The sequence below is a fragment of the Panthera uncia genome (assembly GCF_023721935.1).
Source record: "Panthera uncia isolate 11264 chromosome C1 unlocalized genomic scaffold, Puncia_PCG_1.0 HiC_scaffold_3, whole genome shotgun sequence".
Lineage (NCBI taxonomy): Eukaryota > Metazoa > Chordata > Mammalia > Carnivora > Felidae > Panthera > Panthera uncia.
The window spans coordinates 73,235,902-73,346,375 of NW_026057584.1; the positions used below are offsets into that span (position 1 = coordinate 73,235,902).

The 110,474-nt window shown below is 39.1% G+C and overlaps 2 protein-coding genes and 1 long non-coding RNA gene across 3 annotated transcripts in view; 1 reads left to right on the forward strand and 2 right to left on the reverse strand.

The window, feature by feature from the left end:
- Nucleotides 1-25,855: 25,855 nt before the first annotated feature.
- ERMN (ermin) lies at nt 25,856-32,981 on the forward strand. The gene is made up of 3 exons (XM_049615619.1): nt 25,856-26,170; nt 26,842-26,934; nt 29,909-32,981. Exons 1-3 carry the CDS (start codon nt 25,930-25,932, stop codon nt 30,424-30,426), a joined length of 852 nt encoding a protein of 283 aa, XP_049471576.1. The 5' UTR covers nt 25,856-25,929; the 3' UTR covers nt 30,427-32,981.
- Nucleotides 32,982-38,348: 5,367 nt separating this feature from the next.
- GALNT5 (polypeptide N-acetylgalactosaminyltransferase 5) lies at nt 38,349-79,982 on the reverse strand. Its single transcript, XM_049615620.1, has 10 exons — nt 78,198-79,982; nt 64,878-65,044; nt 63,248-63,367; nt 55,139-55,274; nt 54,434-54,553; nt 52,242-52,359; nt 50,908-51,231; nt 45,925-46,005; nt 42,689-42,850; nt 38,349-39,490 (listed from the first exon to the last, which is right to left on the reverse strand). Exons 1-10 carry the CDS (start codon nt 79,646-79,648, stop codon nt 39,350-39,352), a joined length of 2,820 nt encoding a protein of 939 aa, XP_049471577.1. The 5' UTR covers nt 79,649-79,982; the 3' UTR covers nt 38,349-39,349.
- A 23,868-nt stretch (nt 79,983-103,850) lies between these two features.
- Nucleotides 103,851-110,474, reverse strand: part of LOC125911614 (uncharacterized) — a 68,261-nt gene continuing 61,637 nt past the window's right edge. Inside the window, exons 6-7 of the long non-coding RNA XR_007454383.1 lie at nt 106,131-106,253; nt 103,851-104,833 (exon numbers count right to left, since the gene is read on the reverse strand). This is a non-coding gene — a long non-coding RNA (uncharacterized LOC125911614). The remainder of the gene's footprint in view (nt 104,834-106,130; nt 106,254-110,474) is intronic.

A 110,474-nucleotide genomic window follows, 5' to 3' on the forward strand; every position in this document is an offset into this window, starting at 1 on the left:
AATTATGGAGAAAGTACACTTCCTTGAGCTAGTCTTAGACATCACACACACTGCTTACAGGCTACTGGCTCACAATATGAAATCAACAAATAGGTAAGAAATGGTTTCTTTCTTCTCTACTTTATCTGAGCTATAACTTCAAATTTGAGAGAGTGGAAGTTAGGTGTGGGAATTGTTCTGGTAGTTAACATCTGAGAAGAGCAGGAGGTATTCCTATCTTAAACAAATTTTCTTGATACGTCTAAATGTCAACTCAAACATTTGACTATTTAGTTAGCAACAATTGTGCATTCAACACTCAGATGGTTACTGCAGGTCATGCAAAGGAGGCAGGATATTACCCTCAACTTAAAGGAGATAAAATCAGGTATCACATGCAAATTGTATTTTCATTATTTATTGATGAATCCTTTTAAAATTCTGCGGAGGAAGCTTTGAGAGTCGGTCTTAGGAATTTGTGCCAAGCACCAAAGAACTAGTTTCTTTTATTAATAAGAAACAACTTGATAATAAGAATATAACTTCATTGGCTGGGGGCGCCTGGGTGGCTCAGTTGGTTGAGCGTCTGGCTTTGGCTCAGGTCATGATCTCGCAGTCTGTGGGTTCGAGCCCCGCGTCAGGCTCTGTGCTGACTGCTCAGAGCCTGGAGCCTGCTTCGGATTCTGTGTCTCCCTCCCTCTCTGCCCCTCCCCCGCTCATGCTCTGTCTCTCTCTCTCTGTCAAAAATAAATAAACATTAAAAAAAAGAATATAACTTCATTGGCAATGCTAGTATAATACATTTAAAAATGTGTACATTGAATTATAGACTATTTCCACAGTCTTTTATAACTAAGTTCATGATTTTTGCCAAAGCTCAACTCACCTGTACCAGTTTTCACTTGTTATTTAAAATAAATCAATTAAAAAATTTTTAAATTACTTTATTTGAAAAAGAAATGGGAAATTGAAAACAAATATTGTTGGCATAAATAGAAGGCAATGGTAAAAAGAAATACAATTAAAACAAAATAATGTAATCAAATCGTAGATAAATGCCGTTGCCTGCTGAAGAAAGGCCTTTGACCTAGTTTCTCTCTGTTTAAAACGGAGATTAACAAGTGCTAGAAAGGTGTGAAACCGTACTAACACTGAACGCAGACTTTCTTCTTTACATAATTAGAAGGACTAAAGAGAACTGAAATAATTTTCTTACTATGTGACTTAATGCTATTTAGTACACGTCCAACAGCTGTGTGAAGCATCATGTTCCAAACTTTGGAATTCACTGTCTTGAGGCACTAAGGTCAAGTTCATGTAGTTTGTTTTATTTACCCTTAACCTTCTGAGGTTGGTACTAACAGCATATTCACTTATTTATTTATTTTAAGTTTTGTTAATTCTTTTGAGAGAAAGAGAGAGAACATGCATGCAAGCGGCAGAGGGGCAGAGAGAGAAGGAGAGAGAGAACCCCAAGTAGGCTCTGTGCTGTCAGTTTGAGGAGGAGCTCAAACTTAAGGAACTGAACCATTAGATCATGACCTAAGCCAAAACCAAGAGTCAGACATTTAACCGACTGAGCTACCCAGGCTTCCCAGCATATTCATTCATTAACCCAATTTTAGAGATGTAGAAGCAAAGGCACAAGGAGTTACAAGGTCCCTTCTATGTTTAGTCAGTGGTGGACAGCAGACAAACCCAGATTTTTGAAAAACAAAGCCATTTCCATTATAAGATCATGTATTGTATTATGGTATGCACTATGCAACAAATATTTCCAGCTCTTTTTTATTCTACACCCCCCCTGCTTTATTGAGATATAATTGACTTACAACACAGTGCAAGTTTATAGTGTACAATCTGTTGATTTGATACACATATATATTGCGAAATGATTACCATAATAGCATTAGCTAACACCTGCATCGTGTCACATAATTACCTTTTTTTGTGACGGGAAAATTTAAGATTTACTCTCTTAGCAACTTTCAAGTATATAATACAGTATTATTTGCTATAATCACCATGCGGTACAATAGATCCCCAGAACTTATTCATCTTGTAACTAGAAGTTTGAACTTTTTTTTTTTTTATGTTTATTCATTTTTGAAAGACAGACAGACAGAGTGCAAACAGGGGAGGGACAGAGAGACAGAGACAGAATCCAAAGCAGGCCCCAGGCTCTGAGCTGTCAGCACAGAACCTGATGCGGGGTTTGAACCCACAAACCACAAGATCATGACCTGAGCCGAAACCAGAAGCCTCAACCAACTGAGACACCCAGGCGCCCCGGAAGTTTGAACTTTTTAACCGACATCTCCCCATTTTTCCCACCCCACAGCCCTGGGGAACCACCATTTTCCTCTGTTTCCATGAGTTCAGCTCTTTAAAGATTCCACATATAAGTGATAGAATACAGTATTTGCCTTTCTCTGACATTTCATTGAGCTCTTTTATTAATAAATATCTCATATAAGTAACATAGAAATTAGCAAAATTTTTTTAATTAAGAAACAGGAAACTGAGCTTCCTTATATTGATACCTTAATGATAGGCATTTTATTAACTAGAGAAGAGATTCAACCTCTGCTAGTGATTTGTTTCAAGAGGGATATAGACTGGAAGTGAGCTTTATTCATCTGCATTTGTATATAGTGTAATAAATGTATGGAGAAAGAAGAGAATTGACATGGGTGGCAATAGAGAAATCATATTAGACTTCTCCAATTGATCTTAGATTTACAGCAATGGAAACAAGGGCTCTTAATATTAAAAATATATATATAAGGTGACAACAGAGGGGAAAGCAAAGTTCTGAAGATCAGATTTAGAAAGGCTCAGGTCCAAAATGGGTTGCAACTTATGATAAAACCAAAAACGATCAAAAGATCTTAGCTGCAGGGCGCCTGGGTGGCTCAGTCAGTTGAGCTCCCGACTTTGGCTCAGGTCATGATCTCGCGGTCTGTGTGTTCGAGCCCCGCGTCTGGCTCTGTGCTGACAGCTCAGAGCCTAGCACGTACTTCGGATTCTGTGTCTCCCTCTCTCTCTGCCCCTCCCCCGCTCAAGCTCTGTCTCTTTCTCTCTGTCAAAAATGAATAAACATTAAAAAAAAATTAAAAAAAAAATCTTAGTTTCACTTAGGACAGGAATAAGATCATCATAAAAACAGACTCAGGAATAGGGCAGTATTTCACCATTAGGGTATGAAGCCAATGGCTGACATAATGGAGTAGAACCTTTAATTCCTATTTTGCTTTGTCTTTTTCTGTGAAAGAGACTGACTTCTACACTGGACTATGCAGAGTAAGCATTGGTATGGAAGAATAAAGATAAAGATGAGATAAATGGTATAAGATGATCCTGCTGCTAAAAATGAGCTCAAGTTTTCTGCTGTGGGAAAACCAAACCCCAGAGTACAATATCCTAGGGTGCAAATGAGGACAGTAATATATGAAGAAATTTTAAGGATAAAGCGGGAAATGGAAGATAAGAAAATGCAAATGTAGATTCAAATTTTAAAAAGAGGAACAAAAAAATGTATTCTGCCATTCCAAATTAGTGAACTTTAAATTAATGTTGGGCAAGGTTCCAGAATGAATTATTAAAGAGATGATTCATAAAATCCTAGAAGAGGATCCAACAAAAGTTCACTATGATCAACTTATGACAGAATTCATCATTTTGTTTTTTAGCAAAAAACATTGCCTGTTTTATATCTGATATTCCACAGGCATATTGGAATTTTTTCATAAAGTTTCTGGGGAAAGGATGAAAAAGTATGTATTTAAAGCAACCTATTGCAAGATGGTTCACATATGTCCAAACAAGGGATGCTTAACAGAATGATGTCATTCAAGGAGGATTTTTAATGTTGCCTCCCAGGATCTGTGCCTGTTTAACATTTTGTGCAGGACAGGTCTGCTGGTGATGAATTCACTCAGTTTTTGTTTGTCTGAGAGAGTCTTTATTTCTCCTTCGCTTTAAAAAAAAAATTAATGTTTATTTATTTTTGAGAGAGAGAGAGAGCAAGAGAGTGAATGGTCAAGGGGCAGAGAGAGAGGAAGACACAGAATCTGAAGCAGGCTTCAAGCTCTGAGCTGTCAGAGCAGAGCCCAACTAGGAGCTCAAATTCTTGGACCGCGAGATCATGACCTGAGCCAAAGTCAGATGCTTAGCTGTCTGAGCCACCCAGGAGCCCCATATTTCTCCTTCACTTTTAAAGGATAATTTCACAGGAGATCTAGGTTGGTGGATTTATTTTTTTTTCTTTCAGCAATCTATTTCATTCTACTCTCTTCTTGCTTGCATCGGTTGTGATGAGAAGTCTGCTGTCATTCTTATTCTTGTTCCTCTACAGATGCACTCCCCCTCCCCCAGCTTTTTTTCATGATTTTCCTTTTTTGTTTGGTTTTCTGCAGTTTGAACATGATATGACCAGGTGTTTCTTTTGTTTATGTCATTTATCCTGCTTGGTATTCTCTGATCTCCCTGGATCTGTGGTTTAGCATCTATCATTAATTTGGAAAATTTGTGGCCATTTTTACTTCAGATATTTCTTCTGCTCCATTCCCGTTCTCCTAATAGTTGAACTATACATATATTATGACTTTTGAAATTGTTCCATAGTTCTTAGATGTTGTGCTATTTTTTTTCCTCATCATTTTTCTCTTTACATTTCAGTTTAGGAAGTCACTGTTGACCTATCTTTAAGTTTGTTGATTTTTTCCCCAGCTTTAGTGGGTCTACTAATGAACCAATCAAAGGCATTCTTCATTTCTGTTACAGGGTTCTTTTCTTTAAGTATTTCCTTTTGATTTTTGTTTGATTCATTTTTCTTCTTGCATTGTTCATCTGTTCTTGCATGTTGCATACTTTTTCCATTAAGGCCCCTAACATATTAACCATAGAAATTATATTATAAAATCCCTTTCTGATTTTCAATATCATTTCAATATCAATGACATATTAAGTCTGGTTCTAATGATTGCTTTGTCTCTCCTGACTATGTTTTTTGTTTTCTTTTTGTAATTTTTTTTGGGGGGAGGCAGTCAGACAGGTAAATAGGTAACAGGCTTTTTCTGTAAAGATTTATGTGAATCTGGCTACAAACTGGGCTATGCTTTAATGTTCACTAAAGCTTCAGGTGCCAGAGGCTTCAAATTCTTTCTTAAAGGTCTCCTCTTTTGATTTGGGCTTCCCCATGCACTTTTCTTCAGAGATACTCTGTGTCTTGCAACTCCTTCATCTGTAATCCTCTGTTATCATACCAGAGCCCCATTGCTGTGGTGGGAAGGTATAGGGGAGGGAAAACATTCGATAATTTTATGATTAAATCTCAGTCTTTTCTTTGAGGGGGTACTGTTTCTCTGGGCTGTCACAACTGTTTCTTCAGTGGCATCACTTTTTAATTTATCCCTTAAAATTAACTGGTACAGTGAGGTGAGAGGGGAATGGGCAGGGGGAATGGCCTCATTCAGCTGGAATAAGGCTCAGGGAAAGACTCCCCCCCTTTCCGTGGGTAGGCCTTTGTTATGGAGAAGACTACAAGATATTTCACAATGACGATTTTTCCCCTTTTTCCTCCAGAGCCAATGGAGAATCTCTCTCAGATCTTCACCATGAGAACCTGGCTGGGTTTCTGGAGGTAGCACTCAAAAATATGTGGGGGCGTTTCTAAGACTACGGCCCCAGGAATTTTTCCTCTCACACTAATCCTGACTTAGCCTCTAGCAATTTATCAGACCTACTCTATAAATGTTCCTAATGGCTTATGGTCCCAGTGCCTTCTGTTCTAAGTAAACACTTATAGACTTTGTCTCTCCAGATTACAGAGTAATGTTTTGTTTTGAAACCTGAGTTCTCTGATGGGTACAAGAAAAGTCACTGAGTTTTAGTTTAACCAGATATTTTAATCAGAAGGATGGAAATGATGGCTTTCAACTTCATTACGTTGAGGCTGAAAGTGAAGGTCCCAATTCTTCTGTTTAACATCTGTTATTCTTTGTCTGAAGATTTAGAGACTATGGTCAGCTAGTCTGAGGATGAATTATACCAGGAGGAACAGTGACTCTACAGCATGACAGAGTTGTGATACTGACAATCTGAACCCATACATAAATTTAACTAAATATAATACAGGAGGGATAAAATTAAGTTTTTGGCCTTGGGTTCAGAACACATTTTCCAATGGTGGGAAAGGAGAATGGGTCCTTAACAATGACATGAAAATAATATGGGGCTCTGAGTCACCATTTAGATTACCATGACTCAAAAGTGAGGATCAGTTTAAAAAATAATTAAAGCATTGGTTCACTAATGTGTTTTGGGGTATTAAACATCACAAGGGGAAAAATTCAAATACATTAGATAAACCACTTCCTTTATTGAAGACCGTCTTAGAATCTTTAATGTGCTCAAGTTCAACATGATTTTGCAAGAAGATAAAGAACTGGCCGTACTCCCCAAATTTATTTGACCATTGATCTGTTTTTTAACTTTAACTCTGGCATTTAATAGTTGTGAAACAATGGATACAATATGTATCCTCTGAGGATCTTAGTTTTCTCATTTATAGAATAAATATAATGATGACTGCTTTACAGTCATGCTATAACAACAAAATGAGAATAATATTTGAAAACACTTGCCATTGTGCTAGGCACAGAAGTGCTGAGTAAATGCAGGGTTTTTTATAAAGTTTTTTTTTCCCAGGCATTACTTTTAAAAAAGATACTTAGGAATGGGTCATGTTTAAAATAGTTAGCAATTGATATGACTTGGTCATTTACCAATCAAAAAGACAGTGGTCTAAGAACAATTCTTAGCTATTGGTCATAAAGATGTCAGGAGGGTCCCAGTTGATAGGGGAGGGCGGTGGTGAGCACTGAGGGAGAATCTTAGAATCATGGCTTTTTATTCATTATAGTGAAACTATTTCAATATTTTGATGCAGTGTGTCTATAGCAGTGTCTCTCTGTCCACGGGCAAACAAGAATATGTTCAAAGAACAATGTTGAACAGTGCAAATATACTCAATATAATGTAATATGAGGGATAGCTAAAGGAACCAGAGATGATTATTTCAGAAAAGGGAAGATTTGGGGGACAGGGATGGGCATAAAAGCTGTCTTCAAATATCCGAAAGATTGTTAGGTGGAAGACAGATCAGATTTGTTCTGTGAGGCTCACAGGGTTTAATCAAGAACAATAACCGTATGAAAGTTTCAGGGCATGAAAGTTCAGCTCCACACAAGAAGAGGTTTTCAGAACTGAGAGCAGTTCAAATCATGGCTGCCCCCATGAAGTGCTGAATTTTCCATGATTTAGAGATGTTTAAAAAGAAAATAGTCAAATGTTGAACAGATGTTGTAGAGGGCATTAAACTTTTGGACGGTACGTTTCATAGATTCAACTCAAGTTGCCTTCATCCCTGAGCATCTGGGCAGGGGACACAAGAGGCAGGAGTTCTCAGTGGTAATTCTTCCATTTCCATGAGTTTACACATTCTTCCATTTTCATGAATTGCACATTTATATATAAAATATAAATATGTAAAATATAAATAAATATGAAAACATAAATTACTATATATAATATAAAATAATTTATATAAAATGAAAATATGTATAAAATAACAAGTGCATTCTCTTCTTTAGCCACTAAAATAAAATGAGAGCCAGAGAACTACATAAATTAACCAGCAAGGTAAGGTGCTGGTAAGTTAGACTACAAATTGAGAACCTCTTCACCCCTGAGGTGTATTAACCCAAAGACAGACAAATAAAAGCAATTTGCTATTGTAAAGATGTACAGAAAAAACTCAAAACTAACTGAAGTAAGCTTATTTTTTAAAGATGTGTTTTTAAATGCTTTAATTTTCCTTAATTCACTACGTAAACAACATATTTTAGTTACTGATTAATGCCAGTTAGCTTAATGAACAAAGACACAAGGGAGAATAAGAAGGACTCACAGACATACAGACAAAGGGTGAGAGAGAACTGGAAAAAAGGAAGGTAATTGCCAGAAGCATGTTCTCCTTTATATGCCTGGCTCCTTTTCCTCTCTCCTGCGTTAATTTCTGCTTCATGAAACTTTCTACTTCTATGAAGGTCGAGTTTTTCATTTGTAAGGGAAGGAATTTGGGTAAGATGCATCATTTATTCATTCAACAAACACTTATCAAGTGCATATTTAGTGCCAGGCACCTTGTTAGTTCTCTGTGTATGATGCAAAAGTGCAGGTCCTTACTCACCCTCTGTTTCTCCAAGCCCACATCAGTTCATTGACAAGATGTCTGTGATCCTGGTTTGCCAGGAATTGCTTTTGGAAAGTTCTTTTTTTTTCTTTTACATTTATTTATTTTTGAGAAACAGAGTGAGACAAAGCGTGAGTGGGGGAGGTGCAGAGAGAGAAGGAGACATAGAATCTGAGGCAGGTTCCAGGCTCTGAGCAAGCAGTGAGCACAGAGCCTGATGCAGGGTTCGAACCCACAAACTGTGAGATCATGACCTGAGCTGAAGTTGGACGCTCAACCGACTGGAGCCACCCAGGCGCCCGAGCTTTTGGAAAGTTCTTAACTGGACTCAGTATGAAATGATTTGCTTCAGTCGTATCAAATGAATGCCTGGTTATGAACCCTGGAATGCTCTATCTATACACACATAATTATTATCCCAAAGCCTGTGCACAGACCATGCGGGGTTAGAAAGGAGAAATGAAAGAAATCACTGTTGAATTGCCACCAATTCCCCTTAAGGATGACTATGAGTTCTGACTACTGTCATTTCCTTACTTATTTTCCTCTTCTCCCTTGGGATTTTGGATGGAAGAAGTGGCAAGTTGTTCCTTAATATTGGTTGCAAAATCCAGCCCTATGAATGAATTTTATTCTTAGCTATTGATCTCCTAAAATACAGCCCAGGAGATGCTACCCATTAAACTATGTCTCTTGCTATAGTTGGTAAAAATGAGGTATAAACTTTAAGCTTTTAAGTACACATTAGCTCTTTCCCCAAAAACCAGCCTTCTATGGAGGTTGTTAGGACTCCATCCCTCCAGCTTCTGTGAACCCTGACTTTCAGTAAGGATGGGTTGGTTTTGTCAGACAGCTCATTTTTAAAATTAGAGGGCAGTGCCTGAGTGGCTAAGTCAGTTGAGTGTCTCACTGTAGCTCAGGTCATGATCTCACAGTTCGTGGGTTCGAGCCCCGTGTTGGGCTTTGTGCTGACAGCTCGGAGCTTTGGAGCCTGCTTTGGATTCTGTGCCTCCCGCTCTCTCTGCCCCTCCCCCACTCATGCTTTGTCTCTGTCTCTCTCTCTCTCTCTCTCTCTCAAAAATGAATAAACGTTAAGAAAAAAAAATTTAATTAGCGGTGCACACACGTGTACAGACTGTTGCACGTCTATCCATGAACATCAGACTAAAACATGGTAACAACAGTAATTCAGCATGGGGATATTGTAAGGTAAAAAAAGTGGAGAGCAACAAATGAAAAGAAATAATAAAAAAAAAAAAAGTTGAACGCAGTAAAAGGCTGTCATTGACTACAGTATTAGTGACCTGTTCTCCTGGGGACTGTTTCATTAAATAGAAAAACTCTACAGAAAACTTAGTCCCTCTTTTTGAAGAGTAGCTGTTTAGTCCATGTGATTTGGTTTGGTAGAGAACATTGCCATATTTGTGATGAAGGGTGGATCTGTGTTTAAGAGCATCAGCTCTGGAGCCTGACTTTTTTGGTTTAGAACCTGGCTCTCTTTGCTCTGTTCCTTATAGAGAGACCTTGGCAAGTGACTTAAACTTTCTGTGCCTCAGTTTCTTCATCTGTAAAATGGGGGCGACAAGAGTACTTATCTCAAAGGGTTATTTTGAAGAATAAAGGGCTACTGTATTCAAAGTGTTTTGACCAATCTTGGTGCATAATAAGTTCTAGAGTGTGTTGGGTATGCTTATTATTATTGTTGTTTTTTGTTATTACTGTTCCCAGAAGTTTGTCTTAAGGCTTTAAGTTCTTAAGTAATACAAATAATGAAAGAAGTTTTACCCTTCAAAAGAGTTGCTGTTTTTTATTTTTCTTTGTTTAGGAGTGTGTTGGAGGTCAGTTATCATAGGTGTTTATTAGAATGTATACCCAAATCACCCAGATATTTGTTATCATATATATGCTCAGGGACTTAACCCAATCAAAATATCTAAAAGCATTGTAGAAATTGTGTTTTAAATGAGGAACCCAGGAGATTTGAGACAAACCGAAATTTGATGGCAACAAGAATATCCTGCATTAGCTTAATCACAGAAGCAGGCTCTTTCTAGAGAATATGTTAGATGCCAACCACTGAGCTCTCTGACATGATTTTAATCTTCACAAGAGGCTTTTTAAAATTTTTTTTAAATGTTTTTATTTATTTTTGAGACAGAGAGAGACAGAGCCTGAGCAGGGAAGGGGCAGAGAGAGAGGGAGACATAGAATCTGAAGCAGGCTCTAGGCTCTGAGCTATCAGCACAGAGCCCGATGTGGGGCTCGAACTCACAGACTGTGAGATCATGACCTGAGCTGAAGTCAGACGCTTAACCAACTGAGCCACCCAGGCACCCCTTATCTTCACAGGAGGCTTCTAAGAACAGGTCCTATCATAATCTCAATTTTTCAGATTAGGAATTGTGGCTTTCAAGAGTTAAATGATTTGCCCAAGGTATACTAGATAATAGGAGTTTGAAAGATGGGATTGGGTCTATCTGGCCACAATCTGGTCTTAAACACGTCAAATAAGTCACATCCTGTCTCAGCACAGGCTCTTCCTCTGCTGGGGCTTTCTACTCTGAGAAATTTGACCCAGAATATCCATCTTCAAATTAGTCAGGGCTGACTTAGAAATCCCTCTAATACATGATACACAATACACTCTTTTAACATGAAGAATGTATTAGCCAATGTGTATTTTACCACGAGGGTCTGTCCGGTGAGCAGCCAGGAGGTGAGAGAGAACAGCATTCTGTGTGGCCTTAGGGCTGTATTTTTATTTCATTTTCTAACTTAAATTCTGCCTGTCTGCCCGTAGGTGGTGTCTTCTAAATCCTACATTGTAGAGAACCCAAGGAACACTTAGATCCTGAATCACTAATATTTGATAAAAGCATATTTATAAAAGGATAGGGTGGCTAGATCAGCACCAAACCATTTTGCACACCTAGAAAACTGATCTGAGGACTAACACGACAATATGCATAATTTGAATCAGAGAACTCAGTAAGTACATGGCACAGCGAGCTGAACTGGGGGAGAGATAAGTCCTGGAAGGTAGGGAGCTGTTTTTGTTTGTAGAGAGAGGGCAGAGACAGGGAGGAGTATAGGAAAAGCACTTCCTCCGAAAGCAGCTGGAGAGAAAGAGAAAGAGTGGAAACACCCAAAAGGAACTGAACAAGAAAGGGAGAAAGGGAGAAAGGGAGAAAGGAGAAAGGAGAAAGGAGAAAGGAGATGGTTTCAATACCATTAGGACTCTATAAACAAGGGAGCACAGAGTCGGAAACCCCGCAGCTTGATACCTGGTGGTGCTCTGGTGGAAAGGGCGAGTCCCCAGGAGCAGACAGCAAGGTCTGAGGGGTCCTTGGGCCACACAGGGAGAGACGGTTCCCCTGCCGGGAGAACATTTGCTAGAGGCCGTGCAGCCTCCCCACAGACAAAGGTCCCAGCAGACCCCAAATTACAGCCACGTTCGCTGGTGTAGGAACAAGAACCCTAGGGTGCAGTGAAGCCTGGCACAAGATGTCTTTAGTGATTTACCATAGTCCCTTAACCGCTGCTGCTACACAATCATGCAAATTTTGGGGGGGCAGGGTGGGCACCTAGTCGCAGTCTCTGGGCTTCTGCAGTGACATGGTAGCGTGAGCATTCCCAGGAGTGGGCCGGCACCCAGCAATTGTTCAGCAAGACCCTCTCCCAGAGGATCAGAGTAGGTTCAAGCCACAGGGCCCTTAGAAATGAGGGATTTGGAAACATAGCCCCACCTGAGATGAAATTAGGGAGGGAGGTGCAGCTTGGCAGACTGATGACTTGGTTGTGGACAGTGTAAAGGCAGGGAATGGATAGAAGCCAGAGACAAAGGAGGGGGTGCTTGATTGCTGGTTGGCGAGAACACAGAGTTCTGATGCTAGAAACTAGGAAACTGGGTGATGCCATTTTCACCTGTCCTGTGCATATGCATACACACATATGCGCCACACCAGTCCAACCCAGTAAGCTAAGCATTGCCACCTAGTGGAAAACAGAGCTGTTACAAGCCTTGTCCAAATGTGCCAACTAAGCTCTAGAGGACCACCATAAGTTTCTCTGTCTGCTTAGTTTATGGACTATAAAGGGCTTCACAATTTGACTTCTAGGGGAAACTCGATGTAATTTCATTTGGATTTCATTCTGTTCGCTGGTCCATCTATTCAATTTTTTTTTTCCTTTCATATTCTTGGACACAGAAAGAGGAAACACATATTTTTATTTTCCATTTTTATAAAAAAGATTTTTCTTTATTTTTTTCTGCTATATTTTTTATTTTTTTGTAAATTATTTCAATCTTACTTTATTTTATTTTATTCTACTTTATTATATACTTTTTTATTTTAAATTTTTTCTTCCTTTTTTTCCCTTTTTTTCTCTTCTTTCCCTTTTTTCTCTATTCTATCAAGCTTCTTTTGACAACCAGACCAAAACACCCCTAGGATCTAGCTTACTTTCTTTGATTTTTTGTGTTGTTTTTAATTTTAAAAAAAAATTTATATTTTCTTAATTATCTTTCTTCCTCCAAAATGACAAAACAAAGGAATTTACTCCAAAAGAGAGAACAGGAAGAAATGACAGCTGGGGACTTAATCAAAACAGATATAAGCAAGATGTCTGAACCAGAATTTAGAATCACTATAAGAATACGATCTGGGGTTGAAAAAAGCATAGAATCCCGTTCTTGGAGAGAAAAGAAGTAAAATCTAGTCAGGATGAAACTGAAAATGCTAGAACTAAAATGCAATGTCTACAGGATGCCATGGCAGCAAAAATGGATGAAGCGGAGCAGCAAATCAGTGATATAGAAGACAAACTTAGGGAGAATAATGAAGCAAAAATAAAAGAGGGAAACTGAGGCAAAAGAACATGATATAACAATTAGAGAACTCAGTGATGCATTAAAAAGGAATAATATCTGAATCATAGGGGTCCCAGAAGATGAAAAGAGAAAAAAAGGGGTAGAAGGTTTATGTGAGCAAATCATAGCTGAAAACTTTCCTAACCTGGGGAAAGACACAGACATCAAAATCCAGGAAGCACAGAGAACTCCCATGAGATTCAACAAAAAACGACCATCGACAAGGCATATAATAGTCAAATTCACAAAATACACGGACAAGGAAAGAATTATGAGAGCAGCAAGGGAAAAAAATCCTTAACCTAAAAGGGAAGACGGATCAGGTTTGCAGCAGACCTAGCCACAGAAACTTGGCAGGCCAGAAAGGAGTGGCAGGATATATTCAACATGCTGAATTGGAAAAATATGCAGCCAAGGATTCTTTATTCAGCAAGGCTGCAATTCCACATAGAAGGAGAGATAGTTTCCCAGACAAAAAAATAAATAAATAAATAAAGGAGTTTGTCACCACTAAACTAACCCTGCAAAATTTTTAAGAAACCAAGCTCTCTCTGAGGGGAGAAAAGACAAAACAGAACCAAAAAGACCAAAAGCAACAAAGACTAGAAAGGACCAGAGAACACCACTACAAACTCCAACTCTACAAGTAACACAATGGCAATAAGTTCATATCATTCAATACTCACTCCAAATGTCAATGGACTAAACACTCCAATCAAAAGACATAGGGTAACAGAATGGATAAGAAAACAAGATCCATCTATATGTTATTTACAAGACTCATTTTGGACCTACAGACATCTTAAGATTGAAAATAAGGGGATAGAGAACCATCTAGCAAGCTAATGGTTGCCAAAAGGAAGCCAGAGTAGCCATACTTATATCAGACAATCTAAACTTTAAAATAAAGACTGTATCAAGAGATGAAGAAGGTAATTATATCATAATTAAGGAGTCTGTCCACCAAGAAGATCTAACAATTGTAAACATTTATTTCCCCAACTTAGAACACCCAAATATATAAATCAATTAATCAAAAATGTAAAGAAACTCATTGACAATGATAAAATAGTAGGGGACTTCAACACCCCACTTACAACAATGAACAGATAATCTAAGCAGAAAATCAACAAAGAAACAATGGCTTTGAAAGACACACTGGACCAGATGGACTTAACAGATATATTCAGAACATTTCATCCTAAAGCAGTGGAATACACATTCTTCTCGAGTGCAGCACATGAAACATTCTCCAGAATAGATCACATACTGGGAGACAAATCAGCCCTTGACAAGCACAAAAAGATCGAGATCATATCGTGCATATTTTCAGACCACAACACTATGAAACTCGGAATCAACCACAAGAAAAAATTTAGAAAGACAAAGAATACTTGGAGATTAAAGAACATCCACTGTGTTACCTATAAAGTTGCTGTTCCTAGAGATTGCCTTTGTTCCTTTCTAGTCTTTGTTGCTTTTGGTCTTTTTCCCGCTCAAAGTGTCCCCTTTTAATATTTCCTTCAGAGATGGTTTAATGTTCATGAAGTCCTTTAGTTTTTGCTTGTCTTAGAAACCGTTTGTCTCTCCTTAGATTCTCAAGGGAACAATCAACAAACTAAAAGGCTATTTATGGAATGGGAGAGGATATTTGCAAATGACATATTGGATAAAGAAGTAGTATTCAAAATCTATAAAGAACTTACCAAACTCAACACCGAAAAAACAAATAATCCAGTGAAGAAATGGACAAAAGACATGAATAGACACTTCTAAGAAGACATCCAGCTGGCCAACTGACACATGAAAAAATGCTCAACATCAGGGAAATACAAATCAAAATACAAATCAAAACCACAATGAGGTACCACCTTACACCTGTCAGAATGGCTAACATTAACAACTCTGTCAACAACAGATGTTGGCGAGGATGTGGAGAAAGGGAAATTATTTTGCACTGTTGGTGGGAATGCAAACTGGTACAGCCACTCTGGAAAACAGTATGGAGGCTACTCAAAAAATTAAAAATGGAACTACCCTATGACCCAATAATTGCATTACTAGGTATTTATCCAAAGATACAGGTGTGCTTTTTCGAAAGGAGACATGAGCCCCCAATGTTTATAGCAGCACTATCAACAATATTCAAATTACGGAAAGAGCCCAAATGTCCATGGACAGATGAATGGATAAAGAATACGTGGTACGTAAATACCATGGAGTATTACTCAGCAATCAAAAAGAATGAAATCTTGCCATTTGCAACAACATGGATGGAACTAGAGGGTATTATGCTAAGTGAAATTAGTCAGAGAAAGACAAATATCATATGACTTCACTCACATGTGAAATATAAGGTATATAACAGATGAACATAGGGGAAGGTAAGCAAAAATAATATAAAAACAAGGAGGGGGACAAAACATAAGAGACTCTGAAATATAGAGAACAAATAGGGTTGCTGGAAAAGTTGTGGGTTGGGGATGGCTAAATGGGCAAGGGGCATGAAGGAGGCACTTGTTGGGATGAGCATTGAGTGTTATACGTAGGGAATGAATTGCTGGATTATATTCCTGAAATCATTATTGCACTATATGCTAACTAACTTGGATGCAAATTAAAAAAAATAATTAAAATAATTAATTAATTAAGGATGGAAAACTGGGTCAGGGATATGTTCAAATGAATTTTCCTGTCACATTCCAATGCCAGAATCTTCTATGGCCAATTCAAAGCATACGTATATAATGTAGACCATGAACTGGATGCAATGCTTGCCCCTGCAGAAATACAAAAGTGAATCACACAAAACTTGCAAGGACCTGATAATATATTAATAAATAGCATAGCTATTATAATTCAGCTCTCATCATGTGTCAGGCACTGTAACAGGTTATCTACATTTATTTTGTCACAAAATTTAATCTTTCCAAAAATTCCATAAGGCATTCTTTGGATGCTTTGAGGTCCTGAAAATTACATAATTTTCCTAAGTTCACATACCATTTCAGTAGGAGAACTGAGATTTAAATTGAGGTCTTTCAATTAGAACAAGGTTTTTTGGTAGTGAGATAAAACAATTGCACAAATAATAATGTGAGGCAAAATAATGAGGTATCCATAAAACAATATAAAGATAAATTGTGAAGGAGGCTCAAAGAAAAGTCCAAGTAGAAACTGTGGCTAAAAATGTCATAAAACATTTGGTACAAGATGTAATGTTGGAGCTCCTGGGTAGCTTAGTTGGTTAAGCTTCCAACTCTTGATTTTGGCTCAGGTTACGATCTCACAGTTCGTGAGATCAAACCCCACATTGGGTTCTGTGCTGACAGCATGGAGCCTGCTTGGGATTCTTTCTTTCTGCCCCTCCCAGCTTGTGCTCTTTTTCTCTCTCTCAAAATAAAGAAATAAACATTAAAAAAAAAAGAAGATATAATGTGTGTGATGTACCTTGAAACATGACTCTGACTTTGGTATTGAGTGAAGACGATGCTAGGGGATGTGAGGAGGAAGGTGTTCCATGTGTGGGAAAGAATAAACCAAGACATGGAAATGGGGCATCATGTTTAGTAGTGTAGAATAGTTGTCTATTACTAGTCTAGAAAAAGAGTGCTGGGAAATTTTTAGTGATAAGCCTGAAAAGTAGCTGTATCATGTTATGAGTTTGTACTCAAAATGATAATCAGTGGGGCAATGGGCAAAAGCTAAGTGTGTGTGTGTGTGTGTGTGCACCCACATGTAGGAGATTATGGCAAATAGAGAATCTTTTAAAATTTTCCTTTTCTATTGGACATTTATTATAATGTACTAAGGGGTTATTCAAAATATTTCAATTGGGAGGTGGGGGACAAAGGACTGGAGACTGGAGGTGCGGAACAAGGCAGAAGACTCTTACAATGGTCCATGTGGACAAATCTGAGAGCCCAAATTTACTTTACTGTGTCGACCCCACTGATTGAGTGTGTTGTTCTTCTCCCCACATTTCTCTTGAGTTGTTCAGCTCCTACAGTGCATCTTCTGTCTTCAAATGCTTGGGGATGAGTAAGCGAATCAATAGAGCTTTAAAATCATTGCCCCCCTCATCTAAAGGTCAGGAGAATCTACACAGCTGTCCAATGTTCTTTTCTTGGACTCAACACAAAGGCTTTACAAGAGATGCTAATACACCTACAGATTTATTTCACTCATTGGGAGTATGCAAATTTTTCCTGCTCACCTTGAGACAAAGTTTATGAAACTAAAATGTCACAGGCATCTTAGGAGAGAAATTTTATTTGTTCATGGTCATGTCACTATCACCTTCTTTCAAATGTATAGATGACTTACTTCTTTTTTTTTTTTCTTTAAGGAAAAATGTGTTTAATTATTTTGTTGCCTTTCTCCTCTGAAAAACATGTTGCCCTAAACTCATAGTAACATTCAACATAGTTCAGGAGAGATTCTGCCAATGGTGATACTACTTTCATACAGCTCTGCTTCCCCAGGAGGATTATAAAATGCTTTTAAACTGCCAAACAGTGTATATGCATATACAGTTAAAATTCCCTTTTTGTGGTTTTATAAACATCTGTACACATTCCATTTCTATCCACTGAACACTTAGGGACTCTTCATGAATGGTGAAGCCATGTTTTCCATTAAAATGCATCAAGGGAAATCCCACTGTAGGACAAGAGTGTAATTTTCTGGCCCAAAGCTCTGGAGAACATTTCCTTATGTATGTAAGATAGTATACTCTGAAGCTTATTTCATGGGGCTTCCCTTTTCCTTCCTTGTGTGATTGCTCTCCAATAATCTCAAACACGATTCATTCTCTACTGCATGGATTTGTACGAGAGATAGATCTATGGGTCAGGGTTTAGAGAGTCACCCTATTATTTCATACACTTTTAGGATCAGTTTCTAGCAAGGCAGTGCACTGGGGGGTGTTTGTAGCGGCCATAGGCTGGGACTCACACACTCATTCCAATCCAAGATGAGAAGGATGAAGTCACGGTACTCATTCCAGTGGGTGTTATTAGATGGAACAGTTGCCACCATTGTCTGCAACGATCTTCTACAACAAGCCATTTTAAACAGTTCCAGTGACTGAAATTTTCCTGGAGACGGCAGGAAGGGACAGGACTGAAGCCATATTAGATTCAAACTTCATGTATGTGCAGAAGTCTCAGGAGCCAGCATATCACAGTCTCCAGTTTGCCATCTACTGAGTAAAAAACAGCCTTTTGGTGATCTTACTCCACCCAAACTACAAGTTTCAATCAAGCCTGTACTGTCAAAAAGATGAAAAGAGAAGAAAATACAACCTTATTATGGGAAGTCTTTTTGACCTGTAGCAAGCAGTCCATGATAGTTGAGATTCAAAAATACATATCCTGCAAATGGTTTGGAAAGCTAAATTTTCTTCCCCTAGCCAGTCAATGAAAACCAAGGCAGAGAAGCAAGAAATTCAGTGTATTAGTTTCCTATTATTGCTGTAACAAATTATCACAAATTTAGTGGCTTAAAACGGTACAGATTTACTCTCTTTCAGTCCTGGAGGTTAGACGTCTAAAATCAAGATGTTGACAGGCCTGTGTTTCATTTAGAGGCTTCAGGGGAGAATCTGTTACCTTGCCTTTCCAGCTTTTATGGGCTATCTTGTCACATCTAGTACTCCCTTTCACCTTGTAGCTTCTCCTCTATCAGGGCCCTTATGATTATTACATTGGGTTTGATCTGATATTCCAAGACAATCTCCCCATTTCAAAATCCTTAATTTAATACATCTGCAAAGTCCCTTTTATCATGTAAGGTAACAATTCAGAAGTTATAGGAATTAGAACTTGGACACCTTTGGATATCCACTACACTCAGCTAGAGATATTATGAGACATGGAAAAAGATTGAACCCTCAGGTTCACCTAAATACCTCCTAATCTCCTAATACTCACCAGCTTGTGGCCGAGAGAGAAAGGTTACCTGTGACATTGCTTAAATGCTTGGATCCAAATAAGTAGGAAACCAACTCTGGACTTTCTAGTTAAATGATCTGTTATGTTCACAGAGTTTAAGATCCTTTAAATTGTGTTTTTTTAATCTGCAACCCAAAGAGGCCTGATTTGTACACTTGCCAAGGATTACAAAGCAGCAAAGCTAGGATTTCATGTCAGGTCATCTGATGCCTGAGTCCCTCCTCTTGACCACTATAGGAATCAGTGATGATAATGTTCATTTGTCCTCTGAGGGGACAAATTCTAATCCCACACACCTCCCTGCCTTGGCCACAGGAGTTTATGCTGTGGCTTCTTCTTTTTTCGTCCTCAAGAAATACCTAGCTTGTTTCTACCAGTACTTTTCTTTAAAAGCTGTACTGGGGAAGGGTCACCGGGTGGCTCAGTTGGTTAAGTGTCCAGTTCTGGGTTTTGGTTCAGGTCAGGATCTCATGGTTTGTGAGTTCAAGCTCTGCATCAGGCTTAGCACTGAGAGTGCAGAGCCTGCTTGGGATTCTCTCTCGCCCTGTCTCTCTGCTCTCTCTGTCCCTTCCCTGCTCATGACCTCTCTCTTTCTCTCTCTCAAAATAAATAAACAAACTTAAAGAAAAACTCACCGGGGCGCCTGGGTGGCGCAGTCGGTTAAGCGTCCGACTTCAGCCAGGTCACGATCTCGCGGTCCGTGAGTTCGAGCCCCGCGTCAGGCTCTGGGCTGATGGCTCGGAGCCTGGAGCCTGTTTCCGATTCTGTGTCTCCCTCTCTCTGCCCCTCCCCTGTTCATGCTCTGTCTCTCTCTGTCCCCCCCCCCCAAAAATAAATAAATAAATAAATAAATAAAAAGTTGAAAAAAAAAAAAAAGAAAAACTCACCAAGGTACCATTTAAAAAAAAAAAAAAAAGGTGTACTGGGGACTCACTGGGATGCCAGGCCTCAGACTCTAGGACCACAAAGAGATCTACCTTTACTGGAGTATAAGAAAGTCTGTATCTTTATAGAGATGATGGACAACACCTGCTCCCAACCCCGACTTGCCTCCAAGATTGGAAAGCATGTTTTTGTAAGATGTGGTTGAATTGTCAAATTCTATTACATTAAATTTTTTAAATGTTTTTTTATTTTTGAGAGAGAGAGAGAGAGTGAGTGAGCATGAGTGGGGGAGGGGCAGAGAGAGAGAGAGGGTGATACAGGATCTGAAATGGGCTCTGCACTGATAGCGGTGAGCTCAATGTGGGGCTCGAACTCACGAACTGTGAGATCATGACCTGAGCCAAAGTCAGATGCTCAACTGACTGAGCCACCCAGGTGTCCCTATTCTAATAAATTTTAAAATCTTACATGCTACTCATAAACTTCAGTCTTAGCTTTTTGAGGGAAAAACCCCATCCTTTATACTTTGAAATCTTATATTGCCAAATGAAAGTGTGGTTTTATACCAGGCATAAATATAAACACAAAGTATTAAGATGACATCAGATAATCAACTTAATCTAATTTGTACTAAGTGGCAGGCAATTACTTTTTATGGATATATGGATACTGATAGATTTTATTATGTTATGTTTTATACTGCTGTTTCCTTTAGCTGGGTTGTCCCTCCAATTTGGAATGTTAATCCCTTAAATGAGGCGATTCGGATTATCCTGTCTCCTTCAGGACTGCACATTCCCTTGAGGCATTACCTATTCCCTATAGAAGAAGGTTCTATGGGTTTTTGGTAGGATTTTGAGCCGAAAGTTTGCCTGTAGTACCACCCGGCTCAGAGAGGTGATGAAAGTCCATCCTGCTGATGTTATGTATCAACCTGGCCAGTCTAAACTACATTTCCCCAAATTCTCTTTCCTGATTGTTTTGCTATTCTGTAACGCATACACTCTTATTGACCTGTTGGCTTACCTGTTGCATGGTGGTACTCAGCCTGCAAGTGTCCCACCTTCCCCTGGATCTTCCTTCAGCTTCTCTGATTTCTCGGCCTTGACAAGAGGACCACCTTCTCCTACAGGACACTCCTACCACTGAGGTCAGAGGCAGCGAGAACTGAGGTTTCAATTTGTCCTTGTGTGTTCCAGCTTGTTCTTGTTTTTCACATCCATCTTTCTTTCCCAACTTCCTGCCTTTGTAGACTTTAAGCCCCAGTACCAGACTCAACCACAAACCTACAGAGACCCCTTAAGCAGCACTCACCATTGTGTAAGGTCAAAACCCTTCAGATAGATAGAGAGATCACAATAGATCAAGCTATAGATCCCTTAGTGCTTCTACTTTTCTGTTTCACCCCTGATTGTTGGAATACCCCTTTTCCAGCCATACAAATCAATTTGTATAAGAATTGACTCCAAGCTGTCAGGATCAAAAGCTGATGTTTCAAATTTATTTCTTGTTTTTCTCCAGTGATCATTGGCCATCTTTTAGATATAACACTGACTTGTGGCTTGGCTTTTTACATATTATTAAAAGTTAGGATTTTATGACTTTCCCCCAAATCTTATTTCTGGACCTAATATAGCCTTAACATTTATCATTTGGTATTTGACAAATGGAATATGGGTATTTACATAATTTTATTTTGATACTTTATATTCCCAAACGATTATCCTTTCATTATTATCATATTTTACTATAGATGTGATGATGGTTACATTTATACAATGTCCTATACCATTCAGCATAATCACCAGGAAAAAAAGACAAACACTCCACTAAGTCATCTAAAAAGGTCATATTTCATGCAGTGGAGATTATGCAATAGTATTTGAATTAAGGACTATTAGTGCAAATTCTAAAACTGTACAAGTCATAAGTTTTTACTGAAGAGGAGAAAATATTGTTATCCCAATATATGCTTCTGGAATATTGATTATTTTAAGCTGGTTACTTTTAAGAAACTGCAGAAAAAATAAAGACGTTTTGAAAAACAAGTAGAAATTACCCTCTTTTAAGAGATATTCACCTTTATAGAGGAAATTTCCATTTTTAAGGGTGTCTGTCTGCTCTACCTGAAAGAAGGGAATGACTCAGTCTCTAGAAACTCTTATCAGTGGAGAAGCCTATGACTTAAATCTGCATAACAAACTTGCCCTTATTTACTGTGCTTTTCCTGGTAAATTCCCATTAGTAACTCCCCATCCCCAATATCTTTTGTCTTGAGCTAAAGATTGCATTTAAGGTGTGACTTCAGCTATTTTGGGGAATGACTCAGTTTTCCTGGGTCTGTCTTGTGTATACGGGAGGTATATGTGTTATTAAACTTTTGTTTTTCTCCTGTTAATTTTTTTCATGTCAATTTAATTCTTAGACCAACCAAAAGAATTGTGAAAGGTATAGAAAATGATTTTCTCCCCAACATTACAGACAACCGGTGACAGTTTATTACTATTATATCTTTATGGATAAAACACCCTATGTTTTATTTGGTAGTTGGATAGACTCATCTTGGTGCTAAATGTATCTTGTGTCGCCATGTGCTTGTAGGAAAAATAATGTATGTTACAAACGTCTACCTGACCTCCTATTCTGTAGGACAGCATAAAGACTGCTTTTTATAGAGGTGAACATGCTGCATAGACAGAACTCTGGATTATTCTTTTATGTTTCAAAGCTGAACTAATTCTAATGCCAGAAAACAACTGTCAAAGCAGGGCATTCAGAAAGAAGATAATCCAAAGAAGAAAAATAAAACTTCCATAAAAACTAAAGTATAAGTTGCATGTTGTTACAGGGTCACGGAAATATAGGAGTAGGAGAGAGACAAATTAAACTCTCTGAGCTCTGCCATATCCTTGAATTGAAGTGTATGGCAGTCTTGAGGGAATGGAGTATGGGAATTGGAGTCAGGTCTTTAAAGCCAATGAGAGCATTTCTCTATGTCTATGTTTACTGCTGGGCATTCAGTTGAACTTGTGCCCCTTCCTGCCCTTAAGGGCCTCACAATTTAGTATATCCCCACATATTTCTAGCTTTCGTCTTAGTGTCTTCATTTCCCCTGATTCCATTCAATATTTTCTTCTTTCTCCAGATCAAGGGCTATTCCAGCTCTAAGTTGTGAGGCCGTCTGACCTGCCTTTGAAGCTTCAGATTCTGATCTTGGAATTAAGTGGATAACCCTGTTATTCCTGGTGGGAGGAAATTTCCTGGCCTCCCAACCCTGTTCACCCCAGCTGGGCTGTCTGTCTTGGGAAGGCCTTGATATGGCCTCAGGCCCTCTGCTGCCCTCTCCTGGCTACAACTACTTCTCTGCCAAGGAGATTCATGCATCAGGCTGGATGGAGCCCACGGAGACCTCTGGCCCAAGGAAACATTAGTAGCTAGGCCAAGGATGGCACTAGGTTTCATTTATGCTGCAACCTCATCAGTGAGTTTACTAGCTCTGTGACCTTGAGCAAGTTCCTTTATTTCTCTGTGCTTCATTTCATTAGTGTGCAAAATGGGCATGATAATAGCACCTACCTTATAGCACTGTTATGAAAATCAAATGTGTTGCTATTTGTGAAGCAATTTGAACAGTGCCTGGCATATAATAAGTGCTATATAAATATTAAAAAAATCTTTGAAAACTAAGTGAAGGGTACCAGATTATGCCACCTCAAAATATGTCTCTTTGGCATCAGGATTATGTTGAGCCGATTATTTTTGAGAAGCAGCAGACACTGAAGAAGCTCTGAAAACAAACGAGAAGTTACTCTTTCATAGGGGAAACTGACATTTATAAAGAAAATTTCCTGTTATCTGTCTTTCTCTCTGTATCAGGAAAAGAAAAATGACTCTAAATCACGAGAGAATCTTACTAATGGAAAAGGCACCCACTCAAATGTGGATAACAAACCTCACCCTTGTTGACTATGCTTTTCCTGGTAACTCGTCATAACTGCCCCCACACCAACCCCCAATATACAACTTTTTTTTTCCTCTTGTCTTTAACTGAAGATGCTATTTAAGTTGGTAGCTTGGGCCTTCAGGGAGTTACTCAGTTATCCTGGGTATCTCCCTTGTATATATCAGGTACACATGTTAATAAACTTTTGTTCCTTTTTTCGTTAATCTTTTATTGCAGGGGTCTCAGCCAAGGACTTAAAAAGGTAGAGGGACCATTATTTTTCCTCTCCTACACAAACAATCAGTGTGTTGGGTAGGGAAGAGCCAGTGATGATAAGGGAAAGCATTCTAGAGTCTGTTAGACATGTCTTCCAAGGACATGTGACAAGATGATGAGGCCAGAGTGTCAGATATTTGTCATCTCTGCTATAGATCCTAATGGGCTCAGCCCTAAACACAATTTTAAAGGTGACAATTTTTAATTATTTGCCAACCTCTATTATTATTCCCTTTAGAAATGACCTAATAGGGAGTCAAATTTACTTAGTTATTCAATTTTATCTATTATCTGTCTATCTATCTGTCTATCTATATCTCTCACTTACCTAGTTCGAAGCAGATACTACATGCTGGAGACCTATGTATACAAGCGAACCATGGTCCCTGCTTAGAAAAATCTTAGATTCTGGTTGGTGAAAGAGATGTCACGCAGATAATTGTGCACTTACGTGTTTAATCATAACTGTGAAGAACACTCTGAAGGACAAAATAATGTGAAACAGGAGTCCCATCTTACCCCTGTGGGTCAGGGAAAGTGTCACAGAAGAGACAATATTTCAGCTGAAGAATTGAGATTTAAAGGAACTGGTTAGGCCAGGGATTTGGCCTTGAGGAAGAGAAGGGCATTCTAAGCAGAGGGAGCAGCATGGACAAAAGTTTCTGGAATCATTTGCACTATATGAGATCCAAAAAAAAAAAAAGAAAGAAGAGAAAAGAAAGAAAGAAAGAAAAAAGAAAAAGAATTAACATCTTCCTTTAAAAAGGAAAGGTTGGTAAGTAGCAGGTGTTTTCCATAAGTACCAGTTTCCCTCAAGGGCAGACTGTGTTGGTGCTCTATAATTTTACCAGCATCAGGTAATATCAATAGGGAATATCGAGAATAAATCTGACTGGGGAAAGGGAAAATTTCACGGAGGAAATTCTACTAGGGCTATAAAGGATGGGTTTGGGCTTCAGTAGACATAAATAAACTAAAGGAAAAGAAGCTACAGACCAAGTGGATTATTCTGAAATGTAAAATTTTTGGTATTAGCAAGATACAGCAAGATTTGTTTTTGTTTTGTTTTGTGTTGTTTTGCTTCTACTTCGGTCTTTTTTCTGAGCTCCTGAAAGTACACCATGGAATCTGCTGCCAGAACCACTTACAATAAGGTCGTCCTGTTTACAGGTTCAGTAAGCTGTTTTTATTCTTTAATAAATGAGAAATGATGCCATTATCCCCTACAACATAGCTGAGGTTTTACTTGAACAAAATCCGTTTGGAAATGTTAAGCTGGTGACACAGAACTAATATGCCTCAAGGTGGTCATTCTCTCTGGATTAAAGCTGTGGAACAATTGTGGCTCCTGTTACAAGGAAAATGACAAAGGGCCATTATGAAAAGGGACAAAAATCTCTGTTCCCAGAGGGGGGACTGACAAGCTGAAAGTCCCCATCTACATGCCAACACAAAAGCCTGATTGCCTCAGATTGTTTGTTTATGTAAATCAAAAGGCTGCCATTAATTCAGCAAGTGGGGCTGCTCAGTGACAAAGAAGGTGGTGATTGGCCGGATGCTTGCTCGTGGGCTGGTGGCAAATCTAACAAATCCTATTGCTTTGGTTCTAAGCTCTATCTGGATACCTTTAAGAAAAGCAGCATTTATTATGTACTAAAGTAAATACTCTGTATTCTTAGAGTAGGGGTTGGAACGCTTCTATCAAGGACCTGTTCACTCAGTTTCCCCAAAGCTGTCTCCACATCATCTAGCTCAACTGCACATCATGACAGACGTTCCCGGGACATTCAGTCAGGCTGAGTGCAACGGGGATACACCACCTGAAAATGGTCAACAACCAATCCCTAAAACAAATGAGGGAGCCAGTGATGTGGATGGCACCCCACCATATTACCGGGTCGAACGCCGTCTTGAAGACTTACCCACAGAAGGAAATCAGGAGAAAAATGAAAAATTACAAGGGAATAGGCTTGTCAGCTGGTCCACCGATGGGGAGCTTCTCAAAGGTAAAGCATTTTCCTTGTCTTCGATTTGCTTGATTTGGCTTATAAACTCAGGATTCTCTTTTGATAAACCATTATGACAGGAATGTGCTGTCCTTCCTCCCACCCGTGTCCCAGACCTGAGCAATTGTTCTACTGGAGCTGGATAGCAGAAGGACAAAACTTCTGCCTCAGGTCAAATTCAGGCTTCTTTCTTTGATAACTCTGGGACCCTAGACAACTCCCCTAGCCTCCTGAAGCCTTAGCTTTCTCTGTTAGCAGAAGGCAGAAATGACAGTACTGACATTTGTACGGTTGTTGCAAGGATTACTCAGTGTTGCTTAAACGTTTGCTGCCATTATTTATCATTATTGTCTACAGCCCACATATTACTTAAGCAAAGGAAATTCAGTATTTCAAGTTTTTCTTCTGAAATATACCTGAACGTATCCCAGTTCATGGTTCTATACCTTTATATAGATGTAAAGTGAGAGGTTATCCTTATGTTTATAAGTAGGAACCAATGAAGAAATGAATTGGAAGAAGTGAAATGGTTACTTTTAGGGATCACAATTGCAAATCAAATAGATCTACCTAGCTCGAGTCTAAATTGATAATTTATTTAATCCTGAATGGCTTTAAGTATTATGGGATTAATCTTGTGGGTGTCGGTTGTTTTTTGTTTTTCCCCTCAGAAAAACCAGAAGAGAATCTTTTTATTGTTCATAAGGCTGTGGCAGATCTTTCTCTCCAGGAAACGAGTAGCGATGAAATGACATTCAGAGGAGGTAAGACGAACTTCCATTTTGTACACCGAAATTGTTTGACTGAATATGGATGGCAGGTTTTGCATGGGATATTGCGTGAGTGTGGTGTTGAAAAAGCAATCCAGGCAATGCCTTCAAAAACTCAGAGCTGCTAGAGACAGATAAGGGAGTAGTCCTGATTATCTGTGGGTTTCACCTTAAGGAGTATTCTAGGAAGATCAAGACTAATACTGACTGGATTGGCATAACTGATTGACATGCCTTGACCTAACCATATGATATCAGTTTCTCAGTAAGTTAGTCCACTAAATCAACAACATCAACAACAACAGGTTTATTTAGTGTCTCCAAATCTGCGTCAGGTACCTAGCAAAATATGAATGTTTCATAAAGGGGTTTGTCCTAAAGTTTTACCTAAAATAACACTATAAATTTATTTGATCTGTAGAAAAATTCCAGGCCTCTGATGCAAGCAGAAGATGGTTATCTAATTCTTGTTAATGAAATCTCCCAGGTGATGAAGTTAATTTTAATTGTGTTCTTTCACAAAATGAGAGAATATTGATTTTTAAATTTTTTTTTAACGTTTATTTATTTTTGAGACAGAGAGAGACAGAGCATGAACGGGGGAGGGTCAGAGAGAGAGAGACACACACAATCTGAAACAGGCTCCAGGCTCTGAGCAGTCAGCACAGAGCCTGACGCAGGGCTTGAACTCACAGACCGCGAGATCATGACCTGAGCCAAAGTCGGACTCTTAACTGACTGAGCCACCCAGGCGCCCCAAGAGAATATTGATTTTTAAGAGACTTATATTTCAAATAAACTCAAGAGACTAAGAGACACAAAATCTTTCAGACTTTACTTCTGAGAAGATATCTATGTTGAAGCAATTTCCAAATCAAATACAGGATAAACACCTATTAATGAAGCACTCATTTCCTCTTTTGCCGCCATAAACATCTTGTCTCAAAACTGAAGTCAGTTCATTAGACCTGAGCGATTTAGCTTAGTTAAGACCTTAACAGGAAAAAATGTGGAAGAGATACATTTAAAAAAAAAAAAATATTAGAACATCGCATAAAATAATAGATACCAAAAAAGACAGGGATGTGACTGGCAGTTTCTTGGGTCTGTCCACTTTGCCTGGATGCCTCTCAGACTATCTTCTGTCCATATGTAGTGGTGGAACCTCCATTATTGTAGTAATGTAGTAAGGAACAACCATTTTTAAGCTTTTACATTATCACACGTCATTTATAAAACTTATGCCCCGTGAAGTGAATTAAATAACTTCTTTGCCCTAATCTTTCTGTTCCCAATGTAGCAAGTTCTCAGAGGCAGGGATGTCAAGGTCCATGAGGAGACCCTTTCAAATTTCTGATCAGGAAGTCTGCTGGAGACAACAGTTTGCTGGAATCTTTCATTTTTATCAAACAGAGAATGAATGCAATCTGGATTTTCAAGTAGATGGTCTCAGGGTGAATTTTTCCCAGAATAAATCCTTTTGTGTTTGGTGGAACATATGTTTTTCCTGTAAGACACATGTTGGTGTCTCCTGTTTTCACAATGACAAACAGCTATAAAGTCTCCAAAGAGAATACTCCTGGGTTGAAAATAGCAAGATGCTAAAAAAACTGAGGAAAAACTGTAATTTAAATTCAAGAAGTAATTTCGTGCGTGACAACTCCAGGCCTGAGTCATGATATGAGCAAAAAGATCAGCTTCTTCTTCTTCTTCTTCTTCTTCTTCTTCTTCTTCTTTAAAGATCAGCTTCTTTGTTTCTGTGGGGGAAAAAAAGTGAATAAAAGAAAGCTTAATATTATAGCAAACATTCTAACATATATTTATTTATAATGTAAAGAACATTGACTAGGCACAAACATGCTGATAGGAACCGTGTATAACTAGTTAGGAATGATAATCCATCTTTACTTCTGTCTCTTTTTACGAGTTTACAATCTGGTTCCTGTAGTTGGGAAAACAAAACAATGAAAAAAAAAATGAAAATTCTTAACTGGACATGGATTTGTGAACATCTTTCAGTAAAAGTAGAAAATCGTGGAGGGGAAAGGCAAAGAGGAACATTGTCTCTCATTTTATTTTAAAGACTCTTATGGTGTTGAAAGGGAATAGTGAACCAAGGCCCAACAAGGGACAGAATCCAGACAATATCTTGGAGTCATGCATACGATAGACTGAAACTTCCCACAGAAGTCCCTTTAGAGGGGTACCTGGGTGGCTCAGTGGGTTAAGCATCTGACTTTGACCATGATCTCATGGTTCCTGAGTTCAAGCCCTCTATTGGGCTCTGGGCTGATAGCTCAGAGCCTGGAATCTGCTTCAGATTCTGTCTCCCTCTATCTCTGCTCCTCCCCCACTCACGCTCTGTCTCTCTGTCGATGATAAATAAACATTAAGAACAAATTTAGAAAATATATATATAAAAGAAGTTCCTTTAGTGGTGAAAGCCTAGAGAACAACTTCCACTCTCCATTCTCTTATAATTAGTTCTCTTTAGCATGTAAAATAAATATTGTGCTGATATGCTGTAGTAATTGTGCAGATATGCTGATGTGATCTGCTTGAAAAGTGAAATTTGTGATGAATTAAGCCATGTAAAAGTCACTCCATGATACCAAACCACTTGATTCAGTTGTCTTTAGGGACATGTCTAAAATAATAGGCCAATCTAGCTATATAGAGATGATCTCAGCATGATTTTTAAATCTAGGCTCTCCAGAAATCAGAGGCAGATCTTAGACTACATTGTGTGTGCTTTGGGGGGCTTGATGTTATGGTTAGCCTAGCATTTGACTCCTGACCACCCATGGCCCAAACTAATTAGATGGTGCAACCCATTTTATTGTGTAAAACATACCCATAGCCCACAGAATAATATCCTATAAAGAATATTGTGGGGAAATGATTGCCCAGAAAGGTAATTTAAAGAATAACAGCTGGGTATTTCAATTACGAATTGATTTTGCTACAGGGTATCAAAGGAAGAAGATTCCTCTGAGCGTCGGTAACCAGGAAATAAGTAGACAGGAAAGGATTGCTGAACAATCTCTAGAAGAGAAAGGAGAGGAGGACGGGAAGAACAAAGCTCATCAAGCAACTGAAATTGAATGGTTGGGATATCGGAAACCTAGCCAAGTCGATGTGTTGCATTCTAAACATGAGGAGGAGCAAGAGGTTTGGGATGAAGAAATTAATAACGATGATGATGATGGTTGCAATGATGACGAAGATGAAGTTCGAGTGATAGAATTTAAGAAAAAAAATGTTGAAGATTCCCAATTAAAAGAGGAAGGAAATGCAAATGAGGACTCCCCACTGAGCAGCCCTAGTTCCCAACCTGTGACACCTGATGAGCAGCCAAACTTTGAGAAGAAGAGTGATATCTCCAGAAATGCTTATTCAAGATACAATACAATATCCTATCGGAAAATCAGGAAGGGGAACACCAAACAAAGAATTGATGAATTCGAGTCAATGATGCATTTATAAACTAAATGGAACTGAGAAGCTCTTGTGCCCACTAAAGCAAAAGCTAATTCTATTTTCCTGAGATGCGTCTTTGCCTGCCTTATTTGAGTCATCCCCTTTAAAGATGTGAGAGGTTAACCCCTGCTTCACTGTAGAATAATATGGAAATAACCCTAGACAAAATTCAGTCTGGTAACCTCAAATCAAAATGCTTTAGATTCATTCTTGGGCATTTGCTTTTTAAAACTTTACTAATATAGCCTCGTGTGGTAAGCACTAGATAGCAAATAGCAAGTACTCTTGGAGACTGTGGCATGATTCGGCTTTAAAAGTAGCAACACTGGAAAACACAGTCTTCAAATGAAAGAGGACTCTTAGAAATGACCTGTATTTCTTTTGGTATCTTTCTTCCTGTACATTGAGGGTGCTGGAAAGACTGGTTCCGTTCTCTTTCTTTTAAATATGCTTTTATAGACTCTGGCAATAAGCTTTCCAAAATACTTTGCTTTCCTATTATCTTCAGAAAAGGTTTTAAGTGGTTTTCCTTGGCATCTACAGAGTGAAAACTCTGTATAGGCTTCCTTCGTAGGTGTTATCATTCACTAAATTTTCTCACTAGAGGGGCTGAGCAATTGTCAGTCAGGACAATTGTGTTGACTAAATGTTGGCTTTATGTTCTCAGGATGAATGAAATTCATTGTAAGGTTGGTACAAGGAGGGGCTAGAAGATGGGTGGGCAATAGATTAAAGAGTCAGATAGTTTATTTCTGTGATGGAAAATAAAATCTCATCTGGCATAGTTAAATTCATTAAAAATGAAAATGACAGCTTCGGTGAAATTTTAAGAGGATATCCTTCTCTATTACTATACTTGCTCTTATTAACAGTATCTCAGAAGAATTTTCTTTCCTTAGAAACCCAAGAGAAGTCTCGTCATAACTGTACTAGTTACTATGAAAATGGAAATAATTATCTTAGGGTATTTTCAAAGTAGAGCGTGAGCCTGTATTTTTAGTGAGAAAGCTCTGATAGTTGGGAATATATAATTTACTGGACCTCAGCCCAAATCAAGATGCTTAAAATTGTACTTATGGAGCTTCACTCAAACCGGTGTGTCAAATAATGTATTGAATATTTATGAAAAGGGAGAGTCTATATTTATATTCTTAGATAGTTTCATAATTTTTCATTTCATGCTTCCATATATATCACTCTGAACTTTCTGTCACCACCGTTAAAGATATTTTTGGCCCTGCAAATAAAAAGACAATTCCTTATTGTCTGAATGTAATACAGTCTTCATTGTACTATTCAACCCTTTGTTTATTTCTTTTTCATTTTGTGAAAAACCCTGGGTTAGCCCTTCTTAGATTATTGCTTATTTATGTGTAACAAATCCTGCACATTCTAATGGAAATTTCTTTAATTCTTCCTGGTCATATATTTCCAGGGTATCATGTACTATTATTTACTGTTTACAAGACTCAATTTTGAATTCAAGATTGAAGTGCTCCTTTTATTCTTTCAAACAGATATTTTGCAACCTGATCACGTAAAAGTTCTGTCACTCTTCATCTGTGGAACTTAAAGATTTCATTCTTGACAATGCAAGTTCTCAGAATAAAGCCAGGGAAATCAGGTCTTTCTTGATAAATTTAGGTAGAAGATTAGTGCAGTAGGACAATTTCCTATTTATTTAGATCCTCTAAATCATTCTACCTGGACAACCTATTTTCTTTTCTGGATTACTGATGACCCCTACAATTTTCCACTTAACTTCAAAACACAGTAATGTGTTATCCATCACGGAATAGGAGCATTTTGTTAACCTACCATCAGCAGAGCCTATATTATGAACTGTTCCAGCAGAAGTGTTGAATCCCTGTGGAATCTGAGTGAGGTGGGTGGTCTACGGCCACCATCTATAGTGTGACACGGCCAAGCACCTAGCTCTTATGGGGATCCAACGCCTAGTAACCGTGGCTTTTTTAGCTTTGTGCTCTTACCAAAAATTAACCAACCACAAAATATTTTGTCAACAAAGACTTTTTCAGGGTAAGCTCAATGAGTAAATGCTTAGTGCTCATGGATGAGGCAGTGTAGTTGCAAAAGAGCACCGAAACTATTCTTTGACATTAATGCCCACTGCCCTGTGCTGCCATCTTACACGAAGGCCACAGACTTGAGTGATTATAAGTAACATGATGGGGTTAGATGACTGTTTGATTCTTTATAACCTAGGAAAGGCAAGGGTATGATTCAGATTGCACGAGGGATATTTGACATATTAGACAACTCTACGGGATAAATTAGAACACAAATTGGTAATTATACTGGAAGATTTACTGCTTTTGTGGTTCAAGCTTTGAGGGTGGAAGAAGGACTCTGGTACCTGGTAGGAGGGAAATTGGTTTATTGTGAGAATGTTGATACTCCTTACACGAGTTTTAATTTTTCTTAGTTTTTGGGTGAACAGGAATTAATAAAAAGCTCTGTTTCATAGTCAATATAAAATTCACCTTTCATATAATGCTAGATTTAAAGACATGGAATATGTCCGAATCTGTCTATCATCTGTCTACAACTTAAATAAAAAAATTGCTGTGTCTGACTTGCTCTCAATAAAAGTTTGTGTCCTTGTTTTTGGTGTCTAGAATTTATTTTCTTTAGCTGCTTTTTAAAATGTAGAAAGAGCCCTTGCATATCAACAGCTACTAAAGATTATTCATAAATGCTGTTTAGAAATCAACAGAACACCTTATTTAAAATCAAAACAGCATTATTTATTTCAAAAAGGTCTTAAAATGGTTGTGTAGAAAATTGCAAAAAAAAAATTTCTGGTGGATACATATGTAATGTTCATAAAAAAAAGCTTTATTATTTTTACAGGAACTGAGCCCTTGTTTTAGATACATCTTAATTCCAATAACTTGAAAAACATATGTGTGTGTATGTATGTATATATATATATATATATATATATATATCTTTATAGTCATCAAGGTAATACATTTAAACCATGATGACACTTTTATAGTAATTGTTTCTGCATATTCACATGGGGTAGTACTTTTGGCACATTTTCTAATGAAGAACGGACATTGAAGTTTTTCAAAGTGATAGGAAAAAATATTTAAAATACATAATAATAGAGAATTATGGAAAAAGATGAAGCACTGGGGTATCATAAAGAAGAAATATGTTTGACCATATGAGAAAGGCAACTACTTTTAAAGCCTTAACTTTCATTGCTCTATAAAAACAAGAGGGTTATAAAAAGTAATGTCAAAAGTTACAGCAAACATTTGCCAATATTAAAATATCAGACAGTAACATAATAAATATGAATACTAAAATCCGTATATAGCTCATGAAGAACACGAGGCGACTAAGCCATACAATCAATGTAAACACAATGACGTGGGCAGTAATCAACAGCAGCGGTCACCGAACAGATAGATACGTGGCAAGTTACAAAATCAAAGGATGATATCTAGTAATTAACTGCCAGTGTGGGAGAGTTTTGGACAGGAATTTGGAAAGTAATTTGCGGTTTTAGTTCAAAACGTAATATTACATATTTGATTCCTTCTTTATAATGACTTCAGTTGGGCAGAGGCAGGAAAAAACGGATACTTCAAAATGTTCAAATTACTCTAAATTCCTTTATGCTCCATAGTTTTAATCTCGTTCTGTTAACAGAATGAACAGATGTTTTCATTAACTCTACCTTTGCCTTCTCTTGTTTCTCTGCCCACTTCTTCTAGATAATATGTATAAAACTTGCAACATTTAGGCAGTTGTCTGAAGGAAGAGAATTAAGGCATGTGCATATTCCTGAGTGAATAACAAGCATCTTGATAATTTAAAGTTTGGTTACTCCCTTGAAGTATGGAAAACAATACCCAGAGTGAAAGTCTACTGGAGACGTTTTTGTCCAGAAGGCCAGATTCAGACAAGGCTGTGCACCTAAAATAATTCAAAATATCTAAACACATTTCATAATTTTCTTTATTTGTGAGTAGAAACTCTTGGTTTTATTTTCTCTCACTTCAAAACATAAGAGATAGAGCCTCGTATATTTATATATACACATATATATATAAATATATACACATATTTATCTATATAAATATACGTTTATTTACATATATATTTACAAAGATTGATTTTTTTTGGTCAAGTAATCTGTGCTCTCAAAAATTAGTGTTAATATCTTATATATAGGTTATATTTTATATAGATATTTATGACTAATATCCTTGAACTGGCAAATACCAATCAATAATAAAATAAAAAGCCTTTGTTATCAAAAAAATTGTTACTTATTTGATGGCAACTATCATCATTAGAAATGCAACATATTAGAAACTTGCTCTATCTACTGAAAAATGAGAACTTTCCTGTATGTTTTTGCAAAGTGATGATTCACATAAGCTTGCAAACAGACCCTAATTGGGATGGTAACTATAAGCTGCCCCATTAGGTTGAAAACAGAGGCATTAAATCTGCTTGTTGTGACGGGGTTCCCCCCCTCCCCTTTCTTTTAGGTCCTTTCTTTTAGGACCACCAACACCTGAAATAGCCATTAAACCTCAGCAGGCATAGATAATGCTTTACATTGGCTTACTCAAACCTGTCCATGGAATGGCTGTTTGCCAGAAATAAATATTTTGTGTACATCAGCTTTGGTTACTGTTCCTTTTCTCATTTCAAGGCATGCAGCTTGTAGCAATGTTTGAATAACCTACACAAAAGTTGTAGAAGCACTATGGTGACAATCTGCACAATGTAGTAAAAGTTACAAGACTTGGTTTGTATTTTAAATTAAAGGACCCTTCAATTTTTTACTTCCCACTTCTGTTCAAACTGGACAATCTTTCAGCTTTGATTAATGGTTGGTAGAAGAAAGGGTTGGCAGTATTATTTACAGAGAAACAATTTCTCTATGTCTGCTTCTCCTTCTCATATATGTTATAGGAAATGGAAAAGAGTATGTCCTCCACGAAGTCAAGGAGATGGACTATTGCAAAGCATGTGGGAGTAGCTAACCTTAAGCCTACATTTCTGTTGATTAACAGAAAGGATGTAGCCTTTTATCCTATCTATACAACAGCCAAGAAAGACCTAAGAAGCTTGACATCACAATGAAGGGATTTTAACTGAGTCCACCTGAGTTGACCTCTCTACTTAAAAAACAAATCATAGCAGCATGCTGTAGTCAAAGAGATTCTTTGCTTCTCCTCCTCCTCCTCCTCCTCCTTCCCCTCCTCCTCCTCCTCCTCCTTCTTCTTCTATCTTCTTTTTCTTCCATCTTCTTCTCCTTCTCCTTTTCCTTCTTCTTCTTCTTCTTCTTCTTCTTCTTCTTCTTCTTCAGACAGAATGGAAACTAAATTTTAATCTCTTACTCGTGGGATGATCTTAGACAATCCCTCTCAGCCATCCTCCTTGTCTGCATATTGGGGAGAAAAAGACCTAACTCATGGAGTTGTGCACAACAGTGAGATGGGGCATAAACAGTGCCTAGCACATCAAAGATATTCAAAGATAATTAGTTCTCATCTCTTTTCCCTTTATTCTCTGTAAATTCCTTGTTTTTTATGGAAGATATTGGGACCCTCACCTGCGGCATATTTCTTTTCTGTGTTTGAATGGGAAGTTAAAGTTGTTAAAACAAATAAAATGGTACTGGCTGGCTGGCCTCAACCCTACTCTCTTACATGAGAGCCCCTTGAAAACCATTCTAAGCCATTCATAAAATCAAGGTGGACTGGAGAGATTGAATTCCTACGTACAATAGCTGGTATCTTTTTACCCCTCTACAATCCCTAAGGCGATACTATAAGCAAGGGTTTTTCATATTGAGAATATTTCCAGATTAGTTGTGGAGAAGCTAACAATACATTGTGATTATGGCATATGGTGGTTTGGGGGCCCTGTGAATGACAGCTGATTGAACGTCAGCAGACAGAAATGAGCAAATTCGATGCTAGTAATGAAACATGGCTGTACCAACAACAGCTCTGTCATCTTTTAGGGAGAAGTTCTGGGTAACTGTTGAAAAAGAGAAAGAAACTGGGCAAACTGAAAGGTTCAGAAGTACTTTGATGGTCTGGTAAGTTAGCTTTTGATCAAACAAGTCCTGTGAAATATTACCAAAACTATGCTTGTGTTTAAAGTAACAAAATGTATAGACGCTTTTCTAAGAAAAGGCAATGACTCAAACCAATTCAGGGAAAACTCTGAAGTCCCTGTAACACTGCCTCCTACTGATGGATTTAGAGCTGAAGAGGACCCTAATGTGTCCCATTCAAGGTTTCTCACTAGAAGTACTAGAGACCTAGTAGCATTTACTCCTTTACTATAGTCTTCTAAAAATAGAATTTAGAGGATAATGCTTAAAAAATGTTGGTAGGAGATTTCACAGTCAATACTCTTAAATTTAGGTCTATAAGATTTCTAACGAGTGATTCATTGCTTGAATCTCAGAGTAATAGAAAAATACATGGTAAAAGCTGTTTTTAAAATTCTTTCTAAGAATAAACGTGTCACATATGAAAATAATCCTCTGTGATATTGACAGTATGGATTCAAATATAGCTTCATATTATGAGCATGTCATGGTGAAGTCAGGGAGAGTGTGTACTAAACAGACTATAGAAGTTTTGGTTTTTTTTTTTTTTTTTTTTTTTTTTTTTTGTGAAAAACATTCCAATTTCTTTCATTGGTATGCCCAAAGATAAGTGAATCCAAGCCATAATTCGTCTTTTTCTGAACAGAGTTGATGTTTTTCATGGAAACGTTTTTTGAATAAAAAGAGAGTTTTTACACTGGGGGAAAAAAATAAAATAAAACCTTTCAACATTTTTGCAGTCACACAAATAATTGCATGAGGCACTCAGCAGATTCAGTTTGGGTCAGCAATTCAGTTAGTCCTTTGGCAACTGGCTTGTGTTTTATCCGTTTTGAAAAGAATTATCTCATTTTCTAGTCATTCTCTTATCTCATCTGCAATGTCAGTTATCAGAACAAAACATCTTAAATACGATGCAAATAGGCAAACCTATTTTCCCTTCTGAGTCATAGTTATAGTTCCGCTTTTGTGTAATTAATTGGGAGATAAAATTAAATTTTAAATAGGAAGTCAGAATGAAGATGCCCAGTTTTACCATCAGCTCGACTGAACAAAGTTTCATTTGTTTTTATATTAACAAGCGTATAGCATGGTTATCCTCCAGAGACCCAACTCCAGCGAAAAGCTTTATGTATCTCTATCTTAAGAATGCTCTAGATCAGATTTGTTTGGGCCAGTGGCTTGGGGCAGTGGAATGAGCCCTCTCTTTAGAGATCCAAATTCTAATCATCATCTCTCACTAACTGGTGTGGGATTTTTAGACACATAATTCATCTTTTGGGTATCAATTTTCTTACTAAAAAACCAGTATAAAAGATACTAGGATTTCTAAAACCTTTTCTAGTATGCCTAAGTATTGGCATCCCTAAGATTAGGAGCTCAGTTTGGACCAAAGAAAAATTGGACTTTGTCCCCAATTTATCGGTGTTATCACTAGGTCCACATCTATGGCCTCATTCCCCACTCCCACCCCACCCCATAGAGGTGCTATATTCCCTTTCTTTTTTGGCCAAGTCTAGATCAATTTTTTTCTTAACTCTCTTCCTAAGGGTTGTATATTCTTATTCTCTTCCCCTTTCATTATGTTTACTTCATTTTATTTCTACTTTGGAATCTTTTAGAGCTTTTTAAACATATTTCAACCCTGTGAATGCTGTTAAATCTAAAATACTATTTTATATAAATCTTTAATATTTTTCAGAGCTTTATTTCTTTTTTTAAAAAAAAATATGTTTGTTTATTTATTTATTTATTTTGAGAGAGAGAGAGACAGCACAAGCAGGAGAAATGCAGAGAGAGAGGGAGAGAGGATCCCAAGCAGGATGCAGGGCTCTATTCCATCATGGGATCATGACCTGAGCCTAAATCAAGAGTCAGAGGCTTAACTGACAGAGCCACCCAGGTGCCCCTCATTGCTCTATTTCTGCTTTATTTATTTCAGCTCCTCTTATCTGATCTTGCATTAGAGCGTGTTCAACGATTAAGTGTATTTTTCGTGACTACTGTGTACTGTGACCCACCCAGTCTTTTTCTTTGCCTTTTTTCTTTCCTTTTTAACATCCACATAGGTCTAGGAGGTTGCTAATAAGACTGTTTTTTTTTTTTTAAGTGTAGCTTTAAAAGCACAAAATGAATTAAAACAATGTGTATATCTAGAATTGAATCAGCATTTGACTTCCTCACTGAAAATTTTTTCCATTGACTCATATGGGGAAAAAACAAAATAACATTATGTAGTCATCTAGATTAAAGCTCTACCATTGGGGAGTATGATATTGATACTCTTCACACTGGTAGGCGAACATGAGTGTAATTGGAAGGGACTTCATCAAGACGGCATCTGTGTGTGTTTCTAAGGTCTTTTCACCATAGGAACTCAAGTCATTGTTTTATTAAAAACAGTAAATAAAGGTCTAGGTTCTCATTGATTATACCAACTTGTGACGCCCAAGGAGCTGGTTATTATCAGACTCAGTCATCGTGAATATCACTGTGCTTCCTCCAGTACTTTTGGCTTCATTTCCAGTTACCTGTTTGATCACATAGGGAAGCTTGCAGGCTGAGGTCCAGCACAGGACAGGAAGCAGCAATTCAAAAGGCCACCTAGAGTTGAAGAAGGACTCCAATCCAATGTTAGACTGTTTCCCTGAGCTCACTCTTGGTTTCTTAACTATTGTGGGTGTTTTAATCTCCTATTCAAAGGCTATTAATTTTGAGAATGTAAACTACCACGGAGAAACACAGTCCCCACCTCCACTGTAATTTTCAGTGTCTAATGGGTTTACTGGATAAAAAAATATTAGTTGCTCTTTAGTCTTCATAATATTTTTCAAATTTCCACTTCTGATACTGCTTCACTGGGTCACAAGCACCAACTTTCAGGGTCTTCTGAGAAACATTTCCTTCTAAGCATAACAACTGATGATAGTTTCCAAAAACAATGTGATTCACCTAGAAAGAAAGAGAATCTGGAATGAGCCACAGAATGAATTTGACAACTGCCATATAAAGAAATACAAACTAATAAAAAAAAGATAATTATATTTTTGATTCCTCAGGAATTCTTCTTGCCTAAATTAACAATATGCACACAGTCTTTAGACTGTATTAAATTTGTCTCTATCTCACTTTGCCAAGCTACAAGGCTGTTAAGACTTTTACGACTTCCTCAGGGAGGAGGCAAAAGATTTATTTTCTGACAACAGGTTTGATAACTCTATTATTTAAAGAAAATAATTCCATACGGCATTTACTATATTTGATAGATGATGGTTCTCTAATTGATGGTGATCATGAAAAAATACCCATTGCAAAAAGTGAGTTAGTTAATGTCTTAATTGAGTTCATACCTTATAATGCAAACTTGGAATACAAAGTGCTAGAAATGATGTATATATTTATAAGCTTTCCACCATAATCTCTGATAGTACATGATTCCTGATGTTCAGAAAATCCAGAGGTAGTTAGAAAAAAGTCAAAGGTATTTCAGAGAAGTTCTATTATTGGTTAATATTTATTGAATATCCTAGAAATAATGGATAACCAATTTAGAACATGCTTATGGCTTTATATATTTTTTCACCTTTTAATTCTCTCAATTTTCCATGACTATGACAAAGGTAGTCTTAATCATACGTACATTGTTTTGAATTATTCAAAAGAATATATCAAACAGGGGTGGCTTCATAATAGTTTGTTTTAAAGGTGTTCCTACAAAAACATTGTCATCCTGTAGGACTCTGGTAAGATGATGTTTGAGTATGCTCAAGGTTTTGTAAAGGAGTTGGCCTTGAGCAAAATCATCCTGGATTATCTACAATGTTCTGCCAGTGGATTATAAAGTGGTAACTGAACAACTTGTCCCCAACCTAAAGACACTTGATGAGGGAACCAGTAGTGGAGGGTCATTCCATGCCCCAGTATTTAGAAGCTACCTATGAAATGATTTCCTTTTAGGTGTCCATAATCCAGAGCATTTGGGTGGGTGGGCTTAGAGAACATCTTTGAAATGCAGGTTGGAAATGTATCATTTTAACAATGCATTGGTATTCAGGGTCAAACTCACTATTACCCTACTTCCTTCCATGAAGCTCTCAACTCCTAATGCTAAAAGAAAAGATATGTTCTTGATACTCATAGTCGTATTCTCCATTTCTCTTAACATGCTTTGGAGGATTCAGGAGGTTTAGTATAAAAACTACCAAAACACTGAAAAAATAAGGAAGACTATTATTAAGACATTCATCTCCATAACATCTAGCAGCATGGAAATGGGGAACCGAAGGCAGAAGGCAGCTATGTGGCATGATACAAAGTCACAGGCACAACCAATGTCGGGAAACAGCTATCCAATTTTTGCTATCTTAATTAAATTACTCTCTTTACAAACTGGTTTACCATTTAGAGGGACCAAAATTAAGCCTGTATAAAAATCAGCTAATGAAGGCTTAAGTTCTCAATGGGGTCAAGCCAGTTTGTAAATAAGACCTATGTGATTTAAGGGCTGCTTACTCCTAAATATTTTCTCACCAGCCTGAATTTTTCTCCCTGGTAACAGATTCACTTCTGGAGATGAAAAATGTGTTCTCATTCTCATCCTTTCTCTCCCCTGCACCCACCACCTCCCCCAACACCTCCTGCTTTGTTTGGCATAAGGTTAAGGAAGCCAAAGAGAATATTCAATAGATGTTTATGCATTTTCCCAACACCATGAAATATAAAATTAGTAACTTGTACACTAGTAATATTTCATTTTTCTGAATAAGTCAACAAGAGCCATTATCACTAACAAGGAAAAAAAAATGTCCAGAAGGAACTGAAATATAACAGAGAAAATTAAAAGGGAGGAAGATTGGGAAGCATGTTGCTCAGACCCTGGTTTTGATCCTGAGCGGGAAGAAAACTGTCATGAAGGGAGTGGTCACTGGCTGTGACATCAAAAGGAATGGAGGCACTCTAAGGAGAAAAAGAAGCGTGCTGACTTTGGGGATAGGCCTGAGCAAAATGATGGTCTTCATGCACCCAGTACATTTTGTGGATTTGATGGCTACTTGCTAGTGAGATAGTAGAGACTTTAGGAAGGCCCTCCTGAAACTATTCTTGCCACCCCAAGATCTTACACCAAAGCTTACGATTTGATATCTTGTTAAAATAGAATTGGGGAAGGGGTGCCTGGGTGGCTCAGGCAGTTAGGCATCTGACTCTTGGTTTTGGCTCAGGTCATCATCTCATAGTTCATGAGATCGAGCACCGTGTCAGGCTCTGTGCGGACAGCAGGGAGGCTGCTTGGGGTTCTCTCTCTTCCTCTCTCTCTGTCCCTCCATCACTCACACACACACACACACACACACACACACACAGACACTCTCTCTCTCTCTCTCAAAAGAAATAAATAAACTTTAAAAAATACCATTGAGGAAAACTGTCAGGACTTTGAGAATGAAGAAGTTATAGCAGGGGTGGTCTAGGAAATATTAACAGCTGGACCTCTGGACAAACACCCCCAGATCTGTAGCATGGGTTTATGTAATACTCCCATCATGGCTTGTTTCAAGCTACCAGTGTGATGTCATTGAATGTGAAGTTAGTGCACAATTAGCTCCTACAAGCTGGTGGGAGCTGGTTCCAACACCTGTTGAGAGCCAGGTCTCTGGTAACCAGGGTGGGGGATGAGGAAAAGTCACCCCTTGTGGAAAGGAGGCAGAATGTCAAAAAAACCGGATTCATCCTAAATTGCAGGCCTTGTAGAAAGCACGCTGGTTCTTGTTTTCCCCATATACTCTCCTTATAGGCTTTTCTGGTGACCATTGAGAACCAGTTCTAGCCCATAAGCATTATTTTTGCTGCTGTTAGTTGACTGAGGCAAATGACTTACAGAAACAAAGATGCTGATAGTAATGTAACCAAGGAACCCGGTGACTTATATTTAAAACAACCTACCTGAAATAAATTTTGTAAAAGAAAAAAGACTTGCCAATTTATAAAAAAAAAATATATCTGTTTATCTCTCTGTATGAACTTCTATATTGCCTCGATCATCACAAACACATTTAAAGGTTCTGAGTGAGGAAGCCGACAATGAGAGTTTTATGTCCCCTTTAATTGGAAGTTGGATTTGTGATAAAGAAGAGGTACAGATATTTTGCTTACCAGTTCCGGATGAAAGACTGATGTTGATTTATGCAGCCATTTTAGCCCTTTGTTTCTGTTATCACAAGGGTGCAGCCTCAGGGCCCCGGTATCAGGGACTGGAGCTAAGCACCACTCTCCATGTTTAATAAGTCTTAGCCAGGTATAATTAAATTGCTGAAGCTGTCGGGAAATGAATAAAGAAAAGGTCACTTTCAGCAACAAACACAGGTAGGGTCTTTGCTTCACAGTTTTGTTAGCAATGGTTAAGGAGATGGGCACTCTGATCAAATGTTTTGTACCCAAATCCTGGTATTGCCACTTTCAGTTCGGACAGTACGGGCATACTATTACCATATCGCATTTCATTCTTGTCATTTTTAAGTTGGATAGCAACAGCGTGTATCTCAGAGTTGAGGTAATGACTGCTAGGTGTTTATTTACCACACAGTAAGCCCTCAATAAATGTGAGTTGCAATAATAAAAATTATTTAGTGCAGTTAGTACATAGGCGCAAACGGAGGTCATTTCAGGTAACTCGGAACCCCAGATAAGCCTGGTGTTTTGAGGCAGTGAAACATTCAAACCACCTGGAGCCATTAGGGCTACAAGGAGGTCTAAGTCACAGCCCAAAATTACTTTGGTGGAAATGATTATGCTTCTTTAAGAGTATCCAGATTACTGGACTCCTAGAGGCTTTGTAGGAAAGGTCCACAATCTTTCTTAAGGGTAAAAAATGTTTCTAATGTAAGCAATGTCAAAAATCTTTCTTTGCTGATAGCAGAAAGACTCATCGGGCTCTGCTCTGTTAGCATCCCCTAGTTCCCAAGAATTACTCTTGGAGAAGTCCAGTTTGGGAGAGTTGCTGAAGTCTAAAGTAAATACTGTTTCAGGTATTTAAACCAGGTTTTAGATTTTTATAAGTCCTTTCTCCAGTTATTTACAACCTAGTACTATCTGTCTGGTCAATTACTTTATGGCTCTTGGTCTGGGGGACGTCTGTTGTTTTGCACCAATATAAACATAAAAAATAGACTTCTGGTAAAATCTATCTAAATGTTTTTATCTAGTGAATCATTTGTAATGTAACTGAGATGTAAGTTAGATTATCACACTTGTCATTGGGTTAGACCTCACCACTCAAAGGGTACTCCCTGGACCAACATCAGTATCACCGGGGAGGTAGTTGAAACGCCTGACTCTCAGCCCCATCATGAACTATTGAATCGGAATCTGTATTGTAACAAACTTTCCAGGTGATTTGTGTGCACATTAAAATTTGAGATGCATGGTCTTATGCCATAGTACAAGGAAGTGAGGTGGCTACAAAGAGAAGCTAGATATTACCTTTAGAAGGGACATCTCAACTGGTTGAAAAGGTAATAGTTAATGAAAAGCTAATAGGGGACTTTTTAGGTAAGGTGAAGGATAGAGCTTGGTGGTTAATCCTAGAAATTTATTCCTTTTGTGCTTTTTTTGGATGAATGTTATTAACTGGCTTGGTATAAAGTTTAGTTAATTCGGCCCCAGATAAGTTAACTTCCTCCAACTTTCCCTTACTTCTTATTACTCAAACAAACTATAAGAAGCAGAAGCTAAAAATGAGTAACAAGACAAAAAGGGAGATGGGTGTTTTTTTTTTTTTTTTTGAAAGCAGGGGGCTGCATATTCATATTTTCACCTCCTAGTATGTCCTTGAGAGGCTCAGTGGTTATCCAGACTACAATTTGGGTCTTCAGATAAAATACTGGTTTAATCAGGCATGGAAAATCACTAAAATAATGAGTCTTGAAGGACTGACTTAAATAATATTTTGCTTTCATATGATTCGGACTACTTGTGGTTTTATAATTTATGACTTTATTTCCTCTCTGAATGGTTAATATGCAAGTTGTGTATTTCAAATGATTTTTGACACATTTCTCTTCCCTCTACCTCCCTTCTTTCCTAATTAAAAGAGAGTTCCCTTAGCTTCAAGTTTATAATCCTTAGCTGAATTATAGCAACACAGATGACAAAGATGCCTTTCTTCTAGTAGCAGCTTTGAATTAAGAGTGGAGAGGAAATGTGCTCAAAAATATAAGCAATGTCTTGGGGTGCCTGGGTGGCTCAGTCGGTTGAGCGTCTGACTTCGGCTCAGGTCGTGATCTTGCAGTCTGTGAGTTTGAGCCCTGCATCGGGCTCTGTGCTGACAGCTCAGAGCCTGGAGCCTGCTTTGGATTCTGTGTTTCCCTCTCTCTCTGCCTCTCCCCCGCTCATGTTCTGTCTCTCTCTCTGTCAAAACTAAATAAACATATATATATATGTATATATATATATATATAGGCAATGTCTCTAAGTCAAAGTCTGGGCAAGCCTAGATTGTCATCACAAAATGATTTCTCCACCAAAGTGTGATCTACAATTTTAGGAAGCTGCATTGTACTCATGTACTGATGTTCCTATGAGTTTTATTTGGCACCCAAACCAATAATATCCCCACAGAATGAGAATGGGTAGGGAACGCATGTTGAAGAGGGAGGTCCCATCACTCAGAGCTCACCTCCAGCACTGCAGAGTCCTTGCCCTGTGCTCCTGAGCCCTCCTTCCTCCCCTATCCATTGTGTTCTGAGTTTGTCAGAGATTTGTTGAAGGGTTTTCGATCATGGATCATGGATTATGTAATTTGCATTATGCTCCTTTATATGTATGAGAATGGGGAGGAGGGGACTGAATCAAAACAAAATTTCTCCCTTAGATTATTTAAAAATATGTTCTTCCTTCATTTCCTTTATTATTTTATCTTTATACATAACTTTTTTTAAATTTTTCACATTTTGTGTCTTTATCATTATAACAGTGAACATTTGTGGAGCACTAAGTGTTAAATATCGTTCTACATGCTTCATCGGTATCACATAATTTCATCTTCAAACCTGTTTTAGGGGGAGGGACTGTTATCATGACTATTTACCTAAAGGTTAAAGGGTTTGCAAAGTTAACACACTTTCGAAAGCCGTGGAGCCAGCATTGGGTCCCTGGTGGGTTGACTTCAGTACCCACACTTTTACTCCCTTGCTCGCTGTCTGTACGTTTAGTTGTGGGCTCTCTTATCGCCAAGCGTATGATTATGTAGAAATTTATAAATTAATTATTGTTTGTAAAAGCGAAAATAAATTTCTCAAGCGAGCAGTAAATGTGCCATACCCTGCACTTATCACCTACACCTGGGCCATCTATCCACTGCACCTATGAGAGAGAAAACCCAGCCCAGGTACCTTGCTGCTTCCATCACAGTCTTCCAAAGTGGCTGTGGTGTTTTCAATGGAAATGCATTTGCCCAAGGCCACATTAATAAGCTAGGAAGCAAAATATAAAATATGCATTAAGAAAAAAATATTTTGAAGTAGAACAAGACATTCAGAAAACACAGGCCATAAAACTATAATAAGGTTAAAAGATAGTTAAGTTGATAGCTTAGCATTACTTAACACTATACGATTTTATTGGTTGCTATCTCTAACAGAGACATAATGTAATCTTGCTAAAGTACAGCTTCAATCTGTCAATTTAGGCCTATGATTCAGCCACAGAGCCAACAAACAGAAGCTTTTAATTAACCCTTGCCTGGAATGCTGAATAGGGAATGAGCAAAAGGTAGCATGAGAAGTAGTTATTTTCTTGTCTCAAGTTTTTCTGATGCATACATTAAAAGTCAACGCACATACTTGCAATTTAATCAAACCAACAGTTATGGGCTCTGTTCCCTGGCTGACCCCTCCAAGCTATTTCACTGCTTAGGCACTGAATCATAGATAAATGGAGTCCTTCAAAGAACAGCAGAGTCCAGCTGATTCCCTGTCAGAATCTTCCTAATGACTCAGGCAAGCTACAATTCATTATAGGAAAGTCATGAAAGCTAGTACAGAGCCAAGCTTAAAGACACTATCTGGCAGGCCCCCCAGGTTTTTAGTGGATTTACAGGGTCAAATATGGAGGCAGCTTTCTATAAGTCACCATTTAATGCAGAAAAATGTTGATTCTCTTGCCCTCTTTGACATCTTGGGGAAGGCTAATGAGATGGTGAGTTAATAGGGCGATTTAGACTTCTTAGATTTCTAGAAGAGCTGTGTAGAGTCAAATCTACACTCAGGAAAGCCTTCTGAGCTGGGAGTGGGGGGAAAGTCTTTGTTGGCAGGGACACTATTTGTGCCCTTTCCTGTTCTATCGTGCCTAACACAGAACTCTAAATCCGGGGTGCTTTATGATGCAACTGTCCAGCTCACAGAGTTGTGAGCCTTCATAACAGCATGCTCACTGGTTGGTCCTCACTTTTACATGCATAGCTTAGGTTGCAAGAAAGTAAGGCAAATATTCAGGGACCACCAAATGCAGAAAACAAAACAAAACCTTTTAGCAAGTGGAAAAATCGCAAATGCTGGTAAGCAATGGACTGATATTGTAAGGACAGGAGAAAAAACTTGGGCATGGACAAGCCAGAGAGTTGGGATTGCAGTCTTTCACATAAAGGTGGACAACTGTAGACCCTCACTAGAATGGTGTCCTGGGGAAAACAATTTACCCAGTGGCACAGGGAGACAACAGGGAAGCTAGATTCTCCCTTGGGAATCTGAACCTTGCATTGACCTTCATTTGGGTTTGAGATGCAAGGTGAACTACTTGCATTGGATAGGAACTTTGACAGGCATAAAAATAGTGCCAGGGTGGTTACTTCTAGGGCGGCTGGCATGGAAAAGAACTCTAGAAGGACAGAATTTCCATCAGAAATCTTCAAAGAAAGCTCTATTCACAATTTAACGTGACAAATATGGGAAGAGACAATCCACCACTAGTTAATGGAGCGGTCAGGACACACAGAAGGAATCAACTTCAGAGAAGAGATTTAATAGAAATGCACTGAAGGAGGATAATCCTAGAGATTAAAGAAGGGAAATGCGATCCAGTTGTTGTCTGGATTTTCACTGAGATAAATATAAACTTCTGTATTTGTGGATTACTCAGAAAATATCTTCCCACGTGTTTGGAAAACTCTGGCTTCACTACAGCTGAACAGGTTGGACTGCTCCAGAACCTGGCAGAACCCCTAGGATGGTAATGTTTAGTTGTCTGCTACACGAGGGAGTGCAGTGTGTTTGCCAAATATATTTGGCCCTGGGATCCTATTTCTGGCAGCACAACTAACCTTGCCCAGAGCAGTATATGGGAACCCCTGGTTTAACTGATTACTTTGTATTTATTTTGTACAGTCCCTTCTGCCAAACATGGAAAGGCATTGGATGGAAGGAGAAGATTTTTCTTTCCCTTACTTACCACTCCCCCCAGTTCTCTGAAGATTTGTTTCCCTTCCTCCTGATCAGAGGTTTCTGGAGAAACTGTTTTTCTTCACGTATAAACGATTTATGAAGTGCTAAGGGGTTGTTATTCTTTATTGACTTGCGAATGGTTTTAAACATTGACTTGTATTCAGGGGCGCCTGGGTGGCTCAGTAGGTTGAGCCTCTGACTCTTGATTTTGGCTCGGGTCATGATCCCAGGGTCCTGGGATTGAGCTCTGCCTCAGGCTCCATGCTGAGCATGGATCCCTGCTTGAGATTCTCCCCCTCTCCCCCTGTGTCTCTCTCCTGCTCATGCTCTCTCTTTGTCTCTCTCAAAATAAATAAATAAACTTAAAAAATTATATTTGTGTTTTTAATGTAAACCATTTCAATCTTTTTTTTTTCACCAGGCAGTATGTAAGTTTTTCAATTGTTTTTCAAAATTTATCCATTTTGAATTCTTCCGTTTTCCAATTTAGCAGGTGGAGTTCCCCACAGTTTATCACGGCATTTGCTAAACATTAGGCTATAGGCTGCTTACTAACCATTTAATCCAATGTGTATAAAGACACATTGTTAGTGAGGTTCTTTTATTCATCAAACATTTTTGGTTCCACAATAAATGATCGGTTCTTATAAAAAAGAAAAGAAGACAAACAAAAACCCTTTCACTGGATTTAAATTGTAAAATATTTTCTTGGGATTTTTCAAGACTCTCCACCTAAAATAATGGTTCAGTTAATCTTAAGTCTGAAATGCCTAGTGAAAGATCTTCTTCTTCTTCTTCTTCTTCTTCTTCTTCTTTTTTTTTTAAGTGGTAATAATGCTCCCTACTAGTTGCTTCAAAGAGAAGCCAATGGCATCTTGATTGTAATTTGTCTGAGGAAGGCAACAAATAGAATTCAAAAAAATAATTTAAAAATACTTTGTGCATTTTAATATATTATAGCTCAGGCATCAGCAGGCTGTTTATAGAAGAGCTCTTCAAAAATTTCATGGGAACTCTTACACACATTAGCCTCACAGAGGAGGCAAAAGGTAGTTTTTTAGTTCCCTCTGGTGGTTAAAGTTCAGTAATGCTCTTGCTGAGATTCTGTGTTAGGACAGAATATGGTGAGAATTTCTTTTTTCCTTACTCAGGAGTTGGAATTTTAAAAAAAAAGTGTCAGTTTATTTTACAGACAAATAATTTGAACAGTGTATAAATCCACGGTGTTCTCCCTAATGAGTTACCTAGAAATAAAATATCAGGATAAACCACCTGAAATAGCTGCTATTCTATTTTGACCTATAAAAATGATCATTTTATACTACATTATGTTACAAACAGATCACTTTTACTATTTGCCAATTGAATTTTCAAGTTTCCTCTTTTTTATACTCTTCCAGGATCTTCCCTACACTGGGAGAATGGCTCTACTACATCCTTGCCATCAGGAATTTTCCTAGACAGAGAGTGATTGGTTTGTGTAATTCACTTTCTAGGGAGAATTGAAAAAAACGTGGCCTAAAATAGCAGGCTTACTGATGGTCAAGTCTGAGAACCTCTTGCATGAAGAAAAAGAAAACTCTGAAAGAAAATAAAATAATGCTGGGAATATTTATAAATAAAAATTAAATGAGAAAGCAGTAACATGGATTAAAAATATGCATGACTGGGAAAAGCTCTAGGTCAAGTCTTGACTAATCACCTCTAAACTCATTTTATGATAAGTATCCTCACATCTTGCCATCCTCTTCGAATTAAACCCCACTCCTAGAATGGGCTTGGAATGGCTTTCATCCAGTTTCTCTACTTTCTTGCTTTAGTTCATAGATTTTGTACTGTGTCCAACCTGTCTAGCTCAGTTTCTTCCTTTTTGGTACATTATGTTGTGCCCTGGAATTTTCTCTGTCATTGTCTTTTATTTTCAGTTCCCATTTGAAATCTGTGAAAATCTAATTAAATCATGTCATCCCAATCTTAACCCTACTCAATAGCTCCCTATTACATTCAGGAGAGAAAAGAAAGAGAGAGAGAGAGAGAGAGAGAGAACGAAAGAAAGAAAAGGAAAGGAAAGGAGAGGAAAGGAAAAGAAAGAAAAGATAGACGGGAGGGAGGGTGGGAAGGAGAGAGGAAGGAAGGAAGGAAGGAAGGAAGGAGGAAAGAAAGAGAAGGAAGGGGAAGAAAGAGAAGGAAAGGAAGAAAGAGCAGGAGAGAGAGAGGGAGGGAGGGAGGAAGGAAAAAGAAAGGAAGTAAGAAACAAGAAAAAGAAAGGGAAAGGGAAAGGAGAATCCTTAGTCTGCCTATAAGGACCCATGGGACCACTCTTCCTTCCTCTCCCTCTTCATCTGTTGCCATTCTTTTCTCCTTCACACCCTGACAACATTCATCTTCTTTCTGGTTCTTGAGTGCCTAGACAGTCATCTAACTTAGAGTTTTTGTACAAGGGGCATCCTCTGCCTAGGGCTCTCTTTTTTGAAGTTTGGCTGACCCTTGTCTTTGAGGGCTAGCATTCAATATCTCCTCAGAGTTGAATATTCTAGCTTAGAAGGACTGGTCACTAGGGACCAGTTCCCTAAATTAGAGCCATTTTACTTTTTATTTAAGCGTTACATATTTGTACATGGTTTCCCTTACACACCTTTAAGCTCCACAAATAGGCATCACGTCTACTTTATACATATTTACCCTATAATCCAGTTCTGAAATACTGTGTGGTTTATTGATATCCAGTAGGTACTTGCCGAATTAATCAATGAATGTAGCTGCCTAAAAGCCTCCCTTAAGTTCACCTATATTTAATCCTTAACCATGCTCTGTCTCATCTGCCCTCATATTGGATATTTATTTATAGTGTAATCCTTCATTCTTTTCCACACTTTTTCAAGAGTTTTTAAATTTAATATTTATGGACTCACAATTTAACTTGCTCCTTGAACTTACCACACCATTAGCCCTCACAATGGGAGCCTTCAAATCAGGAAAAACATTCTCCAAATACCATTTGAAACTTTTGCATTTTAGTTTCTTTCGAAGTTTCCGTTGTTCGGTGAGGTTTCCAACATCTAACCCTTGGTCTATGAGGTGGTCCCCGTGGCCATAGAATAGCTCCTTGTACTCATCAAGCCAGACCTCAGCAACCCGAACCAAGTTCCGCTCTACTGTCTTCATCCGGTCCTTGGGGAAGGTATATGGATTGTCATTTCTGAATATGTGGCCTACTCGGGAACAGGGAATGATCTCAATTTCACCACCACACATCCATACCTGTAACAGTTTGATAGGAAGCATCAATTATCACATGACTGCCCACAATTCATGGGCAATTAACAATGACAGGAACCACCTGGTGACCACCCCCCTCCCCCCACTCCCAGCTTGAAGGACTACTGTCAACGTCTAAAATCTTTTTCAATGGTTTCAAATTAAGCTCAACAGGTTTATTTAGCTTTGTACATTGCTGTGGAGCGTTTTAGGATTTGTAAACTATATATGGTTTTCTTCCCTACCCTGCAGTGTACATCTTTTTTTAATAAAGAAATTCTCACAGAATCCCAGTGTATAAAATATATCGTATGAAGTCCTGCTTTGGTTGGATCAGGGTAAGGAGTATGTATTTCCTTTTTTTTTTTTTTTTTTTTCCAATTTTCCCTCCTTACATCTTGGGGTGATCCATATAACTTAATGGGACACAACTTGAAAATGAGCTCAAAGTAATACCCCTTTTACTATATACCAACCCACTCCCTAAGAAAACAGTTGCCTTTTGGATTCTCTTCACTCTGGCTACTGCCAAGGATTTCTTAGGTGTTGATCAATGACCATAAATACCCAGAGCTGTCTGAGATGTCCAAAGTTGCTGCAACATCACCTGTTGATGGCCTGCTCTAAAGGCACTTTTTGTACCTCTGTCACTTGCACTAAGATGACCCATTACTGAATGCTTTCATTACTTCTGATATATCAGAAAAATGTTCTTGGAGATATTTTGTATGAAGTATGAATCTCACATCATTTAGGTCAAATGGCAGACAATATTCCCCCTATATTCAGATGTAGAGACAGTGTTATAAAATACTAGGGAACTCTGATAAATTTCATGGGAGCTATTGATTCTTCCAAATTCAATCTGGGATAGAAAAACATTCATCTACAGACCCTAAAGTTTCTGTGAAATTTCTTCCCAGAGACAGTCCCATAGCTGATTATGTTAGTAAAATGAAACCAAATGATAAACTCTTAATTGTAGAAAGAATTTGAGGACCGCCTGGTAATACCTTGAATGAGAGCTCCATATTTTCTCCACCCCAGACATCAAGCCCAGGGTCGTATGTTCCAAGTTCGAAAAAGTAATTTTTATCAATGGAAAATAGTCCACCCGCCATGACGGGACACCTACAAAAAGAAATGTTTGGTTTTTTAAACTTGCATGTCATGCGAATTCAACTTTTTAGAGTGGGTCCCCTGTGCAGTTGTAGTGGAGTTAAGAGACATTTCAAAATAGCTATCGAGGGTGGGGAGGTCTTGGAAAGGAGTCACAAATAGCACTGAAGAGATCAGTTCCGTGGTTCATGGTGGCAGAGATTGATTGGGGTCAACAAAGATGGGGTTTGGAAGTACGATTCTTATTGTCTTTACTCTCTGACCCAAACTCTCCGAATATGTTATTTTTAAAAATGCTTATTTAGTGCTAAGGGAGTACCAGGTACTGCTCTAAGTATTATATATATACACACATACATATACGTATGTATGTATGTGTATATATGTATGTATATATATATATGTGAATGTATATATATATGTGTATATATATATGTGTATATATATGTGTATGTATGTGTGTATATATATGTATGTATGTGTGTGTGTGTGTGTATATATATATATATATATATATAACCTCAGACTTTACAAAAACCCTGAAACTATATACCATTAAGAAAGGACAACACAGAAAAGGTTAGAAATGTTCCCAAGGCCACAGATTAGTATGATGTACATCTGGGGTTCAATTTAGGTGGTCTGGTTTGATGTTATGATCTCTCACTCCACCACACTGCCTCAACTGTAGACAGACTTTACTGACAGCTTGTTATGTGGCAAACACTTTTTAAAGCATGTTATATAATCAGATTTAATTTTCAGATAATGCAGGTAGCTACTTCTATTAGTCTTAACGCAGAACTGAGGAAACAGAGATTCAAAGAGGTTAAGTAGCCTTTTAAAGCTCACGCCATCAGTCAATAGTACAGTTGAGATTTGAATCCAAAGAGTCTGACTCCTGAGCCTTCATTACTGTTATAGATCATGGGGGATAGAAACTACACTTGAATCAGCAGTAATCACTTCCCATGGTGTTAAGATTGAGCCAGCTGAAAGGGGTTTGTGTGGAGAGCTTGCCTTGTGTTTAGGGTATACAACAATCTCAAGGGTAAAATAATTCCTACCCCACACCAACTTCCCTTCCCCTTAGGCACATATTCTGTCTGAATGACAAATGTCCTTTCCCATCTATCCAGAATGCATTCTCTTCCCAACGTTATGTTGGATATAATCTGAGCTCAATCAGTACATTGACCCTCCAAATGGGAGTCTGAAAAAGGCAAAGATGTTCTTTAGGTGTGGGATCAGAGCAAGAGTGTTACATTCAGGCAGATATGGATTTGAATCCCAATTTGTTCTTTTACAAGCTATATATCCCTGGGAAAATTAATTATTTTAAGGCTCAGTGTCCTCATCGCTGTAATGGCAATCCTACCTACCACCTTTTCTAGGGTTATAGAGAGGGCTAAATGCAGACTGCTTAATAAATGATAATAAGCCTACTTGACTTGCTAGGAATATCACTTCTGAAAGCATGGCACCTAGCAAAGGATAGGAGGTAAGTTCTGAGAGAGAATGCCACAATGCACAGTCTGGGCTGGGCTTTCTCTTTACACTTCTCTAGCAATAAAACCCCACTTTCAGTTCATATCTGCTTCTGTGTATATTTCTCAATTCACTTACAGAATATGGCACCCCTCCCATGGAAGGGGTAGGGTTAGACACCAAAAGAAAATCCTAACAATAGTTATTATTACAATAATACTTTTATTACTATTATTTACTCTTCTAATTTTTACTCATGTTGCCTTTAATGTTATGTGTGCTTATATAGCATTTATGCAGCATATTCAACTAGTTTATACTTCTTAGGTTGTAAATCCCAGGGAGAAGGAATAGTGTTAGCAAATTTCTCTGGATTCAGGGCTGAATAGGGTGTAATTGACCATTTAAAAAATGAGTTTTGGTAGTGGGAAACTAATTTCTTCAGGAAACTTTGCTTGCTTTTGATCATCTATTGGTTAAAACCATAATTCTTGATTGTCTATAGAACGACGGGAAACACTTGTTTCGTGGGATTGCTTCCCATGCCTTTGCAAAAAGATACACGATTGCCTCCTAATCTTAAATCTCACACGCTTACCGTATTATATCAGTTTCTTTAATTCTGTTTTTTGCAACAACATCTGGAGGAATTGTTCTCCAACCAAAGTTCATGGGCCACACGAAGATGCCTCTTTGAAAGTTGTCCACTGTCATGTAACTAATCCAGGAAAAGAACACAAATGCTGCTTGAGATCATACACATATACTTGATCAACCTGACACCATGTCTTGTTAAAATGAATGAAGCAAGTGCTTACACAAATGACTCGAGATTATCACAAACTTTTTATAACATTTCAAGAGAATTTATTAGTACAACTTGCATTAGTGACTAATTGGCCGGATTGCTTGTTTTTAACTTCTACTTTTCTTTTAATAATGTTCTGGATATTGTTGAGGGAAAAAATTAGGAGCATATGTACATTTCCCACAAAAAAGATGAATGAGTCTTAAGGGAGATAAATATTTTGGGGCACAGCTGAATAGAAAGAGGAAAGAACTGGACAATGGGTATTAGGAATTCTTGGTATTAAGGGTTAAGCATTTTGATGATCAAGTAAACAATTGGATTGACGTTCTCTGATCTCGATATATCTATTATGTGTTTCCATTTATGTAATTGGGTTAACTGTGTATTTCTCAGATTTGTAAAAGTGTGCAGCCTAGGAATATGACCAGTACTTTCTGCTGCTGTTAGTTAATGAGTCACTTAGAAGTATCTTGTGGAATATGACAATATTACCTCATATCTTTATCATTGATGACTTCGATTACTGGACAGGCTACCTTCTTTCTACTTAAATAAACTCTTTCCAGAAGAGGTTCCAACCAACCGACGTTACATTCCACGTGAGAATCTAAGAATGTCAACACATCACCTAGAGAGCCAGAAAAAGAAAGTTCATTTGAAAAAAGCAATATACTGAGTGTGTGTTTGTTGTGTTCAAAGGTCTTGGAGATTGCTCCAGAAAGGTGATTGCAAAGGCAGTACATTGTAAAGGCCGGAATTATCACCGAATTCCTGGTCCCTATATTTTCATTCTATCATGAAATAAAAGAAATTTTGTTTCTGGAAGCATCATTTTTGTTTGCAAAAAAAAAAAATTGATAAGCCACTTTGAATGGGTAGCCAAGACTTTGAAGGGAATCCTTAGTATTAAAAAGGTGGCTGCTTTGTCTCTTCTAAGGAGGGTGGGTCCCATTACCCTGGGGTGGGGGTGGGGGGGGGTCTGTGGAAAACTGAGCTTTGTTTTTCAGAAGACCAGGCAGAGTTTGATAATCCAAGGTTGGCATCAGAAAGGGGAAATACCATTTTGCATAATAGGGGTGCAACCAGGCAAAAGGGGAGGAATCAGCAAGGCTAGAAGGCAGTGTGGAAGGGCTACAGGGGTGGGAGGAAGAATAGGGAATAGGTTAATGGGTAGAGAGTTTTAGTTTTATAAGCTGAAAAGCATTCTAGAGATGGGTTGTACAACCGTGTGAATATACTTCAGAGCACTGGACTGTGCACTGAAGAAATACAACTGAGACGGTAAATTTTATGTCACCCGTATTTTACCACAATAAAAAATACGAGCGTGGCAGGAGAAAGAGAAAAGAAAGAGAAACTTGGAGGCTAAAAAATACTCATTAAAAATCCTTGTTCTCCTATTCGTTGTGTGCAGCAATACTTGCATCTCAATAAAATTCTAAGTAGCATCTACATTGTTCCAAATGATTTATGCAGGTGGATTATGTGTGTGTGTGTGTGTATGTGTGTGTGCGTCTAAGATTAATAATAACCTGAGGAATCTGAACTATGACCGAAATCCTATGTATCCTTTCAGGCCTGACCAGAGGCAATCACAGAAGCTTCTCTGGCAGGCCTCGTGGCGGGAGGCCGCCCTCTCACACCAGACATGGTCTGCAGCCAGTGCGCCCCAGCCTCTGAAGGGAATTGCAGTCAAGAGCTCAGGCCCTCCCTCCCACTCAGTGGACATGCCCTCAGCAAAGCTGTGTTTCCAGTCCACATTCTTCCATTTTCCTCCACTCCGAGGACCGCTTCAGGCCAGGAACCCAGCTTCACCATGTGGGAGATGGGTAGATCTCCAGCACATTTGCCTCCACTCTGATTCAGCATTCGGTACTTTCCCACTCCTACCCCTCTCTTTTCTCTCACCCTAGCCCCCAGGGCTATAAAACAGGAGGAGTCTTTTGTTCTGGGCTCCTTTAGGCAGTAAGACGATCCTCACATCTGCTCAATCCATCAGTCCATTTCTCTACAGGGAAGAATGGAACATTGAGGGAGTCAGCACTTTTCTTCTGTTTCAATTCTTACTTACACTTCTTACTTACATTGTTGGAGGAAATGATTAAAGACTTGAGCGTTACTTTCATTTTGTCTTGTTTGAACTGACCACTCTAATACCTGGCTGCCCCCCCCCCCCCACCGCTTAGCTCTTGACTAACCAGTAATAACATCAGTTATTTTCAATTAAGTGTTTTTTTCTATCCCAGACAATGGTTCTAAGCATTCTACATGGCTGTCTTGTTTAATTCATGCAACAACCCTGAAGTATAAGTCTAATTTTTATTCCCACTTCGGAAATGAGAAGGAGGTCTAAGTTTTATTCCTTTTGAAGAGAAACAAAGAACTTAAACTTTTCCAAGTTTGCACAGCCAAGTGGCAGCCTGATATTAGAAAAGAGTTTATTCCATTGCCTGTGTGCCTAAAAAAAGAAAAAAAAAATGGCCAGAGAGAGGAAAAGCTATTAGACCTTGAAGGCTTGAAGTAAAGGCAGAAGACAATAGCAGGCAAAGAACAAGGTGAAATTAGATACCTGGATGATAGATCATGATCCACTAAAAACCGTAACCAACCTCTTAATTAATGGTTCAATATTTTATCAATTAACTGATCAACAATGGAATTTTTGAAAGAGGGTGAAGAAACCGAACTTAGCCAAAATGTTGGTGAGGAATGTTCTTGAGAAGTCTCTTTAGGCAGAAGTGGGTTGTGCTAGACCAAAGTCTCCATCCCTGCTCATCTTCAATTGTAGGGACACAACGGTTATAACTCCTGATCATGCTGGGGGAGTCTTATTTTCAGAGATTATGGCTCGTTGGATAATGAAAGATCATTATCTCCTAAGGGTCTCCCCTTGCACAGCCCGCTCCCTGTGTGTGAAGGTTCACAGGGGCCATCTAGTGTGTAAGGTATGTAAGCATGGTCTGCTAAGGTCCTACTTGGTTGGTATATATAACAGGTGCAGAAGACAGTCCCTTTCTCTTACTACTTATTATTTTTTTTAATTTAAAGTCAAGGTAGTTAACAAACAATGCAGTATTGGTTTCGGGAATAGAACCCAGTGGTTCATTACTTACATATAACACCCCAGTGCTTATCCCAACAGCTGCCCTCCTTAATGCCCATCACCCATTTAGCCCATCCCCCCCTCCCATCTCTCCTCCAGCAAACCCTTTGTTCTCTGTATTTAAGAGTCTCTTATGGTTTGCCTCCTTCTCTGTTTTTACCTCTTATCACTGCTACTGCTGGTCCATTTAAACCAAAGAGCAGTCTCTACTAGACTGCCTGTTCCTATCCTCAGGATACGCTTATAGGGTCAAAGAGTCTGGATTGACTTTCTCAGTCCTTGGTGGTAGCTAGATGAGTCCCCAACCCTACATTCACTTCCCACCTGGCCCAGATCCCCATACAGATTTTCATTCACTTGTTGCCAGGACCCAAAGGAAGCAGCCTCTGCCCAAAACATAGACTGGAATTTTATACTGTTTTATTTTGGGCAAGATGAGAATCCTCCTATGCGTGAATGTCATTGCTCCATTTTCAGACACTTTTTAACTTAAAATAAGATCTCAGGAACTAGACCAGGGATCTGTCTATGTTGCTGACTCTGGTTAGGATTTCCACTTGTGGTGGATATGGTCTGGGGACATTTCACACACTATTCCTATCCTGGAGAGTCACGGTGAAATAGACGTAGGACTGAGGTCACAGAGCTCTGCTTTCCTTAGCCACACTGGATAAGTCACTTAACCTTTCTGAGCTTTACCTAATAGAGCTACTTCTAAGATCTACTTAATACCTAAATTCCTTATAAACGGCTAGTATTGTTACTGTTTGTCAATGAGTATTTAAGCAAGAGCTCAAAATAATCTTATCTTGATGGCCAACTGGCAGGTTTTTCTGTTTCCTAAGAGTAGGTCCCAGCAATGCTGGATTGTTTGCAGATGGATTTGATTGTAACTTACTTATTTATTTACTTTTTGACCAGCCCAGAGATGCTTAATGTGCCTAAAGCTTTGGCTTCTTGTTGAGTATGGGCTCCCATATATGTTTAGCTAACCAGCTTGGGATATTGGTGCCAGCACCAGTTAGTGTTGGTTTGCTGTGTGTAGGGTTCCTTGAGGAATGTGAACCTGTCTGGCTGTTTAAATTTTCATAATAATTTATAAATGATGCTAAGGAAACCATCTGTTTTACCTGCAGCAAAAAACAAGTTGTAGAAATTTACGGAAGGACTGTTGCTTTTCAGGAGACCTCAGGGTTGTCCAGGAATTAGATGCCACTTTAGTCCACATACTTAAAGTTAGCCAACTGATTCTTTGGAATGCTCATAGCAATGTCAAATATTTCCTAAATGCCATTGTTATAAAGGAAATGAGAATCTGATCTCTATTCTGACTCTCTGGAGTGTACGACTGAACCTTCTTGACTGCAGACTCTTCTTGGCAGGGCAGTAACTTGCTCTTTCGTTCAATACTAGCATGAGATCCTGGAGGTTGGCTTATACACTTGCACCTCAATCACTGTGTCTCTTTTTACTTCTGTGGCTTCATATAGAACATTTTCCCTAGAGATCCATTGACCGTGGCATACCCTTCAAGTTTTTAAATCCTGTTTGGCCTCTCTAACTCCTCATTCTCAGGAAATAACTGATTGGACCTGGACCTGATCTTTTTGCCTGAATCAGATCCAGATGAAGGACGTATCGTGCCCTGAAAACCGAATATGTAGTGAACATTGCCAGTTGTCAGAGAGTTACTGTTTTTCCCTTAATATTTTGTACTATGTATTTCAGAGAGTCTAATAATACCCTGGGACCAAAACAGGGCCACTTGACCAATTTTTGCAGGTCCTTGGATCTTTGATCTCATCCTTCCTTGCCTGTGGTTTCCCCTTCCTTTTCTCTGAATCCTAAAGGGTAAATCTTTAGGAAATCATAGCTATTAAGGTCTGTCAGATTTTGGATTCAGATTCTGGTCCTTCATCTCTTTGTTTGGCTGAGGCAGTCTAGAGACATTTTCTGCCCTGATATCTTTGCTGATCTCTGATTACAAAGACTGTTCAGGTCCAGGGTGTCTCCTACTAATGCTCTATTTGTGATGGCTAGGGAATGCCCAGAGGGGAGTCTGGGAGAACTCACCAGGTTGACCAGCCTTGCTCAGTCCAGACCCTGAATAGTCCTTGAATTATTTCCTCATCTAAAGCTGGTACAGGATTCTGAATCCCCTTGAATTTTTCACAGGACTCAAGTACACTTCAGGGCCCTTGGATATATCCTTGGACAAAGCCATTACTAATCCCATTGAAACATACCTTTCTACTTCTTCTAAGATAGTTTAGAAGCAACTCTTCATTAGACAGTGACAAGCAATTAAGATGCACCTAGCTGGCCTTTCCAAAGTAAATTTGGGACCCCTTAACAAGTCACTACCACAACATAGTGGGATTGGCCAGAATCTAAAAAACAAATAAAACAAAAAGAGAAGATACTAGAATTTGTTGCACATGTTATTTCATGAAATGTCTATTGTAGTTATATGTGTAACATAGGTATGCAGTAGGTTCTGATGCAAAATTTATTTCTTAACATGGGTTATAGTCAAAATAGTTTTAAGAGTTACCAGACTAGAATTGAGCTAATGTACTTGAGAGTATTAGGGACAAAGAGCCAAATTTACATTATTACATTTGGATTTACTAAATTCAAAGAATGATTTGATGGCTGTAACCATAAGTACTTGAACAGGCCAAGTAGGCAATTACTTTGACCAAGTTCATTGCACCCCATCTAAAGAGGCCTCCTGTGTTGTCTAACAGTATGGACTATTGCGGAGATCATCTCCAGCATGTGTCGTGCTCCATGCAAGGCAGAGAGAAGTTTTTATAAGCATTGCATTTCTGGTTCTGCACTTGTCAGCTTTCTCTACATGGATATCTCATTTTCATCTCAAATTTACATGAACAAAATTGGAACTCAACTGCAATCCCAAATCTGTTCCTCTGGTTATGAGGAACATCCACCAAGTTGCTCTGATTCCAGTCCTAGGGTTTTTTTGTTTTTGTTTTGTTTTACTTTTTGACTCGTTTCATTATTACTCTCTTTATATCTTACTTGATGACAAGCCCTGTGGGCTCCTTATCCACAATATATTCTTACTCTGACCACTCCCTTCTTCTGTCCTAGTACCTCCCTGGTGCCTGGACAACTGTAATAGCCTCCTAAATGGTCTCCCTACTTCTTCTTCACATTTCCCTAATACCCGTTCTCTACAAGGCAGCCAAAGTGAGCTTTAAATTAAGTCAGACAATTTTATTCACCTGTTTAATGTACTTCATCGGCTTCATATTATACCAAGAATAATGCCTACACTCCTCAGATGACTCATAAAACTTTGCAAAAGCCTGCCTTTGCCTTGCCCCCCAAATGAATCTCATACCACTCTCTTTATGGTCGGCACCCATCAACCATAATAAACTTCCTTCTTTAGCTTAAATAGACAGAACATATTTCTACATCAGGACATTGTACTTCTTGTCCCACTTGCCTGGGGATGTTCCTTATCCAGATCTTAGCCCCAAACTTGTCAGTTTGGACTATTTCCTCACTTCCTAGTTTTGAATCATTTGTGGGTAATTACTTCCCAAAAGAAGTCAAACATGGATTTTTACTTAATTTTTCAAATGCAGCCTATCATTAAGAATCTTATCTGTCCCTGCAATGTTAATTTTAGTGTGATGTGTTTGTAGTTAGTTTAAAATTTCCATTACAGGCCAAAGAAATTTGTTAGCAAACCAGTGGGATATGAAAAGTTCCAGATTTGTGGTCTAGTTACAAGGTGGTGTAACTCAGGTGAGTAGATAATTTACCATTAGAACATGCTTAAATACAAGCTGGTGGAAATCTGCAATGCCATGGCTTACAGAGGAGAGTGATATCTAAATGTCTAGAGGCAGCAAAATGTAGTAGGTCAGACTGAGGATTCGGAGTTTTCTGGGTTCCAATCCTGTTGTATCAGTTACTAGCTGGGAGAACTTGGGCAAGTCATAACCTCACTGTGCCTTTATATCTTCATCTGTAAAATGAGGAAAGTACTTGTACCTACCTCCTAGAGTCATTGTGAAGATCAAATCAATTAGTCCAGAAAGTGTTTAGAATGGAACCTGGTATGTAAGTTCAGCTATTATCATGGCGTACAGGTCTTTCCACAGCAGGATGTGAAAATGAACCTATATGTTTGGCATTAATGTTAGAGTACTCATGAGAGAAAAGATTTGTCTCCTCCCTTTCACTCCCCAACACCCACACACTAAAAAGAGGTGAAGAAAAGAGCATATTGCTCTTGAGAAGGTAGAAATTGCTATCAGAAGAGCAGACACAGGTCAGGGAAGAGAGAAGTAAACAATTCTAAGTCCTCAAATACAGATAGGATCAGGCCAAGACAGCTTAGGCTTGAGGGGGCTCCTAGTGATCAAATTTGGGACAATTTGAGTACCACAAATAAATAAAGGAAAGAAGGAAGGAAGGAAGGAAGCTGATAACATACAAATTGAATTTTTGAAAGCATAAATTAATAGTGGGGATTTCCCTATAAGAGGGAAAGAGGAGGGAGGGAGAGAGGGCAAGGGTGGGAGAAAAAGAAGAGGGAGGGAAGGCAGAAGAGATGAACAGCCCTCAGTGCAATAAATGATCCAAGCAATGATCATCAATGGGTGTAAAACCATTGGGTAAAATGTAGGGAAAACAGAGTATTCATGTGGATCAAAGTATTACCCCACAAATTGCTTCTTACCCCCCAAAGAAAAATCTGACTGTTAACATTTTAACTAAGTGCTCAAATTTACCATCACCAACAGTTGGACAACTTGACATCATGTGTCTCTTGATTTGAAGCCATAAGCAGTACGCAAGTCCTACCACCTACAGAGTAGAATTCTATCCAGTATGCACGCCAGAAATGTTTAGCCTGATTGTAACATGAGGAAACAGTGAGGAAATTTCGGAATGTGGTCAGATGTTCAGAACAAATGGCCTGGACACTGAAAAAAACACAAGTCAGTGATAAGTAGGGTGTTTTCTACTCTAGATTGAGAAACCAAGAAGAGTAAATAACCAAATGCAGTGCATGAAACTTAATTAGATCTCAAATTTCAAAAGACAAAAGCAACTATTAAAAACATTTCAGGAGCAATAAGGGAGTCTGAAAAGAGCATAAACCAGACGATATTCAGATATGAAAGTGTGCTTATCTAATAGAATGTCTCTATTTTTTCAGAGATGCCTATTAAGGTACACAGAGTTGTAGGGTCATGATGTCTGTAAATTCAAAAGTTGAGAAAAAAAAAGTGTGTGTAAACAAACGTGTGTATGTGTGTGTGTGTGTGTGTGTGAGAGAGAGAGAGAGAGAGAGAGAGAAAGCACATATTGCAAAAAGCTAAATATTGGTGGAATGATGATGGCATTATGGTTGTTCCCTGCAGTATTATTTCAAATTTGCTGTATATTTGAAAAAAAAAAAGAAACTAAAACAAAAATATAGCCAAAATACAAAATTAACAGCTTCTTACCTGTTGCATTCTGTGCTCCTGCCAGCCTGGCTCTTATTAAGCCGTGTCTCTCTTTGAGGCGAAGAATTCGAACTTTTGGAAACTGAGACATGTATTTATCCAGATTATCTTTTAGGTAGTCTATATCACAGCAAGAATAGATAAGGAAACACTTTGAGTAACTAGATCTGGATAATACTAGCAGTGCCTCCTTAACATCAAATTCTAGAAACTCTGATATTTACTATCGTCGATAAATTTTATTCCTTGGGCCATGATTTTATTTTCTGATGTCATTTTCTTGGATAGGTTTTTGTCTGTATTCAATTCTCTAAGCTATCTGTTTCTTAAATCTCAAATCCTTTTCAGGGTTGCCAAGTTACAGAGGAGGGCTCACCTTCTCTGAGTATTTGTCAGGACAGGGCAAATTTGCCTTGAAATAAAATAAGCTCAGGTTTCTGTACGAACGTCCCAGCTTACAAACCAAGCCAAGCCAAGACCCAGGCAGAAGGCTAAATAAACATTGTATGCAAATTGAAAAATTTGTGAAAGAAAGATATTGCAACTGCAATTGGTTAAGTCCACTGTCACTTCCCCACTATGATGCCCTCTCCATCATACCTCTTTTGTCTTGTTGGGTGGCCAAAGAGGAATCCATCTAAAACAATGTTGTTGGGGTTCTATGGGGTATATTTATATGACTTGCAATCACTTCTATGTGTAATTAAGCTATTGACAGATATCCTAGGTAGGAATGGCTTCCAAAAGTACTTCTGCTGCTCACTTTCCTACTAATTCTGTGGGACTTTTTCCTTCTTTCTTTTTTTAATGTTTGTTTATGTGAGAGAGGGAGAGAGCAAGCAGGGGAGGGGCAGAGAGAGAGGGAGACACAGAATCCTAAGCAGGCTCCAGGCTCTAAGCTGTTAGCACAGAACTTACGCAGGGCTCGAATTCATGAACCACAAGATCATGACCTGAGCCGGATGCTTAACTTACTGAGCCATCCAGGCACCCCTGTGGGATTTTTTTCTTAAAGAGGACCCTGAAACCATCTAAGCTTTAGGTCCCTCCAAATCTGGACCTGCCATTCATACAGAAGACTATCATTTTCTTGGTGACTAGATACTATTTCTTTGTTGTTCTCAAGGCCCCTTCTCAAAGTTTTCAACCAGTTTTTCTCATGGATTTTCCCTGCTCCCGGACCTCAGTGTGATTCTGGTAGGCACTCTGAGGCTGATGAAACTGGCCCATGTCATTGTGGTCATGATCAAAGCTACGTTGTTCTATTAGGGTTGTCCTCTCTTTGCTATTCGCTAAAGTTTTCTGAAGTGGGTCGCATTTTGGAAATTTGTGGTGTGGTGGGAAGGGGACCTCAGGTGGAAAAGGGCCACTTATGTACACAAATTATGTGATAACCCCAATAGAGAGATTCTTCACTTCTTCTGCACCATGGTGGATTCTGCCTTTGCACTCTGTTGAAGCTTCATCTGTTTGGTCCTATAGACAATTTGTCTTCTCAACACTTAACATGTAATGTGCTTTGCTCTTGAGGAAGAAACCACAGACCGTCCATATCTTTGTTTTCCACGGAGTCTAACTCTGACTTGTTACATATATACCAAAGTTTAATTTTCAGGAGTGTTTTTCTTACCTTTGGTGCTGAAGTCATCCACCAGAAGAATCTCCTTGATGAGGTGCGGAGGAGAGCGATTAAGTACACTATGAACAGACCTCAGCAGAGTGGACCACACTTCATCCACAAAGCACATGATGACACTGGTGGTCGGGAGGTTATTGTGAACTAGCTGCTCTGCACACCTGGGCCAGGACACAAGCAGGGCACAGTGATGTGCTAACAAGAGCCATGAGATGGTTTTAAAAGTCACAGAGTATAATTGTATGTATGTACACATAGACTCACATGCTCTGTTTATCTGTGGGTATGTCTATCTGTTTTTCTATATATCTGTTCATCCATCCATCCGTCATCTACTACATATATCAGTGATAATTTTCTCATGTATCTTTCTTGAGGAAGGGTATAAATAAAATAAACAAGCAGAGGAAGAATAACCAGTAACAGTGGTTGCTATAAAAGCAACACAAGCCATGAGAACTTCCTGTGGAGGCATCTCGTTGTAGTGGACAGGAGATAGGCTGTATTGGTTAGACACTATTTTGAATCTCAGCACCAATATTTCTCAGATCTTTATCCTTTGATACCGTACTTAATATCTCTATATCTCAGTTCCTTCATCTTTAAAATTAGGTGAAAGTTCTTATTCAATAGAGTTTTACGGTCTAGAAAGAATGCACATAAATTGTCTAGCACGGTTCCTGGCACAGGAATTCACCAAATGGTAGCCACCGCTATGCTAATTAGACCATATACCACAAGAGAACACTCCGACATAATTAATGTTACCAAATAGCTTATGATTGCCCTTCCAACTGGCCTCCTGCCAAGTGCCAAAGGAAATATTCTTTTTCTCACTCTGCACGTGAATGCATGTATGGAGATATATGGAGATATATAATTAAACTCTTCATCTTCCCTATCTACTTAGGGGTTGCTTGCTGAGACTCTCTGTGCTACAGAGTAACCACAGTTGAAATAATTTTGCTGGCATAGAGAGGAGGATAAGGCTCCAGTGGGAGTTGGTATTCAGGTAGGTTGTAATTTGTCTTGGTTTTTTACCTTGCCCTGCAGTGCCCATTGCCTCACTGCTGGTTTCTTCCATCCCCTGCTTGTGCTACACTTCTCAGGAGGGTGCCCAGCAGAACCTCACAAAGAATATTCACCATCCTTCTAACACGGCTACTGTTAGTAATGTCATAATTAAATTATGATGATCATAAATAAATATTATGGGCACTCTGTATCATTTCAATTTAAACCAACAGGATCTCTTCCCCCTTTTACAGGTGAATAATTAAAATCATGGTGAGGCTAGTTCACGATTGGACTGTTAGTGAATGACACAGTTGGGACTCAAACTCTGCTGCAGTCTAGCTCTAGAAATAGCCATTCAGGAAGCCTTCAGTTCTTGAGAATAAAAGAAGCTGGCTTCTTTGTATGTCTATGTATCATTTTGTGGGAGTAGACACTTCTGCCAGATAATATAACTACACTTTGCTTAGTCTGTAAAGAAGAAATAGATAAGAGTAAAAACCATAGTAAAACCATATTTGCGTGCATCCACCATTTACCCATCATACTTAATAAAGTACTATTATGCAGATAATTGTAACAACTGGTTGTGATCCATATTATTAACCTCTTCTCTAAATACAGCAAACTGACGCTTGAGAAGTTAGATTACTTACTCAGCATGATTCACCTGGAAAAGATATATAAGGAAATGCGAACGAATGGTCTTCATTTCACTGCGTTATGCTGATTTTTCTGTACTACGAGCATGGGTTTTGGCAGCAGATAGATAAGTGGTCAAATATCAGTTCCCCTAATTACTGGCTTAGATAAATTGTACAACTTCTTCAAACCTCAGTTTGCCAGAGATTAAGAACCTCCAAGCAGAGATTAAGAATCCACTTATTGTAGGATTCAATGCAAATATTATATAAAACTCACCTAGTATATACCTGACACGCAGCAGATACTTAAGAAAAGGTAGGCAAATCCAGCTTTGGTCTGTAATTCCAATGGTTCCCTAAAGTGGATGGTTATTATAGTGACCTACAAGAGCCTCATGAAAACATAAATATCCAATCTCCATATCCCCAAAATCAATTCAGCGGTAGGCTCTGAGAATATATGTCTTAAAAAACAATCAGTATAAATAAAAATCTACAAACAAAAGGACAACTCACGAGTTGTTAATAGGCCAGTTTGGGAACTTGAGTTCTAAGAGAAAGTGGATTTATTTTACTTATTTTTGGTGGATAATCTTTAAAAAAAAATCAACTGAGTGCTGATAGGAGCATGACCTGAGTGTTCAAGTGACATAAAATAAAACAAACAAACACGTTTTGATCAGGTATCGTGATCTAGTGATCAGGTATTTAATGTTAACATTAACTAACAGGCAGCCTAAACTAATCTTATCCTACACTAAAGATCCACAGATTGGCATTTCTGAATAATATGAGATATTCTTGACTTCACTAAGGGCTATATTAGTTTCCTGTGGCTGCTGTAACAAATTACAAGAAAAAAAAATCTGCTTCTCAGTTTCTTCCTCAATTTATCTTTCTTCTCACATTTTACTATGAACAGAAACACCAGGCCACACCTTCAACGCTTGGCTTGGAATTTTTCTCAGCTAAATATCCAAGTTCATGACTTACACATTCTTCTTTCCACACAGCTGTAGGACACAATTTAGCCAAGGTTTCTGCCACTATCTTGCAAAGATCATCTTCCCTCCAGTTCACACTAATGTGTTCTGCATTTCCTTCTGAACCCTCACAAAAGGCACTTAGAAAGGTCATCTTTTTACCAACATTCTGTTCAAGACAATATATGTATTCTTAAAGCATTTTTAAAATGTTTATTTATTTTGAGAGAGACAGAGAGACAGAGCGTGAGCAGGGGAGGAGCAGAGAGAGAGGGAGACACAGAATTCAAAGCAGGCTCCAGGCTCTGAGCTGTCAGCACAGAGCCTGACGTGGGGCTCGAACCCACGAACCGCGAGATCATGACCTGAGCCAAAGTTGGACTCGCAACCAACTGAGCCACCCAGGCCCCCCAAATGTATGTATTCTTAAAGAGGACAGAAACTTTCTTTTCTGTGCTCCTCACTTCCTTCTAAGCCCTCACCTGCAGCATCGCTGACGTCTGTGTTTCTGTCAGCAATTTTCTTCAAAGTAAATGGATGACACTTTCACAGTTTTAGGTATTTATTATAGCAGCAACCCACGTTTTGATTCCGAACTCTTAGTTTCCTGTGACTGCCTATGATGAACCTTCTGGCTTAAAACAACAGAAACATGTGGTTTCACAGGTTTGGAGGCCACAGCATTAATTTATTGATTTTATTTCATATCTTCTGCATCTAGAATTTCCTGCTTACTACAACGCCACAAGCTTGTAGCATAGTTGCACGTAATTAATATTTGATAAATATACATTAAATGGATGGATGGAAAAAAACGGAGATGGCATGGAGCTTAAATCAAAAGATTAATGGTGGAAGAAGAGGTATTTTTCTCTGAGATAGGAAGAAAAAACGTGGTAATGTACATAGATGAGTTTATGCACATGGGATGAGAAGTTGAAAGAATTTGTAGCTCATGTTGGAGAAAGGGTTATTTGTTAATGTAATAGGGTAGGGTGTTGAGAAGAAGAGAGAATATTGAGACACTATGAATAAAGGGAAGGAGTCCTGGCTAACTACACCTAAAAGGATTTTTGAGGAGCGTTGAGTATACTCCTGAATTGGGAGATTTCAAACCTCTAGTGAAAATACCCGGTGCGATTTGCTCCACCAGGGTCGGTCAGCCCCCGGGGTAGGAGAAGATAAAAGCAAACTGCTGAATTAATCCAAATCCAGAGGTCATCAGAGAAAATGAGGTAGAAAAGTGGTAGCGGATTTTGAGGATACTGGTATAAAATAGATAGATGTGCCATTGTGGGCTCTAGGCTGGGAGAGAGGAAGTAAAGCTAAGAGGAGTGTAATAGCCTGAGCGAAAGGAAGCCTACAGAAGACGTCGGTGACTTCCTGTGACTTCCTCATTTCTAATTTTATAACACAAGTGGATGTAAAATGCGTTTCACTCTTAAACGTTCCTTATAACATTTGGTGCTGAGAAAAAAAAAATTCTAAAAAGGAAGGGTCAGCTGCCCAAGTTCTGCCTGGGCCATCTGAACCAATAAGCCTCCACTGGGAAGTCCTGAGAGTTTCTTCATTGTTAAAATTTGGGTGACATTAGAAAATCTAGCTACAAATGAGAATACATTGGGGAGGTAAACAAGCAGGCTAACAGATGAATCTTCTTGGATAATAAATCAGTAGATTTTTTTATGTCTCTTTTAGAAGGAAGTTCTAAGATGTGTCATAATGCTAGACAGTTTGAAACTGGAGGTAGAAACAGCTCTCAGAGATTTGGAAGATTCAGGGAAAGCGCCTCCCCTGGCCAAATATCTGAGCTTCCATTTACCCTATCCTATCATGGTTCCTTAGTTTCACCATTAGGCATCCACATGGGTGGGTCCTGAAGGATTCTACTAGATGCCAGTTTCCTAAGAAATAAGTAGGACCTGTGCCAATTATTGACAGATACATATTCCAGATGCATGGACGGAATCCATTCAAAGAAGGTAATATTGCACAGGCCATACTGGTGCCCGGAAAAAGGGGGAGCATGAAAGGATGGGGAAAAGGGGCACAGAAGGAGGTGAAAGAGGTTTGAAGTACAAAGTTGCAGAGCGTGCCTTGCTTCAGGTGGCTGGGATATCAGGGCACTCTAGCATTTATAGGTACCTGGTTTCCTGCACAACTCAGCAGGTTAAACGTGTTTCCAGGTGTCCAGAAAAACCAGCAGGCCACTAAGACTTTCCATGTTAACTTTCGCTCCCTTTCTTATGTACAGTCATCTAGTTTCTGCAGTCTGTAAAAACTATTTCAAAGCTGACCCAACTAAAACAAATTTCCTTTCTTCCAATGTGGCTGTTGGAAACCTTTCTGCTGTACTGAAGGGAGGGGCTGAAGCCCAAGTCAAGCCTTATTTAAATGCAAGATATTTCTGGGTTGGTAATGTTTTTTGAGGTTAGGGAGTCACATCTTTCTTCCGTATGCTCATCCGTTACACAAATTAGGTGTTTAGAGTCCACAGATTTCATGCTGCACCTAAAAATGAACCCAATCTGTATTGTTTGGGGGAAGCCTAGACTCACATTATGGCAGACAATCTAAGTACTTAGTACAAATGGGGAGTACCGTCGTGGGACAGCTTTCTGGACTTTGTCTAGACTTGGGAAAGATGACGAGGGACCGAGTTTTGATTCCTTTCTGACACTTATTGACTGCGTGACCATCAGTAAGTAGTGTAACTGTGCGGACCCTCAGTTTCTTCACTTTTAGGGTGAAGATCACAGTGCCTGCATCACAGAATGTCTGAGAAGATTTGATGTGATAATGGATATAAAAATACCGTGTAAGTTCCATAGTCAAAACCCGCGTGAGGACCTGTGATTACCTACAATGCAAACACACCCATTTTGACTGGGTATATTGACCTTTTCTCAGGCCAACCTTTAATTCAGCTCTATCAAGGGCTCATCGTTTATCAAGAGACTCAGAACAGTGATGCGTTTTGCCTTCTTGGCTTGTGAGGCTGAATGCTCAGCCACTCACCTGATTTGAATGTAGTCTCTCCAATAAAGAAGGTTTCAAATCATAAGATGGGGGGAACGATAACATTCTCTTATTTTTATGAATTTTTCATTTTATTCCAAAACCATCAAAATGCACTATGTGGGTCAAGTCTCAGTCTTCTCAGGTTTGAACAGAAGGTCGAGGAGAATGTTTCTCAACTTTGATTTGCAATTCAACTAGTGCCTGGAGGTGAGCCTTCAGGGGCCTTCACTCCCCAAGCTCTGCTATCTTCGGGAGGATCAGAAGGAGAATCGGGCATTCAGCTGAGGAGCTCTGTCCAGTATTCTATTCTTTTCTATGAGAACTTAGCTGTATTGGGGCTTCTTTTCCTCTCCCTGACCACAGGGCATAGTTACATAAAAAGTTTACTTTTATATGTTTTGTTCTTTCTAGGGTAGACTACCTTGGCATTCAGTCAGAATTGCCCAACTAATTTATAAGATTTCGGTCACGCTCACCACCTCTACTCCAAAGGCTTTCGCCAGCTGAGGCTGTGGCTCCTGAAGTAACCGTATATCCATCAAAGCCACTGGACACAGGATCCACATGCACCACTTTAACAATAGTCTATTTTGAGCAGGCAGCTGTCAGAGTGAGACTGGGATGAAAGGGCGAAGAGCGGGGGTGGGGTAATGTGGCAGAAACAGTTCTGGGTGGAGGTCAGGGCACCTTGGGGGTAGGTATCTCTGTCTCGCCTATGGTGTGTGACCTTGAGCAAGTCACTTCCCTTCTCAGACTTCTCTGTCACATAAGGGACTGGATTAGATGGACTTCGAAGCTTCATCCAGTACTCACGTTCTGTGATTCTCTATACCGCGTTAGCCTCATTCACCCATAAGTGATTCCTTCTGGGTCATGAGACCCTTCAGAAAAGGGAAATTAAATTCCTATTACTATGGCTTTAACCCCTCCCACCTTTTCTTGCTGGCCCTTAGAAGAACCTTAACAAGATCCTGAGTGATCTGGATTTGGCTGATCTTCTGTGGTCTCATTTCCACGGCCCTCTCCCACCCCATGTCAGATTTCCCTCAGTTTCTTAATGGATCATTTTTTAAAAATATCTTTCCCCCACTTCTCCAACTTCCTACCCCTTTAGGTCACATTTCAAACACCTCTGTCCTCTCTCAGGCCGGGTTTGGCCTCTCTCTTCCTTACTCCAGGAGTACCCAGTGCTCCCACATAACGTTTTGCTGTATGCACCTTGGAGGCAGGGGCCATGTTCAGATGTCAGATCACATAGCGGGAGCCTAGGGATGTTCACTGCTGAGGCTGTTGGCAGTGTTGGACTCACCTTTGCTTAGTGCTGTGCAGAAAATAATTTCCTACAAATTTTCTCTCTGAAGAGGTACCTGACATGCAAAACTAATTCCTTTCCTACACCTCTGACCCACGTGTAAGGAAGAGAAATAGAGATGTCTTTATTTCTGTCAAAGTTATAGGATTATAAGGAAGCAAAAGAAGGAGGAGCTGTATCTTTATGGAAAGACCACTAGAATTAGCTGTCAGGAAATTTTCTTTTGAATCTCAGCTCGGCTGTTGGCTTGCAGGGACAAGAGATATATCATTTGTTCCTTTAGAGCCTCAGCCTCATTTTTCTCATCTGTAAATCATACGAGAGGGAGGATATCTTTCATAGCGCTGCTGTGAGGATTGGTTAGAATAAAAGCATGCACACACACACATTTAGAAAATCTACACACACACACACACACACGCACGCACGCACATCACTGCCCAGAACATAAAAGAAAGGGACTGCCCCCGGGGAATTATCTGCTGCCGTCTCAGATCTCAGGTGCCTCTTCTAGGTCCTGTTTCTCCATCGGCAGAGCTGGGACGATGATAGCACCTGCCTTGGAGAATGGTCTTAAGGATCAGATAAGAGGAGGCAAGTCAGAAAGGCCCTCGTAAATACTGCTCCTTCTCACACGTGTCCACACATAACATTTTAGAAGTGGAGCCCATTTGGAAGATACTTTCATTTGGAATAACAGAGATTTTTTTTAAACATAGAGGGGACTCTGCAAAGCCTCTTTCACTTTGGAGCAAACAACAAAATAGAGCTTCTAAACACTGTCATTTTCCCCCAACTTTCTGACCCTCGAGTGAACAACGTTTCATTCTTGAGAGGCTCTGCTCTGAATGGATCTCCCAGAACAGCCCAACAGGCACTTATTTTCTGAGACAAGAGCAGCAAGAGTTTGATAAAATTAGGTTATATTAGGCACATGGATTAGATGTGTAAAAGAGACATGTAAATAGTTTCGGATTCCTGCATTTACTAATTATTCTCTCCCAGAAATATTTCTAAGTCTCTGGCAGTGTTTGGGAGAAAAAGTCCCCGATCTGCTGCAACAGTTTTCTCAGTTTTACATTAATGAGGCGTGGTTTAGCTGTTTCCTTCTCTCTGAGCTAGTAGCAGAAATGTGTTTTAGGTCCTCTGATCATCTTTCTCCTTATTACTCTTACGTGATGGGGAGGGTGTGATAAAGGAGAGTATGGAAATGTTCTGTGTCATCTTTTGGCCCCATTTAACCTTTGTCACGCTATGGTCTAGTCTGTACCTTTTAAGCAATTTTTGCTTTTTGTTTCCTGCTCTCCACATGAAATAGCACATACAAACACGCAAAGGCACACAAATGAGCATACACGCACACACACACACCACACACACACACTCCAAAGCACCAGAAATAACCCTTTTAAATCACCTTGTCAGATTTTTCTTTCCCACTCCTGTTTCATTTTCCAGGGAGATCCTACAGCATCACCAGTCAATTCTAGATAATATTCCCTGATCACTGTTCGTCACAAGAGTGGTCTCATTTCATCAATTAAAATATCTATCCTATGTAAAAATAAAGCATTTGAACTTTATTTAACTTTAAAGTTTCTCTTTTTTTCCCAGCCTGATGAACTTGTAGGAGCCCAATCCTTGGAAAGATGTGTGGTCAGTTTTTATTTTTTTTCCCTCCCGATCGTTCCTCTTCCTCCAGTAATTTATTAGTTACGGTTTTTGACCTCAGTAGGATTGAGAGGGGAGGAAGGGGTGGAAATTAGGGTTCTAGAAAGGTTTTTCTTTCCCCTCAGTAATTTAGACTGGTTTGTGGCAAACGCCTGGTGCTATCGTTTGCTTTTCGTATGAGCCAAAAGAAAACTCTCCATAGCTGTGTAGGAAGGAATCAAATTATTGGTTGACAATCCCAGGACTGGGCTAAGAGAGTAAAGACTGGTTTTAATTGCTTTATAGAGGGGCTTGCCAGAGTTCTGTAGGAAAAGCAAAGCATTAAATTAAGCAATCGAGTAACCTCATGACGACGCAGCAGTCGTAGAACAGCATGCTGTAATTCTTATTGTACTTTAAAAACCAAATGCTGGCAGCAAAAACCTTCTTGAGTCATTTTCCTCTAAAACAGATTCTGGAAGTGCACTCTGAAAATAAGTTCATTTTTGGACTTTCATCCTAACTATATAGCTGCAGGCCAGAAGACAGACTTCTCTCTGTAGCATGGCCCTACACTTTCCATGGACAGAGCCACGTTTTAGCAAAATCTGTGTGTATTGATTGTTGCTGACTGAAACAAACTTCAGTAACTAAGAGCAAGAACCATAAGGATTAGCTTTTTATAAAGAAGAAAAAGTTACATGTGGAACTTTAAAATGACTATCAACAATTTTTTATTTGAAGAGTATTTTACAGGCAAAACTTCTGGGCAAAAAATGAAATTGTACTTTACTTACTGACATAAAGCATCATTGTCAATAAAATAAGGAGATTTTTTTTTCCTCCCTTGAAAGTCAAAACACTGAAATGAGAAACCAAACAACGAAACTATGAACTAAAGAATAATGAATAGATAAAATAGATCAACGGATAGATCATAGTGTTAGAACAGGATGTATTTACCTTAAACCAGATACTAACATAGTCTATATATTCAAAATGAAAAATTAGGTAGTCATTGTTAATTTATAAAAAGATGTCTTGCATGCCGTAGTTGAATAGCTACCTCTCATGTACAGTTTTAAGATAGGACCAATTTTCAAAAATCGTTTCTGAGAAACATACCTTTTAAAACCATGTTGCTCGATGCTAAGGGGGTAGAAAATGAAGGAAGAGACAGAGTCTCCTTCAGAAGCTTACACTTTCAGTGAGAAGACAAAACGGATTCTCGAGGCTCCAGTGAAGAAAGAGCACACAACAAGGAGTGGTTCAGTAAATGTGAGCACATTAAAGGTCATTGGAATTTAGAGGTCGGAGTCGATTTATGGTCTAGGAGGAAATAAACTACAGTCGGATTTTGAGCGATGTCAGACTAAGGTGTGCAGGAGAAAAGTGATGTCAGACTAAGGTCCGCAAGGTGGGGGTCTGGGAGAAGGCGCCAGTGAAAAGGAACATCAGTAGATGGTACGAGCATCATAGGCAGGCAAGGGTAATGAGATACTTTCTTAATGCTAAGGGCCCACAGAAGAGACAATGTCACATGCAGAAAGCTATAGCCACACTGCAAGGGATAGAGACTTGGGTGGCACTGAAAAGGAGAGTGAGAACAATGCTGATGACAGACAGGAGCCCTTGGGCTTTTGGAAAAAGCCACGACTGCATCTCAACAGCTTAGAAATGGTTCTCTGGGACTCAGGAGAAAAGGAGGGCAGGGCAGTTTTGGAGAAGAGAGTTTGATTTTGGAACTAGAGCAGGTGAAAGCGTCCTGGGCATCCTGCCTGTCTCCTGTCTTTGTCAGGGCCAACGTCGTCCCTCCTAGCATATCAGTTAAATCATCCTGAAGAAGTTATTAGCTGGTAACTGGTTAATATCTTTATTCAGGGGAATTGAATCCAAATGAACATACTAGCAAATCTATGGTCTTTACCCCTTTCTCTTGGTTCAGTGTGCATTCAGTAGGCAGTTATGATATGCCAGTTATTGTGTTAATCATTCCATAGCAGTGGATTTTTGGAAATATCAAGAACAGTGGGGGAGATATCCCCCAGAATTCTTAACATTGAAGGGTTTTAGTGGGGGGCTACTGTAGCTACTTTTAAGGCAAGCCCTCCTGTCCACCTGTGTTCTTAACAGATCTCTCTCTGTGTCTGTCTCTGTCTCTCTCATACACACACACATATTTTCTTGCTATATTCTATAACAATTTCCCCCTCACACTGACTTTAAAATGCATTAGCTCCAAAACTCTTCTTGTGTGCATTCTTGTAAACCATTTCACAAACTTTTTGAGCAAGGCTGAAAATAAATAAATTCGAAGTCAGAAGGCCACAGATCACGGCAGCCTGATGAGTCAAATGGTTTTCATTTGTATTTTCTTCCAACTGTATCCATATGAATACATAATTTGCATATATTTGTAGGCAGGGTGTTTGGGTAAAAGAAAAGCAAAATAATGTATCCTCTTTCAAGGAAGAGCGGCACACAAGGGCTGTAAATAGTCCGGTGGGCCCTATACCTAGGATCCCTTGTGGCTACACCATCCCCTCCACCCTGCTGGCATAGAGCACGAGGGAGGCAGCTGGCCAAGAGCGCCTATGTTTAGCCAAGGTGGGTTGTGTGACAAGAGGGAGGGGGCCTGGCCACATGCTGCCTGACTCATCCTGTCAAGCCTACGTGTCAGTTCCTCCCCAGTTGGGACAGCCTCCTTCAGAAGACAGAGCCTGACTATGACGTTTCCACGAACTTCATCTGCCACAGACCAATTTGCAGAAGCTACGAGGTGCTGGGCACCACTGAGCCCTCAATAAACCGCATGGCTGATAACATCATTATTACTTGCTGTTGGCCCTCACACGATTGCCCTTTCTCTGGTTGGGAACTGGGGTCCGTGCTCCTGGGCGCTGCCTGACTCTTCCCCACGCTCCATAGTAGTCTGCCAGACCACGGTAGGGAGGTAAAACTGAAGCCGCTTTGCCTACTGCTTCCCTCTCTGGCATTTCGTGTTCAAAGCTGGCAAATTTATGTGTGCATACATAAAATAAATGTGTGATATGTGATATCCAGGATTTCAGATCAGAGCTGGTCCGACATAATTTTTAGGATCCGTTGGGGGGGGGGGGGGGGGAGGGGGGGGGCGGTAATCGGCAAGAGATAAGCAATAAAGAGCACAGCATAATTTCGGGAACGGATTTTAATAACTTCTTTAAATTTACTGCTCTCTGCCCACGGACAATATAACTTCCCAGGGCTTCACTTTTACCATGTTTAGTTTGGGCATGTTTGTGTTCTCCTCCAGGTTGTGAGCCCCCCAGGGTGAAGGACGTGGGGGGGGGGGCACAGTGCTTGGTCTCAGCAGGCGTTGGTGCTTGGCTGAAAGCTACTTGCCAGTTGCTCAGAGAGCTGACAAGGGCTTCCCTTAGCTGAAGAGGCTCCTCTTACTAACATGACAGGCACATCTCTGTCTGCCTTCCTCCTAGGAACGCTGACTATCTCGGTCATAAATAAGAGTTTTCCACTGAGGATAAACAAGGCCACTGTTTACATACCACTGGTGCTAAGTCTGAGTCTTGACGTTCCCTAATTCCGACCTTTAGGCAAACATTCTGTGGCTCAGGGATTGCATATCCAGGCATTCATGGATCTGTAGTATCAGTTAACTGTATTAACGGTATTGATGGAGAGCGAACATACGCCTACAACGTACTTTCATTTATGAATGGGCCAAAAGGGACCAGAAACCAAAATGCGTTTGAATCAGAGGAGATATTTTGTGATTTGATCCACCTCCCGTTGATGTAGTTAGAGGAATTTAGTTCATTGAAGAATTGGTTGGCGAAGCCTCATCGGGAATCTTCAGAGTTGTGCTATCCTGGGGAAGTGCTATGATTTCTGAGTGTCCTCTATTACCTTGAACCCATAACAACTGCCGGCTCCTTTCTAGGTCTCTTATGAAGTTCACATGATGGGTATGCCGGCTCTTTGTAAATGGTGAAATTCTAAACATTTAAGTGGTTAGGAATAGGCACTCGTACACCCTGCAGGTGTTGTAAGTTATTGACCAATTGACTTTTTCCGACATTATTTTTCCTGTAGAAATGAACTCCCAAAATGTCTATCATCCCACCTACAAAGGATATTAAGTTTTAGGGAGTAAAGTCATTTCTTCACTTGCTATTCTGGTGATCATTAGTCACGGTTAGGCAGAATTCTCCTGGTTAAGATATAATTCCAGGGAGGCCTGGAAGGCACCTTCTCTATGCTCATTTCCCAAATACATTCCTGACAAACCCGCTAATCATGTATAAGTTCTGAAATTGGGAATTCACTTCGTTGTCACTATTTTAATGGAATTGCATTTTAAGCTCTATCATTCATAGATACCTTATTAGGAATTAAGTTCATCTAATAAGTTTAATAGGTTTTCAGTAGCAGGAAGGAATGGAACATGAGCTAACAGAGGTGGGAGCCAAAGTCTCAGAGAAGTTAAGTGTAGAGAGAGGACACCGCGGGTGTGGTATATCAGAATTATTCTCTCTGTGGATGGTAGACTATTTGGACTGTGTCTAATGATTCATGTTGCTTTAATTCTCTAGGTGACCAAGACTCATGCAAAATTGTCTAGAAATATATATTCTCTACATAAGAGCCAAAATACTTTGGGTCGAGGAAAGAGAAGAGAAACGGATCTTACCCAGCAGGTCTTGTGTCTTCGATGGCTCTGTCCACTGGAATCAAATCACTGAGGTAGACATTGAAGTTTCCTTCCTTCCATCGTCTTTCCGCCTCCTTCTCTTTGCCCCGGGGGACAACTACAGGACGTCCAAATTGGCCTGGAGCTTTCGGGTCCCTTGGAGAAAGTGTCAGGTCAATTCTTAACACATGGTGCATTCCATGTTCTTCAGGTAAAAAGGCTTTTGTATGGTTTTGGTCGACTTCTGCAGGTTGGGCCTTGGCAGTCAAGTTGACTCTTGCTCGCTCTGGCCCCTCAGCTAAGGCTTGATGGGTTTGAGATACTGTCACTCTCTGTAGAGCAAGTGGAGAGAGAGATGCCTCACTTCTATTCCTGGAAATGTGTTTCCCTTGGCTTTCACCCAATACAAGAGGGAGTACAGTTTTGTTTTTAGGATTGGGGGCCTCCTTGGAGTCTGTCCTTAGCTCCTCCTCCTTGGTTATAATCACAACGTGGCTTTCAGAGAAATTGAATTTCTTCCCACCAGCCACTTTGGCTCGATCGTCCTTTGGCAAGCCCCCCAACTGTGTTTCATTAATATATTGCTTCTTTGAGCGATTTGAATTGGCAACCAACTTGGAAAAGGGAAGGTTCTTGTTGGCTTTGTGTTTATTTGAGTCTAGTTCTTTGCTCTGAGTCTCAGTTTTATTTAAGGCTACGGCTTCCCTGGGTTTTGGCACGAGTGGGCCGGCAGGGTGTGCCCTCTCATTTGCTACTGCCTGTGATTGCTGCTTTGATCTGTCAGTATTAGGCCCGATGGTCACATTTGGGTTTCTCTCGGCTGCTTGTTTTGATGTGTCACTGCTGAGACTATGACTCTTCAGGGTCTCCTGGTTTATACTGACAGGTCGTGCATGTACAGATATTTCTACCAATTGAGTTTCTCTTGCTGCTGTGAACGGGGTTTTCTGAGCCCTCCGAGTGCCCCCTTGCTTTGCCATGTGGCGAGAGTAGGCTTCAGGCTCGAGGTCCTGCTTCTCTGTCTTCTGCTTGGTGAAAGTCACTGGAAGGCTCTGGAAATACGCAGGATGCCACAAAGGGCCAACCTTGCCCCTTCCCAGGGCGTTCGGCGTTTTTCTTTCCCTCTGGGTTTGGTCCAAGTCATCCTCAACCTTGACCATACTCTTCTCAGTTTTTCTAAAGTTCTCTTTGCCCCACACGCCCTTCCCATGTCCCCTCAGTGGGGGCTTCATTTCTTTCATGCTACTGTAAAGGATCTTCATCTGGTCTGGCTGAACTCTGAATCCCATCCTCTCCCTCCTGACGATGTCTTCCTTGAGGACCCGAGTGTTGATCTCGCTGAATGACAGGCGGAGAGCTGCCATGTCAAAGAGCAGCCAGATGACAGAAGCAACAAATATAAATGCCAGGACTCGCCCACTTCCTCGGAAAAACTTTCGAATCTTGTTCATGGTGCAAAGGCTCCCCTTGCAGCCTTCCCTCCCTTTGAGCCTGCTTACCTTGAGTGGAGAGAGAGCTCAAGTAGCAGCAGCGTGGCCAGAAAGCACCCCCTCCCCTGAAAACAGCAGGAAACAGCAGTCCAAGGGGGAAAGCTCAGCTCCTAGTGCTTGTCAGTCTCTGCCTGCGTGGCATTTCACAGCAGAGCATCGCTGCCTGCTTGGCTGGCCCCTGGCTACACTGTGCTAAACACTGCCCTCAGGTCACCCTGGGAACAGTTGACTGCAGCCACCAGACAATTCAACATATCACTTGTCTCCCTGAGCCCACATCCACCTTCGTATAAGCCCGAGAAAAGGTGGGGGCCGGGCTGGGACGGCCACTCCTCTCCTCCCAGCTCGCCCGTCTGCACGCTGTAACTCAACACCACTTCTCATAAGGAAAACATTTCAAGCCGTTACCCAGAAAACTTCATTCAGCTCGCACCTTCCATGTTCGGTGAGTGTGTGTGTGTGTGTGTGTGTGTGTGTATGTGTGTTTTCAGGGCAATTAAAGGGAAAGAAAACTTGGAGGGCATGTGTTCCTGGTTTGTAACCCCACCTACCCCATGCCTGCTCATTAACCCTGTTGTCCCCAGGTCTCTGAATGATTTGCCCCAGCAAATAATCACTGACCTTAGTGGTTCAGCTTTGAGATGTTAACAGCTTAAAGAAGGTGCCATAATCTCCGTGCCAGAGGTGGATGTTTAATTATTCAGAAGTTTTTCTCAAGTGGGTCTCAGAATGTTTCTTTATAAGTCAACGGATCTTTAAATTGGCTCCATTGATTTTTATTATTAAGTTCACCAGACATAAAGGTGACTTGTCGCATTGCTGTAAAAGCTGCTAAACGCATACTTACTCTGGGTTTCAGTACTCATCTTGTCACGGATCAGGATCGAGAGCTTTGCAGATTGGACCAGCGGTGGGATCGGAGTTGGAATAGCCCTGGTAGACCCCACCCAGGCTTTGCGTAAGAATCATTCTAAAGGGGCGCTTGGGTGGCTCATTCGGTTGAGCGCCTGACTTCAGCTCAGGTCATGATCTCACGGTTGGTGGGTTTGAGCCCCACATTGGGCTCTGTGCTGACATCTCAGAGCCCGGAGCCTGCTTCGGATTCTGTGTCTCCCTGTCTCTCCGCCCCTTCCCCGCTCATGTTCTGTCTCTCTCTCTCTCAAAAATGAATAAATGTTAAAAAAAATTTTTTAAAGAATCATTCTAAAGATGTCCCCCCAGATTTTGATGGACTGATGGGGGTGGCGACAACAATGGCAGCTGGTCTGGTCTTGTGTTTTTAAGAAGCTTCCCAGGTCTTTATAATGTACAGCCAAAGCTGAGACACGCTGGTCTAGAATAAAATACCTCTTATTTTTGTGGTTCTGGAACGCTGCTCATAGTTTTTGGGAAATTCCCTCCCAAACAGAGTGAAACTGCGTTTTAACATCACCTGCTATAAACATTGTCCATAAAGTTTGAGAAGAATTTCTCAGAAGCACTGTTCTCCCATGAGCTTTGAGTGATCGGTGGCTGGTGTTACCACTTACTACTCTAGTGTCAGGAGGGGTATAGACTCTTTGCTTTGAGATAAATTTAGGCTCCCAAAGACTTGGAAAGGGAAGAAGGACAAATTATTATTTTTTAAGGTTTTAAAAATTTATTTATTGAGACAGAGAGAGAGAGAGAGAGAGAGGGAGAGAGAGACTGGGAGGGAGGGGCAGAGAGAGAGGGAGAGAGAATCCCAAGCAGACTCTGTGCTGTCAACACAGAGCCCAACACAGGGCTCAATCTCATGAACTGTCAAATCATGACCTGATCTGAAATTGAGTTGGACACTTAACCCACTGAGTCATCCAGGCACCCCAAGAAGGACAAATTCTGAATTCTCCATACTTACGCATTGCTGTAGCATTTGGTCTTTAAATTAGCACCTTGCCCCGAAGCAGAGAACTAGATAAGTGCAGCTACAGTAAGATGTTTCTTGAATCCCCAATTCTCCTTTTTATTCAGCAGCTGCTCACTCAGATTTGGGATGTCCACATGGATGACAGCCTTGGTACCTCAGCCATTTCCTCCCTGCTGTGATTCATCCACCTTTCCAATATTTATTATGTTTTATGACTCAGGGCCTGTGTTGGGTGTTGAGGGATATTAAGTAAAGGGCATAGTGCTTGTCTGGGATCTCACACTGGACGTGGACGTGGACAGGTAGACACATCTATAGTACATAATAAATAATATGAGAGAATAATATACTGGATTCTATGGGGACCTCGCTTAGTTTGGGGCTGCATGATAATTTTTGAAGAAATTTTCCTTAACGTTGAGAGATGAATGACAATATAGTTATTTTGGCTCATATTGTGGTCTGAGAAAAGAAATATTAGTTGGATGGTGAAAGGCAGATAAATTAACAGAATCACAGGGGCGCCTGGGTGGCTCAGTCGGTTGAGCGGCCGACTTCGGCTCAGGTCGTGATCTCGCAGTCTGTGGGTTCGAGCCCCACGTCGGGCTCTGTGCTGACAGCTCAGAGCCTGGAGCCTGTTTCGGATTCTGTGTCTCCCTCTCTCTGACCCTCCCCCGTTCATGCTTTGTCTCTCTTTGTCTCAAAAATAAATAATAATTAAAAAAAACGTTAAAAAAATTAACAGAATCACAGAAGTGAAGAGACGTATAATACCTGATGGGAAATAAATTTCTGAGAACAAGCATGATTGGAAACATAGGCTTTGGCTTGAGCATGCCTGAGTGCATGCGTGTGTACCCAATATGTTCCAAACACTTTACTAGTCTCTTTCCATTGAGCATCTCACTTAATTTCCAAACAACGCAGTCAGGAAGATACAGTTAGAACTATCACTTTGTTGGGGTGCCTGGGTGAGTCATTCCGTTAAGCATCCAACTCTGGCTCAGGTCATGATCTCATGGTTTGTGAGTCCGAGCTTTGCATTGGGCTCTGTGCTGATAGCTCAGAGCGTGGAGCCTGCTTTGGTTTCTGTGCCTCCCTCTCTCTGCTCCTCCCCTGATTGCACTCTGTCTCTCCTCTTTCAAAAATGAACAAACATTAAAAACATTAATAAAGAAAGAACTATCACTTTTTTTTTTTATCACAGAAACACAGCTTAGAGAGGTCAAAGAACTTGAAGTGGAAAAGGAGGATTGGGATCTCAAATAAATGACTGTGTGGCACGACAGTCCACGTGGCTAAATGCCACAGAGCACTGCTTCTCTCGCTGTATAATCTTGTAAGTTAGTTAATTTTGTGTGTTTACTCTTCCATTAAAAAAGAAGAAGAAGAAGAAGAAGAAGAAGAAGAAGAAGAAGAAGAAAACGAGTTTTGCCTTGCAGGTGAATATAAAGATTAGAGAAAACATTTAAAATTCTTTTTCTATTGAATGATAGTCACTGTCTCTAATCTGGTTGCTGATCTTTTGTGTGATAGCAGTGGGGGGGTGCATGTGGGAGACTGAACTCACCCTCTCCTTGAAAATCAGATAAGAAGTCTGATGACTAACATGATTTTGGCAATAGGACAAGAAGTATAGTTGAGTATTTTATTTTTCCTTGCTATTCTTATTTCCTTTATTTTGGGTTCAGTGAACCATTGCTCACCGAGAACTCACTACAGACCCAAAACTTTGAAGTTGGTAACATTGTTTCTGCCCCTAATGGCTTTAAAACTCCACTGAAATAGAATACCTTCAACATAAAACATAGTGCAACTAATTGGGATCCAAGTTCCAAAATAAAGTGAGAAATTATTTCTCATATCGTGGATATGTGGTTTATGTTACAATATTGCTTTAAATATGAAAACAGGAGTCTTTGAAATATTTTAATATCCAAGATGTAAGTCTTGTCCAACAACATCTCCACCTCAAACAGCATCTGGAATTAATCACACTCATGGTAGAAAAGTCAACACTTATTACATCCTTACTTCATCTTGACAGTTGTAAAACACTGCTTGAAAAATATCCTGAGTCTTCGATATTCATTTGCTCAAAGAACAATGATTTCTTTCTCCCTCTGTCTCTCTGTCTCTGGTTTGTCCATACAAATCAAAACATAAAGCACTTGCAACAGGAGAGAAAATTGTTAAGAAAATTAAAGGAGAGTGTTGGCTTATCTACTTAAAGTTCTGTATTAACTCTGCCTTAGTCTTGAGTTCCAGCTGATATAAAATACAGAATAAAATGTGAAGAGTACATAAGAAAGGAAGGAAGCATTGACCCAGTCCCCTGTAATAGAAGGAGTGGATTGATAGACTTGGTTTAAAGTACTGACTTGATTATTTTTTTTTTAAATTTTTTTTAACGTTTATTTATTTTTGAGACAGAGAGAGAGCGAGCATGAATGGGGGAGGGTCAGAGAGAGGGAGACACAGAATCTGAAACAGGCTCCAGGCTCTGAGCTGTCAGCACAGAGCCCGACGCGGGGCTCGAACTCACGGACTGCGAGATCATGACCTGAGCCGAAGTTGGACGCTTAACCGACCGAGCCACCCAGGCGCCCCAGACTTGATTATTAATAGACATAATTATGGGTACGTCACACATGAAAAAGCTCCTCTACAGGCCTCTTTCAGCCTCTTCCCCATCACCCCCCCGCCCACCAGTGAGTCTATAAGAATCTGTTAGGATGACAGAAGTTGGTTTTAAACTACATTACAAACCCAACACTATGGATCTTCAGGAACCTAGCAATAATTTCTGTGACCCCTGACAGCTATACATCTCTCCTCTTTTTCCTCTCTTGTGTGGACACCTGATGTTCATATGAATGACAAAAGTGTAAAGACAAAGAAATAGAAAATAAAGAAATTAAGAAATTCTACACTTAATAGAAGTGAATACACACACTATCCAACAGATGACCTTTCAAATAGGTAAAAGGTGCTATTTGTTTGTTCGTTTGTTTTTGTTTCTTGTTTTAGCTGTTAATGTCCATATTACCAGCAGAAAACATATATGGGTGGGTTGGCTATGTAAGATACTTCTAGCTGTCATCCCAAATGGTAGCTTTAACTGATCAAATTTCTCAAGAATCTGCACACACTTTGTTGGAGTGGATATCGGTCTATAAACCTTGAGTTATCAAGTAGTCCTTGGGAGGCTTTTGGAGGCACTGTTCTAATTTTCATTCTGACTCCGCCTGTGTAGTAAAAAAAAAAAATAATAATTTTTTTCTTCTGTGAAATGGGTATATCGGTAGGAAGAGGGTTGTCCTTTACTTGGTTGCTGTCAAAATAATTATATTAACAGCAACCAAATTTGAAAATTTACTGAGTTCCCGCCACTAGGTTCTCCCAGACGAGTTCATGGACTGTTCAGCAGGACAGCGCTGTGTATAGTGTGGGACCTGAACCTTTATTCTACTTCCATGGCAAATATCTTTGAATCATCTTCATTGTTAATCGGTAGAGATTAATAAACATGCTTTTTATTTCTGTCCTTAAACTTCTCCAGTGGAAATATAGAATCTGAGAAGCACGAGTTCTAGTTCTCTGGCTTTGCAGTAAAATTACTTTCTCAGGGTATTTGAATAGCTCTTGACTATATAAGTAAATTCCAATTACTTAGCATCTACTTTCTTTTATGATTTTTACTCAACTGCTTACCTCTAATTACAACGGCTTTAAAAAAATATATTTAGACATATATTTTACAGAGAATAATGATAATCTATGGATGCATCACTGAATTTGAAGTTAGATATAAATTTATGGATTCTACTTAAAGACAATATGGGATGAAATTATTATTCGTTTGGGAAATTCAACTAAGAATGCCAAGTATATGTTACAAATCATTTTGCTTTCTTGTTTTAATATGGTTATGTTTTTTCCTTCAAAATTCTTTTTTTTTCTTTTTTTTGGAGATAAAGAGAAATTGCGTTTAACAGGATATCACCATCCTGTGAACAAAATCCACACACAAAAAAAGAGAGTAGATTGAATTATAATTTAAGGCTGGAGTTATTGCAAAATCCATGGGTAGACTGAAAATACAAATCAGAATCTCATTCCATTTGGACCAGTTCCTCCAAAGAAGACAATTGACTATAAATTCTGGCAGCCATTTAAGCATTGGTATATGTCTCCTTCTTTAGAGTGTTTGAAAGCTGGTTAAGAAATGGCCTCAGTGTCTAAGGCCCAGAGAAGGAGAGCTGTTGTAATATTCCATTAGACATTTGTTCTTGAAAAGGGTCTGGGGCGCCTGGGTGGCACAATCAGTTGAGCGTCCGACTTTGGCTCAGGTCATGATCTCACAGTTGGTGGGTTTGAACCCCACAGCAGGCTCTGTGCTGACTGCTTGCTCAGAACCTGGAGCCTGCTTCAGATTCTGTGTCTCCTTTTCTCTCTGCCCCTCCCCCGCTCACACTTTGTCTCACTCTGTTTCTCAAAAATAAATAAATGTAAAAAAATAATAATAAAAAAAAGAAAAGGGTTTCCTATGTTAATGGTGGTAAATCACAACCAGTTAAGCCTGTGTTTAAAGAAAGCAAGACCTTCCTCAAAAGAGATTATACCGTGCTTGGACCTCAGTTTTCACTGATCATTGAAGAGTAGAACCAAGTCAACATTTGTGCTTCTATTGTAGGCCCCTGGCCAATTTTAATTCTGGATTATTTTATTTTGATTAGGAAAAATTTAATAAATTTAAATGGAAGACATTAATGGAGTATCTCCTGTGGATAAAAAAAAAATGCACTAATAATCAGAAAAAAGAAAATGAAAATGCCCTAAAAGTCAAGTTGTCAATGAGCCCAAGACTTGTAACTCAAATATGAAGCTAATAGAGCTGTTGGTATTGTTAATTATGAATTTGGGGATAAAAAAAGAAAATACTACAGGGTGACTCTTACAAGGGCTTCACTAACTCAGACAGGTAAGGCAGGGAGAACAAGGATAATTTGAGAGAAAAGAGAAGTTTAGACTTAAGCATGCTGGGTTTGAAATATATATGGAGATTAACACCAAAAAGAAATCAAATAAGTTAAAAAATGGGCAAAGGACTTGAATAGACATTTTTCTAAAGAAGACAGATGGCTAACAGACATGAAAAAAATGCTCAACATCACTAATCATCAGGGAAATTCAAATTAAAATCACAATGAGACATCACTTTACACCTGTGAGAATGGCTAAAATAAAAACACACAAGAAATAATACGTGTTGGCTAGGATATAAAGAAAAAAGAACCTTTGTGGACTATTGGTGAGCATTCAAACTGTTGCAGCCACTGTGGAAAACAGTATGTGAATCCCTCAAAAAATCAACAATAGAATTACCTTATGATCCAATAATTCTACAATGTATGCACCCCTATGTTTATAGCAGCATTATTTATAATAGCCGAAATATAGAAGCAGCCCAACTGTCCATTGGTAGATGAATGGGTAACAATAATGTGATACACACACACACACACACACACATGACTATTACTCATCCATAAAAAAATGAAATCTTGCCATTTGCAAAACATTGATGGACCTAGGAAGTATAATGCTACATGAAATAGGTCTGTCAGAGGAAGACAAATACTATATCATTTCCTTCATATGTGGAATTCAAGAAACAAAATGAACAAAGAAAAAAAAGAGAAACAAAAAAGACTTTTAAAAACGGAGAACAAACTGATGGTTGCCAAAACAGAGAGGGTGGGGGATGGGTGAAAGATAAAGGGATTAAGAGCACACTTATCTTTATGAGTACTGAGAAATGTATAGAATTGTTAATGATTATATTCTACATTGTACACACGAAACCAATATAACATAATATGTTAATTATACTTGAATTGAAAATACAAAATATATATGCTGATTATATAAGTGTGTGTGTGTGTGTGTGTGTGTGTGTGTATCACATTATTGTTACCAAATATTTATTGAGCACCAATCATGTACTAGGCTTTGGGAAAACAAAAAAACTGACGCTCATAGTTTAGTATAGTTGTTCCCAATTTTGTTGTATATGAAAAAGCTCATGGGGAGGGATTGTTAAATTATAGATTGCCATGTTTTACCCTCAGAGATTTTGAGGTCAGAATCTAGGAATCTAGATTTTTAATTAGATTATTGGATGACTCTGATACAGGTGAACCAAGAATCATACTTTGAGGCTCCATGGTTCAATAGAGGCAGCAAATATATTAATATTAAAATTAAAGAAAGTGAAACAAGCCACTGATTTATTGGGGGGGGGGGTGGCTGAGAAGGCTTCTGCTGGTGATGATTGTGTATGAATTCACCTTATGGATAGGAAGGGATTCCAGACCCAGACCGAAGATGGAAATTGTGCCAGGGCTCATTTCCAAGAGTGATGGTGAGGGCTTTAGAAGTATAGAAAGAGGGTGAAAGTGGGTGGGGGTGCAAGAGGTGGGAGAACAGAACTCAATGGTTAGGAGGGTTTAGTAATCAATTATAATTTCTCAGTGAGTGAGACAAGAAATATGGAATAACCCCAGGGAGTATAGAAGAAACTCAAGATTTTTACTTGGGTGACTGGGTAGCTATTATATTTTTATCCAGTGGTTTCCAAACTTTAGCCTGAACCAGAATCACCCAGGGCTCTAGTGGCCTTAAAGCCAAAGTTTCCGATTGAGTGAGTCTGCAATGAATCCCGGAACTTACTAGTAATTTATAACAAATTCCCTAATGAGGCTAATTGCTAAGAATGAGGAGCGTAGAGGAGAAAGAAGTCTGTGGAGGATGATGATAATTTTGGTTGGTCATGCTGAGTTTCATATGCCAATGAATATTTGATTAGAGATGCTTTGTAAAAAAATTTAAAAAATGGTTTGGATTTTTGTAAAGAAGCCAAGGCTCAAGGCCTTTGTAGAGTCATAAGCATATATTTAGTATTGTATGCATAAGATTACTATAAGATTACTCTAACGTGGCAGAGAGAACAAGACCTGAAATAGCTGGGAAAATCATACAAGGAAGGTAGAAGTGTATAGTAAAAAAGAGAATGAGAAAGAATAGAGAACAGGAAGTCTGGAAAAAAGTAGTCAAGAAATCCCAGGGAGGAGGGAACAGAAGACAGTCAACAGGGTCAGAGGCTTCTAAGAAATTAAGCCAAATGTATTCTAAAAATAATCCTTTAGATTTGCCAGTTAAGAGATCTTTGGTCATTTTCAAGTGAATCTGTTTTTACTGAGGTGAAATTCATATAACATAAAATTATTTTAAAGTGAATAAGTCAGTGCCATCCAATACATTCACAATGTTGTACAGGCAACAAAAAATGTTCATTACCTCAAAAGGACCCCCCGACTCATTAAGCCTTCACTCCCCACACTTCCCCTCCCCCAGTCCCTGGCAGTCTGATCTGCTTTCTGTGCCTATGGATTTACCTATTCTGGATATTTCATGTAAATGGAATCATGCAATATGCAACCTTTTCACAACGTTCTGGGCACTGAGACTACAAGAATCACTAAACCAGAGAAGGGTCCATGCTTCTATAGTTCCACTCTCGTGGGGGGTACACAACTAAATAACCTGAGGAAAATGCTAGAAAGAGGTACTGATGCATGCTAGAAAGAGAAAAGGGAAGAGAAAGGGATGAATAAGAATATAAATCAGGGATGCCTCTTTAAAGAGATAGTATCTAAGCATAAACCTGAACCAAGTGAGGGAGTGACCCATGAGAACATCCAGGGAAAGCGATTCCAGGTGGAGAAAACAGAACGAGCCAAGACAGAAATTGAGCCCAAGCGTGGAGTGCGGGGGATTGGTGGAAATGCACATGTAGCTGGAAAAGAAGGGGTGAGACCTGGAGTGGAAGGAGATGAATTTGGAGAGGTAGGCAGGGGCCAGATATCATAGCTAATTTATTGTATACATGATTGAATTGGCTAAAAGAGCGGGCTTGCATTCCTGGCATTACGTACATTACCTCAGGTAGTCTTTTTAAAAAATCAACGGTATAGGTGGAATTTAAGAGGCAAAACAGATGAACATAAGGGAAGGGAAGGAAAAATAAGATAAAAACAGGGAGGCAAACCATAAAAGACTCTTAAGAACAAAGAACAGACTACGGGTTGCTGGAGGAGAGGTCAGTGGGGGGAAGGACTAAATGAGTGATGGGCATTAAGGAGGGCACTTGTTGGGATGAGCACTGGGTGTTATACGTAAATGATGAATCACTAAATTCTACTCCTGAACCCATTATTACACTATATACTAACCAACTTGGATTTAAGTAAAATTTAAAAAATAAAAAAAGGGAAAAAAATCAACTGTGTGTGCTAATATCCCTATTTTACAGATAAGAAAACTGAGGCATAGTGAGGTTAAGTAACCTGCCAAAGCTCACACAACCAGTTGAGTATTGGTGGGTCCAGGATATGAACTCAGGTAGTCTGGATCCACACCAGTATTTCTCAATCTCCTTTTTATTATTGGACCCCACTCCTTGGGAGAAAAAATTAAATTAAAACTCCCTAAAGAGAGATAAATTAATTACTCAGAATTACTATTTTGTTGAGTAGAGTTGAGCTTTGGAGGGCCAGAAACAATTGTAATATTTTAGAATTTTTTGCCCCAAAGTCCAATTATTGCCCCCTTAAAGCAACATCTCTTCATTGAGAAAAATGTATGTACTACATTGCAATGCCTCTCATAAGCATAATTTATGGTAAAATTTCTTGTAAATAAATCTTATAAGTAAGTGAATGCCTTTTCTTTTAAATAAGTAAGATCTTTTAATAAATGCTTTTATTTAAATTTTCTTACAAATAGGGGAACAATAGGGATAAGTCAGTAACTTGATGAGACTGTCTTTTATTGGAGGTTAGAGAAGAGCTGGATGTTTTCCAGACTAAGGCAGGGAGATGGTAAGATTAAAGATGGAGAGTAGATAAGGTCTTATCAGATAAAAGTGAAGTCCCAGAGGAGACAGATAATAGGCTTACAAACCCAGGTGGATTCTTTAATTCATTAGAAAGGACTAGGGGCAAGTCTCATTTTGAAACTGTACCTGTTCCAGGGCAGATAAGGATGAGTGGATAGGAAGCAAGGGAAGTTGAGAGAATTTGTGCATGAAGACTTCAGATTGTTTTAAATAAGTACAGGGCAGACATGACAAGTTGGGAGCCAATGACATTTAAACCAATGTCTCTAATCCAGGGGAAAACACACTGAGTGACAACAGAACAGAGTGGGGATCTGGAGAGTCGCATAACATTCATGAGGCCGAGTGACAGAGGGTGAGGGGGAAACAGATATGGAGTGTGATTTCTGACCACCTTGGTGGGAAGCAGGATGTCACGAAACACTTCTTACCTCTTGGAGGAAGTGGAATGGTTGGATCCTGAAGCATTCATAGAACTCACACAGGTTAGAATAGGAGGTAGGTACTAGGGTTTTTTGCTGTTGTTGCTGTTTGCTTTTTTTGGTGGAAGGAGGCATACTTAATGACCACAGGTGTGTAGGGGCTTTACCTTTGAAAATCTATTACCAATGATAGAAAAAATTCTGCCTCTGTCTCTTTTGGAAGAAACTGGATTAATCTTCAGCTGCTCTCTGACATCACTCCCTTAAAAGTTTCAGTGACTTATATGCAGAGTTTGGGTTAAAAGAACAAAGACGTGGCCAGGTCTCTTTAGGGCTTGGCCAGAGCAAAATTGCCTGGTGAAGTGAAAAGAGTGCTTGGTCCCCAGTCCTCTGTCCTGACCCCCAGGGAGCTCTACATGCCCAGTTTGGGCCACCTCTGGGTTCTCCAGGAGCCTATACAAATAATACTCTCAGAACATGTCCTGACACTTCTCTTCTCATCCTTCCTACCCTGGTACCTTTCTGTTCTCTTTATGACCTCCATTTTAACAAAGAAGAGTAGAAAAAGAAGTGTCATGGGAGGGGCAGATAGCAAGAGCTATGGAGGGCATTTGAGGGCACTTTTCATGTGCTATGAAGAAGTGGGATGAAATTAAAGCCTTTCAAATACAGCAAGTTGCTGTCCCCCCCGCCCCCACCAACTCAACTCCTGCCCCCAGGAGAAAGATCAAAATAACTGTCTGTGGGCTGAAATGATGACAATGACTTTGGATCCAATTACGTTATCATAACCTTGAAACAACCCTCTCATTTGAGGCTTGTTAAAGTACTGAACTGTGAAACTCAAAAACAGTGTGAGAAATAAAAGAGATTTGAACTCAGGGCCCTTTGGACATTTCCCGCAATATCAAAGTAGATTTTTAAAATCTGAAAACAGCCTAAGAAATGGACAAGTGATATACGAACTGAGGTATGGAGGAAGCAATACCTAACTGGAAATGAAGCTCAGAATAGAAAAGAAGAATAGATTTAGATTAATGTCAGGCTTGTATTTTATCACAGAATCTGAATTTTGTTTACATTATCACATAGCTTCAGAGTTACTCTGCTCTTCTGACATGGAGTGTCTAAGTGTTTTCTTTCCCTTTGGAAGCTGAGGATTAACTAATTACGCAAGGCTGGAAACACAGGAGACAGAAGCGTGCACACATCCATTCACAATTGACTTGAGAGAGGGGAAGACAGCTCTAAAGCCCCCCTGCCCCTGATATTTCTGGAGGGATCAATCAGTCTGGAATTAGGGGAACTCCCCCCCACACACATATTGGGGCTGAACTGGACCCACGCAAAGAAGAAACATTTGAGAGCGAAGGAAAGATGAGCAACATGTAGATTTGACACGTGTGCACACATCTATGTCTATATATTTACATGCAAACACACAAACTCCACGTGCCGTTTATGTTTGTGTGCACATATCCATCGTTACATGCATATGCATGTATGGAGTGCACAAAGCACACCCAAACAAACACACACCGGATGTGCTGATTTGGAGCTCTGGAAGAGAAAGAGTACTATTGAGAAAGAAATGAGACAGGCCTTTTGAAGACACGCTCCTACTACCAGGTATCCTGTTTTTGGAGGACATGTCGTATGTTTTGCATATGTTGATTTTGGGTAAAAGAAGACTCGGGGCAACATAACAACTGCTTCAAATTTTTGGAGCAGTAGCATGTGGAAGAAGGATGCAACTTATTCCATATGGTTGCAGAGAGTCGAAATGGGGCTGAGGCGTAGCCGTTTTCTATTCTAAGTGAGAAAGACTTTCTAACAATTAGTACCACACAAAAGAGACATGGATTCCTTCTAAAAGTAGATAATGATCTGCCTTGCTCTTGGAAATGACATGCGGCAGAGGCTGCATGGCCATCTGTCGCAAAAGTTGTCAGGGGCCTTCTTCCATTTGGTGGGCGTTTGGACCACAGTCATTTGCTGGGTCTGAAATTCACCATTCTGAAATTCAATGGTTCTCGAAAATATATAAACATATTTTGAGACAAGTCACATCAGCTGATGGATTTGGCTTTGTGACTGCTTTTATCTTGTTCAGTGACTTGTGAGCAGTTAGTTCCTATCTCAATAGGTTGTAGAGATAACATTTTTTTGTCTTCTATTTGATTTCTGTTCTTCCCACTTCTTTTCTTCACCTTTACTTTTTATATTTTCTGTTCTTTTAAAAATTTTTTTGTACCTTTCCTCTCCTTCGTCCTGCCTGGGCCATCTAGACATGGGGGATGGAGTAAAGGCAATGTTTGTTGAGAAAGTAAAATGAGGAAGAAAAATGTTTGACTCAATTGACTTTTATTTCCCCTTCAAATTCTGGCTGTGTATGAGTACGTGAATATGTATATGTATACGTGGTGTGTGTGTGTGTGTGCGTGTGTGTGCATGTGTAAATGCTCAGAGACCTGTGCTATTGCTTGGAAAATAAGGCTTGTAGTGTCTTTAACCTAGACAATTCCTCTCCCAAGTGCGTGTTTGGAAAAACTGGGAATTGGGAACCACTTTTAACCGTCATAACGTATGAGGGCTATGAGTTGTTGCATTTAATGGGAGAAGGGAAGGAATGTTTAATGTCCTAAAATGTGTGGGGCAGTCTCATCTAATCAAGTATTATGCCTCCACAAATGAAACTAGAACCCCATTCATCCTGTAAGCGAAGGCTTTGGTGATAGACAACTTGGGTTTGAATCTCGGTTCTGACTTTTTTCCCTTTGTGATGCTGGCCAAGTACTTTAACTTTCCTGGGCTTTTGTTTTTCTCATCTGTAACATGGGGAGTGATAAGAGCATCTACCTCATGAGGCTGTTGCGAAGAAGAAATGAACTAACAAGCCAAGTGATCAAAGGAGCACAAAGAAAACACACACAACAAGTGTCAGCTCTGAGTTTCATGGTTCTGAAATGGCCAGGAATAGGCTACTTGGATTCATTGTAAAATTGAGTTTATGTGAGTTTTTACATGATTTAACCAGTTTTTAGGGCACTAGGACATGATGGACCAGTATTTGCAGAGGTGTGCCTCACGGACCATTTCAAGTTGTGAAGCGGTATGATACCACCACGGACACTTCTGTGCAGTGAGCATTGGCAAGATAAAATGAGTCTTTCTTTTTCTTCTCTCACATATGCAAAACATCCCTAACCATTTCCCTAGCACGCACACACACACACACGCGCGCGCAGCTGTAATTAATAAAATGTGAATGCACTAAAAGTCCTAGGAGTTTTGTCACTATGCATTTGCTCAATAAGTGGATACAAAAACAACATGTAGGGACTACAGAATTTTGAAAAAGATTTTTCTTTAATTCCTTATGCTTAGACAGGTTACAATTCATACCACAGACCATTTTTAACCATACCCCGATAATGAAGATTCTTTTTTTTTTGTTTTTAAATTTATTTATTTATTTGAGAGATAGCATGAGTCGGCGAAGGGCAGAGAGAGAGGGAGAGACAGAGAATCCCAAGCAGGCTCCACACTTAGCATGGAGCCTGACTCAGGGCTCAAACTCATGAATCTTGAAATCATGACCAAGACCAAGTCAAGAGCTGGATACTTAACTGCCAGGCATTGCAGATTATTTTCTTTCTAAAGAATGACTCAGAAGGTATTTCAAGATTTGCCATATCCCAAGGTCATAATCATGGACTTTAATGATAATTCTGTCATAAGCCAGCTCTGGAAGACACATTTCATTAAGAAAATCTGTTATACAATCCCTGGCATTAGCTTGTTTACTTTTCATTTTTAATCTATTTTATGCAGAGTCAAGATTCTTCATAATAATGTATATTTTAGTACGATGAACAATATCTCCAACAGATTTTGTCCTATTTGTTTAAATAATTTCTTTTTCCATTTTATGTGGCCATTTGGAAGGAAACACAAGTACACATGATAATATGTGGTATGAACCGTATTATTCCCCCAAGATATGACTATTGTATTTTTCTATAAGTCTAGATTGATTTCCTGCCTTTCCTGGATGCATTAGCTGATCTACCTCTGGCATATGTAGCTTGCATATGTGGATGCCACAAATTCCATGGAGAGAATGGAGACATTTATAGTTGATTAAAATATGTATACTCACCCACTTTTCACTATTTGTTAGGAGAATTAAATGACTTCTTAGAACTCAAGGGCTAGAAAAGCACAGACAAATGAAACATTCAGCAACTGTCAGCTACAATTCTGATATTTCTGAAATGGCTGGAGATGAGCTATTTGGATTCATCTTACATGTTGATTATATGAGAATTTCTGTATGCCTTAACTGGTTTTCAGGGAGTTGGAACATGATGAACCAGCACTCAACAAATTCTATGGAAAGGATGAAAATACTGTATAACTTATTAAAATATGAGTACTCTATGTACCACTCTGGCCCATGATCTTGATAGTGGAGGTGGCTATGAATGTTGGTGGACAGGAAGAGTATGGGAACTCTATGTACTTTCTGCTCAATTTTGCTGGAAAATAAAATCGCTCTAAAAAATAAACTCTATTGGGGCACCTGGCTGGCTCAGTCCATAGAGCATGCAACTGTTGATCTTGGGGTCGTGAGTCCAACATGCCATGTTGATTTGGCATAGAGTTTACTTAAAAAAGTCTACTAAATGCTCAAACATACCACCAGGACTAAGATTCAGATTGTAAAATAATAATAATGAATAGTTGAGGGTTTATAAAACCAATACTTTATTTAACTTATTTCTTTTCTCTCATGTATACCTTCACCGGTAACTCCCTTGGGGGTGTCACCTGAATTTGACTCTATAAGGAATTTTTATTTACTGATTTCTCTTTGTCTGCCGGTGAGGAAACCCAGCCTAGGAAGGAAAGCACACAACACCAGTCTTCATGGATGTATGATTGGCCTGCACAGGGTACAGCTGGTCTGTCTAAAGTGCTCTGGGTTCATTAGTGTACATGGCTATGAGCTGGCTATAATTTGCATTGTTTTCTTTTGTCTTTACTGTTCTGTTTGTTGGTGTTTTTGTGCATTAAGGGTCTAGTTGCATTGACAAATGAGTATTTACCCATAATTTATTTTTTGTAAAAAACCAAAACATTGAGTAGAGAACCACATGTACAAAATTCTCTTAGGGAGATAGCTGGGTATAGTGAAGAGCTGACAGAGTTTGAGGTCACTGAGTCTCAAAGTTATATCTTAGCTGTGCTGTTTTTTTCTTTTTGTGTGTTGGGGCTTAGGTACCCCGGTGTCCTCAGGTACAAGCTGTGGATTTTGATGCATATTTGATGCATATTTTGATGCATATTTGTGAGAACTGCAAAACACCTAGCTCTGTGTCTGGTTTTGGTAGATGCACGTGGTAGATGCTTTTCAAATGCTAAGGTGGCAATTAAAGACAGTTGCCATGATTCTCTGCATGTACATTTTTTTGATAAATGGTTTTGTTAAATATTGTCATTTTTTTTTCAGTTATGACACTATAGAGTAGTGCTTGCAGCAGTAATAACAACAACAAAAAGGTTGGAAACTACACCCAAGAACTCACTATATCGTAAGAAAGCAGAAGCCCACAGTTCCCAGACCACATTGGCCACAGACCTTAGGGACAAGGTATATAAATACTACCCTATGCGCCTGAAATGTGTATATGATGAACCTACATCGACACATTGTCATCACTCCAAGTCCATAGTTCACATTACAGTTCATTCTTGGGGTTATTTATTCTGAGGATTTGGACAGACGGATAATGACATGTATCCATCGTTATAGAATACAGACTTACGGTACCACAGTACCATATTTTCACTGTCCTAAAAGTCGTCTGTGCTCTACCTATTCATCCTTCCTCCTATCTACCTCCTGGCAATCACTGATCTTTTTACGGTCTCCACAGTTTTGCCTTTTCCGGAATGTCAAATGGTTTGGATAACAGAGAATGTAGCCCTTTCAGATTGGCTTCTTTCACTTAGTAATGCCAGTTAAACCTCTTTCATGCCACCTTATGGTTTGATAGCTCATGTTTTTAGTGCTGAATAATATTCCACTGTCCGGATCTGTCACAGTTTATTATCTACTCACCTACTGAATGACATCTTGGCTGTTTCCAAGTTTTGGCAATTATGAATAAAGCTGCTGTAAACATCTATGTGCAGGTTCTTGTGTAAATGTAAGTCATTCTCAAACTCTTTTCTTTCTTTCTTTCTTTCCTTCTTCTTTCTTTTTGAAAAAAGACCACTGAGATAAATAAAGAATGGAGAGAAAGAAATACCTGTACTACCCCCAAATCCTTTAATGTTGAAACTGAAAATAGGCCTCCATGAGTGGACTGGCATCATAGTAGACTGACCTGGGGGACATTCTGAGAAGAGGGGTCTTTGGCTTTTCCTTAAATCACTCAACCCAAAGAGGTCACTGATTTTGCTGCACTGAGGAATTTCTTTGCTAAGTTCAGTGGTTCTCATTCTTTTCCATTTCAGAGTTTGCTACAAATTTTAGTGGTCTACTTAAAAGAATTACAAGACCCACAATTGCACTGGACAAACCAGCAATCGCTATTGCAGTCTGACAATATTCCGGTCTGTCTTGAACAGAACGTATAATTATTAAACTCTTGACTTTTTCACTAATCAAATCCTTTCTCTTATCAGATGCAACACTTACAGCCTTGATCATATCATATATCCTCACCAGGCAAGTTCTTAGAGGAAATGCCATTGCATGATTCTGGCAAGCACCACCACTTTGTTCTTCGAAAGTGGTGCCCTTGGAGTTGTGCGATACTGTAGCTTTGCATGGTCTGTAATTACACAATATTTATCTGCTTTCGGCTTGACTGTTAGTCAATTCTTCCTTAACCTGTGCTTTTCACTATCTTTTCATACACCTGATTCAGCACAGTGTTCTATCTGACAAACTACAATAACATTGCCCATATTAATTAAAATAAAATGGGATCTTCTTGTTCTTGACTTACGACTAGTCTCAGCACTGAGTCCTAGGGGGTCCAATGGAGTGGGTGGAAAGTGCCATGATTATTTGTTCTCTGATAATTTTGTCCTTATTACATGCTTCCACGTGAATGGGAATTCACATGTAGATTAAATTAAATTAAATTGAAATTAAATTCAAATGTAAATTTTACATGTAGATTAAAAATTACCCACAATACCTTTTAAATATTTTGAACACAGTGGCCTACCTTGCAGTCACAGAGTTTATATATAGACATTTATATGGATAATTTATCAGCATAACCACCAAAGATCATAAACCCCTCAAATCCAGACACTTGGTTTCCCTTTTTGTTGTTTCCTTTACCTTATATAATATTGGGTCCTCATTTTTTATTTCCTTTTAATCATTAGCTGAAGTAGCTTTCTACTTCACACAGAATATTTATCTTGTTCTGCTGTTGTCACTACTTTGAAAAGTATCTCATTACTTAAGTAAGAAACTCCTCATCTTTGAGTGTTGAAACATAGCTCTTCATGCTATTTTAAAATTGGACCAGTATGGGCTTAACTAATCAATTTATCCATACAAAGATGACTGTTTTCTCAAGGGAGGAAGTGCTGTTCAAATAGACAGGAATATGTGTTGTATTTGTGGAGAAACTCTGTCTATAATACTTGCAGTGGGAATGTTTGGCCAGGCTAATAGAAATATTTTTCAGAGTTCAGGTCAAGAGCACAAAATTGAAAAGTATAGAGGGTTGGAGCACCTGGGTGGCTCAATCAGTTGAGCATCCAACTCTTGATTTTGGCTCAGGCCATGATCCCAGGGTCCATCCCAGAGGAATGGAGCCCTGAGTCAGACTTCGTGCTGAACATGGAGACTGCTTAAGATTCTCTCTCTCTCTCTCTCCCTCTGCCCCTCTTCTCCCCTGTCTCTAAAAAATAAAAATAAGTTTTAAAAAGTATAGAGGGTTATCTATACTTTGGTGGATGATCAGCTATCCATCTGAGCTGTGTCAAATAATAGACTTCATTTTCTCCAGAAACTTCCTCCACCTTTTCAAACACAATAATTTTTTAAATGAAAATACAGTGGTATAGTAACAAATTGCTACTGGAAATTTAATTTAGAGAACTTTATAATTGGCAGAAATGTGCATTTTATTCTTTCCTTTCTTATTAAAGACAGCTTCTTATTTAATTTTAATATAGAAATAGCTACCTTATTTAATGTCAGGGTATTCCACCACGTACTGTATTGAGCCCAGCTTTAAATCTCTAGTCCCCCTCCCACTCAAGAGGAGAAGAATTTTATTATAGGAACCATTTCATGATGCTCAAGTATCTGGAGAACCTTCCTTATTTTCTTATCTCATTTATTCACTGTATCCATGTGCCTGGTATGGTGTAAAGAGGGAATGTGGGATACATTTTTATTCTAGCTACCCAGAAGTTCCCTAATAATGGGGGGATGCAGACATCAAAAAATACCTAAATAAATAACAAGGAAATGGGGCATCAATGGGTCAGTGGAACCACTGAGAAAGGAGACGTGGACTGTGAATATTTGACTTTACTTTCCTGCTTACTCTTTGACCAAGGGCTTCTTTATTGTCTTTGATTGTGAATTCTCCACAGACTTATCTGTACTCTTTTCCCAAGAGTTCTGCCTTAGCATTATAAATCCTGATTTCCAATACATCATTCTTATCATTTATTGCCCAAAGATTAGCCAGTCATTAGCCCATGGAATGTGGTGGCCTAGTTATTATTTGTTTAACCAAGACCCAATTAAACAAATATTGAGCCTACTGAATTTATGAGTTAAATTATAAACAAAAAGAAAGAATACTAATGAAGAGTCAAGGTTCTGGAAAAAAAAAAAAATGTATGTTGGGAGAAATAGTCATTTTTACTCTTTACATCCCATTCCCATTTGTAGAGCATGAACCCTGAGGTGAGATGATGTGGTTTTGGTTTGAATCCTGGCTGTGACACTTTGCAATTGAATAGCTTTGGGCAAGTTGTCATTGGGTGTTAGTGAAGAAAAAGTAAGATAATGTAGGTAGAGAATACAGCACATTCCTACTTCTATAGTAAGTGTTCAGTAAGTGGGGGCTGCTGTAATTTCCTGATTAGCATTGTCACAAACCTGCTCCTGCGGCTGACGGACAACCCTTCTGCTCAGGGATGGACTTAGGGAGTTACTTGTGTGTTTTAATTTGAGGGACAATTTAAAAAAATGTGTCAAAACATTATCCCACAAGTCTGTAATATCTTGAAGCTCTGTTAACTGTGCTCCGAGTACTTTTGAACTCTAAAGCTTTTTTCACATTTCGTATTCTAAACTATTAACATCCTTATATGCACAGAGAAAGATGATTGATTTGAGGCCCCAAGACATCCTTTCCACCCTATTCTGACATCATTGAGAAAAGTTACAGGCCTTGGGAAAGAGAATCCAAAAAGACACTCACTAAAGGCAAATTTCACTTATTTCAGTGTTATGGAAATATGGATATCTTTGTCTCTGCTTCTTCACATTGTAGGTATCAGATATAACCCAAGAAACCAAGGATATCAACCCCCCAAAATACTGTTTAGATACCTTTCTATTTCCATAATATGGATGTCTTCTCAAATTTTGAGGATGATTCAGCCAATGGGAATGTAAGTGCATCAGTTTTTTAAAATATATACATATATATTTAGGCAGAGGTGTCGGTGGATGAGGTATATGAGACCTATCCTCCTGCTGAGAAAAACTAGAAAATTTAAACAAAATATAAAAATTAAACATTCACTTGAACTCTTTAGAACTTTAACAAAATAGAGAGAAATATGGACAGTATGAGAGACAAATAAAAGTGGGGCTGGAGGTGGGGAGGGCAGAGAGACAGGGTTTAGGGATGATTTTCCCCGGGGGGGGGGGGGATTAGGTAATTGCAGAGGGAGGACACAGAGAGGATTAGAGGCTGAGCGCCACTTTAGACAGTGATGCTCAGAGAGAGGAAAGAATGGAATATATAGAAGAGAGGGTAAGAGATGGGGGAATACAGTGAGAAGAGTTAACATATGTTTAACCAAAGTCTAATAGGAAAGAAAAAAAAGTATGAGGCAGAAGCAATAATTGCAGAGATAATTGATGATAATTACCCAAAACTGCTAAAAGACATTAAGCCAAATATTTAAGATACAAAAAACCCCAAGCTATGATGAAGAGGAAACCTAAGAAAATCATGGTTAAAAATCAGAAAACTAAAGCTGAGAAGAAAAACTTAAATGTCACTGAAGAAAAGACACTGGTTACCTTCAAAAGAGTAACAATTAGCTGATAAGTGATTTCTCAAAAAGTAAACAAACCAAAACAGATAAATACAACCAAAGCCAAGAAAAAAAAAAAAAAAGAAAAGAAACCAAAACCAATACAATAATTTCTTTAAAGTATTATTAGCAAAATAATTGCTGACAGATGATTTATCCATAGCTGATAAAAATCTTTAGGAAAAAACCAAAGAAACAACCCAAGAGATTTATGACCAGCAGACTCACATACTAAAGGACATACTAAGCGATATTTTTCAGAAGAAAGGGAAAAAAAGAATAATTCTACATAGAATTCAGAGAAATTCTTGGAGATTCAGAAAAGAACAAGGAGTAATGAGAATAATAAAATTATAAAATATATATAAATCTAAGTGGAAATTGACTGTATAATCCAATAGTAATAATAATGATATAAAATTTAAAATACGCAGAGAATTAAAATGTAAAACAATGGCATATAATATGGGGGTAGTGACTTAAAATAATCCAAGGTGCTTATATTGTTCAGAAAGTGGTAAAAGCACCATGTTAGACTTTGATATGTTAAGAAGGCACACTGTAATTTCTAGGCTAAGTGCACAAAGAATGGTAGAAATAAGTAAAACTTGCAAACTAATATGGGGGGAAAATGGAAGAATTTAAAATCAATCTAAATGAAGGTAAAGTGTGAGAAATGAAGATAAAGTGTGAAAGAAAAAAGAAAGAACAGGTAAAAAAATAGAAAACAAAAAGGCAAAATAATATATTTAAACCATGAGTATCAGTAGCTGTGTTCAATGTAAAGGGATTAATGTTTTCATTAAAAATATTTTCAGATGACAAACGTTTCAACAATATGATATTTCAAGAGGCACATTATATTAGACTGCAAATCAACTCTCAAATATTTCAAAGGAATGAAAACAGAGTACGTTATTGAACTACAATGCAGTTGAGCTAGATAGAAATCAGTCAGGAAGATAACTACAAAATCTTTATGTATTTGGAAATTAAAATGCATATTTCCAGGTAAACTATGGTCCCAAGAAAAAAAAATTACAATAAAAAATGGAAAATGTATAAATAAAGACGGTAAAGGGGCGCCTGGGTGGCTCAGTCGGTTAAGCGCCCGACTTCGGCTCATGTCTCGATCTCACTGTCCATGAGTTGGAGCCCCGCGTCGGGCTCTGTGCTGACTGCTCAGAGCCTGGAGCTTGTTTCAGATTCTGTGTCTCCCTGTCTCTCTGACCCTCCCCCGTTCATGCTCTGTCTCTGTCTCAAAAATAAATAATCGTTAAAAAAAAAAAATTAAAAAAAAATAAAGACGGTAAAAACACTATATATCAAATCTTATGATACATGTATTAGAAACGAAGAATGGTTGAAAATCAGTGAGGCAGACATCAATCTCAAAAAATTAAAAACAGTAAGTTAAACCCCATAAAAGTAGAAGGCAGTAAATAATTTTTAAAAAGCAGATAACAATGTAACTAAAAGCAATCATAAGATACAAATCAACAAAGCCAAAAATTAGTTTTTTGAAAAGATTAAAACATAGATAAATATCTAGTAAGAATGATCAAGAAAAACAGTAAGAAGGCACAAACAGCCAACATAAAAAATGGAAAAACAAATGACATTGTAATAGATCCTTCAGAAATTAAAAAAATCAAAAGAGGATATTATGAACAACTCTATAATAATAAATTTGAATATTGATAAATTCCTAAAAATACAAAACTTACCAAAACCGATACAAGAAAAAAAAAATAGGAATGGTTCTTTGACTGTTAAAGATATTGAGCTTTTTTTTTTTTTAACTTTTTAAATGTTTATTTATTTTTAAGAGAGAGAGCAAACAGGGGAGGGAAGAGAGAGAGGGAGGCATAGAATCTGAAGCAGGCTCCAAGCTCTAAGCTGTCAGCACAGAGGAAAACGTGGGGCTCGAACTCACGGAGTGTGAGATCATGACCTGAGCTGAAATCAGACGCTTAACCAACTGAGCCACCCAGGTGCCCCAAAGGTATTGAGTTCGAAATTAAAAAAATAAACAAATCAACAAACAAAATTCAATTTGCCACAAAGACTACTCCCAATTCATTTGTCATCTTTGATGAATCCTATCACATAAATTAAAAAGAAATACATCAATTTAGATAAATTCTACCAGAGAATAAAGGAACACCCCCCCCCCTCAACTTGTTTTATGTGGCCAGTGTATAATCCTGACACTGAAAACTCATAAGGGCATTATAAGTAAGGAAATTTATAGGCCAAGCTTACTCATGAGCATAGATATTAAAAACCCTAAACAAAATATTAGCAAACCCAATATAGTAATACCCCAAAAAAGGTTCACCATGATTAAGTTCAGTTTATTCTAGGAATGCAAAGTTGATTTATCATTAAAAAACAAAGAGTACATTTCATAAATAAAGGAGAATAATCATGTGCCTACATCAATAAATGGAGGAAACTTATGATAGAATTCAGTTCTTATTATGATCAAAAGTTTTCATAAGCTAGTAATAGAAGAAGACTCTTAATTTAATAAATGGTATCTACAAAATAAATCTAGAAATATCACCTTTAATGGGAAATGCTGAGGCTTTCCTTTATTTTTTTTTTTTTTAAGTGATTGATTTATTTGGAAAGAGAGTGCAAGTGGGGGAGGGGCAGAGAAAGAGAGAGACACAGAGAGAGACTCAGAATCCGAAGCAGTCTCCAGGCTCAGAGCTGTCAGCACAGAGCCTGACGTGGGGCTCAAACTCACGAACCGTGAGATCATGAGCCGAGCTGAAGTCAGGCACTTAACTGACTGAGCCACCCAGTCGCCCCTGAGGCTCTCCTTTTGATTTGAAGGAATGGAAAAGTTAGCTGAATATTTGCTTCTTTTCAGTGCTGCCCTGCAGAGCCTAACCAACGTAGTAAGTCAAGAAAAAGGAGGTATGACAATTGGAAGGAAAAAATGCAATTGTCATCATATTTTAGGTGATATGACTGCCTAAACTAAAATATTTAGAAGCTTCTATGGCTAAATTATTAGCCTTTATAAGTTAATTTAGCAAGCTTGCTGTATAAGAGGTCAGTTGAAAAAAGTATTGCTTGCTTTCATATATATATGATACACTTGTAGGAGCTGAAATGAACTTCAAAGTGTTAGCTACGTCACTGAGCCAAATGCAAAATTTTAGGCAGACTCAGAAGTGGAATTAATTTTAATCTAGTTGCATCTGTGGAAAGAGTCTACCCCAAATGACGTTAACATTCTCTGAAGTTTGTTTTTTATAGGCTTTCTGCAGCAGAATCCTATAGGTATGGTAACTTATTTGAAGGATAACTTTAAGTGAAGTAAGTTATTTGAAGAATGAGCCTATTTTTCTTTTATCCGGGCATATCAGTATCTGCGCACAACTTCTTCCAAGATGGCAATGGACAGCCAGGTCTCATGCTGGAGAAGCCATCACGGAGCGTTAAATGGGGTTTTGTTCTGCCACGCTTCCTCACTGCTTCTTCTCAGGTGTCAGCATCTCTTCGTGAACAGGCTCTCTCTTTCCAAGCCTTCCCTGTGGTGAACCCAAATGTTGTTTATCAGATGGGTAGAATTCCACCCACTAAAGCACATCCTTGCCAATGGGATTTGTGCTATGAACTCCAACCCCCTCTGTCTAGTGACATATGCGGGCTGTTCTCAATGTGCGTCATGAAGATCTGTAGGCAGAGGTAGGTGGCACCTGACACATGGAAACTTTTTTTTTATATTTTTGAATTTTTCTTTTATCATTTGCGCATAATGCTGGGGAAAACAATCATTCCTTAGTTATAAAGGATTCGGGGAGAGAGCTGGCTATTGGGGTCACCTCCCAACCCTCACCTGCCTGATGTACCCTGCTTGATCTTTGGAGAGGTAAAACACCGTATCAGCCTCACATTCTGCAGTTCATTTTCATCCCTCTCATGCGTGATTGTATTTCTACAGCTGCACTACACTAATCGACCGCACATCTAACTGGTAAACAGGGCAGGAAGGCAAGACGTGTCTGAACAGAATCTGGGCCTATAAACACAGCATTTACCTCCACTCTTACATTAATTTAAAAAAAGATTTTTTAACGTTTATTTATTTTGAGACAGAGAGAGACAGAGCATGAACGGGGGAGGGGCAGAGAGAGAGGGAGACACAGAATCGGAAGCAGGCTCCAGGCTCTGAGCCATCAGCCCAGAGCCCGACACCGCGCTGGAACTCATGGACCACGAGATCGTGACCTGAGCTGAGGTCGGACCCTTAACCGACTGAGCCACCCAGGCGCCCCACATTAATTTTAAAAATGTGGTTGATATTGGGGCACCTGGGTGGCTTAGTCGGTTAAGCTCTGACTTCGGCTCAGGTCAGGATCTCACCAACAGGAGTTCAAGCCCCGTGTCGGGCTCTTTGCTGGCAGCTCAGAGCCTGGAGCCTGCTTCGGATTCTGTGTCTCCCTCTCTCTCTGTTCCTCCCCCCGTTTGCCCTCTGTCTCTCTCTCTCTCTCAAAAATAAACATTAAAAAAAAAAGGGTGGTTGATATTATTTGCCTCTAACATCGACACATTTTTAAAGTGGCTTCCAGGAGTCAGAAAATATAAACATGTTTTTCAAACCCAGCAACCTCCAATCAGTTTGGCAGAAAAATGAGAAATGTGTGAGAAGAAAATGAGAATATGATTTTAATAAAAAAAATTCTGTTTTAAAAAAAACCAAACCCTCTTCTAGTACCAGAAGAAGAATAGGAAACTCCCAATATTAGGATTTAGAAAGATCCTCTGTTCAATTAAACCCCGAGGTAAACCAAAAAAACCCTCCAAATATGGAACCTATGTCATTACCTCTTCTTTTTTTCCAAAACGTTGAATCCAAGGTGAATTTCTAAATGATGTGAACACTTTTTTTCAGATTTTCCAGGTACTACTGCAAACAACCATTCATACAGTTTAAATAATCTTGAACGCCTGAAAACAAGAAGGTGTGGCTTGTTATATCTGAACAAGATCATTTTAGAAATCAGAGTGGTGACATTTGACGAAGGTCTAAGGTTGGCAGAATAATGTCTAGAAAAGAAACAGTAGGTTTTGAAAGTATTGGAAGGCATGTGGTTTGTAATGCAAGAGTTCACCACAGATCAGATCACTTGTTCAAATTTAAATTCTTTCCCTTTCTTCCAAAGAAGGTGCGTGTTGATGCCTATCGTCCCGGTTTCAGATTTGGAACTGAATACCACTTTAGCAACCGAAGTACTGTTTTCAAGTTTTGCTGACAACTGTCGGAGTTGGATTATCTTCTCATGTAGTCAGTGGGTTTGCTGTATTAAAGCAAAGGGGTATTTTTAGAAAGAAGAGAAAGGGTCACGTTTAGTACTTTGATTGATCGCGGAATAAATCCCAAGCTTTTCACTCCCAAGCTTTCGGTCTGTCACCGAACAAGGGAGGACGGCCACTTCTGCTGTGTCCTTGCCACTGGTAGACTTGTGACAGTCTACCAATTTGGGAGTATTGTCGAGACTACCATACTGTTTCCTTGGAGTCCTCCTCAATATCTGTTTCCAAAAGGCCAAGTCATTACTTGAAATATCTCTATTTGTTGGCATTAAATCAAGGCCCTATTTCATTGTGTTTCCAATGGCTTAGGGCTTTCTTACTCACATTTCCCTCTTTCTTTTCACTGCACAGCCTTCAGAGCCGCATCAGGCATAGAATATCGACAGTGCAAAATGTGCCAGAATGCTCCACCACATGATTTTTGGTGTTATTTTAAGCATAAATCTGCTTCTGCAGCACAGTCCATCGTGGATTCCTTAAGACTTGTATTTTAGGGGGCACCTGGGTGGCTCAGTCGGTTAAACGTCTGACTTCGGCTCAGGTCATGATCTCCCTGTCTGTGAGTTCAAGCCCTGCATCGGGCTCTGTGCTGACTGCTCAGAGCCTGGAGCCTGTTTCGGATTCTGTGTCTCCCTCTCTCTCTGCCCCTCCCCTGTTCATGCTCTGTCTCTCTCTGTCTCAAAAATAAATAAAAACATTAAAAAAAATTTTTAAAAAAGACTTGTATTTTAGAATTGATTATGATCTACCACCTGAAATCCACACTTAAATATACTAAATTCTTAATCTCCTTTGGCAAATGGTCATCTGCCCCCTTGTCCACAACTCATGATGATTTCCCCAGATTAGGGTCATAGCACGGCAGGCTCTCACTTTGTTCAGAGCCTGCTCCCTTTCCCTGACTCAGCAATGACTCCGCCTGACCTGCTTTACTTCCTGACCCCAGGGGAACACTTCACTTAGCCACTTCTACTGGGGCTCCTCAGTCCAGAAGGTAACCATCTTGGACAAAATCTCATGGACTTGATTTGAACCCATCTACTTTAAGTAGTGATCATTTGGCCTATGGAGAGTTAGGCTTTCTAAGCGTACCAGATGCTGAAAGGACAGATTGATCTCACAGCCGAACTGTCTCCTCTTACAATCCCCCAGATCCTTGCCTTCAAAATTTTCCAAGCAGGAAGCAGATGCCCATCTCTTTGTTCATCCATGTTCCCGGTCTCCATGGGACACTTTACAAACTCTCCAATTACATCATGTCACTAACTTCTGGTCCCCTAAAATCTCCTTAATTTAGCAAATATTTAGCTGGGAAGTTAAATGCCTGTCTGAATTTCAGGCACCTCAACCTTTCTTTGCTCAAGGGTGGGGAGCAGTTCCTTTCTTGTTAGAGAAAGGAAATGAATGACACAGCATTCTCCATTTGATGATCCATCACAAATCACTTTTCCAATTTATTGTCTGCTCTCTATAGGCAGGAGGTGGGTTGTAGTGATTGATAAAATTGTTACATCATTTCTGCCATCTTAAGTCTAGCATAGGTGTATTTAAACATTGTTTCTTCAGAAGGTGAATATGCTTCTTGCCTAGGACTTTCATTATTGGGGCATAGGCAGAATTTCCACAATAAGAAAAGTTCCCTCAACATCCTGCTGCATTACCTTATGGAGTAGTCAGCAGGTTGGCAATTTTCTTGGTTTTGAGAAGAGTTAAGTATTCCTATTTAGCCATTACTAACTTTCTATTCACACGTTTCTGACTAAATTTCTGCAAACTTAATCCTGTGATGTGATTGAATACATATTAAAAGAAATCATGAAATATTTTTTTTTCCATTTATCCATTCCATAAGTCTTTCACTTTGCCAGGATATATAACATGGCTTGCCTCCTATTGATACAAAATATCAATTGGAGTTGAATTGGGTCTAATGCACAATGGCCTTGAAACTGGGAGTCTAAACCTCTCTATGTAGAGTGTAAAGGTGACTGGCTGGGCTCCTATGACTAGGTTTGCACTGGTTTCTTCTTCCTTTTCTTTGCTGGAATGATAGCAAGGGCTTTCTATCAGAGGTAACCCATAGAGTCAAAAGGCAGAAGAACATCCAAGTTCACTGGAAAAGCTGAAGCTCAAATATCAGAAGTAGTAATAAAGTCGAGTCACAGATCCAGAAGACTGGGGGTTAATAAAGATAAAATGAGGGAAGTGATTAGGAATAATTAAGAGGACACTAATGAGAAAAGCTGTAAACCTTTGTAGATATTTAATGTTTGCCTTAAGGGTTTGCATAATACGCACGTATTTGAGTTGGCCTGGTTTAAAAAGCCAGAGCTGACCATGATGGAAATAAATACGTTTTTCTTATTTAAGTGGATTTTTTGGGTGAACACCCAAGATGCCTATGACAATGACACTTAAAAGTTCCTTAAATATCTCTAAGGCTAATAGGCTATAGCCTTGCCACGCTAAGTTCCTGGCAAGTTCTTATTTCTTATTTATGGTAACATAAGCCAATCTATTTTAAACATATGCGCTCTGGGAAAGCAACAATAACATATACAATACAGTGAACCTTGGTGGGTCCAGAAGGTAGATTTTAGTCCACAATGTGAAATCAAATTATGAAGCAGGGAATAAATGAATATCCCCTCTAAGTGATAGATGACAGTCCAGAGCTTATTCCAGAAAAGAGGATGGCACACTTTGAAAATCTTACCTACACAATTGTTATAGACGGGGAGCAGATGAAAAGCAGTAACACAATGATAGCCATGAGAAATAAGAGCTGATTTCAAAGAAGGATAGAGAGCTCCTTGTGCAAAAGAGAAACATATTAGGGACAGTTTACACAGATAAGGCACCCAACCTGTCTCATGAGTTCCTACGTTCAATAATTAATAATCAGAAGGATAACCCTGAGGTTATCATTACAGACGTTTAAATAATTTTCTTTAAAAAGTGGGTTTGGGGGCTCCTGGGTGGCCCTGTTAGTTAAGCATACGACTTCGGCTCAGGTCAGATCTTGTGGTTCAAGAGTTCGAGCCCTGCATCAGCTCTGTGCTGACAGCTCAGAGCCTGGAGCCTGCTTCGGATTCTGTGTCTCCCTCTCTCTCTCTCTCTGCCCCTCTCCTGCTCATTCTCTTTCTCTCTCTCAAAAAATAAACATTATTTTTTTTTAATAATTTGTCTTCCTGATAATGCTAGGCATATTAGATTTTGCTGCTTGTATTCCAGATGATGCATTTGAGTCTTTGAAGGCTTGGTTTGAAACTGACTGGCATATTACTAATAAGGAAAGCCATTAATTAGGAATTCTACTGTCTCACCAACATAAAGGAATAATACTGCTGAGTAGCTGTGTTTGAAATGGCAGTAAAGGGAAGGGGCAGTGTCCAAGGTTTTAACTTACTGCTGCAGTACCTCCAGAGTTAGATCTCAATCTATGAAATCTTTAGAACCAGATTTCTCATTGCCAGTCAATGAGTGGTATTCACTGGATTTTGTGGTATGTGTCTCCATTTTTATCCACTTCCCAGGTTATGGAGTTCAAGAGTAAGGGATAGTTTAGGAAAGAGGAATGGAGCCAGAATCATCTTAGGACTCAGTTATACCTAGAGAACCAGCTAATTTAGGGACCCTCTATTATGATTGTCAGGGCTCCTTGTATTCTTCTCCTCATCATGGGAGGTGCCCTCATAAGACCCTAAATAGTGAGAACCATAGAAACCAGTATCTTCTTTTTGCCCTGGCTGAAAGAGAGCTCACAGCTAAAATCAGCGTTTAAATATGGCAGCCACCTTTTGCTACATAAAAAAAAAAAAAAAAAAAAAAAAAAAAAAAAAAAAAAAAAAAAAA

Excerpts from the sequence above, each read along its gene's own strand:
- ERMN (XM_049615619.1), top strand. The coding sequence starts at position 25,930 with ATGACAGACGTTCCCGGGACATTCAGTCAGGCTGAGTGCAACGGGGAT. Across the intron at positions 26,171-26,841 it reads CGATGGGGAGCTTCTCAAAG|AAAAACCAGAAGAGAATCTT; the intron begins GTAAAGCATTTT and ends TTTTCCCCTCAG. Across the intron at positions 26,935-29,908 it reads TGAAATGACATTCAGAGGAG|GGTATCAAAGGAAGAAGATT; the intron begins GTAAGACGAACT and ends ATTTTGCTACAG.
- GALNT5 (XM_049615620.1), bottom strand. The coding sequence starts at position 79,648 with ATGAACAAGATTCGAAAGTTTTTCCGAGGAAGTGGGCGAGTCCTGGCA. Across the intron at positions 52,360-54,433 it reads AAAGAAACTGATATAATACG|GTGTCCCGTCATGGCGGGTG; the intron begins GTAAGCGTGTGA and ends TTCTTTTTGTAG. Across the intron at positions 46,006-50,907 it reads TTGTGAGGGCTAATGGTGTG|CTTATTAATGTGGCCTTGGG; the intron begins GTAAGTTCAAGG and ends TTTGCTTCCTAG.